The sequence below is a fragment of the Gopherus evgoodei genome, chromosome 2 (genome assembly GCF_007399415.2).
Source record: "Gopherus evgoodei ecotype Sinaloan lineage chromosome 2, rGopEvg1_v1.p, whole genome shotgun sequence".
Lineage (NCBI taxonomy): Eukaryota > Metazoa > Chordata > Testudines > Testudinidae > Gopherus > Gopherus evgoodei.
Window position 1 is genome coordinate 91,567,621 of NC_044323.1, and position 144,179 is coordinate 91,711,799.

A 144,179-nucleotide genomic window follows, 5' to 3' on the forward strand; every position below is an offset into this window, starting at 1 on the left:
GTCTGGTGCAGGTCTCAACCTGTGGCCCACACTGGTAAATAGGTTGCGAATCACTGGTAGATGTTTAACCTTGTAAATAACTATTTCCTTCTCCTAGCCAATAACTCTTTAGCTAGTGTTTTCAAGGATTGGCTACGAGTGTTTTAAGATGCAATTGACCTGGGGTAAGTGACTGGTCCTTTGGGACTGGAAGTAATATTGTGGTGATATTTGGTGTCAGGGACCATCCATCATAAAGACAGGCTTGCCTAGGTGATAAGCTAGATAAGGGCCTGTCTGTGACTCCTGCATTAGGCTGTTTAGTGTCTGAGGCGTTTACATTAGATACTTGGTTTGGTGAAATCTAAGTGTAGAGCCCACAGCTAATTTGGGCTCTGTGCCTTGACAGCTCAGTTAACAGCAGCAGGCACAGTAGTTACAACTCACCCCCAGCTTACCTGCAGTACTGAGCAGCCTCACCTCACGCTGACTTCAATATGAGTTACGTGCACTCAGAAGCTTGCAGGCTAAGGCCATGTTGCCAACTATTTGTATTGTGGTAGCATCTGGGATCTTCAGTTATGAACTAGGACCCCATTGTGCCAAGCACTGTACAACACAGAGAACAAAAAGACAGTCCCTGCCCCAGAGAGGTTACAATCTGAACACAGGCTGTATTCTTTAACTCTTTCACTAAATAATATGGACATAGTTCTGCTTGGTTAACAGATTTTTCCTACTGGCTAGCACTGCTCATGTGTAGATTGGTATAAAGAATGGAATAATGGGCATGAACTCTTCGTCATTAGGGCTGTTTTATGCAAAGTCTAACTTTGTAACTGTTTTTGTTTAAAAAGCCAGGTGCTGGCAAGCAGCTAAATGTAACAGTGATGTCACTGCTACCAATGGATCCAATCCTCCATCACTTTATATATAGAGTCCTAACCTGAGTTGAACCCTTCTTAGCTTCAAAAGCCTTCTCATGTGAGTAAAGGCTGCAGGCTGGCCCCAGTATTTTTGGGTTACTTTGACTGCCAATGACAACTCACAAACAGTGTAAATAATAAACACTTAAAGTAGTATCTTTTTTCCAAATGCATAAAGGGTTGTCATGGTGGACCCTACTTACTATCAATGGAGGCAGGGGAAACACCTCTGCCCAATCAGATTGCCTTAGTGCTGCCAGGCAAATCAAAATTCTGTTTCCTAATCATCCATGGCACATTTTGAATAAGCAAATAGCAGTTTTAATAATTGACACAACCACACCAACCATTACATACAATTGGCAACATCAAATGGTTAATCTGATCAAACAAAACTCGTTGAAGTCATCCACAGGGAGATCACCAAAGAAATCTGAGGTAGGCTTCTTCAATTTACTAGAGGCAGAGAAAGCCCTGTTGTGGATTTGCAAATTGAGGTGGTTAAATAGTCCTGTCGGCAAACATCCATTGATTCATTTTCATGGCTCTCTCTACATAACCAAAGCTAAAACCTAGGTTACTCGTGTGTGGCTTTGCGGATGAGATACAGCACTTTTTTGAAAAGAGGCTTTTACATCATCTATAAAGGTGCTGGCGCTTTATACTGCTGCACTGGCCAAAAGAGGCTGGCTTTGTTTCTTTTCTTTGCAGCCTGGAAGACACTTGTAAGAATAAACAGTGCTGCATGGCTCTGGCACTGTTGAACTCAGTGTCCCCCTTGATCTTTGAAAACATCTTCAATCTGTTTATTGAAGGGATTCTCCTTTCCAAGCACACGGGGCCATTCGCTTAGTGCCTTCTGCCAGATAATGCGTGCCCCCAGGGCTGAAGTAATCTGCAAACAGTTTAGACAAATACGGTCAGTTTCTTAGTGGTTTTATTTGTATTACCCTAGTGCCTAGGAGCACTCAGCATGGAGCAGTACTTCATTGTGCAAGGTGCTGTACAAACAGCACAAAAAGACAGTCCCTGCCCCCAAGAGCATTCACTTTGATGGGCAGAGTCCTGCCTTCCTTACATTTGCGCGTCAGTTCCACTTAGTGAGCAGGTGGAATATTATTTTTCTCTTTGTGAGGACGTAAAGCAAACCTGGAGTAGAACAGAAGAGATGGTACTGCTGGGGCAGGGTCATTCAGTCCAACTCCTAGGCAGAGCAAGGAGCTGGATGGAAGTGTTTGTTCCTGGTATGAGAGCTAAGATGCAATTGACCTGAGGAAAGTGATTGGTCCTTGTAATTGGAAGCAAGCTGGCAGCATATTTAGCTGGTAGCCTTTTCTTTTTGCAGGTTTTTGTAAGTTTTTAGATTAAACAAACACTTGAATGAAACTGTTTTGTTCAGGCTGCTCATCAGGGAAGGAAAGTAATCTGGGCTGCTTGTACATGTAGACAGCTCTATGCAGCAGCTACTTAAAATTCATTTTCAGATGTGCTTTCAGATTATTATAAGGTAGGAAAAAATGGATAGATTCTCTGCTTGAGATTTACAGCCAATCACAGACGTGTAGGACTGGAAGGGACCTCACTAGGTTACGTAGTCCACTCCGCTGCATTCAAGGCAGCATATTCTATTGCAGTCTACAGCCTCGTAGGGCTGCTGCCTCTTAATGAGCTGCTATTTCAAGCAAGCAAACCAACAAACAGCCTGATTTTTCAGAGGTAGTGAACACTTTCAGAGGAGCTTTTCAAAAGTACCTCCAGGATTTAAAGCAAAAATCTGTTGAAAGTCAAAACTTCATGTGCCTGAATCTGTCAGGTGCTTATGCAAATCCCTCTTACTCCCATCGAAGTTAATGGGAAGTGCAGGGGCTCAGCCCCTCTGAAAATGAGACCCATTAGTTCTAGGTTCAAATCAAACCTGCAAGTGCTAGTTCTTCTTCGAGTGCTTGCTCATATCCATTCCAGTTAGGTGTGCGTGCCGCGCGTGCATGTCTGCTGGAAACTTTTTACCCTAACAACTCCAGTGGGCCGGCAGGTCGCCCCTAGAGTGGCGCCACCATGACACCAGATATATACCCCTGCCGGCCCGCCCGCTCCTCAGTTCCTTCTTACCGCCGTGTCGGTTGCTGGAACTGTGGAGTGCGGTTCGCTGACCTCCACGTCCCTAGCTCTCCTCGTCGTTTAGCTTCTAAAACATTTTTTCTCAGTTAGTTACAGTTACCTTTTCAGTATAGTTGTAGTTAGTTAAGTTTTTGTAAATAGTTATTGAACGTTGCCTGTGGGTGGGCTGTTGCCCTCCCCGGCACCGGGCCCATGCCTGGCTCGCCAGGGTTTAAACAGTGCTCGACTTGCAAGAAGCCGATGCCTACAAGCTTCCCCCACGACACGTGCCTGAAGTGCCTAGGGGAATCACACATTAGTGACAAGTGCCGCATTTGTAAGGCCTTTAAGCCGCGCACTAAAAAGGAGAGAGACCAACGTCTCCGCGCCCTCCTCATGGAAGCGTCTCTCTCTCCGGCACCAGCAGCGCAGTCCACCGCTTCGGCTCTGGCACCGGACCGCGCCGGCACCGGCAAGACTCCCCGGCACCGACCATCTCCGGCACCGGGGACAGACCTACGTCCCTCGACGTCTGTCTCCACACCCAGGCAGACCCGAGTGGACCGCCCGGCTCCTACCTTAGCCGTGGCACCGCCTGCAGGACTGTCAACTCCGGGCCCGGAGGGTCCGTCGAGTCCAGCTCCTCCTAGCTCCCCAATACGATCAGGGGTCGAGCTAAGGGTCCCGTCAACGCCGGAGACTTTCGCCTCGGCTCGGGACTTGATTGCTCCCACGGAGCCAACTCAACCACAGCTGCCACCTACGGGACGCATCGTATCCAAGGGCAAGCCGATGCTTCGTCCGTCCTCTCCAGCGTCCCGACGCCGATCACCCCGAAGGCGCGACCGCTCACGCTCGGGGCACCGCTCGGAGCCCGGCACCGATCGCCCAGACAGTGCCGATCGTACTCGCGGCACCGATCACCATCTGGACGGTCCCGATCGGCCTCATCACACCATCGGCACCGAGCCTCCAGGAGTCGTTCGCCTCGGTGTTCGGCACCGCGGTCGACCTCCCGGCACCGAACCGGTGGCAGGTCCTGAACCCGGTCGACCTCCCGACACCGCGCTGGTAGTAGGTCCCGGTCTCCATTGCTGTCTCAGCACTGGGCCTCCAGAAGGTCGCGATCCCACTCTAGACATCGACATCGCTCCCGCTCTAGGTTGAGATCTTGGCGCAGGTCATCACGCCGCTCTCGGTCCCGGTCCCGGTATGAGTCACGGCACCGAGCCTCGGCACTGAGGGGAACATCACTCGCGGCACCGGCGGCGCTGTACCATTCCAGCTCAGCGCCTCCCTGGCCTGCTACGGAGCCCTCCGTCTCCTCCCTCGATGATAGTGCCTATGACAAGACACTCAACAGGCACGAAAACCGCTTCCCGGAGCAAGATCGAGGACATCCACAGTGGGGATTCTGGACCCCGTGGGCATACGCCCAGGCACAAGGTCCTCATCACATCACCCCCCGTCCATTGGCGGAGCGTAGACCACCGGAGGCTACGGTGTCCAGGCCACCCCTCTCTCAGCAAACGGAGGACACTTCCCGGGACCCGGAGCTCCCTCAGGATACCGAGGTGCAGCCCCTTTCACAACCCCCCGTGGATACTCTGTTGCCCGGAATCTCCTCATCTTCATCCCCGGATGAGGCAGTGGCCGGTACCTCTTCCTCCAGCCCCCCGCCATTGGATTTAAGGGCACACCAGGATCTCCTCCGCCGAGTGGCTCAAAATCTAAATCTACAGGCGGAGGAGGTAGAGGAAGTGGAGGACCCAGTGGTGAGCATCCTGGCAGCCGATGCGCCAACCAGGGTTGCCTTGCCTTTCATAAAGACTATACAAAATAATGCCAATACCATCTGGCAGTCACCAGCCTCCATTCCCCCGACTGCTCGGGGGGTGGAGCGGAAATACATGGCCCCATCTAAAGGGTATGAATATTTGTACGTTCACCCGACTCCCTGCTCATTGGTGGTCCAGTCAGTGAACGACAGGGAGTGCCACGGACAGGAGGCCCCGGCGCCTAAGTCAAAGGAGGCCAGGCGCATGGACCTTTTGGGCCGCAAGGTCTATTCGGCAGGGGCTCTACAGCTCCACGTATCCAACCAGCAGCCCCTCCTCAGCCGCTACTCCTTTAACACCTGGGTAGCAATGGAGAAGTTTGCGGAACTCTTGCCACAGGACGCACGCCAGGAGTTTTCCACCATCCTGGACGAGGGCAAGAAGGTGGCGAGAACATCACTCCAGGCCTCCCTTGATGCCGCTGACTCGGCCGCGCGAACCCTGGCTTCCGGGCTCACTATGCGGCGCCTCTCGTGGCTGCAGGTCTCCGGCCTTCCGCCAGAGCTCCAGCACACGATCCAGGACCTCCCCTTCGAAGGCCAGGGTCTGTTCTCGGACAAGACTGACCCTAGGCTGAAGGACCTAAAAGATAATATGGTCATCATAAAGTCGCTCGGAATGCATACTCCGGCGACCCAACGCAGGTCCTTCAGACAACAAAACCAGCAGCAGCAGCGGCGTCCATACCCCCCGTTCCGCCCGAGACAGGACCCCTCGCGACGCCGGGGCAGGAACAACCGCCGCAGGCAGTCGGGAGGTCAGGCAAGACAAAGCCAGGGCTCCACTAAGGCCCCCCAGGGCCTAAGCCTTCATTTTGAAGGTGCGCCCGAGGGCGCAGTACCAGTTTCCCCTACGGATCCTTTCCCGCAGTTTTCCAACTGCCTTTACTTTTTCCTCCCGGCGTGGTCCCAAATAACATTGGACCGCTGGGTCCTACGCACGATACAGGACGGTTATCGCCTGCAGTTTTCCTCACCCCCGCCCTCCCACCCTCCTTCCCCGTCCCTCTTCAGGGACCCCTCTCACGAGCAATTCCTCCATCAGGAAGTGCACACGCTCCTGGCTAAAGGAGCCATAGAGGTGGTTCCAGAGAACGAGAAGGGCAAGGGGTTTTACTCCTGCTATTTCCTGATCCCCAAATCCAAGGGCGGTCTCAGGCCCATCCTCGACCTGCGGGAACTCAACAAGTACATCGTGAAGTTGAAGTTCCGCATGGTGTCCCTTGGAACTATCATCCCGTCCCTGGATCCCGGAGACTGGTACGCTGCCCTCGATATGCAGGACGCCTATTTTCACATTGCTATCACCCCCCATCACAGGCGTTTCCTCCGCTTTGTGGCCAACCGCCAGCACTATCAATTTGCGGTCCTCCCATTTGGCCTCTCTACGGCCCCCACGAGTATTTACAAAATGTATGGCAGTAGTCGTCGCTCACCTCAGACGATGCCATATCCACGTCTTCCCCTACCTGGACGACTGGCTGATCCGGGGTACGTCGGAGCAACAGGTCAGAGATCACGTCACCAGGATCAGCACCATCTTTGCTGCTTTGGGCCTCGTAATCAATGCCGACAAGTCCACTCTACTCCCCACGCAGCGCATAGAGTTTATCGGAGCTGTTCTAGACTCTGCCCTCGCCAGGGCCTTGTTACCCCTGCCCAGGTTCCGGTCATTGTCAGACATTATTCTCCGGTTGCGAGTGGCCCCGCTGACCTCAATCCGAACGTGTCTGGCCCTATTAGGCCACATGGCGGCCTGCAGGTTTGTAACAGCGCACGCCCGTCTCCGCATGAGACCTCTTCAAACATGCCTGATTACTCAATATCGACCGACCAGACGGTCATTGGATACAGTCGTCACCGTCCCTCAGGCAGTGCTGGACTCTCTACACTGGTGGCTGGACCGATCCGTAGTATGTGCAGGGCTCCCGTTCCATCCGCCCCAGCCTTCCGCATCCCTAACCACGGACGCTTCCGACCTGGGCTGGGGAGCTCACTGCGGCACTCAGAGAACTCAGGGCTTGTGGACCCCGCAAGAGATCAACCTCCACATCAACGTACAGGAGTTGAGAGCGGTCCGCCTTGCTTGTCAAGCATTTATCCATCTCCTCCACGGTCGTTGTGTTGCGGTGTTCACCGACAACACGACGACCATGTTCTACATCAACAAGCAGGGCGGCACCAGGCCCTCTCCCCTCTGTCTGGAGGCGATACGTCTCTGGGAGTTCTGCATAGCCCATTCTATTCACCTGTCCGCCTCCTACCTTCCCGGAGTGCGGAATACCCTCGCGGATCGGCTGAGCAGATCCTTCCTCTCACACGAGTGGTCCCTCCGTTCGGACGTCGCCCTCTCACTCTTCCAGAGGTGGGGTCATCCCCGGATAGACCTCTTCGCATCCCAGGTGAACAGGAAGTGTCAAACATTCTGCTCCTTCCAGGGTCGGGAGCCCGGGTCTCTCGCGGATGCATTCCTGATCCCTTGGACAACACACCTCCATTATGCTTTCCCGCCCATTCCCCTGATTCACAGAGTTCTAATCAAGGTGCGCAGGGACAAAGCCCAATTGATTCTCATAGCTCCGGCATGGGCCAGACAGCACTGGTACCCCGTGTTGTTGGACCTCTTAGTGACCAACCCTGTTACCCTACCTCTTCATCGGGATCTCATCACGCAGGACCACGGCAGGCTCCGTCACCCGGACCTTCCGTCGCTCCACCTCACGGCATGGCTCCTCCATGGTTGACTGACTCTGAGTTGCGGTGCTCCACCCCAGTCCGCGAGGTTCTCTTGGGCAGCAGAAAGCCTTCCACCAGAGCGACTTATACAGCCAAGTGGAAGCGCTTCTCCTGCTGGTGTGCAGAGAAAGCTCTTCGTCCTATGGAGGTTCCCGTCACCACTCTTCTGGACTACGTCTGGTCCCTTAAGACCCAGGGGCTGTCATTGTCGTCCCTACGAGTTCCCCTCGCTGCCATCTCCGCTTTTCATCCTGGCGTGGACGGCTGTTCTGTTTTCTCTCACCCCATGGTGGCGAGATTCCTGAAGGGGCTGGAGAGGCTCTATCCCCAAATTCGCCCTCCGGCCCCCTCATGGGACCTCAACCTGGTCCTGTCCCGGCTCATGGCCCCTCCTTTCGAGCCATTAGCTACCTGTTCCCTGCTTTACCTCTCATGGAAAACCGCCTTCCTTGTGGCCATTACCTCAGCTAGAAGGGTGTCAGAGCTGAGGGCCCTCACGGTGGACCCACCGTATACGGTCTTCCACAAGGATAAGGTACAGCTGAGGCCGCACCCTGCTTTCCTTCCTAAGGTGGTCTCAGCTTTCCATGTCAACCAAGAGATTTTCCTCCCAGTTTTCTTCCCTAAGCCCCATTCGTCCTGCAGGGAGCAGCAGCTCCACTCGCTAGATGTCCGACGGGCGCTAGTCTTTTACATGGACAGGACAAAACCCTTCCGCAGGTCCCCTCAGTTATTCGTGGCAGTAGCGGAGAGGGTCAAGGGGCTGCCAATCTCCTCTCAGAGGTTATCGTCATGGGTTACGTCCTGCATCAGGACCTGCTACGACTTGGCCCAACTTCCGTCGGGCCGTGTGACTGCTCACTCTACCAGAGCACAGACATCCTCGCTGGCCTTCCTCGCCCGACTGCCCATTCAAGAAATCTGTAGGGCAGCGACCTGGTCATCTGTTCATACATTTGCTTTGCATTATGCCCTGGTCCAGCAGCCCAGAGATGCTGCTGCTTTTGGATCTGCAGTGCTCCAGGCCGCGACCTCTCACTCCGACCCCACCGCCTAGGTAAGGCTTGGGAATCACCTACTGGAATGGATATGAGCAAGCACTCGAAGAAGAAAAGACGGTTACTCACCTTTGTAACTGTTGTTCTTAGAGATGTGTTGCTCATATCCATTCCACACCCGCCCTCCTTCCCCACTGTCGGAGTAGCCGGCAAGAAGGAACTGAGGAGCGGGCGGGCCGGCAGGGGTATATATCTGGTGTCATGGTGGCGCCACTCTAGGAGGTGACCTGCCGGCCCACTGGAGTTGCTAGGGTAAAAAGTTTCTGGCAGACGTGCACGCGCGGCGTGCACACCTAACTGGAATGGATATGAGCAACACATCTCGAAGAACAACAGTTACAAAGGTGAGTAACCGTCTTTTCACAAGTGGTGCTGGTTGATAGCCAGTCCCTTTTGCACGAAGACAGCATTGATTGGTTACATAATCTTAATTAGTCCCATCATTAGCAGAGCTACTGCCTTCCCACAGTGGCTTCTTAAACACTGTAGAAGGGCAAGAGGGTGATTGACAAACAGTATAACTTCAGTGCAAAAAAAAAAAAAAAAAACTACTTCAAAAAGCCCAAACAGCTCTATCTCAGTCTGAATCTTCTGTAACAAAAGTTAATGCTTTTTTTTTAACTGTAATTTCTGAGCTACACTTCTACCTCTTCATTTTGATTATATGGTTGCTTTACTTTCATCTCAGAAGACTCACTGTTGCATTGATTATAATTACAAGACTAAAATAGGACTAACAGAGCCATTGCATTAAAGATGATGGTGAGATGATGGGACCAAAGTGCTTGTCCACCACAGATGTTTCAGAATATGCTCAAAATCCCAACTTTTTAAAACAAAAGTCTCCAAAGGATTTTTGAAAAAAATTCTGTATGTGTGAAAGGTACTTTTAATGATGGCCCAAAAGACTGAAGTCCATTCTTCACAGATCAGGTGAACAGAGGCTAGCATGCGTGTCTCTATGTTGCTTTGCCCAGTGACCGGGGGAAATCTGTACAATTTATGAATTCTGGGTGAAACTGAACTCTGTCTACGTGTTTTTACCAAGCTGCAAACTTCATTTTGACTGCAGAAGCTAGTTGCTTTCACTGTTGCCTCTTCACCTCTACAGTGGACTGAAATTCAGAGAGGTACAAGGACTGACAACAGAGGGTTATGAACCCCGGCTGGTCCTCTGTTCTACATCCACCATCCTGGGCAACAGTTTGGCTCCCACTGAGGACACTGATTTATCAAGGGAAAGGACACTTGGTCTCTGCTAGCGGTTTGTGATCACCTGTCAAGGCTGCTCTTTGAATCACCTAAAGAGCCATGGGAAGTTTGGGCTGGAGAAGGAGATGGAGCAGATGAGATCAAAGGAGACAAGCTGGGAAAAGAAGGCTCAATTATTCAGAACACAGATGATGGTGGCCCTGACTCCTGAATGGTTTGGGGTGGTGAGGAAACTGAGACAGAGCAATGAGGGTAGGTTATTTTTGTGTGAATGTTGGTGTCTTGCGCTATTAAAAGGAGAGCAATAGTGTATTAAAGCTGGGGATCTCAAACTGGGGGTTGAGGGTTAAATGAGTGTTGCAAGCTGTCGGCCTCCACCCTGAGCCCTGCTTTGCCTTCAGCATTTATGAGGATGTACATTAAAAACACTTTCTTATATTTAAGTAGGGGTTCACACTCAGAGACTTGTTATGTGAAAGGGGTCACCAGTACAGAAGTTTGCGAACCATTGTGTTAAACTTATGCCATATAAAGACTTTGCACAGGATTCTACCTTATCCCATGCCCCTGGAGCAGTTAAAACCAGAACGTTCACAACTTCAGGTGGAGTTTTGGGTGAGGCTGTGTTTCAGCTGTCAAGGTGGGTAGTAGTCTGAGGGCTGTAAACTGGTGCCAGAGATTAGGCAGCGGGCCTTGTGGTCTAAGCTCCCAGCAGGGTATGTCAGATAGAAGATCTATACCTCACGAGTGTGCCTAGGGAACTCCTGGCAGTGACTGGACTTTGTGGGATCGGGTGTGTGAGTCCCCTCACTGCAGTCTGGTGAGTGGCCAAGATGCGGCACTCAACTGATCTGACATCGTAGTAGCAATGAGCTTCGACTTTGACCAAAAAGGCCACTTTGGGGATGAGAATTTCCAGCACTGGGTCATTCTTGGCTTTCTGCAAAGCCAACACCATCATCAGTTCTACAGGAGTTTGTGGCAGTCATCTGTACCTAAATGGGTAAAAAGATCACCAATTGCATTTAGCATATGCTACCCTGTACCTGCCAGATGAGCAGAGACCCAGCAGGGTCAGATGTCAGGCAGGAATCTACAACTGCAGTGACCTGCTACTAACTTTTTGCAGACCATTACTCTGTTTTTTTTAGAAACGTACACTGATTTCAATGGGGGCTATGCCAATTTACACCAGTGGGGAGCTGGCCCTGCATGCTTATTTTTGTCGAGCATCTCTTAGCTGGGACAGGGTACATTTCCCTTTAATTTTAATTACATAACTTGTCCACATGTCACTGCAGCTTTGTCTTTCTAGTACAAATTCATTTTGTCATGACGACTTAAGGGAGACTCTAATCACCCTAAAGCTGTGTTTTCCTGCTTGTGCATAATCATTAGGAATCCTCTAGAGCATCTCATACAGGTTCTGATTGTGACTCAGGGCTTAGATTTTTTTTTTTTTGTAGGGGCATGAATCAAATAACGGTTTTGTTTTTATAGAAGCTTGTTGAAATGCATGATTGTGTCATATGTACAAAGTAATCAGCTGCTTTTAAAACAAGCATTGCCCTTAAAGCTACATAGGCCTTGCAATAACTCGTAGTGGGATTTTTGTAGTAAAAGAGGATTCTAGGAGCTTAAAAGAAAATTGTATTTACTGTCTGTTTAAAAAAAAATTACAGTATAAATACAATCTGCTGTAACTTCCCTGAAGGAATGAATTACGGGACAACATTAAGGTTGAGGCTTTCAAAAACTGGTTAACCTTGGCCTGACTCTGTGCCCACTGCACTAGGAGGAGAGCTAGGCCCCAGCTGAGTGCGTCTCACAATCTCACCCTCCAGAGCTCCCACTTACATTTGGAAAATTATATTAGCAACTTAATCACTCGTATAAAGCCTTTACATACTAGGTGGATCCCAAATCAAAACCTTGGGCACTTGAATTAGGGTGTGCATTGTCACACTTGGTTCAAAGTGGCACTTAGGCCCTTTCAGGGTGTAACTCTCTGTACCTCAAAGTAGCACCCTGGAACCCGCATAGTCACCAATATGATCTGATTACGGTATGTTTGGTACAATGCATGTCTTGTGAGGTATCATTTTAAAGGCTTGATCTGCTGAACCTTAATAGTACATACAATCTAACAGGCTATCATTGTATGTGAGGTTAGGCAGTATTGCTATAAGTGCTACTGAAATATGTTGTGAGGTTGGGAAATGCCAACAGCCAGCCTTTCGACTGCAACAAAGAGGGGCCCAGACATTGTTAATGGCCCATCAAGAAGACGCCTCTATCCCTGAGACTTTTGAGAGAAGGCACATAGTTCATGAGGGTGGGCAGACTAACCCATGCCACAGTAGGGCTCTTTCTAGTTGCTGGAAGAAAAGTGGCAGTGACATCATCACTTGGCCTCTCTCTCCCCTCCCCCCATCTCAACATCTGGAAGATCGTCTGGAAGACACAGACTGACCTAGGGAGATTGGGCGCAGGCTGGAAGGATGTATTGAGGCACTGTAACTTGCTTGTACCAGCTGTTAGGATGAGAGACAGTTTGGTTCAAATCTTGCTTAGTCTAAGAATTTTTTTATTTCCTATGTAATCAACTCCGATCTCTATGCCTGTTACTTATAATCACTTAAATCTGTCTTTCGGTAGTTAATAAATCTGTTTTACATTTTACCTAAAATCGGTTTGTTTTTGGTTGAAGTACTAGGGGAATCTCAGCTCAAATTACAAAGGCTGGTGCACATCAACTTTACTATGAAGAAGTGATGAACTTCTTAATGTTTGCACTGTCCAAGGGGTCCTTGAGCAGTACAAGAGATTACGGTTCTGCTTGGAGATGCTGGGGAGGGAGGGACTCGCCATGGTCACCTGGGTTCCGGGGGCTCATCTCACTTCCTGCTACCAGGGTCTGGGGATTGTCCCAGCTCATCCTGCTGCTGGGGATTCAGCCACCTCAGCACTGGAGGTGGTACTTTATCTGCCAAGCTGGGCAGTGTACATGACTGGTGGAGTGGCTCAGATGCAGGAGGGTGAAGGGTGTGGGACAGTAGCCATAGCTACCCACTGTCTGTGCTAATCACATGCGTAACTGTTTTCAGGATTGGGACCTAAAGTGCCTGCATTTGAAAATTAGGCCCAGGTTGTTTATGGGAAAGGATGGGTTGGTGGGAGAAAGATGACCGTGTGGCTATCACACAGAACCAAGAGCTAAGACCTCTGGGTGACTTCCCCCTCCACAGCTCTGCTTCAGACTTTGCGTTAGAGCTGGTTGGAATGCTTTTGCCTAAACAGCTGATTTGTTCTAGGTGCTGTACGAAGACAGCATTCTGGCTCCAAAGCGCTTATCGTCTAAGGGCTTGGCTACACTGGAGAGTTGCAGTGCTGGTGGTGGGTTTACAGCGCTGCAACTTACTCATCATCCACACTTGCAAGGCACATACAGCGCTGCATCTCCCTGGCTGCCGCACTGGCTGTACTCCTGCTCTGCCTGGGGTATAACGATTGCAGCGCTGGTGATGCAGTGCTGCTCCACCAGTGTGGCCACCAAAAGCGCTGTAATTGGCCTCCAGAGGTATTCGGAGGTATCAGAATGCCTGTTCAGCCACTCCCAACAGCGCTGCAAATGCTGCAAGTGTGGCCATACTGCAGCGCTTTCCCTACACAGCTGTATGAAGACAGCTGTAACTCCCAGGGCTGTACAGCTGCAAGAGTAGCCCTATCCTAAGACGACACATGAGCTACACCAGTGCTGGAGGGGAGCGAGCCAGGCATGTTTAAAAGATGATGATTATAAGGACATACAGTATTGGGAGCCCTATTTCTGAACCATGTCCTCTTTTTCCTTTGCATTGGGTGGCCCTGGAGCACATCTATCAGACTGGGCAGTGCAGGCATGAGAGGTGAGAGAATGTCTAGTTAGAGGGAGCCACTGGAGCTTAGGCATGAGTTATGCAGTGAGCTGCTTGGTACTATCATAGCTGAGGAGGCTTCATGCATGCCCATTGGCTGATATTTAGGGGACTTCACCAGCAGAAATGTAGTCACCTAGGGGATTTAGACACCTACAAGATTAGGCCATGAGATCTTCAGTGACCTAAAAATCATAGAATATCAGGGTTAGAAGGGACTTCAGGAGGTCAGCTAGTCCAGTCCCTACTCAAAGCAGGACTACTCCCCAACTAAATCATCCCAGCTCCAGCTTTGTCAAGCTTGACCAAAAAAACCTCTAAGGAAAGAGATTCCACCACCTCCCTAGGTAACCCATTCCAGAGCTTCACCACCCCCGTAGTGAAAGTTTTTCCTATTATCCAACCTAAACTTCCCCCACTGCAACTTAAAACCATTACTACTTGTTCTGTCAATCACTGAGAACAGTCTAGACCCATCCTCTTTGGAACCCCTTTCAGGTAGTTGAAAGCAGCTATCAAATCCCCCCTCATTCTTCTCTTCTACAGGCTAAACAATCCCAGTTCCCTCAACCTCTCCTCATAAATCATGTGCTCCAGCCCCCTAATCATTTTTGTTGCCCTCCGCTGGACTCTTTCCAATTTTTCCACATCCTTCTTGTAGCAAGGGGCGCAGAACTGGACACAGTACTCCAGCTGAGATCTCACCAATGTTGAATAGAGGGCAATGATCACATCTCTCGATGTGCTGGCAATGCCACTACTTACACAGCCCAAAATGCCGTTAGCCTTCTTGGCCACAAGGGAACATTGTCAATTCATATCCAGTTTCTCTGTAACCCCACTGTGACCCTTAGGTCCATTCTACAAAGCTGGAAACTAGGTCAAATTACAAAGGATGAATATAAACAAATAACACAAGTATGTAAAGACAAAACAAGCTCAAACTAGCCAGTGACATTAACAAGAAAACATTCTACAAATACATTAGAAGCAAGAGGAAGACCAAGGACAGGCTAGGCCTGTTACCCAATGATGTATGTGTGTTGGGGGTGGAATAACAGAAAATGTGGAAATGGCAGAGGTGCTTAATGATTTCTTTTGGTTTTCACCAAGAAGGTTGGGGGTGATTGGACATCTAACGTACTGAATGCCATTAAAAATGAGGTAGGCTCAGAAGACACTAAAATAGGGAAGGAACAAGTTAAAAATTACTTGGACAAATTAGATGTCTTCAAGTCACCCAGGCATGATGAAATGCATCCTAGAATACTCAAGGAGCTGACTGAGGAAATATCCAGGCCATTAGCAATTATCTTTGAGAAGTCATGGAAGACAGGAGAGATTCCAGAAGACTGGAAAGGGGCAAATATAATGCCCAGCTATAAAAAGGGAAATAACAACCACCCAGGAAATTACAGACTAGTCAGCTTAACTGCTGTACCCAGAAAGATAATGGAGCAAATAATTAAGCAAGCAATTTGCAAACATCTAGAACAGTGGTCCTCAACGCTGTTCCGCGGACGCCATGGTGCCCATGGGGGCATCTAAATGCGCCTGCGTCCTGGATGGCGGTTGAGCATCCGCCAAAATGCTGCCGAAATTCAGTGGCATTTTGGCGGCGACTCCTCTTGATGACACCACTTGCCACTGACATGCGGCGTCATCGAGAGGTGTCGCTGCCGAAATGCTGCCAAAATTTGGCGGCATTTCAGCGGATGCTCAACTGCCGCCACGGTCCTTCATCTGGTGCCCGCCAGATGAAAAGGTTGGGGACTGCTGATCTAGAAGATAATAAGATGATAAGTAACAATCTGCATGGATTCGTCAAAAACAAATTGTGTCAAATCAAACTAATAGCTTTGTTTGACAGGATAACAAGCCTTGTGGATGAGGGGAAGTGGTAGACATGGTATATCTTCACTTTAGTAAAGATTTTGGTAGTGTCTCGCATGACCTTCTCATAAACAAACTAGGGAAATGCAACCTAGGTGGGTGCAAAACTGGTTGGAAAACCATTCCCAGAGAGTAGTTAGCATCAGTTCACAGTCATGCTAGAAGAGCATAATAAGTGTAGTCCTGTAGGGATCAGTTCTGGGTCTGATTTTGTTCAGTATCTTCATCAGTAATTTAGATAATGGTTTTCAGAGTACACTTATGAAGTTTGAGAACAATATCAGGCTGGGAGGGGTTGCAAGTGCCGTGGAGGATAGTATTAAAATGCAAAAGGATCTGGAGAAATGGTCTGAAGTAACTAGGATGAAATTCAATAAGGACAAATGCAAAGTACTCCACTAGGAAGGAACAATCAGTTGCACGCATACAAAATGAGAAATGACTGCCTAGGAAGGAGAACTGCAGAAAGGGATCTGGAGGTTGTAGTGGACCACAACCTAAATATGAGTCAACATTGTAACACTGTTGCAAAAAAAAAAAAAGCGAACATCATTATGGGATGTATTAGCAGGAGTGTTGTAATCAAGACATGAGAAGTAATTCTGCTCTGATTAGGCCTCAACTGGAGTATTGTCCTGTTCTGGGTGCCACATTTCAGAAAAGATGTGGACAAATTGGAGAAAGTCCAGAGAAGAGCAACAAAAATGATTAAAGGTCTAGAAAACATGACCTATGAGGGAAGATTGGGTTTGTTTAGTCTGGAGAAGAGAAGACTGAAAGGGGACATGATAACAGTTTTCAAGTATGCAAAAGATTGCTACAAGGAGGACGAGGAAAAAAATTGTTTTTCTTAACCTCTGAGGATAGAACAAGAAGCAATGGGCTTAAAATGCAGCAAGGGAGGTTTAGATTGGACATTAGGAAAAACTTCCTAACTGTCAGGGTGGTTAAGCACTGAAATAAGTTACCTATGGAGGTTGTGGACTCTCCATCACTGCCACGCCTCCTCATCACGCTAACAGCAGGAGCACTAGTCTTTAAGAACTGCAAAAGGCTAATGGTGGAGGTGAGAGAAATAATCCAAAAAGAAGTCTAAATTCACATGGCCAGATCCTGGTCCTCATTAATATCTACTTTCTAACATCCCAGTGGCACAAAGCAGATTTACAGCTGTCCCCTAAGTGGCCAGCTGACAACTCCCCTTGCAGATGAGAATCACCTGATGGTATGCAACTGCTGTAGCTCACTCTGTGTCATCTTCCTTCCCCCACAGCATATGGAGTGTGGGCAGGAGCAAAGGGGCCTCTTTGGAGCACTGATGCAATCCGTGGATGGTACTATTGGCCCTTTGGCGGCCATTGAAGTTAGCTGTAAATTGGCGCAGCCTCTGCTAAGCCTCAGGATAAGAAGACATCAAGGTGATGTAATATCACCTTTGCTCTGCCCCGAAGCCCCAGGTTCTGCTCTTTGCACAGCTCAGTCAGATCCAAGGATTTGGACTGTAATTCGTTATTTCAGTGCCGTTGCCAACTAAAAAACAACAGGCCTATTAACCTCAGATAGTTCACCAAGCTTTGCAAATGTTTCATTCAAAAAGTCCTGCAGTGAAAACTGAGCCCATTCCAAGCTTTCCCCACTACAGTAGGATCTGAGATGGTACTTTTATGTGACTAGCTATTTATTTGTACTGTTAGCCAAGCAAGAATGTCTGCTGCAAAGGAGACTCACGTCTAGCAGGAGTCGGTTTTAACTTGGAAAGAGAGATGCTTGTCTATTGCCTCAGCTGTCTATTACAGTTATAAAAAATAGATGAGGCCTGTGATACCTAATACTACTTTAACACTCTCACAGCCCTCACTGCATGGCCAACCGCAACATTTGAGAATATTGGGCTGTATTACAACTAGGATGGACTGGTGTTCAAATCCCCTACCCCCTGTAGGGTACCTCACATATATTCTCTGGTTAACCAGGGCCACCATACTGAATGCCACCACAGTAGGCAGTAATGCCCTTGAAAGCCTTACTCCTAGCAGTGGCTTTGCCATAGTGTCAAGTCAACTTTATCTGGCCCAGAAACACTGCCATGGAAAATAACCTTCAGGCAATGACCAAAATTCAACATGCTGCCACAACCTGTCTGGAGGATAGGTCAGACATTCCAATAGCTGATCTGCCTGTAGTTCAAGGGCATGTGTTTCTAATATAGGAAGGAGTGCAAATGTTTCTAAACCTGTAAATCCATCTCTAACGTATGTGATGATTAATAGCAGCCACTGCTTTTACTGCTGTCTTGCACACCTCACCTATATGAGAGTTTCAGCACAAAACTAAATGACAAAAAAATTGCTAGGCTGATTCCATTTTTAATGTGAAGCCCAATAAACTTTTCACTTGTTCTGTGCATTTTTATGTCTTGTAATTATAACCAAGTATATAAACTTTTGCTCCGCTATTTGAGACGAGCTAAGCTTTAAAAACATGGGAAATTGAACCATCCTGTGACAACTGCTAAAATGCACTAAGGCAATAACTCCAGCATGAGCCACTCCTGAGCTGAGTCATGGCCTGGGCTTGTACTGGGCTTTAATGGAGAAGCTGACCTACAAAGTTCAGTTTTTGAATCTCCCTTTGTGGTAGCCCACAGTGTAATTAGCCAGCAGAGCCTCATGACAAAAGTACTGCTCAAAACAATCCCTCTGGATACTAACCAGCCCTTTATGATGACTTTAGGATCTTGGGAATATGGCTTGATTTCACCTAATTCCGTCTAATAAAATAATCACAATAATATTTTACATCTATATGGCCTTTCATCCTTAAGGGTCCCAAATCCCTTTACAAAACCTATGGGACGAATCCAGAGGCCTTTACTCAGTTTGCACCTGGGGCCAGATTTTTAAAGGTAGCTATGCAATACTCCTAGTAGGTGCCTAACTCCCATTCAAAGCCATGGAAGATAGGCACCTAAATACCTTTAAAAATCTGGCAGTTGGTCCTTATTTAAGTAAATTCCTATAGAGCAGGGGTGGGCAAACTGCAGCCAGTGGGACCTTCCTGTCTGGTCCTTGAGCTCCCGGCTGGGCAGCCTAGCCCCTGGACTCTCCCCTGCTGTCCCCCTCCCCCTGCTGCCTCAGCTCGCCATGCCGCCAGGGCTGTAGGCAGTGGGACTGCGAGCTCCTGTTGGGCAGCACAGATGTGAGAGCCATCAGCCTTCCCTGGTGCTCTAGACTGTGTGTTGACATGGCTGGCTCCGGCTAGGCAGCGTGGCTGCCAGTCCTGGTGCTCTGAGCGGCATGGTAAGAGGATGGGGAACAGGGGGTGGGGGTGGCTAAGGGGAAGGGGGTTCTGGGGGGCAGTCAGGCAGTGGGGGTGTGGATAGGGGTCAGGGCAGTCAGGAGACAAGGAGTGGGGGGGGTTAGATGGATCAGGGGTTCTGAGGGGGGACAGTCAAGGGGCGGGAAGTGGGAGGCAGTGGATAGGGGGCAGGGGCCAGGCTGTTTAGGGAGGCACAGCCTTCCCTACCCGGCCTTCCATACAGTTTCGGAACCCCGATGTGGCCCTCAGGCCAAAAAGTTTGCCCACCCCTGCTATAGAGACATGAGGTATTTGGATCAAATATAAACTAAGTAAAGACCACAGAACTTGGCCCCATACAGGGAAAAACCCTAAGGCCACTGCACAGAACAGGAGTCTTGCCACTGACAAATGGCAATTCAGAACTATTCACCAAAACCAGAGGAGATGGCTGCTAACAGTTAATATTCACGCCAGGTAGTGACTGCTGGGAGATCTGCCATGGCCTGTTGCAGCTGCAACGCTGGAAGCGTTTGTGCACTGTGGCAGCTAGCCCTACTCGGGGGCAATGCTGCAAATATTTGCTGATATTTTACTTCTTGTGGATTTTTGAAAGCCAAGAAATCAGCAAAGAGAAAGTCGCTATAAATCATTTTTTTAAAATGCCAAACTACATTCTCTCGGAGCACTTCATGGATATGAAATAACACAATTCCATGTGGCCAGCTCCCTGGATGTCAAATACGAAATGAGGTGGAAGGCTTCTTTTGCCCCCTCCACATTGTGCATCCATGTGGCAGTGGAGTGCAAATTGGCTCTAACTGAGTAGCTTAACATACTAGGGCCTGATCCTGCAAAAACTCATGCACGTGCTTAAGTTTAAGCCTGTGTGTAGTAGTGAAGCACACGTGTAAGGATATGTCTTCACTGTAGCTGGGAGGTGTAATTCCTAGCTTGGGTAGACATACACCCATGAGCTGTGCTTGAGCTAGTGCACTAAAATATCAGTGGCCACGGTAGCATGGGCGATGGCTCAGGCTAGGTGCCTGAGTACGTACCCAGCAGTACTCAGGTGGCTAATTTGAGCCTCTGCCTGTGGTACCATATACATTTTTAGTGTGCTAGTTCCACACCTCCCAGCTGCTGTGTATGCAGACCGAGTCTTTGCAGGATCAGGGCCTCAATGAACAACATACAGATGAACAAGTGAAGGAAAGCAGCAAATTGCCAGTGAAGGTTTCCAACTACAGCATACAACTGAAATGGAACTCTTCGGGGGCTAAAGGGCATCACGCAGGCACATGGCACTCTGAAATACATAGGCAAGCAGGGAAACTTTGGCTATCTTTAATGCAGAACCAACCTGTTTGTAATCTGTCCTCCAAACAGAAGGGAACACAAATGTACTCATTTTAGAAGGATAAAAGGCTGACAGCCCCTCCTGAGATTTGAAGCATGAGTCTTTGAAAACCTAAACAACTTCGCCCCTCTTTTCCCACATTTTTTTTACCTGACTAGGATGGAATCCATCAGCAGGTTCTATCAGCTGCCAGCTTTCTCCTCCTAGTTTGTGCCACTCATCAACAACTGTAAATCACATAATCACAAAGGATTAAACACACACACAAACATCACATCCCCTTCATGCCACATCAGAGAGAGTATTTTTAGCAGACAACTGCCGTGCATAAAGATTATGCTAATTTATGAAATAGTGCCAGAGCCAATACTGCATTCAATCCCCTTTCCGTAGGGTAGTATTTAAGCCTTTATTTTTTTATCCAGTGTATTTATACGGGGAAGTTCTTTGAACATAAATGATTGTAAAACAATTAACTTTGCCTTCTAACTAAGAATGTTGCTGCAGTGAGTGACACTATGAAATATTAAACACTGATATAATACTACCTCATTTTACATTTCAGTAGCATCTTCAGCAAAGCCAGAAATAGAAACACTTCTGATTGGAAAAAGAGATTGTACCAGTAGACAGTTGGGGTGATGACTTCAGGAACAGAATGTCATTTTCAGTTACTTTTCTAGTGAGTGGCCCTTTTCAACTCTGACAAATAACCTTTCTGAATTATATAAGCATTGCATTCAAGGCAAATGATGCTGTTCAGTAAGCCCCAGAGTCATGGAAGGAATAAAAAGGAATAAAACGCTTCTTTTCTTGAAAAGGGTTGAATGGCAAGCATGCATCGGACCAGTTCAAATGGCCTTAGCCGACTCCTAATTCAATAATTTATTTTATAATGCTGGATTGAGAATTCTTAATGTTGTTATGTACATATTCCATCATGAGAGAACATGCTCTCTTGCTCCATCTCCTTTTGAAAACAGCATTTCGGCTAAACAATCTGCCCTAGAATCACTGCTGTTGTACCCAGGGCCCAATTTGGATTTTTCAAACACTGATTTATCTGTAGAATCAGACCTACAATATTGATTTAAACAGACAAAGAATAAGTGATTCAAAACAGACAGATTTTTAAAAAATATTGCTTATTTGTAACACATCATTCATTCTGTATCTTCCTTATATATTACACCAGAAAAAATAAAACAAATCATGGCACTCAAAGTCCTTCTTAAATTAGGCGATTATATTATTTAAACAAATTTGCTCATGAGATACATATTGCATTTTCATAAGGGATCTGGGAAGCAGCAGCAATACAATATTACTCAGACATACCTCAGTTCTATATACTTTAATCCAGGACACTTGATCTAAAGCAGGGGTTGGCAATCTACAGCATGCGTGCCACCTTTGGCACTTGAGATGATTTTGCCTGGCGCCCGCAGCCGACTGAGTGAACGGACCCCCAGGCCGGCAGGAGGCTGAGCGGGGCCAGCAGCCAGGCCCCCAGACCGGTGGCAGGCGCACCCCCTGGTTCCCCCCTCCCTGCGCTCAGGTTCTGCAGCTCCTGGGAGTGTGAGCTGCCGGCGCAGGACCCTGATCCTCCTGCGGGAGGGGCGGTGGTGGTGGCTCACACTCCTGGGAGCCGCAGAGCCCGAGTGCAGTGAGAGGGGAGCCGGGGGGTGCACGGAGACCGCCACCCGCATGCATCTGCTGCAGGAGCTCCGGGGGGGGGCACACTGGGTCGCAGCTCGGGCAGGCGCACCCCCAGTTCCCCCTCTCACTGCCTCAGCACTCCATGTGAAAGTTTGCCTCCATGTGGAGCCAGCGTCTGACCAGCATGGGCCTGGTAAAGGGAGTCCCGGGGTGCAGTCAGGAAGCAGGGGGAGAGTTGGATGGGTCAGGAGTTCTGGGGGTTCTGCTGGGGGACAGGGAGTGGTTGGATGAGGCATGGGAGTCCCAGGGGTCTGTCTGGGGGTGGGGGTGTGGATAAGGGTTGGGGCAGTCAGGGGAGAGGTAGGAGGTAGGGTCCTAGGGGGGCAGTTAGGGTTGGGGGGTCTCAGGAGGGGGCAGTCAGGGGACAAGGAGCGGGGGAGGGGGAATTCTCTGACCAGGGCAATCAGAATGGGAAGTGGGAGGAAGTGGATGAGGGCGGGGCTAGGGCAGGGCTGTCCCCTCTGTTTTGATTATTGAAATATGATAACCCTAGGTGAGATGGGAGCCTCAGGGTGCATGGTTTCTGGCACCTGCATACATCCACTGCAGCCTGCAGGAGCCCCCCGGGCGGGAGTGCCAGGCCGCAGCCTGGGTAGGAGGGGCGGGGGGGGCACAGCTGCTCCCCGCTAGCTGCACCGTTGCCTTTGCAGGGCTGCTGCCCCCCTGCACTGCACCGGCTCCTCTATGGCTGGAGCTCGCTGCTGCCGCAAGCGGGATGCTCTTGCTCTCCGGTGTCTCCGGAAGGCGGCTCCTCCCCAGGAGCGGCGCCAGGGTTTTTGGCGCCCTAGGCAGGGGTCCTTCCGCGCTCCTGGTCGTTGGCGGCAATTCTGCGTCGGGGGTGTCCTTCTGTGGCTCCCAGTCTTCGGGGCACTTTGGCGGAGGGTCCTGGAGCGAGTGAAGGACCTGTCGCAGAATTGCCGCCGAAGACTCAGAGCGCGGAAGGACCCCCCGCCGCTGAATTGCCACCAAGTGTGGCAAAATGCCACCCCCTAAAAAACCTGGAGCCCTAGGCGACCGCCTAGGTCATATAAATGGAAGCCCCAGGCCTGCTCCTCCCTGCCGAGCTGCTGTAGTGACCCAAGCCTGGCAAAGCCAGTGAGTGGACTCAGGGCGGGGACCACCTGAGTGGGGTGGGGGAGGCTTGTGGGGGGGCTATGCACCCTCCAGGGGAGTTCAGGGGGAGGGGAGAGGGGAACCTGACCTGGGGAGCAGCCCCTGGGCATTGCTGGCCCCTGGGCATGCTGGCCCCTGGGGTCTATAAAGGCTTGTTGGGATTTGCCCCTCAATGAACCGATGTGCCATTGGGGGAGGGGGGACAAGGTGGAAGTTTTGCCTAGGGCACAAAATATCCTTGCACTGGCCCTGCCCCAGGGGGTGCGTGCACCCCAGGTTAAGAACCACTGCACTAAACTGATAAGATCTGCATTTTAATTTAATTTTAAATGAAGCTTCTTAAACATTTTTTAAAACTTGTTTACTTTACATACAACAATAGTTTATAGACTTACAGAGAGAGACTTTCTAAAAATATTAAAATGTATTACTGGCACGCGAAACCTTAAATTAGAGTGAACAAATGAAGACTGAGCACACCACTTCTGAAAGGTTGCCGACCCCTGATCTAAAGTAAGCCAACACTGAGCTGTCACAATTACAATATTTTAGGTTTTCACATAGGCAAGAAAGAGTAGGCAAGGTATAATTCAAGGATGCAAAGAGATGATGCCTTTTGCTTTGTATTCCCGTTTGGTATCTTTTTTTATGCATTAAGGATATTTAATAAAATGCCTTTGGGAGGCATAAGCATGGACCAATTCTAGGAAGTGTAATACTGTGAGGGTTTTAGATTGAAGGTACCATTTAATTTTGGGATTCAAGTTAGTGTTTGAGCAGAAACATGTTTTATTCTTTTCCTTGGCAAGGATGTGAGTTAATCTATAGTTACATCAAAGAGGGTAGGGGACAGATTGGGCTTCAGCCACGTATCCCGTGTTCTTAAATGTCTTCAGAAGCTATTGGACAGGTTCTCAACTGGTATAAACCGGTGCTGTGCCACTAATCTCCATGGAGCTGTGCTGATTTACACCAGTTGAGGATCTGCTCTGATATATTTAATGGCTACATTTAGCATCTCTAGCCAATGATGCAGCAATAGGCTTTGTAACTAGTTCAACCATCTCACACACACACACACACACACACACACACACACACACACACACCACACACACACACACGCCCTCCCCCGGCAGTGCTACATGGCTGTATCACACAGCTGTATCACACACAGACCACTGGTTGTGGGACAAGCTTTGTAGGCTACATAGTGTTTAAGTGGCAGACTCTTGCCAGGTTGCACAGCAGGGAGAGAGGATGCAGGGAGCCCTTGCACATTAGTTCATGGAGCAAATAGAATTGCACTAGCATGGTGCAGGGCAGTGTTGGTGCCACACACCCCAAAGGCATCTCAGACAAATGCCATTAATGTGTGTCCAGACCTTCAGAGCTCTCTCCATAAACTCCCAGGACCTGTGAAGCTGAGAAGCTCTGTGAGTTTCATCCCACAGAGTTTCCTGGCAATTTTGTCTGGCCTCTCTCCACAGGATAATCCAGCCCTTAATAATTTTCACTTCGCTTTTTTTCTACTCCTACTTTAAATAAGCCTATAGACCAATTTCTGACTGATAGTTGCCCCTACCAGAAAAGCCACAGTGACAATAGCATCTGGAAGCTGTACTTCACTATCTGTCTATTTCACAACCCGTGCACGGCCCCTAAGCCACAGGTGCCATGATATCCTGGCTCTGCGGTCACAGAGGGACATCTCATTGTTTCAAAACCTCTGGCTTCTGACCCAAAAGTGGATCCTGAATCCCAGTTCTTGCCTCATGGCTCAGACTGGTGGCCCGGGACTGAGAAAGGGGCCTGAGGGCGTGACTACATGGCAGTCCTCAGATGTGACTGTAGCTCATCTAGACATACTCGAGCTAGACTAAATCAAGCTACCTTGTGTAATGGGGCAACGAAGCTGTGGAAGCATGCACTTCTGCACAGGCTAGCCACGTGAGTCATTACCCAGGGTTGTGTAGCCTGTGCGGAAGTGCTCTCTGCCACGGCTTCACTGCTCCTGGGGCAGTGCTAGTTTGATTAAAGTTAGCGTGGGTCTATCTATGTGTACTGCTACCATACCCTGTGATTGCCATGTAGCCATGCCCACACATTGTCACAATCCTAACCCACTTTAATGCTGTTTTATCATCAACACTGGGACTTATTTTGGTAACCACATAGTTTTGTGCCTGAATTTGGCCCAACCACACTACTTAGTAGGTTAGGATTTGTGTGTGTATGTGTGTGGTTTGTTTTACTTTTTAGACATAATACTGTTCTTAATCAAGAAACAGTGACAGTTTGAACCCATTTACACCAGGGCTGAATTTGGTCCAATGTATTTCACTTTAAAAACTGTCATAGACTAGGCCTTGTCTGAGTATGCCCAAAGGCTCGATGAACGCAGACATCTCGTCTGTGGGTGTCTATTGCCTTTCTAAGAGCTAGCGCCAATTTATATGCGTTTTTTAAAAAATTATATGGTTCTCTGCATTAGATTAATAAATTCTTCAGCCAAAGTTAACATCTCAACTTGCATGCCCATTTAAGTAGCACTGTGGGGATTAAAATATGGAAAAACCAATAGCACCCAAAATTCATCCTGAGCAAACAACACTGGGCATTACCATCTACGTAGTTATAGGCTGTTCTCAACACAATTATACAACCATTGTTAAATATTGAATGTCTCGAGATTTTAGGAGGGATACACACTCACTTCAGTGAAAGTAAAAAGTAGGTCAGTGCCCATCACTGTTATGAAGCAGGCTGCTTAAGGGAACTCGGGAATTGACAGTTTTACCAAGTGGAAGCCAATACTACTATGTACACATATAGGGTGTAGAACACTTTGTAAAATGTATTTCCAAGATAAAATTGGTATGTGTTGTGGCTGATTTTGTTTACCTAGTTTATTTGATGTAGTATTATAAAGTACAGTTCATTTTGTTTTAATCTTTCCTTTCATTAAACCAAATAAATTACACAGTGAGTAATTTAACTTCTTCAAGTGATTGTTCATATCCATTCCAATTAGGCGTGTGCATGCTACGTGCACAGTCGTTGGAAAGTTTTTCCCTTAGCAGCACCCATTGGGTTGGCCTTGTAGCCTGCTGGAGTTGTGCCTCCATGGCACTCAATATATGACCCTGCCGACCGGGCATGACCTCAGTTTTTTCTTACTGCCAGTGATGGTCGTTGGAACTGCAGTGACTTGCTTAGTAAGCTCTCCTCGTTTTTCCCTCGCCTTTCAGTTCAGTGTAGTTTACAGTTATTTCTAGTCTAGCTAAATTCAGTTTAAGTGGTTTTCTGTTGTTACAGCAGATAGCTGTTGGGAGTGGGGGGTTTCCCCTCCATCCTGACCACATTCCCCCTTGGGGACTTGGGGTATGCCTAAGTCCCAAGGATTCAAACTCTGCAAGTCCTGCAAGAAGCCGATGCCAATGGGCAACACCCACGACGTTTGCTTAAAGTGTCTGGTGGAAGCTTACCAGACAGACAAGTGCAGGATTTTTAAAGGGTTTCGCCCCAGGACCAAAAAGGAGCAGGACTTCCACCTAAAGCAGCTCCGTATGGAGGCGGCACTTAGACCGCAACCTACATCGGTGTGGCAAGACCTGACACTGAGCTCATTGGTGCACAGTGCCCCAGCAGCAGTGGTAGAAGCAGCACTGTGGAAGGACTCTGGGAGAGACCCGCAGCACTGCCGCTCCCCGGTGCCAAAACTGGCAGGATCGACCTGGCACCAGTCCCATTAACAGACACAGAAGTGGCACTGGAAGAAGGGGAGGAGTGGATCTCCAACCCAGAGACCCACCCCTTTGGAGGAGCACCCAGGGCCAAAAACTTTGGAGCCAGCACCGTTGACTTCGGCCCCACAAGGGGGACCGAGAACGGTGCCATTGGACTCCCTGAGCCAGGTCATTGAGAAGGTGTAACTACCATCCTCCCCAGATACTTTGAGGCCACGAGGGACCTCATCGCTATGATGGCGCCGTGATCCCCAGCGCTTGGCATCAAGCCTCCAGTACCGCAAAGTGTGGCACCATTGCAAGGCAAACTGGTGATGCTTCTTCCCTCAGCACCCGCCGGCAGAGTCCCGGTGCTGCTCAGACTCGCGGTGCCACTCAGAGTCATGGCACTGCTCCAGGTCGCACCGACACTTTTGATCACGACACTGATCCTCACGCCCAGCACTGGTCCGTGTCCCACTCATGGTACCACTCCAGGTCATGGCATTGCTTCCAAGCCTCATGCCACTGCTCCCCAGCCCAGCTCCCCACACCACCCTGGCCACCGTGGTCCCCATCTTTGAACTCAGAGATGGGGTCTAGATACTCAGAGCGGGGTTGGGCCGTGGAAGGTCTGATGTGTGGGCAGGGCCTTAGCCTGTGCAGTGGCAGAGACAAAAGCAATGGCCATTTTGGATCTCGTGGGCATACCACCAGGTGAAGGGCACCAATCCAAAGGTTCCCATTCGGCAACATCTGAACCTAGGGGTGTTGACAAGGTATCGGTCACACTACCTCCCCTGGAACCAGCCCCAGTTCCTAGCCTGATACAGGTGTGGTTGGCCCCAAAATTGAGGTGGGACAGGAGGCCCCTGGGAACCAAGAGAGCCAGGAGAACCCTGTTCTCCCATTACCCTCCTTATTGTCCTCCCTTGACCAGGCGGTTGCAGGCACCTCCAACTCTGGACCACCCTCCACCAGGACCTCCTTTGCAGGGTGGCACGAAATAGAGGCCTGCAGGCTGAGGAGATGGTAGAGTCAGAGGATTGTCACTTCAAAGGCTTTTTTTCTCTTGCTGATGATAGCTCATCTCAATTGATTGGACTCTTCCAGTTGGTATGCGTACTTCTACCTTTTCATGTTCTCTGTATGTATAAATATCTCCTGTCTGTGTGTTCCATTCTATGCATCCGATGAAGTGGGCTGTAGCCCACGAAAGCTTAAGCTGAAATAAATTTGTTAGTCTCTAAGGTGCCACAACTACTCCTGTTCTTTTTGTTAAAACACTTAACTTTGGAGAGTATAGTCGGTGTTATTTAGGAGAAGAATGCTGGTTGAAAAAGACAATTTTGTTGAGTTGTTCATTCCAGAGAATGCAATGAAAAGCCTGTCAAGCAATATAATATTTTATAATTCATGATGGCCATCTGTGCAATCTCAGGCATACAGAGACAATGATAAACTCCAGCCTAGAAAATCTGATGTACCACAGTATAAACAGCAATTTTTTTTTATTAGAATCATCTGGCCCGGCAGCCAACTCCATGGAGGTTTTTTTTGTTTTGTTTTGTTAAAAATGATTGTGTAGGTTTTTAATAAAGCATTACATCAGGATATTTTTAAAACAGAAATGCTATTTCTACAATATGTAACCACAATAGCGAAGAAATATTAAACTAAGGAAAGTCAGTGGAGAGGGCAGAGGATTGGAAAGCTGGAAAACTTCAGTTTCCTTGCCAGCCTTACAGTACCTCTAATCACTGCAGGAATTTTGGCCTTAAAGTTGAGGGGGACAAGCAGCTAATTGTACACATGCTTGTCGCTGCTGCTGCCCCACTTGCCTCTCTGGTGCTCCTAGGGTGACCGGATGTCCTGATTTTAAAAGGACAATCCCGATTTTTAGGTCTTTTTATTATATAGGCTCCTATTACCCCCACCCCATCCCAATTTTTCACACTTGTTGTCTGGTCACCCTAAGTGCTCCCCTCGAGTTCTCCCTGATCCCAACAGAAGAGGAATGCCTCCTTCCTTCCCTTCCTCCATCCTGTATTTATGTCCAGGCCTCCAACAGCTTTTGGGAGCTTGGGTAAATGCTTACTTTCTCTGAGCCTTAGTTTCTCCATTATTAAAACAAATATGCAGAGACTCAGCTTGAAGAACCTTTGTCATTATTATTAGATATGTACAAAAATGAAAAATGGGCATCTATCCAAGGGTTGAGATGCAAATGCCATAATAACAAAATTTGATCACTTGTAGAAAACCAAACTTCCCTCTCCTCCACACACTTGATTCCTCTCTGTGGCAGCCTGCAAAAACAGATGTGTCCTGCAGCATGGCCTGCAGGTCAATAGACTTGGAATACTTCAGACCTGGGGTAAAAGCCTGCTCCTGGACTGAGGGATCCTCACAGAGAATGCTCTCTCATCACCCAGTTAATGGTTAGTAGCCTCTGTTTGCCTGCTTACCTCACAGATGTGTTGTAAGGCTTAATTTATTACTGTATGTAAATCACTTTGAGATGTTTGGATGAAAAGTGCTGCTTGCTCTAAGTGCAATTCTAGCTGTTTAGAATGCTGCAGGCTGAATGTTATTTCCCCTGTGTGGGACCTCTCAGGTTCCTCTGAGAGTTTCATAATGCCCTCATATTTTATACCCGTGCAACACACACATCACACAGAGACAGTAGAACTGAGATGAGGAACTAAGAAGAATCTCCTCACGTGACGCTCAGCCCTATCACTAAGTCCATGTTGGCTGAATAACTGTGCTGCTATTTTCACTGTACAGCACTAAAAATCAGAAGCATATTAAATTTATTTGTCCCGTTCTTATCTATATGCTTGTTAAATAGTACAAAATGCAACTTACTTTTCCCCAGTGGAAAATCCATGTAGAAAATATCAAAATTGGCAAACATCTCAGATCTTGCTATTTCTTTCAGGACATTGGAAAGTTGTAAAGCTCTCTGGAAAAAAACCAAGGAATTAATGAGATTTTCACTGCCATTGACACCACTTCACTTGGGTTCAGCTTTTGTAACCAATGTGGGGGGAGCAGTTGTCCGGGCTTCTCAGCTTCCAGAGCAGGGAGCTGGGATGGGAGGCAGATGGGCTCTAGGTGGAGTCCACCACCAGCTCTGAGCTTTCTTGTCAATTTTGGAGCTGTGAAATTGACAAGAATGACAGCCAAGAGCCGATGTAAGTAACACAGTGTCTACATGAACACTGTGTCGCCCTAATTACATCAACATAAGCCCTACACCTCTCGTGGAGGTGGAGTTATGATGTCGCTGTAGTGGAACACTTACATTGGCGGGAGCAAGGCAATAGTGTGTCCATTGACATAGGCTGACAGAAGCTGCCTTACGTTGACCTAACTCTGTAGTGTAGACCATGGCTTTAGAACCCTCATTTTGGAGGCCCTTTCCATCCCTCCTACAGTTTGCAGAGAATTGAAATTCCTTTTATAGGCAAAGTTCTCTCCTTCCCTATACATTGCCCATTCCCATGCTGCTGGTGCAGTATCTACATGCCATATCCCTGGCCAGATTCTGATCTCCCTTACTGCAGAGTAAATCCAGAGTAACTCCATGGACTTCAGTGGACTCCAACTAACTCATGTATCTCCAGTGTGATTTTGACCACCATAATGAAGATCAGAATCTCATCATTTAATGTGTACAGTTTAGGTAAGAATGTACAAAGTTATTTTTAGACAAGAGCTCAACATGTTGACCTGGAAACACATGAATAGTTCCTGGACAACAGATATGTACTGAGAGTTTGTATTGTCTTATAAAAAGGCATAGGCTTTGATTCTGCCAAGACTTCTATGTATTCTTAACTACATGCATTGATGGTCAATGGTACTACTCACAGCACATAAAGGTAAGCATGTGTGTAAGTCTTTGCAAAATTGGGGCCATAATTATTGTCTACTGAATAGAAACATTATCACAAATACACCCACAGCTGCCATTCTGGACAAGCCATTGATTTTTTTTGCGTGACTGCAGGGGAGACAACCTCAAATATATTTGTACATGTAGAGAAAGAAAGTGGCTAACATTTTGTGGCCCTCAGGTGATTCATTTGCCAGTTGTAGGGTCAGATTTCTAGGATAGTTTATAGAGAAACCTGCATTGGCAACATTGTCTAGCCCTGCCCATTAAGGTACTTTGGGTTAAATCCAGTTTTCAGGCACTCCTTGCTCAGATAAATTGGCACTTAAGTCAGTGTGATTTGCCTGAGTAAAGACCTTACTCTTTGGCCCTTTAGGTCCTGCTCCTGCTCCCACTGAAATAAATGTGGTTGGATTTTGTAGTCACAATTACTTGTCCTCTTTGCCCCATTCACTTACATGGATTCCAAGCAGGCATTTTTTCTTTTTATTAAATAAGCTCTCTTCTTAAAGAACAAGAGGTTACAATATGTATATTTGTGTCATAGTGCAATGGTAAATCATGTCTCATGTGAATAAATCTGGGGCATGATCAGAACTAGAATCCAAATCTGAATTCCATAATTTAATCCCAGATCCCAGACTTGAAGAGCCCTGAACATCAGAGGTGTTTGAAATTCAGATATGCATTTTCTGGGCTTGCCTCCATCTCTATGAAAATAAAAATACTGATATCTTTCAGTTGGGACCCTATCTTCAAAGAAAACCAGGAGCACAATCCAAAAACACCCCCTTTAAAAAGAGGAAGACCAAAGAGATTATTAAACTGCCTTCTTTAGACACACCTCTGAGGTGATGTTCCGGAGGGTTTCGTTTGAAGACATCCACCCATTGCAGGGACTGATCTGTGTGATCAAACAAAATACTGTTTCAGTGATAGATAAGACAGGAAAAAAAAAGAGATATTTAAAGAGGAAAACTTAAAGAGGTAAATTTACCTGAAGACAACTTAGGAATGAATACATTTGTTCATATGTGATATCTTTATTTAGCTGACCTGAAGAAAAAAAAAAGTGTTTAGCTTTTCATATTTTAAGTCCAATGTTTCTTGTTTAAAACCCACTACTCCACCCGGTTACCAAATCTTTGTATCATGTAGGCTAAGAGGAACTGAAAATTTGTAGATCAGGCATCAAATCCTGCTCACTTTACTTGCATGAATAATCTTACTTAGTAGAACTACTTTAACACTGGTAAGGGGAATAGAAGCTTATTTTCCACCTCAGGATTCAAGTAATTCCCACTAAAGTCTATGAGAGTTACTCATATCCTGCAAGACCCAGGATTTTGCCCCAGGTACAGTGACAGCAGCAGCAGCATGAACTTTCTGTAGTGCCAGTTATCTCAACCGCATTGTTCAGGAACTGTTTTTATTCTCCCACATACCTACACCTCCCCCTCCTTCCATAGGCAATTCAACCTCCATGCAAGCTTAGTCATATAATAGTCTGTTCAAATCTCCAGGGTGAATGACTGATGCTTTATTCATTACCGCTTCTTTTGCTCTCCAAACAAATTTAGCCACTTCAAACCCAAAAGGAAGATTGAAGGCGACTGGGTACGCACTGTTTTCACGTTTACCGTAGAAAGGTTATCTTTAAAAGGTAGAAATAATTTGCCTGTCATAGAAGGAAATGTATACCTCTGTGTGGGTGAGTGAATTCAAACACTAACTTAAACGCCAGGCAGACTTCCTCTGACTTTCATCATGTCACACAATGGCGCTGCTTGCTCTGTGAACTGTAGGCTTTTTTTGGCTGTTTACTTTCTGGTAGCCACTCACTAATTAAACTGATACCAAAATGCTAAACTTGACACCGGACAATCAGCTCTCTGCTACAAGGAAACACCTTTGGGATCAATATGCATTTGGAAAAGCAACACATTCACGTTAGTAAAAAAGAAAAATGTTACAGGCACCTCTGTCTTAAAGGGAGAGCATTAATTTTTTTTTTTTTAAGAAAGAGCATATTTCCCCTTTAAGAAAGCATATTAGGATACTGGCAAAGTGGAATAGAAAAGGAGATTGTTCACTCTGTGGTGGGGTAGGAAAAAATGTTCTTTTTAAGGTTAGAGTAGGACATGCTATATAGGGCAACCTTCTCAGGCTGTAATGACATTGCTAATAGCTAACAGGATGAACCCAGAAGAGAGAGTATCAGAGGGGTAGCCATGTCAGTCTGGATCTGTAAAAGCAGCAGAGACTCCTGTGGCACCTTATAGATTAACAGAAGTATTGGAGCATGAGCTTTCATGGGTGAATACCCACTTCGTGGAATGCAATATTAAGCCAGTAGAGAGATAAATCATAGATGCTTTGAAGAGCTCTAATACCCAGAGATTGTCAAAATCAGTTGCAGGTATATTACACTGGTTTAGTAGTATGATCAATTCTTCTGCTATTGACTGGACCCAGTGACTACAACAGCCTTCCACTTATACTCAGAGCTAAGGCAATTATTTCTTTAGGTCTAGTGACAGGGATGGCATGTGTGCCTTAAGCCTGTGGTGCAAATAGTCCCAGATTTGATCCCTGGATGACTGATTGTGCGCATACACAGTTCCTTACGCAGGCATCGGAGGAGAGTATGCTAAACAGTTTTGCAGTCTCACTCTCTCTCTTTGTACAAAACCTTTACATTTCTTATTAACTTTGGGTAGGTGTGTATTTGGGGGTATTCTTAGGTGAACCCCAAAAAGCACATCCCAAGCAACATAACTCGTCTGCACATACAAAGAATTGTGAATTCCAGGGAGTTTCCTACCAGCCCATACATGTGCAGCCCTTCATGGCAATGCCCCCCTTCTTTGCTTGGCATAATATTAAGCCAATAAACAGGGCATGCATTTATTATTATTATTAGTGGTAGTAATAATAGTAATATTACCATAGTGTGTAGGAGCCCCAGGCATGGTCCAGGACCCTACTGTGCTAGGCATTGTACAAACATAGAACAAAAATACAGGCTCCAAAGAGCTTCCTGTGGTCATGGGTGCAGCCTCACATGTGTTCTGAAATGAGAGTACTGTCCCAAAGTGCCTTATTACAATTCCATGCTTAAAAAAAAGCCAAGCACATTCTTGTTAATGTTGTGAACTTTGGGGTTGCACAGCTCCACTTTCACTGGGCGCTATTGGGCATGACTTTGTTTTTGCAAAATTTCATCAGTTGGGGTTTGTTTGGCAAAACCTAGACATGGGCTTGTTCAAATCTGGGTCCAATTTTATCTAAACGTCTAAAATTTGGGAGCGGATAGATGTTCACGTAAATGACTCCGTTTAGCTCCATGAACAACCGCCCCAAAACAATGATCGACCAGTCAGAGAGCAGTTTTGGACAGACCAGGACAAATCCAACCCTGGTGTAATGCCACTGAGTTCAGGGGCTCACTATTCCTAAAACCATCTTGTAATGTACATCAGTAGAGTTCAAGATTCACGCCTAGGAAATTAAAGACAAGGTCAGATATTTACCAAGAGGATGGTATCTGCTATGTAATTGATCCCACAGAAAGCGACCATCTACCAAGCCAGTTAAAATCACATGGCTGCCTTTAGGAAGTTGAGAGTTTAGATACTGCAGCGTCTGCATGACATTGGAGTGCATTTGGTTGGGCGTAGTCATGTGAGACACTGTGTCAGGTCTCCTATATATGAAAGAATAGGAAAAAAAGTCAGATAGTTTACTGATTAATGTGCGCACACACAAAAAAAGACAGTGTTTAGCATGAAACAGTAGTGTTATTAGTCAGTGCTTCTCCATTTTGTAATAGTTGATTAAAATTGAATGAAAACAATGTTCTTTGGTTTGGTATCACTTATTTCCACAGTCACAAGTCATGTAAAAAAAACCTCAACAAATAAAATACAAGCAAGTGCAGGCTTTCTAAAAAGCACAGAGTGTGGCCTCCCTATATAAAAGGACCCCAGGCCTGATTCTCTTCTCTCTTACACTCATTTTATTGTGAGGTAACTCTACTGATTTCAACTGAGTTAATTTTTATGTAGGATTATAGGGCAGACTAGATTATTGTAAGTGATCCCTTCTGACCTTAAAATCCACGAATCTATATCATATCATCCAGTACCTTGATGCTAGTGGGATTATAATTTTCCTGGGGAACATCAAGGAACATCAAAGTGCTGTAGGAAATGGTATTTGTGATTCAGCCTGGCATTTTATCCTCTAAATCAGTACTGAACCAGTACTCAGACATGGTGAGATGGACACTAATATTCTGCCTTAATGTACATTTTTTTTGTCTTAGACACAAAACCAAGGTCCTGCCTATTGTAATCATTAAAGATTCCATGTCACTTTCCAAGAAAACGGTGATAGTAAGTACAGTGATGTACTTGTCAAATTCCAGTTTGGGTTTCTACACGCAACTGTGCTAAATTTACCCCTGAAGTTTCATTTGGAGAAAGTATTCTTCACTTACTGTTCTAAATTGTTGCACTGTTTTGCTGTATTTTGTTAAATAGCTGCTTTTTTTGACCCCAGAAGTGGATGAAATGATTTTCGAGTACATAAATAGCTTTAGGATGAAAGATGTGGTGTAAATTTAAGATATTGTTATGACAGTTGCATTGGATAACAGCAGATATTTTCCAAACTACCGTGTAAATCTCACATTCAATACATTGTTATCTGCGTATAATAGACAGACATTATCTATAGTTGAGGCTTTCAAATCTTATATGTCTTTTACCAGTGCTACGAGGGAGAGTGGAATACTGCTGATGTAGCAAACTAGACGCAGGAGCAGCAGACATTTCATCTTCCACAGAATACTTGCACAGGAACATTGTTAAAATACTGGGATTGTCAGTGAGACACAGCAACAAAGACTTAGGTTTTCATTGATCGGGAGTTTCAGTCGCTAGTGAGAGCAGATTTACCTTTCCCCTATTACATTCAGCAGTAAACAGCTTAGAAAAAATCCTGATGGCAAAATAAATTTGAATTAAAAAATGGGCTGCCTGGAGAATATCCCTCTTTTTTATATTATTCAAACAGCTATTTTATTATATACAAAACTTTCTGATATACATACACACACACACTTACTGTACACAGTCCTGTTACTTACACTCCACTGACTCTAGAGATAACAGGCCAGTTTTAAGAACACGGCCCTGCAAAGCAAATCCAGTCCTCATCTCTGTGGCTAAGATGTCCCCAAATTGTGCAATTGGTGGTGTTCTGCAGTGCAAGAGAGGGCTACCCATGCACCTGCCACAGGGCTCGGAGCCCAGCTCTGTGGGGCTCCCTGCGTGGAAGTGCACAGGGGACAAGTCATAAACAATCTGTGGAAGGAGCCTCCTGCATGGACACTTCAGCTCTATCTCCCCATCCCATAGTATGTTTATGTTTAAGTATCCATGGGGCTGAAACAGATGCCATCGAGTGGCCTCATTGAGTCCCTCCTCAGCTCCCCAGTACTCGATCTGGCTATCTGAGGTGGATGATGTGTAGAGGACATTACCATATACACCTATTTTTAGTGTAAAAAACGAAGTATTGTGTTTACAATTTGGCTCTCAAAAGTGCTTTCGAAATGGACATTTAAGATTCTGTGGTTAAAATTCAGAATGTGTATGTGTGTATGCTGCCATGCACAGTATGGAACAAAATCTTATTGAATGCAAACTACTGGGAAATTGTACTAAATGGGCCATGCCCTGGTATGGGGTGAATGAGTTTAGGTTTACACTGCTGCCCTCAATTTGGAGTTAAATTGTCTTAAAGTCATTCATGAGAGTCTAATACTATTGCTTTCTATTAGTGCTGACTAATGCTGTAAAACAGTTCCCACTCATATTCACTCTCAGTTTAAAATGAATGTACTTCAGTCATGCATGTGCCCTTTTTGCTTTTGCTCTCCACAAACGTTCATGCAATCAGTGTCTGCAGAAAGTGATTCTAAAGTCACATGCACAAGAATTCATGGAAAGCAAATTTGAGCTTTGTGTACCTGAGTATTCATACTGGAAGTGCTCAAGCCATGAAGCAGACACAATCCCATGAGACTTGTTTGACCAATCACAACAAAACACAGCTTGAAGATTGAATACCTGCAGAGAACTATTTATAATTTAGCCTTAGTGTTAAAAATATTGTGTCAGGTTCTTAAATGATGTTAACTGGTGTGGCTTCACTGAAGTAAGTGGAACTATACAGATATAAATTGAGGATTTGGACTAGTCGATACAAAAATGTTAAGTGCTTTCAATTAAAAAATGAATTAACAGCACCCGGGGATCTAACTCACATTGTGTATTGCTATATCTGTTATTATTATTACTCCTGTACTCTTTTTTCAACTTGTGGGCTTGGGGGCAGGTTACACTATTAGCAGTCAGGAGACCTGGATTCCATCCAGACTTACTTCTTGGGCAAGTCACTAAGGTTATGCCTATATAGCAAAGAAAAACCTATGGCTGGCCTGTGCCAGCTGACTCAGGCTCATGCGGCTTGGGCTGTGGGGCTGTTTCACTGTGATGTAGATTTCCAGGCTTGGGCTGGAGCGCTGGTTCTAGGACCCAGCAAGGTGAGAGGGCCCCTGAGCCCAGAAGTCTACACAGCAATGTAACAGCCTTGCAGCCAGAGCCCCACAAGCCCAAGTCAGCTAGCAGGGGCCAGATGTGGGTTTTTCTTTGCTGCGTAGACATACCCTAAATCTCCATGCCTCAGTTTCTTCATCTGTAAAGTAAGGACAATACTACTTCCCTACCTCAAGAGGGTAGTGCAAAGCTAACCTTAATGTTTGCAAAGAACAACAAACTCTGTGGAAAACAGGTGCAATCTCTTTTACAGCTGAATGTTGCATAGGTGGAGTCTTTGAAAAGGCTCTAGTTTTAGTTTTGGAGTATTAGAAATGTGCATTCGTAGGGAGGGAAGGAATCCTGCGGGACAGAACTATATGCTTAAGCAAGGATTTAGGATAATGTCATGTGCTGTATTTTGTATGCAAATTAATTATTAGACAAGATTCCTTGGTCTGCACTTAATCTTTGTTTGGTATATGTTTCTAAAGTGTTTAAAAATCCAGTGAGCTGGAAATCAAAAACAACATTCAGGCTTGAACCTACTAAAGTAACATAAGTAGTGACATTTAGCAATCAGATTTGCTGGTCTGCCCTTAAGTCACCTTGTTTAGCCCACAGGTATTGCAGCACTTACAGTTCAAAACCACCATTCTGATCTAAGGCCTGTGCAATATGTAAATACAATGGGTTGAACTGAAGATAAAGTGACATTCTTAACTCCAAGTTTTCCTACCTTTGTCCATTTATATTAGGCGGCTGCTATTCTAATGTATCTTTTTGTAATTTCCTTTCCATGATCATGTTTGAAACAAAAACAAACCAAAAAGATGTCTGACAGGCATTTCCATTTTAGTCTTTGCAACAGTTGCTTCAAGGCTTGTCAGAGAACACTAAGTATGGGTGCACTGTCAACACATCGTCAAAGGACATCATCACAGTTCTTGGACACAGTACTCTGCAATAGTTACATATCATGGCAATCCATAACACTAAGATATTCAGAAACTGATTTCTGTCACAGCACATTGTATCAATTCAGACCATCCAAATGTTAATGTGTGGATGTTTGATAAAATGCTACTTCGTGTCAATCTATTTTAAGGGGCTCTTACATTATTAAGGCCATATATTACCCTTGGAGCTACACACAGATTTCTCATTGTTATCTTAACACTAACACACCCACACACCCTGTTTAAAAGTTTGCATACTAACATGTTTTTGTCTGATAACTGACAGGAAGGAATTCCTTGCTGGGGGTGTGGTCCTTTAGCCCTTATTCATCAGAGTACTACAGGATTGGGCCTTCTGCAGAAGGCCAGATCAAGGCCTATGTACCACTTAAATACTCGAAACAGATTTCAGTGGGACGTCAACAGCTCACAGGCCTTGGGTTGGCCCTGTATACAGGGTAAATTTCACCCTTGGTCCTGAGATGCCCCAGTCCTGCAAACACTTACATAAGTGAATACATTTACACATGACTAGTCCCATAGAAGTTTATGGGAGTGCTCATGAGCATAAAGCATTTTCAGAACTGGGGACAGAAGGTAGTGGAACCAGTAATGGTAGCACTGTAATAATGAAATGTTAATCTATTCCCATCATACATCTCAGCTGTCCTTCATTTTAGACAGTGGATTACCTCCACTTCACACTAGTTTGCTATCATTTCAGTTGTAATGTCTTTAGACCATAAATACAGAATCATGAAAGAGGTTGTAGAAATGGTTTGTTATATAAAACGGAATGAGTACATTTAATAATTCCACAGCATTTTAAGCTTCTTGTACTACTTATTTTCTCTTCTTTTTTCATTTTGGGTCTTTGAGCCTCATTGTGTCCCACTTTTGCGCCTCAGCAGGCAGAGAGATATAATCTCCATCTGTCTTTATTTTTCTAACCCCATGACTGGATACTACAATGTGGGTACTAGAGGGAAAGTAGTGCATGTGCTGCCAATTTGTTATCTTTCTCTTCTACAAATGCCTATATTACTCACTGCCCAGCTCCCCACATGGGAGGAAATATTGGCATTTTAGTCATGCTTTGGCTAAGGATTGTTTCTGCAGTGTATACAGCAGCATTTATCTCTTTTGAAGAGAGAAATATAGGATTAGGCTGGAAGGTCTTTATTACTGCAATTTAAAGCTGCCTTAAGAGACATTTTTATATGTCCAGACTTTTGTTTAAAGTCATATCCAGTAGATGCTCTGCATTCAGTAGAACCTCTGTGGATGCCTCAAAACAAGTTTCCCTGTATATAGAGGCATCTTCTTGAAACCAATCCATGGTTTCCTTTCCGCTCAGTTCAATCTGTGGGAGCAGTGAATTTCTGTATAAGGCAGCAGCATCTTCCCTTCACAGAAAGAGTAACAAGAATGACTGTATTCTTATAACCCTGTCCTTTTGATCCCAGTAATTTTTTTGGTGGGAAACAGAGATCACAGAATATTTCACTACACAAAAGTACCACTGTCATGTGACAAAGGGGGAATAAATATTTTTTTAAAATAATAATAATAAATAGCATTTTAAAAAATCTACACAAATGGAGGAGGCAAAGAATAGTTTTGCATTGGGGAGGACAAATAATTTTGTAAAATAATAAAAAATTATGTTAGAGACAGAGGAAACCAGAGGGGTTACCTGAATTAGAGAAAGAAATATTGAAGAGTAAAGGAAATTCATAGATTCAAAGGCCAGAAGGGACCAATATGATCATATGGTCTGATCTGCATCACAGATACTAGCATTTGTACATTTCCAGAATTAGATAGATGTCTAAGCTGTTGCATGAAGATGCATAAACCCTGATATTTCATTTGTGTAATGATATTATGATTACATATTACCATGTATAGGTAGCATGTATTTGTCATTGTCATGTCTTGTCTATTACTGTCAACTTCATTATAGCCTGTTTCTGTTCCACGGCTTTAGACATATTACTGAGCCACTGGGTAATGTAATGGCTTTATTTTCTTATTAATAGCTCAGTACTAGGTTCTACTGTTATATAGCAGATTCTTGCCTCATTTTTTGAATGCACAGGTTGAGCAGTGTTGACTTAATAAGCAGCTATTCAATATTTTTTTTTCAGTGTCCAGCCTGTGGTCTGTAGCCTTATTTATTGCACACTATTCAAACCCTGCTCTATTGATTTCCTCATGGCTTCCTTATGGTGCGTCACAGACATTAATGAATTTATTTGCGCAACAGCCCTGTGAAATGAATAGATATTATTGTCCTCATTTTACATATGTGGAACTGAGACACAGAGAGATTAAGATCCAAAGTATACAGTAATTTGGGCACTGAATTTGAGATACCTGGGACCTGATTTTTCAGAATAATACGTTCAAAATACAGCATGTACTGACTTTAGGTAAGATGCCTGTACACTGCTTGTTGTTTTAAAATCTGATTTTCATTTATGCTTTGTTCCTACTGCTAAATAACACTTTGTTTTAAGAATGCTGTTCAGAGGCTCCTGAAAGGAAGAAACGCAAGCGTCCAGTTGGAGCTGAAAAGTGCTAATGACTGAACAACACAGCGTAGTGTCCCCAGGTCTGGGTTAAGAGTGGAAGAATCTCGTGATTTCACCTAGACATATGTAAGGGCAAGAGGCCTATCTGTGAGGTGATGCACTCTGAGAGATGCGAAAGGGAGCACAGTAGCAGCTAGCCCTGTAACTGTGACTAATATTTTTCCACACAGATAAAAAAGAGCACTGCTAACAACAAAAGCACATTTTAATTGAATAAAATAAGAAGATTGAAATGTTTCGCTAGTGAAAAGGCCTCCAAGCCATATATAGGGTAATATAAATGGTATTTTAGTTTCTTGACGCCTTACCCATTGCAGACATCATTCCCAATCGAAGCATAGATAACTATGGCTGGATTGTCCAACAGTTGATTCCTAGCCAAGCTAAAAAATATAAAAAATAAATAAGTAGCAATATTAATGTTGAAGACCATTGTCATACAGTAATTTGAATTACACACACTGCTTGTGAGAGCATACGCACATTGTGAAGTATTTCTTTTAGATTTAGGTTATGTTAGAATCATTCTAAATCTGTTTTTATTACAGTCTTATATTTTGGTAATTACATTTTTTTCATAATTCCCCTTTCCCCTGATATATTTATTTTCACTTCATTACAAGCTGTTATTCCATCTTCTTTGCATCAATCAGAATCTAAATCAAGCACACTCCTTTCAGGTAAAACCATGACTAAAGCATTTTAATTAGAAATTGGACAAGGAGGACATGTCTCACTCATGAGTACGTTTACACTAAGGCTTTGGGTTCAAGGTCGAATCAGGATATGGTTTTGGCAGCAACATAGGGTGACCAGACAGCAAATGTGAAAAATCGTGACGGGGTGGGGGGGTAATAGAAACCTATATAAGAAAAAGACCCCAAAATCGGGACTGTCCTTATAAAACCGGAACATCTGGTCACCCTACAGCAACATTGCTGATCTGTTGAGAGCTAAACTCTCAAGACTATTACCCAAGATGGAGGAAATCTCATTAAATCAGTTAATTTCATGATTATCAAAAAATTTGCAACATTCAGGGTGGAAGAAAATCTTACACAAATTTAAGTGGAGCTGGAAAATAGGCCCCTTCTGGCTTTGGAGCTGACCTGGAAATCCATAGAGGTAAGTTCAGATCCAGGCATTTGAACTGGAAACCACCTCACCCCCAAATGCAGAGAGGATCAGATTCCAGTGACTAATTAGCAAGGGGTCATTTCAGACTGAACATACATGTCCCCATTGGTGCATTTAGCCAATGCCCAGGACCTGAAACCTTGGCATTTCATTAATTCACATTTTTCCATGAATGTCCCATTGTATTAGAAGATCAGTTCAAAAGTCTCTTGTTCTGTTTTCATTGATCTATAAAGTATATGGTTTAAGTCCTAGTTCAAGAAGACACTGCTTATCTTCCTATGTACTGCACTGATAGCTGAGATCAGCTGGAATGCTCTTGCTCATCACCCCTATATCTGAAGCGGCTGGGAGCTGAAAGCAGAATGTGGTTGCTTAAGGCCCTCAACTCTGGGACTTCCTCTTCCTGTTGATCCAACACAGGCACAGTTCATTCAACTTCAGGGTACAGTGTAAGGCCCATCTATTCAGTAAAAGCTAAACTGGGCTGGCCTTGCCTGGATGCAGAAATATGGGGAACTGTGTAGGGGCCAGCCACGTGTGGCTAGGAATCAGAGCCATTGCTGTTTGCTAGGTTTCTGCCTTCCGGAAAGGGGTGGCAATGGGCCAGCCCATGGCAGAGCAGGCTAGGTGCAGAAAAACCGGCATTGCACCTATTGAAAGATTGTCACAGAAATAAGTGATACATCAAAACTTCACAGCATGGGTTAAGCTTCATTTACTACAGTCAAACCTTTTCCTCTTTAAAAACAAGTTGGCAAAGAAAAGGAGAAAGGTGAAAAAATATTTACAATCAGCAATGAGAAGACAAAGCTACACTTGAAAGCAGCTGCCATGCACACAGGAGTGCTGACAAGTAGCCACAGCCAAGAGGAACTGCTAAGCGCATTCATGGAGGGAAAAGAATTGAGTCACTGGTGGCTGGGGATGCTCAAGGAGACAGACATGTCTCTCTTGCTGGTGAAGTGGCCCAACCGCTCAGAAACACTTGTTTCTTCAGTGACTCAGCACTTCCTCCAGTTGTGCATTACAGATACAAGAGCAAAGAGTGAGGATCTATTACAGGAAAATCCTAAGGATCAGTTTTGATTGACCTGGGGTGTGGGAGCCACAGTGTACCTCCATCTATTAACTCTGAGTGTGGCAACTCAAACCAAACCTACTGCTCATCTAAATTCAGCTCAGACTTGGGGTTGTTGCTTGTTCATCCTCAGCCACTCAGCTTTATCAGCTTAAACTTCAGAAATTACATTCACAGAATAAGGCAAAGGGCCGGTTTAATAATTAATTTATGCTGATGTAAATCAAGAGTAACTCAATTGAAGTCAATGGAGTTACATCAGTGTAAACCTGGTGTATGGGCCTGATCCAGACCTCTTTGAAGTCATTGGAAAGACTCCCATTGACTTCCAGCTTTCATCCAGACACTAAGTATGAGGCAATTCAATCAAAAATGTTTTTATTTCAATTACTTATTCTTCATGATGCAGAAGAAATAGGCAGCTTTCCAGATATTGGTAGGTCATTAAATCTATGGTTTAGATTTGGAATCTATCTCAGCCAATATATTTTTGTTTTGGTTTGGTTTTTGGAAGGTAGAATTCTAACTAAACTACTGTACCTGCACCCAGAGTACAAATCCCATTTAGTGCTTACCTTTTCATTAACTCCAGAAGATTTTTTGAAGAACCACCTACATGATCAAACACAGTGAGAGAAAGAGAAATAGGGTAACACCATTAAAATTGCAGATCTCTAGAGTGAATTTGGTTTTTTTAGGGATGTAGCACACAATCTCCATGCCCTTTCTTTTGGGTTCTATTTATTGAATAAAAATCTTTTCATGGACCTCCTTTCCTCCACCTGCACAAAACAGTGCCAGCAACTGACCAACACTATAAACATGCTTCCACTGGTATTTTATATAATAGTGAAGGATCTGATTCAAAACTCCAGATTAAAATACTTCTGAACTTTTGGGTAAATTTGAATTTGGATTTGAATCTAGATTTGACTGCTTTGTCCACACAGTCATCTCCTGTAAACCAACCATCCTTGTTTGTGAATAGTCAAACTGCTTCTAACTTTCCCTGTAAATTGAGAAGTGACTCATTCTCACAATTTAATAAAAATGAATAGCCCACGTTTTGATAACCTTATAAGTGACAAGCATATGAAAAATGGGACTATGCCAAAAGCACCTTTCACAACATACGGTGCAGCTGTGAATTTCAGTAGCATTTCATCCAACTGGTAAGCAGCAGACCTCTGCCCTGGTGGGAGGGAAACCAGCAGACCCATCCCGTGGCATTCTGCAGTGAAGACTTCACTAAGACTTTAAATCAGGAAAATATCCCTGTTCTGAAAAGTACTTAAGCACATGCAATAACTTTAAGCAAGTGCTTAAAAACTAAGCTTGTGTTTAAATACTTTACTGAATCAAGGCCTTACTCATGTCCACAATCCTGTCACTCCATATTGACAAAGTCATTTCTGTCTCTCTATGGCCAATAGGAGAAAGCATAAGTAGTGACAGCAAGATGGTCACTGCAGCTATTTTGGAGGTAAAGAACAATAATGGCAGCAAGCTAATAACATTAAAATCTTTCTTTAATTTAATGTATAAAAGCCTGCACTTCAGAAAGGTATCCTCAGTTGTGTGTTCTCTTTAACTGGCTGGACTCTATAACAATCTATAATTGATTGATGATTTATTAAAAAACTCTATTAATCATGTATTAAACCTATATAAGCAATTATAAATGTAACCTTAATATAAAGTGACATTTTCTTTGCTTTCTTTTTAATATCAGAGGTGGGTATTTTTAACTTGTTGTATACTAGTTTTATGTATTGCAATTAGGTCACTAATGGCTACCCATTAGATAGGTATTTTGATTGGTACACACCAGATTATGTGGGAAATGAAAAGGGACACTGCTGAAATGTGCTGGAAGAGACAGGTTCCAAGTTGTGCCAACATTCAGCACTGGGCTGCTTGGCTGTAAATGTCTTATTGCTTAATGAACTTTTTGCTCCCTCAAGACAATAAAGCAATTTAAAATGTTAGGGTGCAAAGAAAAAGATTCCAGGTTTCTTCAAATACATCCAGTTGAACTAATATTCCCCAGACAACTGAGATGAAGATAACATTTTAAACTTCTAACTGTATTCCAGGCTGCAGTGAAATATCTGGTGCTTTAATGTTCAGTTGGCCAGAGTATAAGTTATCAGGCATAGTACTTGAGTTTTTCAGGTCAAAGGCAAAAAAACCCCAATACATCAGATCATAGCACAAAATAATTATGAAATATATGATAAATGGTGATTTGCAAAACTGAAACAATTACAGCATTAATAAAGAAGGGCAGGTTCAGAACTCTTAACAACAATTAGGGATATAGGGGTAATGTCTTCAGAAGCAAATAGTCTTTTTTGTATGCAGATAGTGAAGTTATTAAGCTACACGGAATATATATGTATACACCCATATATGCTTTACAACATAGTGACTATTATATTGTGGTTACACAGCAAATACAGTGTAATTACACCATGATAATGTTTTTAACTGCTAAGTATTACCTGTTCATATAGGGCCTGATTCAAAATCCACTGAAATCAGTGGGAGTCTTTCCATTGATTTAAGTGGGCTTTGGATCAGCCCATTCTGGAAATTTAATTACATTACTAAACTGCCTATTATCACCCCTTTGATTTCATACTTGGTTCATGTATTTTTAGAACTCAGATACATTAATTATATTGTATTTACACTATAATCACTCAGCCATGCAATTAATCTTTCAGTTATATGACTCTAGTGGTAATTACTGATAACAAAAAGTACAATTATAGCATAATTACACTCAATACATTATAAAATGCATGTATATACACTAGGGCTGTCAATTAATTGTAGTTAACTCATGCAATTAACTCAAAAAATTAATTGCGATTAAAAAAATTAATCATGATTAATTGCAGTTTTAATCACACTGTTAAATAATAGAATATCAATTGAAATTTTATTAAATATTTTGGATGTTTTTCTACATTTTCATATATATTGTATTCTGTGTTGTAATTGAAATCAAAGCGCATATTATTTTTGATTATAAATATTTACATTTTTCAATTCACTTCAGACAAGTACTGCATTCAAAAACAAAACAATGTAAAATTTCAGAGTCTACAAGTCCACTCAGTCCTACTTCTTCTTCAGCAATCACTAAGACAAACAAGTTTGTTGATATTTACAAGAGATAATGATGCCCTTTTTCTAATTTGCAATGTCACCAGGAAGTGAGAACAGGTATTTGCATGGCACTTTTGTAGTCGGCACTGCAAGGGATTTAAATGCCATATATGCTAAGCATGGTCATGCTTCGGTCACCATTCCAGAGGATATGATTCCATGGTGATGATGCTTGTTAAAAAAAAATTCATGTTTGTCATAAACAGATAGCTAAGGGTTAATGTCTCTTACACCTGCTATGAAGTAACCTGAAACACCTGACCAGAGGACCAATCAGGAAACAAGACTTTTTCAAATCTGGGTGGAGGGAAGTTTGTGTCTGAGTCCTTTGTTCTGTTCTTGTGCCTGTCTCTCTCTCGGCTATGGGAGGATTTCTGTCTCTTGCTTTCTAATCTTCTGTTTCCCAGTTGTAAGTACAAAAAAGATAAGACAGTGATTTATATGTTTTTTTATTTTGTATTTACATGTGTGTAGTTGCTGGAGTGCTTTGAATTGTATTCTTTTTGAATAAGGCTGTTTATTCAATATTTCTTTTAAGCAATTGACCCTGTATTTGTCACCTTAATACAGAGAGACCATTTTTATGTATTTTTTTTCTTTTTACATAAAACTTTCTTTTTAAGACCTGTTGGAGTTTTTCTTTAGTGGGGAACTCCAGGGAATTGAGTCTGTGCTCACCAGGGAACTGGTGGGAGGAAGAAGTCAGGGGGAAATCTGTGTGTGTTAGATTTACTAGCCTGACTTTGCATACCCTCTGGGTGAAGAGGGAAGTACTTCTGTTTCCAGGACTGGAAATAGAGAGGGTGGAATCCCTCTGTTTAGATTCATGGAGCTTGCTTCTGTGTATCTCTCCAGGAACACCTGGAGGGGGGAAGGGAAAAGGTTTATTTCCCTTTGTTGTGAGACTCAAGGGATTTGGGTCTTGGAGTCCCCAGGGAAGGTTTTTGGGGGGACCAGAGTGCCCCAAAACACTCTAATTTTTTGGGTGGTGGCAGCTTTACCAGGTCCAAGCTGGTAATTAAGCTTGGAGGTTTTCATGCTAACCCCCATATTTTGGACGCTAAGGTCCAAATCTGGGAATAGGTTATGACAATGTTATAGCTGTCTCAGATGATGACCCAGCACATGTTCATTTTAAGAACACTTTCACTGTAGATTTGACAAAATGCAAAGAAGGTACCAATGTGATATTTCTAAACATAGCTATAGCACTTGACCCAAGGTTTCAGAATCTGAAGTGCCTTCCAAAACCTGAGAGGGACGAGGTGTGGAGCATGCTTTCAGAAGTCTTAAAAAGAGCATTGATGCATGTCTCTTGGAATGGTGGTTGAAGCATGAAGGGACATATGAATCTTTAGCGCATCTGGCACATAAATATCTTGTGATATCGGCTACAACAGTATCATAAGAAAACCTGTTCTCACTTTCAGGTGATATTGTAAACAAGAAGCGGGCAGTGTTATCTCCTGCAAATGTAACCAAACTTGTTTGTCTGAGTGATTGGCTGAACAAGATGTAGGACTGAGTGAACTTGCAGGCTCTAAAATTTTACGTTGTTTTATTTTTGAATGCAGTTTTTTTTGTACATAATTCTACATTTGTAAGTTCAACTTTCATGATAAAGAGATTCCACTACAGTGCTTGTATTAGGTGAATTGAAAAATACTATTTCTTTTTACAGTGCAAATACTTGTAACCAAAAATAAATATAAAGTGAGCACTGTACACTTTGTATTCTGTGTTGTAACTGAAATCAATAAATTTGACAATGTAGAAAACACTCAAAAATATTTAAATAAATGGTATTCTATTATTAACAGTATGATTAATCATGCAATTAATTGTGATTAACTTTTTAATTGCTTGACAGCCCCAAAATACACACACAATGATGTCTGTGTGTGAAAAAGAGGTGGGTAAATACTGCAAATCAAAATCCTGTAACTATTAGATGATTTTTAAAGGAATCCACTTTGACTGTGTTCATGTCCCTCTCATGTTCATCTTTATGAATATTCTAGTAAAATAAATTCACTAGCAGAAATGTTCATCAAAAAAATAGATTTTAAGCACATATTGTGGAACATACACAAAAAGTAAGTTTCCAACACATAATTGTGAGTATCTGTACTGGAAACCTGATCCTGAGAGTTGCATTAATCCAACCAGAAAACAAAAATATGCCATGCGACCTACCAATCCACTTAAAACAGCTTGAGTTTAGGACTTCAGATATTGACTAAGTGTGATAAACTGATTGTGAATAAGCTATGCTCCAAAAAGTATTTCCAGAACTTATTCAACAAATAATTTTGAAGAGCAAATTAATTAGATTGGTGAACTGTTTACAGATCACTCGCAAACTGAAGAAAGAAGTGAAATTGCTAGAGAAAATGATTAGTTAGGAATTATTAACTTAGCTCATGTATTAAACATGTTGGAAAGCCACTCATGAGCATGTGTATCATTTCAAATGAGTGTGGAGAAAGCCTTTATACCATACCATCATGTATTCTGTATATACCACATACGTTACAGATAAACTATTTTAGGAGTATTCTGGAGAATTTTTATAGTTTCTAGTGTGACTATTTTTGTATCTCTCCATCTGTAAAGCAAGTGCCTTAGAGACCAGGAGTCCAACCATGCAGGGCTCAGATGGAGCCACAAAAATTTTCACAAATAACGTACAAGGGTTTTTCTGTCCCTTAAGACTGTCACAAATGTAACAGTTATCACCTCAGACCTCTCCATAGCTATAAATGTTTACTAGGTCATCTTGGGAAATTGGGACCCTCCAGTTCGCAATGGCACTGAAATCCCATTTTTAGCTTTATAGGATATTGGACATAGTTATGTTTCAGAAAGCTGTTACGGGCCATACCCTCAGTCTTTCCTGGCTCCCTTTGCACTGTTGCCCAGGATGCTGCTGTGGAACATTTCTCCACTGTGCACAGACATGTGGAATGCACAGAGATGTGCCTCACTGCAGATGCCTCAGAGTTTTCCACCCCCAAACAGCAAAACCACGGCACTCACAATGCACCCACCTATGCAGATGGGGCACAGGATTTTGCCAACCTGCAGTGATCAGCGTTCCTGTGTTGTAAAATGAACAAACATAGGAAACAAAACCTCAAACTTTCCACTAACCCTACCAATACCAAGAAAATAAAGTCTCCTTTAAGCACCTAAAACTTCACATATGCAACAATTCCTCAGCTGAATTTTGATAGACATATTTTTAAATGGCTGATTTTTTTTGTTTGTCTCTCTGCTTCACTTTTAATCTCCAAAGTCTGAATTTTAAAGGAAAATCCATCAAAGTCAGTAAGTCAAAAAATTAATTTCCCATTGACTGAGTCTGGGCCCATCTGAAAGCTCTTATCTGGAGCAGCCCTTCCTTCTATTTGTTTTCATACTGACACTAGGAATATGAGGAAAAGATGACACACAGCTTTCTATGAGGTATATGATAAGAAAACCCTTGTCTAAGTATTATGGGTTTGATTCCGCACAATGCCACATGGTTCCTGGAGATGCTAAGCGCTTTCATTTCCCAGTGGCTTCACTGGGAGCTGAGGAAGCTCAGTACATTGCAGGACTGGTCCTATGATAGAGGAAATGGATTTCTGCACTGTGAATTTCTTTGCATCTTCTTTCTTTTCATGTTTCAAGTAGTAGGAAGCATTATTTTAGGCAGATAGGTTATTTTCTCCCAGACAGGACCCCTGTCAGATCAGTGATCAGTTTTTAGCCTTACCAATGTTGACAGTGTCCATTTAAATTTTCCTGTTTGGGGAAAATATTACATCATATGAGGAAATACTTTACAGTTCTCTGTCAGGAGGATGATCAAGAGAAGACAGTAAGGGAAGTCATCATGGGACTTGTCTATCGCTTGTAATTTTTGTCTTCTTAAATTTTTCTCTCAGTTTTCTTGAGAGAATTTACCCTGGCAAAATCTCACCTTATTTTATACCCTGCAGGTTTCTGCAATATGAGTGTAAAAAACTATGTGAAATGAAAAGAGAGAGAGAGATGGAGAGATCATCAAGATGTATAAAAAAAGAAGCGAGGCCAGAGAAAGAGAGGGAAATTGAACATAAAGCTGCTATAGAGAGGTGATGTTATGTTATATGCACAGATTATAAAACCAAAAGGGACCATTGTAATCATCTTGTCTGACAATTTTCATTGCCCCAGGGGATCAATGGAATATGAACCTGGGCCCTCTGACCCTGTGAGTGCCAATCCCCTAGGCCACCAGGACACTTTAAATAGCTTTATTATGTATACACTATACAAAAGTCTGACCTGTACTCTACAACAGCCTTCCATGAATAAAGAGTTGTATAGCATATAGAACATATATTCTTCTGAACATCCCTGTACAATGGGGCAGGAATACCTCCTAGCACATATCTGAATGCCATGATGGGGGTGCAGCACACATTCAGGGATAGGGGAGGAAGGCATGTTGCTTCTTTTCAGAGCAGGAATAAGATGCATGAACCAACCTGCCTTGAGAAGGCAGGATGACTGTGGACCTAATCATAGGTCATAGCACAATTCAGGAATGATTCATTTCTGTCTCCACTGAAGGACCAAATGGTATTCCAACCATGTCAGGCACTACCCATTCTGTAACCAGGACTCCTAATATGGCGGCTTTCTGTATCACAAAAGCAGTTTTGATCTTGTATGGCTTTTAATTCTATCACTGATGTAGAATGGCCATGGGAGATGAGGGAGGAAATATTTGAACTTCCAATCAAGCACAATTTCTAAAGTTTGTAATTCTAGAGGCTCAGAACCTCAATGCACACTTCAGTGTTAAGAGCTAAACTTTTTTAATTTTAGAAAAAATATTTAGACAGAGAAAAATGAATTCCAGGTTAGAGTTACAGTGAAACACATCAGTTATTAGTCAGGCAGAAGTCATTCATTAGTCATAGAGTGGATGAAAGAGATCAAGCATAAATAAGTTCTTATTCAGAATCAATAGAGAGACTGAACCAAAGAGAAATGACATTGTGTTAAACAGATCCTGTTCTCTACTTCTCCACAATTCATGCATGCAGTTATGTAGCATTATTCTGAATGGTGTTCCTGAGCTGTACCCATTAATTCAACATCAAAATCAAACTTTCATCTGTGGCAAAAATGAGGTTATAGTACCATTTTTGGAAATATTCTGGAAGTCTCTGTGATTGCAGTGGTTTCTTCTGCGTAAACGTAGATAGAGAGAGTCTGTCCAGCCTCTGAAACACATTAACAAAAGCCATTCAACTCATATGGTACAAATGAAACCTTTGCTTTAAAGAAAGTGTTAAAGAAAAGGGCTGGCAGATTACATATTAAAAATACATTAAAATATACAGTATGTTCTCTGAACAGTTTTAGATCCCAATTCTGTATACACTAACTACTGGGCTTAGTATTTACTATTAAGTATAGTACTTTTTATCAAAAGTAGTCCCACTGAAGGCAATGGGACTACGAAGTGTTTGCTGGATTGAACTGGTATTTTGCATTATTTGGCATGTTTTGTTTGCCATGCCATTAAGCACATCCCTCATAGTTTAATTTTGGAATTTTGGCATAATTTAAGCCAATGAAATATGGTAATTTTGACAATTTGATTATTAAAATCAGGGCCGCCCAGAGGGCGGGGCAAGTTGGGCAATTTGCCCCAGGCCCTGGTCCCCACAGGGGCCCCCACAAGAGTTTTTCAGGGCCCCTGGAGTGAGGTCCTTCATTCGCTCTGGGGGCCCCAGAAAACTCTTGCGGGGCTCGAGCTTCTTCCACTCCGGGTCTTCAGCAGCAATTCGATGGCGGGGGGGGCCCACCGCAGGTCTTCGGAGCACTTCGGCAGTGGGTCGTGGAGTGGAAGGATGCCCCGCCACCAAATTGCTGCCAAAGTGGGGGCCCCCTGCCACCGAAGACCCAGCCCCCCTGAATCCTCTGAGTGGCCCTGATTAAAATTCTAGGAAGAGATTCAAATTAACATTTTGGGGAAGATTTGTCAGACTATAGCAATCTGGATGCATACAACAATTTAAAAAGATGGACAGAAAGGCAGGATAAGGCAATCGGCAGGTTAACGAGGGTAAGGAAAAACCAAGTAGCCAGAGGAAGCAGCCCATAGATGAGAAAAAGGTAAAACTGCCTTTATCATGTTTAAATTGCACTGACTATTTCTGAGGATTTTCATTTAAACTCTTCTCTGACATGAATGACTAGGAAAGCTTTGCTGTGTGGCACAGTAGGGTCCCAAGCCTGAAACTGCTGAACAAGACATTAGCATCCTTTAGATTTAATTCTCTGAAGAATAGGGAGCCTCAATGGTTTTGAAAAGTCAGAAATCAATTTTAGATCCAAACCTGACATTCCCTTGTTTTTCTGCTTCCTCTTTTTACAGTTAATAATTTTCTTTTAAATATAACGATTTAAGTGGAAATCTAGATATCCCTCCAAAAGCTTTCTCTAGGCTGACAGTAGCTTTCTAATTGTCCATATTTCTAGTTGTGTTTATACTGATGCTTCAGATAATTGCTTCACCAACCTTTATGCTGGATGCCATTTACCAAAGCAACACTACTGACATACAGGGATTTTGGCTTCTTGTTATAGTTGTGGAACAGTAAATAAGAGTGAAGAAGTATTGGCAGAACATTCATTTCCTAGTGTTTTACATCTTGTACTGACTGATTTGAAAGACAGATTGTATTTGATTAATTTTCCCCTTTCCTTTGGACTGCAGAGAAAAATGTAAAAACCCTGTAAAGGAGAATAGCTTTAAGGAAAGCTGATAAAAAGATCACCCTCTAGAACCCTTTTGATATCTGTTGATCCCTACTGGGGCCGTGGAAGCTGTGTTTGAACTCAGATGTAGAGGAATCTGGGCTAAAGGATGGCAAACACAATGCTGATAAATGTAAAGCCATGACAAGTCTTGAAACCAAGAATGAAAAATAAAATATTACCTACTTTGAAATGTGATAATGCTGATCATTAACCATGGAAGAGGCTATACAAGTAACACATTAAATTTCTACAGCCTTCAGCATGAGGTGGAAAGCAAAGCAAAGAATGCAGTATTTAGTTAATCAATATAAATCATAAATGCTTCCTAGAAAACAGCATCTACCCCAGTTTACATAGGATTTTAGCTAGCTTTGCTTCAGTCCTGCTTTTACATATTCCATATATATATTAGCCCAATTATTTTAAAGTAGATATGTAAATTAAAAACATGCGAGTAAACCATGACACACAGAATCCAAATGTATATATGCTAACCCCTAGGCCTATGTCTTTTCTCCAAGTCCCTAGTTTTGTAAAGGTACCACTCGGTGCAGCAAAAATAACTCTACTCACAGGACTGCAGGCTATGACCTTGGTATTTATTTAACTACACCACAACAAAGTGGTGGCAAAAAAAACCTCATACTGACTAAACAGGAAAAAAGAGGGTGTGGGAGTGGAGCAGGATTCCATCCCATAATAATTAAGGCATTATTAACCCTATCATGACCACTTTACTACACACGCACTGAGCAGCCACTTTAGGGCAGTGGTTCTCAACCAGGGATACATGTACCCCTGGCGGGGGGTATACAGAGGTCTTCCAGGTCATCTAGATATTTGCCTAGTTTTACACAGGCTGCATAAAAAGCACTATCAAAATCAGTACAAACTAAAATTTCATACAGACACCGACTTGTTTATAGTTCTCTATATACTGTACATTGTACTGTAAGTACAATATTTATATTCCAATTGATTTATTTTATAATTATATGGGGAAAATGAGAAAGTAAGCCATTTTTCAGTAATAGTGTGCTGTGACACATGTATTTTTGTCTGATTTTGTAAGCAAGTAGGTTTTAAGTGAAGTTAAACTTGGGGGTACAGAAGTCTGGAAAGATTGAGAGCCAATGCTCTAGGGCAGTAGTGGGCAACCTGCGGCCTGCGCTGCTTCCTGCAGCTCCCATTGGCTGGGAACAGCGAACTGCAGCCACTAGGAGCTGGGGACAGTCGTGCCTGTGGACAGTCAATGTAAACGAACTGTCTCGTGGCCGCCAGTAGGTTAGCCTGATGGGACGCAGGTTGCCCACCACTGCTCTAGGGCATGAAGCAGTAGTGGAGCTGCTGTGTGTCCATTACACCATCCCCTATACACTCCATTACCACATATAGAAGCCTATTAGAGCTGGTCAAAAAAATGGAAAAACAATTTCAGGAAAAATGTTGATGATTTGAAGTTGTTTCCATTTCACAGGGATCAAAATGGAACATTTTTTCATTTGCATTTATTAATTTTTTGTGAAATACTTTTTCTAAATCATTTGAATTTTCCTTCTTTTCTTCCTCTTGTTGCCCTATTCCTCAACTTTTTGTTGTTCAGTGCAATAAAGTGAATGAGGTCAAGGGCTTCCCTCCCCCAAATTCCCATTTTTTCATTTTCTCTTTTAGTACTCTGCTTTTCCAAACATCTCCAACTTTGAAAAAGTTACAGAGTGGCAGCATGAGTGTTTCCTTTTCCCTTTTCACTGTAACTTTTTCAAAGGTGAGGACTTGCAAAAGTTGCAGAGTGGAAAAAAGGGGGAAAAGAAAAATGAGATGGTGAAAAACTTTTCAAAAATACAGACATCATTCATTCAGTGACAAAGAGGAAACAGGATGAGGAAAAAGTAGAAATCCAAAAAAATCCACATTTTAAATTTTTGGAATTAAATTTGCGGGGGGCGGTGTACCAAGAGCTTTATGTTAAAGTTTTTGGTTTTGAAAAAAGGAAGATGTAATCTTTTTTTTTTCAAATAAATTATGCTGAATATGTCTAGAGACTGCACGGAGGGCAAGCAAAGTTGAAGGAGTAGGTGAGGCTGATCTGTGAGAACACACGTTAGTGAAAATGTTTGAGAGGAGAGAGAATGTGGGGAAAAATCTTTGAGACAATCATGATTTTAGGAAAAGCAGAGGCAGAGCATGCTGGCACTCTTATTTTTCCATTCAAACACTGGATTTTTCTCCAATGATCTTTGCTTGGTTTCTCCTTTCCACATCTTTCTTCTTTTTCTTCTTATTTTTTTCTCATCAAAGCTTGCTAAAACTCGGCTTAGTCCTTCTATGAGCTTACCCAATTGTGGAGTTCAGAAATCCGGTGGTCCCTGAGAAATGGGGCCAGTCAAGCTCATTGGTAAGAGCCACTGGGAGATCAGAAAATGATTTCTGAAAGGAAATTTAAAAGCAATTGAGATGGTTTTGCTTTCCCAAATCAAATCCCATTCACAGAATCAAACATTTTCAATTTGGAGCATCAGCCAGTTAGTGATAATACCGTACATTTATACAGTGGTTACACTTAAAAAGTTGCTACTTATTTCTGAGATATTTCCTATCCCTAACATGGAGAAGAAGAGTAGAACCATTAACACTTTCATACTAGTAGAAACAGTTTAAATGCATATATTGTAATATCACCTCTGATTCTGAAGGCCCCACAGTGCTTCACAAACTACAGCATATACAATACTTACAGCACCATGCAATGGTAGATATCAGCTTGCAGCATTAACTTCTGCACTCATCTCATGGACCCTTCCAAAGCAAGATGTCTGTGGGCAACGTAGCCAATGGCTGCATGGTTTCTAAGGGCCCATGCTATGTGAGAGATGGGAGGCCAGGCACAACTACCTAAGGGATCATGTAGCTCAGGGCTGAAGCCTTCCTTCCTCCCTGATCCCTAGGATCTGTGGGAAGGGTAGGGTTCAAACACATGCCATTTTAGAAACTTCACAAGGTGAATCTGGGTTTCCTGGGCCTCAGTTAATCTCCTCCAGGTTTTACCACAGACAACGTTTTTATTTTTAATTTTTTTATTCACAGAGTTTGGAAGGAATCATCCCGGTGGCAAGACAGATGTGACTAGGGATCCCTCTGCTACAGGGGAGACTCCAGTGATGGGGAAAGGAGTCAAGGGAGGGCACATGCATAGAAGGAGAGTGGGGAGCAGGATATAAACCCTCCTAGCAGCAGGAAGAGCTTCTAGTACAAAACTTTCATGAAAACAGATACAGCCTTTATGTGTTCCTAGCCTCTGTTCTTATTTATCTCTGTAATACATTTTAGGATACAGTTTCTATGAAAGACACTATGCAGATGAAAGCTCTATTGTACGTTCAATATATGGCACTCTATTCTTTTCCATTTCGATTTGTGAAAGTGTTAAAAAAATCACAAAAGGGAAGAATAATGGCCTAGAGAAATCACAGCATCTCATCCTTGTCAGAAGACAGAGTAAATTTTCAGCTTTTACCAATCTGAAGTACACATTCAAAGACAAATGCACAAGTCCTTTGTGCTCATGCTGAAAAACTGTTAACAAAGGAAGGTCAAAGCATAAAGTAAGGAAACCTACATGCTGCTGTAGTCCATTTAATTTATTAACTTCATTTTCTTTTTAAGCAATTGTGTTTTTCTAAATACCCTCAAAACTATACACAGCCAGCATGTGGATAATTCTTTCCAGAGGTGAACAGAAGAGCTAAATCCTGCAATCTTTATAGGTTTTGATTCTTAGAGGCAGGGATGGGGGCAGGGGAAGCTGCAAGTCACATATTTGACCTACTTACAGTAAATCTGCTTTAGCTACCAAGGTGAATACATTTCTGGCTTGAAAACCCTTCATTTCACTCTCAAGAAAAACACTGGGGACAATTTTCAAATCTGTCAGCTTCCAATTCTATATTTGTATGTGCAAGAGGCGCTTACTGAAGATGCTCAAGTACTTGGGAACTCTGCACAAGTGAAGGAGTTTAAGCACACAATTTGGCTGGTCACTTTTGAAATTTTGGCCCAAAATATGTTTATTATAAGAGATTAAGTGAAATGCATAAAATAAAATCAGTAAATATAAAATAAAGTTTAAGATCCCTTATCAATTACAGAATACACATGTAAGGTCTAAAAAAGATGATGAAATGTATTTTAAAACAAAAGCATCTAAAACCACTTCTTTCTTTAGGACCTGCTAACACTGGGCTGGAAACTATTGTCATTGAACAAGTTTTATAGTATGATTTTAAACTGCTTCTCAGGCTAATTTAGGTTAAATACCTGTATAGTATAGCCGGCACCTAGCCATGTTAAAACTGACTTTGGAAATCAGGTAGTAGCTTAGAACTATGTTCCAACCTAAAACTGTATTCCAGTTTAGCACAGACCCTGATCCATCAAAGTACTTAAGGTCAGACTTTTAACGATATTTCAGCTCCAGAAGAAGACGACAGGTGCCTAGCGGGATTCTCAAAAGTACCTAGGGCCTATCTGCATCTTTAGATGCCTAAATGCCTTTAAAAATCTGGACCTCTAGCTCTATAGGGATGTCGTTTAGAAAGCATGTTTTCACCTAAAAAGATACATTCTAGCTTAACCTAACATGCAAACATGTCCTAGTCTAGAAGGGGGCCCTGGAGGATTCTACATTAGAATGGTATTCAAGTATGGCCTAATTTAAACACCATATTCTAGACTAGCCTGGTTTGGAAATGACGATGCATCCTAGGAACCAGACTTTAGCAGAAAATGATTAGTAAGGTGTTCCAGCCTAGTTCTGAAACTGTATTCTAGCCTCAAATGTTATTCCAGGTAAGTCTAGTTATGAAGCAGTATTCTAGCCTAGGAATCATTTTCTGGCAGTGTCTTAGCCTAGGATGGTAGTATAGCCTCACCTGGTTTGGAAATCACGTGCTACCTTGAAGAGTTACATCTAGGGCAGTCAAAACAATGGGTGATTGTGCCACAGTTATCAAGCTATGCTGAAATCAAGTGAACCTAAACCAAGGAACCTCCCCTCGCTGTGGAGGAATATTTTACAAAGGGGAGTTCGGCACGTAATCCTCATCTGAGCCTATGAAAATTTCCCCCATCCATACTAAACATGATGGCTGAGATTTCCAAAGCCACCTAAGGGATTTGGCCCAGGATACACAGTTCCCATTCAGTTTAATGGGAATTGCTTGCTTGATTTTAATGGGAACTAGGTGTCCAAGTCCCCCTGGCAGCTTTGAAAATCTCAGCCTGTGTTTCTGTGCTAACAGCATAAATAAGTAATTATTAAAACTGCAGACCCTGTTTCTTTACCTGTTTGACATAGCAAAATAAAAATCCAATTTCTCAGCAAAACAGTATCCTGAGGACCAAAACGTTTGCTTATAGAAAATAGCAAGAACTTTGCAGGGCATGAGACTGAAGCTAGAGCATGGATGGTTCTGTACCAACAATATTTAATTTGAGCAAACATAGCGCCTGATCCATCTCCCATTGAAATGGCCAGATCCCATTAACTTCAGTGATGCAGGAGCAAGCCTGTAGTGCACAGTTTTCAGACTATGCTTTCGTCATGAGCTAGGCATCTAAAAAGTGAGGAAAATAATTCTTGCAAGAAGGGATATGAGACATGAATGTGAACCAATTATTTCATTGAAAGACCAGAGCCACTATGCTCTTGGGTAAACAGATATTTATTGCATCACAGCTAGATTAAGGATTTATTTTGCTCTTGCTACAGCATGAAATCAAAACCTACTGAGTTCAGGAACGTTTATCTAAAATTCAACTTCCTAGAAGAAGTGTCACCAGCATTTCAGACCAGGACAGCATAGGGCCTTTATCTTCAAAAGAATCACCTTTCAAACGAGATTTAGAGGTAGTCTCCTATCCTAGACACATTATAATAGGAAAGTGCTGCATTTTGTAAGTCAATTCTAAGCAGACAGCCAGAGCAGCAGGAGGACAATATCCTTTGCTAGACATGAGAGTCTGTTTTTAAACATGAGTTGTTCAGAAAAGCCCTTCACGTAAAAAAAAATCTACAGTACTTTTCCACTTCGGTTAACCCTTATAAAGACATATATCTCTATGCTATAAATTTTGTATTTCAGTGTCAAAGAGACAGATCACCTATGCTGAATGTTTATGTGGGAAGAGGAATTAATACAGCACAAAACATGCTAGACCCAAGATCCACTGATGGAAGTGAAGCTGAACCTGAGTTGTATCAACCTTCCTTGCCCTGTCAAAGATCTTCCATGTGACCTCTGTATATTTGAGGCTCTGGTGATTTAAGGGTAGTGTATCTGAACTGATAATTAGGGCCTACCAAGTTCATGGTCCATTTTGGTCAATTTCACTGTCACAGGATTTTAAAAATCATAAATTTCATGATTTCAGCTATTTAAATCTGAAATGTAATTGTAGAGGTCCTGACTCAAAAAGGAGTTGTGTGTGGCGGGGGAGGAATCTTTGTAAAATATTGAAAGGTTATTTTAGGTGTGGATTGCGGTACTGATACCCTTACTTCTGCACTGTTTCTGGCAGCAGCGCTGCCTTCAGAGGTAGGTAGCTGGAGAGCGAGAGCTCTGCCTTTGTGCAGAAGTAAGGATGGCATTGTATGATATTGCCACCCTTACTTCTACGTTGCTGCTTGTGGGGTGCTGCCTTCAGAGCTGGATGCCCAGCCAACAGCCACTGCTCTCCGGCTGCCCAGCTCTGAAGGCAGCACAGAAATAAAGGTGGCAATACTGGGACCCCCTAAAATAACCTTGTGACCCCCTGGAACTCCCTTTTGGGTCAGGCTCCCCAATTTGAGAAACACTGGTCTACCCCATGAAATCTGTATAGTATAGGGTAAAAGCACACAAAAGATCAAATTTCACGGGGGGAGACTAGATTTCATGGTCTGTGATGTGTTTTTCATGGTTGTGATAAGGGACAGAGCCACTCATCTGCAGTAAAACACATGAAGACTTTCTCACTAATACTCTTAGCATCAATTCTTATATATTGTTGCTCCTTGTATTCAAATCCCTCAGAGCATGGATTAGGAATTGGGGGCTGGAAAGGGGGTTTTAGGTCAATGGATCAAGGAAGAATGGTGGAAGCCTTAATCCTCCATGACTGTCTCAGGATAGACAGGTTTTACCTGTTGTGACCAGGACCCCAGTAGGGGCCAGTTCAGGTTACTCAATTAAGGTGAACTGCAAAGAATGAGGCAGACAATGCCCCCAAAAGCTGGTAGATATTCCAAGACTTAGATTTACCAAGCCAGCATAAAACAGCTTTTTTATTACCTCAGTGGTTGCCCAGAAGCCAGCAACAGAGTTTCCTTGAAAAAACCTAGCCTCAGGCCTTCATCCAGGTACCCAAGCCAAATATGATGATAATTTCTGAAAATCTTATTTAATCATTTAAAAGAAAAGGTTCTACCAATCCCAAACGATTGGACAAATTACCTCCCAGGTTAATGAATATTCAAGATCTTACCCAAATACATCTACAGCCAATTCTTATCTAAACTAAAAATTCTTAAAAATGAAAAGGGAGACAGTATGGTTAAAAGATTAATATACATATAGACATGAGTTCAATTTCTGAGGTTCAGATTCATAGTAGCGATGGTGAGCTTTGTAGTTGCAAAGAGTTCCTTTAGAATTTAGTTCCTAGGTTATAGCCCAATGTCCAATATCATATCCAGGTTGTACCAGCTTTACTGGGATCTTGTCATGTGGCTTAAGCTTTCCCTGATGAAGCTTAAGCAGATCTGAGATATCAGGATCAGGACCCAACAATCTTTTATACAGTTTTCTAGCCTCCACTTGACCATACAGTCCTGGGTAAACAATAGGCTATTGATGTAACCTTCTGTTTCCTGAACACCACCAGTAATTAGTTACACAAATTAACATAGGGCAATTTATCCATTTGGCAGTTTATCACAAACTTTAAAGAGACATATAGACAATGACATTATTTCACCCAAGATTCATCTAAATGTTAATATTCCCCTTTGATCTCTGAATTGGTAGCTAAAGTGACAGACAGGAACTGTCTGTTTATATGGCTAGCATTTAAGATACACACAGTTAGTATCACTTCTAACAATATGGGTTTGCATTTCAAAGTTCTAGCCTATCAACCATGAATGGCCCTAATTACCATCTGCATAGCTTTCTAACATGACTTTCAAGATTGGCTCTAGGTCATCCAGCCTGCAAGCTGCTTAACCCTTTCTGGCCATGAATTGTATTTTGTATAAGATTTGCCGCAATTATATAGCAGTGGTAGCAATAATGATTTGCATGATTATATTTTAGACAACATCACACCTGTGGACATTTGGAGGACTGGAGGAGAAGAGGTCATCCTCCCTTCTGCCTCTAGTTTTCAAACCATTGTCCCTTCCTGTCACATGATACACTGGAATCCCTGCAGATTTTTTTTGCCACCTGCACTCAGTTCTCCCAGGAATTTTCCTGTGGAAAGGCATGATATGGGCCAGAGAGTTTAAGTGTCTGTCCTGACTTTCATATTACTAGGTCAAAATTTTGAAAATGGGATGCCTAATTGTAGGTCTCTAAAATCCATATTTAGACATCTATGGGCTGATTTTTCAGAAGTGCAGAGTAATCTGCCATTTGCATTGAACTCAGTGAGGCTGTGGATGCTCAAAACCTCTGGAAAAAAATCAGATCTCTTCTGTAAGTGCCTAAATATAGATTTATCTACCTAAAGTTAGTCACCCACGTTTGAAAGTCTGGGACTCATTTATGCTGCTGATTGTTAAATTATCCAACATGATAATCTGAAACTTCTTAAGTAAGGAGATTTGATCATTTATTCTATAATTCTCCTCTGGTTCAACCTGACTTCCACTGCATGGCAGAGCAGGAACAGCCAGCATAACAAGGCCCAACAGACATTCCTCAGAGTCTCTTAACTAAACTCCCAAAGTCTCTCCTGGAAAATTCTTCCCTAATCTAATTAGCTTTAAAACATCACTTAATAGTCTCCCGTGGTGTGGTGTTGATGAACGGAAGGGTGCATGGAATTGCTGTAGACTGTAAACTTCATCCTTTAATAAATCTGAAAAGGCAGCATATTCATTTCCCATGCCCCCCAAGATTTAAATACTCCAGGAAAAACATTGCCTTTGTGAACTTCCGTCTTTGAGTCATTTTGGGAGGCAATGAATGTTGGGAAAAACTGGTCAGTAATTCACTTTTCCAAGTATTTATTCACAGTAGGGTTGGAGGAATCAAAGCAAAGTGTATTGTAAGAAATTAACAGTAGCTTTGTGACATGGGGAGCTAAGTGGTGCAGTAGGTTAACACACTAATCTTTTTCCCACTGGAGGCCTAAATTCATGTTCTTGTTATGGTCTCAATTAAAGATGATTTTGGTAGCATTAAGATGTGACTAACCTACTCTCTCTGTGTTCACAACCCAAAACCACATGCGATTAGCAATTCCTGCTCAAGAAAGGCTTAGAACTGGAAGAGCAGAGAACTTTTAGGTTACATTTTAGGCTGGTCGACAAAGCCCAGTAGGTAAAGATGTGCTCTACTTGAACTTATTGGCATTGGCTCAAGTTAATGCTATTAGCCGTTCCTTTTCATATGCACCAAAATTTACCCCAATTTAGCCACTCATTTATGCTGTCAGAAAAAACTCACATGTAGCGTGTATATTTAATTTTAAACATTAACTTTAATAAAATTTTTAAATCTTTTCACAAACAAAGTGATCAAGTGATAAGGAATATGTTGCTCATTGGCTTTAATCTACACTCTCTCCCTAACTAAAAACTAGTTTCTTTAAATAAAAGAAAAATTAACAGTTTTCCTGTACAAATTCATATTCAACTAGAATTTCATTTAAACATGTACATCGTGTGTCTAGCATTTCCATTCCTTCAACTGATATGCGCATTAGTTCATTCACATGATCAGGCAGCTTCTTTCAGAACACAAAATTCAATTCCGTTGAGTGTTCTTTTTCATCATTGTAGTTGTTGTGACTGGGAGTAGCAAGAGATGAATTCCTACTTCTTTCATCCCAGGAAACAGCATAAAGATCTGGTCAAGATGATAAAAAAGAAGTTGAAGTCAAATCTTCATTCATCATATGATAGTCCATTCTGTGTTCAAATTCTTTGTTTTTTCCTGAGCAAACAGCAGCCCCATTGCTGGCAGTGCCTCACTCCATTCAACTGTCAGTGTTTTATAGGACAGGGATCTGTAAAAGCTACGTAGAGGTTGAGTAGAATCTAGAAGTCGCAGTTGTAGATTTTTAAGAATCAAGTCTGTGTACTTTTTTAGTTGTCTTAACAAACACTTCTTGTCCTCTTCACTTAAGGATTCAATATAAGTGCCTTCATCAGTCAACTTCTGTACTGAAGTCTTTACTTCTTCCGGTACTTTTCCAATGGATAGCTCTGATTGAGCCAAATGTAGCTTCTATTGCTGGACAAAGATCTACTACTGTTGTAGCAGATGCCTGGATGGCATTGTTTAATGACCCAAGTGGTTTCAACAGTAGAGTTACAAGAGAGAATAGCAATAGTCTTCTCTGAATGCAGTAGCAAAAGTAATCCACCAGCCTCACTACTTAGATCCATCCCATCTGGTAGATACTTTCCAAAGTCAGTAATAATGGCTGGAGTAATTTTAAGACAACAGGCAAGGATCACTCATGAAAAGCCAGAGCGTTTTCCCAGGTTGGACTAATTTGAACTTCAGTCCCAGCATATCTTCTATATTTTCCAAGATATTCAGTTTTTTTGGGCTCTTGATGAAAAAAGAACATAATGAAGACAGTAAATTTATAGTTTTTTAAATGTCTTTTGAAGAATCTGCAGCTTGTACTAGCGCTAGTTGGAGTAGATGTCTCTGCAGTGTGTATAGGAGAGATTAGGGTTACACTTTTCTCTGAGTAAAGCTTGTACTCCATCATGTCTTTCAGAGAAGTTTGTAGCTCAATTAAATGCACAAGCAGCCACCTGTTTGGGGTCCAGTTGATAAGCATTTAACTTTTCTAAGATGCAGCCAATGTATCTTTTATAACTTGAACATCTAGAAATGTATCTCCTGGCCTACCACTCACATCAAGATAACGTACACAATGACTTAATACTTGATACCCATTTGCACGGTGCATTCATCAGCCATGTATGCAAATTTTTTGAATGTGAGAGAGTTCTTCACTTTTTCATTTGTTGAGCCTTTTTTCACTGTTGCACCACATGCTTCTAGCCAGTCAGTTGAGTTTCTTGCAGAAAGATAGTGAGCATTTGCTGGTCTTGTTTGGAACCAGTGTTCAGCTTCAGGATGTCAAGTATCAGAGGGGTAGCCATGTTAATCTGAAATGTCAGGATGTCAAGTATCAGAGGGGTAGCCATGTTAATCTGGAAAAATTCCACCATGATTTCAACAGCTTCCACCCCACCATCAACCTCAGCCTGGACCAATCTACAAGGGAGGTCCACTTCCTAGACACCACGGTGCAAATAAGTGATGGTCTCATTACCACCACCCTATACCGAAAACCTACCGACCTCTATGCCTCCAGCTTCCATCCCGGGCACATCACACAATCCATTGTCTACAGCAAAGCACTGAGGTACAACCGCATCTGCTCTAACTCCTCAGACAGAGACCAACACCTACAAAATCTCCACCAAGCATTCTCAAAACTACAATACCCGCATGAGGAAATAAGGAAACAGATCAACAGAGCCAGATGTGTACCCAGAAGCCTCCTACTGCAGGAAAAACCCAAGAAAGAAACCAACAGGACTCCACTGGCCATCACATACAGTCCCCAGCTAAAACCTCTCCAACGCATCATCAGGGACCTACAACCCATCCTGGACAATGATCCCACACTTTCACACGTCTTGGGTGGCAGGCCAGTCCTCGCCCACAGGCAACCTGCCAACCTGAAACATATTCTCACCAGTAACTGCACACCGCACCATAGTAACTCTAGCTCAGGAACCAATTCATGCAATAAACCTTGATGCCAACTCTGCCCACATATTTACACCAGCAGCACCATCACAGGACCTAACCAGATCAGCCACACCATCACCGGTTCATTCACCCGCTCGTCCACCAATGTAATATACGCCATCATATGCCAGCAATGCCCATCTGCTATGTACATCGGCCAAACTGGACAGTCGCTATGGAAAAGGATAAACGGACACAAATCAGATATTAGGAGTGGCAATATACAAAAACCTGTAGGAGAACACTTCAACCTCCCTGGCCACACTATAGCAGACCTTAAGCTGGCCATCCTGCAGCAAAAAAACTTCAGGACCAGACTTCAAAGAGAAACTGCTGAGCTTCAGTTCATCTGCAAATTTGACACCATCAGCTCAGGATTAAACAGAGACTGTGAATGGCTTGCCAATTACAGAACCAGTTTCTCCTCCCTTGGTTTTCACACCTCAACTGCTAGAACAGGGCTTCATCCTCCCTGATTGAACTACCTCATTATCTCTAGCTTGTCTGCATATATATACCTGCCCCTGGAAATTTCCACTACATGCATCTGAGGAAGTGGGTATTCACCCATGAGAGCTCATTTAGACTTTGCTTAAAAATCATAATTTGAAATTATTTGGTTGGCCAACATCACTGAAATGAATGTTTTATTGTCATAAAAATAAAAGCTGTATAAGGAAGCTAGTCTATGTTCATACTTTTCAAATCTATTATACTTTTTCAGATACATGTATTTTATTATACACTTTATATGCTTTTAAAGTGTGTATTAATGTTTAAATTTCAATTCAAATTTCCAAACAATCACTAAATTGGCAACATTGCATATAAGTAGTTCACAAAATGGAGGGGAGGGGTTTTGGGGAAATTCGGGTGGCTGTTGCGAAATCCCTGGATGCTGTTAACCAATTTTTGTTGCATTTCATACAGAAAACATGCTCTGAATATGAAAGGTTATGGGCCAAGTTTCAGCCTAGAGAAACTGTTTATAGAAAAATTCTAAAATCTGAACATCAGAGATTTGTAATAGAAATGCTGGCAGTATAAAACTGTAGCTTGAATACATCACTTTATTATTGTATTGTTACTGTCATCGTCAACATCATCATCATCACCATATTTATTAGAGAAGATAATCTTAATTATCATTACCACTAATTCATTATGTTTCTTCATCAGCTCTGTCATCAATGTAATTCCTATAATCATCTCCCAGACTACTAACTGTGACAGACCCAAACCAGTGGGGTACAGTAGTCTGATAGAGGGCAAATATACTGGTCACTGGATGAGTAGTTTTCTGTTCCCTGAGTGACCAGAGCAGGGGCTGCATTAGAGTAATCAGGAACCTGCTAGAACCAATTAAGGCAGACAGGCTGATTAGATCACCTGCAGCCAATCAAGGCAGGCTAATCAGGAGCTCATTCCAGTCAGGCGAGGAGGAGCCAGAGGAGAGGAAGTGCGTGTGAGGAGCTGGGAGCAAGAGGCACAAGGAGCTGAGAGTAAGAGGGTGTGCTGCTGAAGGACTACGGAATACAAGCGTTATCAGACACCAGGAGGAAGGTCCTGTGGTGAGGCTAAAGAAAGTGTTTGGAGGAGGCCATGGGGAAGTAGCCCAGGGAGTTGTAACAGCTGCATGACAGCTACAAGAGTCACTATAGACAGCTGCAATCCACAGGGCCATGGGCTGGAACCGGGAGTAGAGGGCGGGCCCAGGTTCCCCCCAAACCTCCCAACTCCTGATCAGACACAGGAGGAGTTGATCCAGACTGCGGGGAAGATCACTGAGGTGAGAAAATCTGCCAATAAGTGCAGGACCCGCCAAGGTCGTTTTCACATAACGACGAAAAACAACCGCTAATCTAGAATATTTAAATCAGTTTGGCTTTGCAAATGAAAGATGGAAAATGCATACAATTCTGACTGAAATTTGCAAGCCTCCAGTAATGCTGTAATTACTGGGACTGAATATTTTCTTTAAAAATGGCACATTTTCCATGTTCCTCTTCCTCTGGGGCGAGTGTGAGTTTAGCATGCTACAGAAAAATTCAGTCTCTTTGGCTAACTTGTGTCACTTCTGAGCAATCCCTCTGCTGCTGACCCAAGTGCAGTGCCAATATACTCCAGAGGGATTAATATACAGCTCTTCTCAAGTAGAGGGTCAAATCTGTGCAACACAAGGGAACTTGTTCAGGGAAGAATAAAGAGGAGGTGTGGGGCATCTTGGAGGATTCCCCTTCACCAACAAGCAGAAATTTTTGTAAAGTGACTTACTCCTCTTGCCTTTTTATTCCACCTCAGTGAATGGCATTGCAATATCTGCATCCTAAACATAATTTACATTCGGGCTTTTTTTCCATTTGAAAAAAACTTGGAGATCATGCTGAGATATGCTCCAAATGAAGAGCCATCATTATGGTATTGATAGAGTACCCTGTACAATCCTTTCCTTTAAGACTAGTGTAATGAATACGAGTCCTACTGACTTCGTTGAGTCTGCTTAAGTAAATAGTATTTAATGTAGGAAAGGATTCCAGAACTGAGCCCACTGATAGCAAAACAACATTTTCCTTTTGTTCAAGGTGTGTGTTTATAAAGCCAAATGTCCAGGGTTCTATCTCCTGTGCAATAGTGGAGTTTTGGGGCCAAATTCTTTGCTGACCTAACTCTACTCATGTCAAAGGAGTCATGGCAGCAAAGAATTTTCACCTTTATCACATAAATTTGGTGTCTTTTTATGTTTTTTTTTTTTAAAAGAACCCCTTGGCAGTGTTTTGATATAGATTGGGATGTTTCTCCTTCCTAAGACGCTCCAGAATTCATTCCAATGGAAATTTCCTCCAAAAATGTGATGGATTTCCAAAACAAAGGGCATTTTGCACCTGTTCTCTCTTGGCACCTCTATAATAAGAGAGAAAGCAAATATCAATCCAAGGCTGGCACTGCTTCAAGGATCAGAACAGAATTCCTTACCAGAGACATCTGTGCTGCTGTCATCCATTCAGGAGGGATGTGAAAGTGAGCTCCAGCTGAATCTCCCAACAGAATGATCCCTTTGGACTCTGCATCTAATAAGTACATTTCATTAATAGTTTTAAAATTCCCTTGGCCTTTGTCACACTGTAAAGTGAATCTTGTTTTTTATACAACAAGATTAAGATAAAAAGACACGGCTCTGGTAGATTCAGTGTGTAAAATGGAAATACGGCATTGGCCACTGTTTGTGTTTGAAATGTGTTCATTTCAGATCCTAGAATGGGAGATTTTCATTCCATCTGCATCAAAAGCCTGCCTAAACAGATGTGCCAACAATCTAAGAAAAACAAATAGGCATGCTGTATGAATAAGAGAGAGAACTTCTTGCTTAATGAGAGATTCCCATAAGATTTTATTCAAATTGTTATTTTAACACAGGTTCTGCTGTGAAGCTAACATTCGTTTTTTCTACCTATGGAATATTTACTAAAACTACTTAAAATCAAACATTTAGGGAAATCAGAATACGCAGGGAATTGGTAATGACTCATGTTAAGAGTAGATTTGTGAGTCGGGCTCTCAAGGTAATTTCATTGGAACAATCTGGCTTTCTAATAATTAATGTTACTTAGCACTTGAGCGGTACTTTCTGTCTAAAATGACAGAGCTTTGCAGAGAAGCTTTTCACCTTTCAGTCACTAATTTAATGCGAGTCAATGTAGGTTTGAAAGTTGTTATTATGGTTTTTTAATATTAGTATATTATAATACTAGTGAATCTATATCTATATCTATATATGACCTGAGTCGTTAGTGTCAGTCCATTTCCTAGTGGATAGATAGCCATGCCAGGAAAAATATCATCACTACAACTGGCACCATTATTGACATTTCCAGCAGAGCGATGGACTGGATGTGCATAGAAACTAAACTGTCCTCTCACTCCTAGAGGGAGTGCCTACAAGTTCAGCTTGAGGCACATTGGCAGGATGAAGAAGAGTCTCTTCTGCTGCTGCCCTCACTGGACCTGGTCTATGAATAAAAAAATCAAATTCCAATGCTCTCAGCTCGGTATCTTTCAGCTCTAAAGTCACTTTTAAAATCATTTTTCTAAACTGATATTGATATTATAACAGCACATGCCCTGTGAGTTTTCTCCTCACATTAAAGCAAAGAGTGAATTTGCCATTTTTGTCATTATAAAGAAGCTGTGAAATCTGTCATCTTTTCTCTGGATTTACAATGATTATGACTGTTTGTATAAAAACATATGTAACATAAGTATTGTATTAGCCATGTATTACATTTAATGATTTACCTTTACAGAATTTTTTCTCATATGGAATTCCATCTTTTGGATCTACACCCTGTTAGAGGATAAAAGGAAAAAGAAGTCTATTTGATACCTGCAAAGTGGCAGCACAAATCAAATAGTAGGACTATCATTTGGATTATTGACTTTTCAGAACTGTCACATCATAATAACGTTGATTTAATTCAGTGGATGTTTATTCACGACTTTAATTCTCTGATAACTAAGTTTTTTGTCTGGGAGTTGCCCCTTTTTTTTTAAACAGTGATCACAAGGAAGTTTAAACTTCTTGCTATGTCACTGGAGTTTTGTGTTAAATCCAATGTAAATCTAAATAGCATAGGTTTCAGAGTAGCAGCCATGTTAGTCTGTATCCATAAGAAGAACACGAGTACTTGTGGCACCTTAGAGACTAACAAATTTATTTGAGCATAAGCTTTCGTGAACTATAGCCCACTTCATCGGATGCATAGAATGGAACGTGTGTGTGTGTGTGTGCGTGTATATATATATTATATATATATACACACTCACACACAGAAGATGCCATACCAGCTCTAAGAGGCTAATTAATTAAGATGACCTGTTATCAGCAGGAAAACTTTTGTAGTGATAATCAAGATGGTCAATGACTCAGGCTGAGTCATTACACTACTTGAATCTGTTTCCTTATGATAACTATCTTTATACCTCATCAACTGTGTGTAATTGACCATCTTGATTATCACTACAAAAGTTTTTTCCTGCTGATAACAGGTCATCCTAATTACTTAGCCTCTTAGAGCTCATGTAGCATCTTCTCTGTATGTATATATATACACTCTTCTTATGTTCCATTCTATGCATCTGATGAAGTGGGATGTAACCCACGAAAGCTTATGCTCAAATACATTTGTTAGTCTCTAAGGTGCCACAAGTACTCCTGTTCTAAATAGCATAATGTTTGAGAGATCTCAAATATCATGCTGTTTTGATTTACATTGGATTTGATGTCTCTTGCAAATGCTGTGCTCATAAAAACTGTTTTTTTCCATATTCACCAGTAGATAATTTAATTTCCCAATGGTCTCCAGCTATGCCTGTGGAAGCACTATTATTACTTCAGTGAATTCTCTTTTGGATGTTGCACTCACGGACCTCCATAAGGTGCTTGAAACTTTGGCAAAACAAATACCCCCTCAACACCTCAAAACAAAACACCAGACCACGAAACACTTGCATATTTGGGTTTTATTGTTACAAACCTGAAGTATGGCAAGGTTTCCTGCCTAACGGTCATGTTTCAGAATGTTCTGGATGTGTCTCTTCAACCACCCACCCACAGTAGTGTCCTTTATTCACAAGGATATTCTGCAAGTAGACCAAGTGACTTCAGTGGTATTACTTGCGATATCACAATCTGGTATGCAAATGAAATTAGTCTAAACGCTTACAGACTAATTCTAAAATAGGGGGGTGGAAGAGAAGAAGAAGAGAAGGGAGTGGGAATCAGGAAGAAATTTCAAGATTTAACATAATTTACTTACCCATATACCATTACAGTTAGAATCCCTTTCCACATCCCAGTTATCTGAGCTAATATAGAATTATAAAAAGAGATATAGCATTAAAAAATGATAAAATAGGGTTAACGATAAAATGCTTTGTGCTTTTCAAGGAAACCAGCCTCCTTGGTCCATTTTCTATAAGAGCATAATGTCAGACTTTGTGCTCCTTGGAGGTCATCAAACAGTCAGCATTTTAAAAGAAATAATTAGAAATTTCAACTTGCATATGTTTTTCTTTTCAGAATTTAAGAGAAGTGAAATTCCCCCCAAAACACATTGACGATTTAGAACCCAATTCTACAAGATGCTGAGTAATGCTAACCCAGGGTACGTCTACCTGGAACTGGAGAGGTCATCTCCAGCTTGGGTAGACATACCCACAGTAGTATGGTAAAAATAGCAGTGTAGCTGCAACTTCATGGGCATCAAGATCATAGAAACATAGGACTGGAAGGGACCTCATCTAGTCCATTCCCCTGCACCTATGACAGGACTAAGAATTATCAAGACCAGGTGTTTGTCCAACCTGCTCTTAAAAATCTCCAATGATGGAGATTTCACAACCTCCCTTGGCAATTTATTCCAGTGCTTCTAGCTGCCCCAAGTACAATCCCATCTGAAACTGCAGATACATATTTGGAGTAACTAGCCCATTCTGGGCACGCAGCTACACTGCTATTTTTAGTGTGGCTATCTTGATCAGAGATATGACAAGTCTACTTGAGCTGAAAATTACCCCTTCAGCTCTAGTGTAGACATAGCACAAGTGTTTGCAGTCCCCACTACCATAGAAGTTAACTGGACCTACCCCTTTTACCCCTAGTTCACCACTATTTCAAATCTCATCAAATATCACTGCGGGCCTGATTCAAAGCCCCATTGAAGTCAATGAAAATACTCCCATTGACTTCAGTAAGCTTTGGATCAGGCCCATCATGTCCTACAACTGGCTCATGCTCACTTTACATTGTGGCCCTACAGTGTTCACTGTGGGTTTAGAAAATTGTTTCTCCTAACACAGTTGTGCTGCCCAGTGTGAGTGGAACATAATTCTGCTAAGCCTGTATTTTTAAACTATTCAGCACTTGGCTGCTACCAAGATTTAAAAATAGTTCTGAACTATGCCCTGTTGACGCTTGGTGGCGCAATCATGTGAGCAGAAACCTTTTTTTTTTTAAAATGATTTTGTAGCATGGGGTAAGTTAAGGGGCAAAGAGGGCCTTAGTCACAGACACACAGTTCTCCACTCAGCATGTGCATGTAAGTCCCACTGATGTTACTGGGAGTTATTTACCTAATATAGGGGAAAATATCACTTACATTGAATGTATGGCAATGTCAGTGAGACTAGAATCTGGCACTGTATCTAACCAGTCATCTATACGTAGAATTTCCACCCACTTCAGTAGGAGCCATGTGGACTGAGGGCTGAATATGATCCCCAAATACACATGATATTCATACTTAGACGGTTTCTTCTTTCAGTAGGCCCATTTTTGCTTCTGCACAGCTCCCACTGATTTCAGTGGGAACCTTGCATGTGCATCTGACGGCAGAACATTGCACAGTGTGTGTATGTGTTTCCTCCTTGCATCAAGATATTAATATGCCCTACTCTGTGTAGTTTCAATTGCTCTTCTGTAATACTTACTGTACCAGCATATAAGTATATCCAGTTTCTAGTGAATAATCAGTAAATAGGAGCTAGCTTTGAAGATCATAAAGGGTCAAAAGGGCCTAGTCTGCAGAGGTGCAGAGCACCTGCAATCACCAGTGAAGTCTAGGAGGAAGTGATGAGAAACTGTGTAGTCTGCTGGATTAGGACTCAAGAAACTGGGATCTATTCCTAGCTCTGCCACTGACTTGCCATGTGACGCTGATTAAGATCAGTTCACCTCTCTGTGCTTCTCTTTGTCCTCCCCTCTCAGCCTCTGTCTGTCTTTTCTATTTAGACCAGAAGCTCTGTGTGTCTATACAGCACCTACCACCATTGGGTCCCATCTTGATTGGGTCATCTAGGCTCTATCAGAATACAAATTAATAGATAATAATAATAATGCATATTCTTTCAAGATTTGACCAAAATTGTAAGATATTTCTTTTTAACATGAGTATTTAAAAGTAATTAACAAAATTACCGTCTACCAGGGTACACTGTTGCTTTTCCTTCATTGCAGTCTCTGCCTCTCCAGTGATAGCCCCTCAAAGTCTAAAAGCCAAGAGAAGCACAAATAGGATGTTCTTCTTATTCTTTTTTTTTTTAATTTCAAATATCTAAAATGAGAGTAACTCAAGGAGCAGGAATAAAGCCTGGTACATGGGTTTCATTCCAAATTACCAACACTAAGCTTTAATAAATGACATTGTGCTAATTTTGATGCAGAAATAAGACATGCTGCCAATTTTAATATTTTTAAATCGGTTTGCTTCACCATCTATTAAGTCAATAAACATATTACTCAGTGGCAGAGCAGTTTGCTTCTGCAGACAATGCAGCTATAGCCAAAAATGGCATAAATGAATGATTTCTTCCCCTTTCCCTCAAAAGAAAATATCTTCTATAATAAAAACTGCTCTCACTCGATTCCTATGCTCTCCCATGAAAGAAAAAGGTTTTGTAGAAGCTAGAAGGAACTTCAGAGAGATTCTTGTCAATAGAGGATTATCCCACCAAAAGAGAAGCTTACTTACTGGGAAAGCACTAAATTTATCTCCATCAAAGTCTTCATATGGTAAGTTATTTCTTATGGCACTGTAAAAAAAACCAGAATACTTTGTGTCAGAAACAAAAATACAGTAAAGAGATGCAAATATACAAGCTGTTCGTTAATATATTATTAATTTCTCACTCCATGTTCAAACACAAGTATCTGCATTTCAGGGTATTGATTCCACATTTCAGGGTATTGATTTCAGTCACTTTGTTCTCAGTTAAATGGAGTTACACATGGATAACAGTAGAATCTAGCACTAAATTCCTAAAATAAAGTAGCAAATCAAATCAGTAGTAAAATTAGCCTAATACTTTCTGAATTATGTAAAGTGACAGCATACTGGACCCCATGGATCCTGTAGTTCCAAACATTACAACATCTGTCCTTGGCTAGAGAAAGCAGATCAGCATCTGTCTTCAGTGGCGAAACAAGCATTCTTATGTATTGCTTAGCAGGTGGTGTTCTTGGAATGACATGCTAAGAATCCTCTCCTTGGGAGGCTAAGCATATGACCTTCAAAGAGTTTCCAACCTCTTGGACGCATGAGAGCTTCTGAATCAGGGTAAAAAAACTAAGCTGCTGCTCCTAGGCTAGGTGGTTTCAAATTACATTAGCATCAGACACCGAGAACCAATGGAGATAGGTTATGCACATTTTTATTTGGACTTGTCATCCTGGTTCTCTGTGCACCCTGTACTTTGAAAGTACTGCCTTCTTTAGGCTAGTTCAGTCTCTGACTAGTGTCAGTTGAAAGGAAGTGGCATAGATCCAGAACAAGTGCAAAGAGGAAAACGTTCTGCCACATATTGGTCGGGGGAGGGAACCGAACATCGTTGATCTGGCATATATTTTACAGTGTGTATGTACATTTTGGCTCCAACTATCACTATCTGATTCACTGAGCTAAATCTTCTATTCTCCCTGCTCATAATACTTCTGGCCTTGACTTAATGGATTTTACAGACTCTTTAGAAATCTTCTACACAGATCACCCCAACTCCTACTATTGATATTTGAGGTTCACTCACAAGAGTGGAATTTTACTGAACAAATTGGGCTGGGGAATAGGGTCATCCTAAAAATACTTCATGTGTTCCTATCCCTTACTAGATATGCTTCAAGTGTTCCTCCTCCAACCCATAAATTCTCTGCTCCAACAGATGCTCTCTGAAAATAGTAGCCCAGCTGATGCCCAGTCCTACTTTCCTTTACTGAGACTCTAGCTTTAATGTATGTGTAATTGAGCATTTTCCCTGTCCACTTCTTATCTTGTGCCTTTTAGAATTATATAGATGCTGCTTGCTGTGATCAAAGGAGAGCATGTTTCTCTCTAGTGGGACAGGAAGCACAATAACTGGATGAGTGACCAATATGGACAAGTCTCTTGGAGACAGGAAATCAGAGAGGAAAAGTGGTACTAGATGATAACCTGGCTTGCGGACATGGAATCTGGGTGGGAAGATGCCAGGATACCCCCAGTTTGGGACAGGGCCTGCATGTCCTCTTACCGCCACTGTCATTATGCTTTTGTTTTCAATACTAAAAATACTCAAATTCATTTCCAGCATCTTCTTCTAGGAGTGATATGTACCTTAACTGCTGTACTTTCTAAAGAATGTTTCTGATGGAAAACAATGTTGTCTTCTACAGGAGAACAAAGCCCTTTTAAAGCTGAAGAGTTTTTTTTGTTTTGTTTTAGTTATTAAAAGGAACAAGTGCCCCAAATATTATGAAGTTGGCCATTAAGGACTGGAAATATTATACATACTATTTAATCTTCTCACACAGCTTGACCAGAATGGGAAGTGCACATATACTTGAATAGCCGGCTGTGTTTTTCTAGGAAAAGAGAACAGTGCATTAGTTCATATAGCTCACGTACTTTCCAGCTGCTTGTGTAATGGTTATCACAAAATTAAAGGGGATGAACAATTTCCTGGGGGAAAATGGTCATTTACCAGGATTATTCACTTTAATAAAATCAGTGTTTTATAAACCATCTGCATCTTGCATGAGAATAGAACAAGTGACAATGATACTTACCAGGAATTGCAGAAGTGTTCATTGAACATAAATCTTGTTCCTGAATGCTGAGTGAGAGTTTTGGGTGAGCAAGGGATGCAGGGTCAGGCTCAAAAGGAGGATAATTTAAGGGGATGGATGTGTACATAGTACATCCATTGGTTTTTAATGGGATTCTTACATAGAAAACCAAGGGCAGGGCCATGTTTACCACCTGTAGAAAATTATGCTCCAAGGTAAATCCATTTTACAATACATGACCTTCATTGGACACAAACCAAATGTGGAGGATAATGAGTAATCCTAATATCCCAGAATGAAGTAGCACTTACTGGTACATGCTTACATCAAAGAAATGCTCACATAATGTAAATGGGGCATTAATTTAATGCACATGTTGCTAGTATGACCTACCATATATTCAAATGGACTATAAATATGAAGGGCTAAATTCTTTTGTCAGTGCCCAGCCTGAGTAACTGGGCTGCGGGCAAGGAGGTTTGTAGGGTGTAAGCATGAACAGCTTGAACAACATCTTTTCCTCAGGCCATGGAGGATGATGATGATTATTATTATTTTCAAAACTATAGTACCTAGGAGCCCTAGTCATGGACTAGGACCTCCTTGTGCTAGGTGCTGTGCAGAACAAAGAGACTGTCCCTTTCCCAAAGAACTTACAATCTAAGCATAAAACAAGAGACAACAGATGGACAGACAGACAGATGAGGGAGTATAAGGAAACAATATTGGTCAGCATGGCAATCACAGTCACAGATCCACCAGTCCCACCCTACTTTAACCCCTAACTTAGCTCCCATGGGGCTGTGCTCTGCAGCATACAAGAGGACTCAGATCTCCTGTGTGGGCTCCCTGCATCCTGACTCCCAATACTGTAGCAGTGCATCAGTTCTGCTGTGTTTAGGACTCAACATGACCCTGCTGGCAGGGATTAGGATGGAAGGAAACAGATTTGCTCAAGCAATAACACATGATTGGAAGATAAACACATGTATTGGGTGCACAGAGAGTGGTCAACTACCGTCAGCATCTGATATTCAATACATTCTTGAATTGCCTATACATCAATGCTAGGAGCCTGGGTTATAAACGAGAGAAATTGGAATTGCTTATTTATGATGATAATTAAATCTGTTATTACTGAAACCTTGTGGGGTGATTCGCACTATTGGACTGTAAAAATCAATGGTTATAACCTATTTAAGAAAAATTAAGTAGGCAAAAAGGGAGGGGGAGTGACACTCTATGTCAAAAATGGTATTACTTGTTTCCAAGTCACTGACAACTTGGAAGAAAATGATCTTGAATGCTTCTGGATCAATGTCCTAACAGATAAAGCACAAGATTGGGTATTAGTTCATGTCTGCTACACACCATCAAATCACACAGGAGAACAGGATGACTACCTTCTTACACACTTAATCTATAATGTCTAGGAAAAAAAGCTCTGTGATCATGGTGGATTTCAATTTGAATGACATATGCTGCCAGAACTAAAACATCCTTGTAATTTCTGAACATTATAGATGACAATTTCCTAACTCAAAAAGTGTTGCAGCCAACACAGGGGAATGCTTTATTAGACCTGTCCTAGCAGTTAAAGAAAAACTGATCACAGGCCTAAAAATTAATGATAGCTTAGGTACAAGTTATCATGACTTGGTTACATTTATAATGTGCACGCAGAATAAAGTTCAGATCAGTAATATATATATACTTGATGCTTTAATAGGACTAATTTCACAAAGCTGAAAACAATTATGAGCCAAATCAGGTAGGAGGAAGATAACTGGATTGGGAATTGTTTAAGAATACTTTATTAGATGCCCCAAAAGCCACGATCCCACATTTGAGGAAGAAGAATGTGCTGGTTAAAAAAAAAAAAAAAGTATAGAGGGGAAGTGAAGGCAGCTATTTATATATTGTGACAAAGTTCCTCCTCTACTTTGGTGGGTCCTGCGCTTACTGGCAGATTTGCTCACCTCAGTGATCTCCCCCTCTGGTGAAACCTGTTGTGTATTTGGTCGTCATGGTTTTTGTTCCTATGGCAACTGAGTTAGATTATTAGGGGACAGCCCAGCCTGATTCAGCTGGTCAGGTGAGCTCTGTGTCTGTAAATAAATGGTAGCTTTGTTAGCTGTCTGCTTTCTGGCCTCAAGTGATTTCTTCCTAAACCGGCTGCCCCCAAGGATATAACAGAACCCACAGTCTGGGTCAACTCCTCCTGCGCCTGATCAGGAGTTGCGAGGTTTGGGGGGAACCCGGGCCCTCCCTCTACTCTGGGTTCCAGCCCAGGGCCCTGTGGATTGCAGCTGTCTATAGTGCCTCCTGTACCAGCTGCATGACAGCTACAACTCCCTGGGCTACTTCCCCATGGCCTCCTCCAAACACCTTCTTTATCCTCACCACAGGACCTTCCTCCTGGTGTCTGATAATGCTTGTACTCCTTAGTCCTCCAGCAGCTCGCCCTCGCCCTCTCAGCTCCTTGCACCTCTTGCTCCCAGCTCCTCACACCCCAAACTCACTGAGTGACTGGGAGACTTTTAACTGGTTCCAGCCAGCCCTTGATTGGCTTCAGGTGGCCCAATCAATGTAGCTATCTCCACTGCCTTCTAGAAAGATCTCAATTGGCCCCAGGTGTCTTGATTAACCTGGAGCAACTGCCATTTGGTTACCATGGTACTAGGGATTTGGTTAGCCTGGGGCTAACATACCTGTTCCTTACTACTTTATTGTAGCCATCTGGCCTTGCCCCATCACAATATCTATACATATACATAGATAGATAGATAGATAGATAGATAAAGTAGCTGCCTTCACTTTCCCTCTATACCTATTTTTTTTTTTTTACCAGCACAGCCTTCTTCCTCAAATGTGGGATCGTGGCTTTTGGGGCATCTAGTATATGTATATGTATATGAATATGTATATATATCAAATGGAAGAAATGGGAAGTTGATAGTAATGAATTTAAATCAGAAATTAGGAATTGTAGAAAATTGATAAGGGACACAAGGAGAAATCTATGGCCAGCAGAGTTAAGGACAATAAGAAGGAGTTTTTTAAATATATGAGAAATAAAAAGAAATCCTGACAATGGTATTGGTCCATTACTAGATGGAAATGGTAGAATTATCAATAATAATGCAGAAAAAGCAGAAGTGTTCATAAAATATTTCTGTTCTATATTTGGAGAAAAAACTGATATGGTCTCATCAGGCGGTGATAGCACTTTTTCCATCCCACAAGTATCTCTGTGGGATGTTCAACAGAAGCTGCTAAAGTCAGACATTTTTAAATCAGTAAGTCCAGATAACTTGGATGCAAGAGTTTTAATAGAGTTGACTGAGGAACTCACCGAACTGTTAATGGTGTTTTTCAATAAGTTTTGCAGCACTGGCGAAGTTCCAGAAGGCTGGAAGAAAGCTAATATGCCAATTTTTAAACAGGCTAAACAGGATGACGTGGGTAATTATAGCCTGTTAAGTCTGACATCAATTCCAGCAAGATAATGGGAGCTGCTGATAGGGGACTCGATTAATAAAGAACTAGAGGACGGTAATGTAATTAATGCAAATCAACATGGGTTTATGGAAAATAGGTCCTGTCAAACTAACTCGATATCTTTTTCTGATTAGATTACAAGTTTGGTTGATTAAGGTAATAGTGTTGACATAATTTACTTAGACTTCTATAAGGCATTTGACTTGGTACTGCATAACATTTTGATTAAAAACTAGAACAATATAAAATGAACATGGCACACGTTAAGTGGATTAAAAACTAGCTAACTGATAAGTCTCAAAATGTAATTGTAAATAGGGAATCATCATCAAGTGGGTGTTCTTCCAAGGGGGGGCCCTATGCTATTTAATATTTTTATCAATGATCTGGAAGAAAACATATAATCATCACTGATAAAGTTTGCAGATGGCAAAATTGGGGGAATGGCAAATAATGAAGAGGGCAGGTCACTGATTCAGAGTGATCTGGATTACTTGACAAACTGGGTGCAAGCAATATGCATTTTATGGCTAAATGTAAATATATGTATCCAAGAACAAAGAATGTAGCCTATATTTACAGAATGGAGGATTCTATCTTAGAAAGTAATGACTCAGGGGTTGTGGTGGATAATCAGCTGAATATGAGCTCCCATTGTGATGCTGTGGCCATAAGAGCTAATGCAATCCTGGGATGCATAAACAGGGGAATCTCGAGTAGGAATCTCTGTTTTTGGCACTGGCGTGACAGCTGCTGGAATACTATGTCCAGTTCTGGTGCCAACAATTCAAGGCGCTAATTGGAGAGGGTTCAGAGAAGAGCCACAAAAATGATTAAAGTATTAGAAAACAGGTCTTATAGTGATAGACTCGAAGAGCTCATCTAGAAAGAAAAGGATAGATAATAGGACTGAAAATATCATGTTGCCTCTACATAAATCCATGGTACACCCAAATCTTGAATATTCTGTGTGGATGTGGTCACCCCATCTCAAAAAGATATATTGGAATTGGAAAAGGTTCAGAAAAGAGCAACAAAAATTATTAGGGGTATGGAACGGCTTCTGTATGAGGAGAGATTAATAAGACTGGGACTTTTCAGCTTGGAAAGGAGACGGCTAAGGGGAGATATGATTGAAGTCTATAAAATCATGACTGGTATAGAGAAAATAGATAAGGAAGTGTTGTTTACTATTTCTCATAACATAAGAACTAGAGGTCACCAAATGAAATTAATAGGCAGTAGGTTTAAAACAAATAAAAGGAAGTATTTCTTCACAGTCAACCTGTGGAACTTCTTGTCAAAGGATGTTCTAAAGGCCAAGACCATAACAGGGTTCAAAAAAGAACTAGATAAATTCATGGAGGATAAGTCCATAAATGGCTGTTAGCCAGGATGGGCAGGAATGGTGTCCCTAGCCTCTGTTTGCCAGTAGCTGGGAACGAGCGACAGGGGATGGATCACTTGATGATTCCCTGTTCTGTTCATTCCCTCTGGGGCACCTGGCACTGGCCACTGTCAGAAGACAGGATACTGGGCTAGATGGACCTTTGGTCTGACCCAGTAGGGCCATTCTTATGTTCTTATTTAACAAAGAGAAGGTTAAGGGGTGACTTGATCATAGTCTGTAAGTATCCACATGAAGAATAAATATTTAATAATATGCTCTTCGGCACAATCAAATGTCAGGAAATTGAAGCTAGATAAATTCAGAATGGACATAGGGCGTAAAATTTTAACAGTGAGGATAATTAACCATTGGAACAATTTACCAAGGGTCATGGTAGATTCTCTCTCACTGACAATCTTTAAATCAAGATTGGATGTTTTTCTAAAAGCTATGCTCAAGGAATTATTTGGGAGAAGTTCTCTCGCGTGTGTTATGCAGGAGGTCAGACTAGCTTATCAAAAATAGTCCTTTGTGGGCTTGGAATCTATGAATAGGTGTAAATATTGCACAAAAAAGGGATACTTTAACGTTATACCACTTACAAAGCTGAGGTTTACACACACACACAACACACATCCCAACTAACTTGTGTAATTTTTTTAAACAACTGCGGAGGTGTGGATATACTGTACTTAGTTTTGTAAAAAAGCATTTGCACAAATATATCTGACTTTTTAAATGACTCCCCCCATCACGTAAATCTAATCCAAATGAGGAATACAAAAGCAACAGAGATTATAAAATATTTTTTAGCCCCTTAAGCTTCACTCAAGCTGTCAGCTTTTCAGTTTCAGCCTAAGGGCAACATTAAACTCACCTCCATAAGGGGTGTAGCTACCAGCACTGGGAACGCGGCTCCCAGCGCTGGCGCACTGTCTACACTGGCGCTTAACAGCGCTGAAACTTGCTGAGCTCAGGGGGTGTTTTATCACATCCCTGAGTGAGAAAGTTGCAGTGCTGTAAAGTGCCAGCATAAACAAGCCCTAAGTCACAATGTTCTGCAGTGTGCAAAAGCCTTTGATGTTAACACGGCCACATCTGAAGCCTCTTTGGAAAGACAATCTGGTGCCTTAAATAAATTACAGTCAAATTTAAGTCCAAACTTAGCTGTAAGTAGAACAGAAACTTTTCTCCCCTCCCTTTGGTTTGTCATTTTAAAACAGCTTCAAACTGAGGCCACATTAACTTCAAAGATTTCACATACACAGCAGACATCCCACCTTGGGCAGAAGCAGCTGAGGTGAAGATTCTGAAGACACAAAAAAGAGATTATAGCTAGTTCTTCTATGTATACACAATATGTATCTTCCCCTTGCATAGTCCATGAGCAGGCCAGCTAACAACTGAAGTACTTTCACTCAGGGGACTGCAGGGATATTTTCATCTCTGTGTCCCTAGCGGGTAGAAGGAAATGGCTATACCCCCACAATCGCACCCCCAACATACACACACTAGCCCACAGTACAAGGTTGGTGAATTGAGGGGAGCAGACTGCACCATCCTACAGCCCACACACACCCCGTGCACACAAGGGCACTCTCTCTGGCTCCCTTTGGGGAAATGCGGCTCCCCCTGCTCTCTATACGGGGCTGTGCTTAAAGAAACAGGGTATGATTTGAAAATGATCTTCTATTCAGATATTTTTTTAGTTGCTCAGGCAATTTTCTGACAAATCTGCCTGTCTGCTGGGTCAGCTGCCATTTTGGGAAGCACACTGGATGCAGCATTTTACAGAGACCACACACACACACTGTGCTCTCTGAAGAGTGATCTTACCTTTTGTTTTCTTCTTTGTTGTTACCCTTAATTTAAAATAAAACTTGATCAGACTGAAAGTGTATGGTTGCATTTTTTTGCATGGAAAGTCAAAAAAGATAATTAAACGCTTGGAAATTATATTAATTTTAATTAATTTGTAGCTTTAAAATATGTTTCAGTAAGGATAGCTGTGAGGTAATTGCTAGAAGTGTGCTAGGATTAACTACAGGATGGGCCTAACCAATTTATTAAAAAAATTATTTTAATGCAATTTTTATATGGGACCATGTAGTTGTCTGTGTTAAACAATTCATGCTCATTACTCACTGAGCAGTGAATGAGAGAACTAGTATTTTGAGGAATAACTGAAAGATTGTTCATCCTGTCTCAGGGCCATCATCTGCCTAGCCCTGTTGTGATAAATGAGCCTATAAATTTACCCTAATTGTGAGCTCAACTGTGAAAAGTGAGTGAAAATTCATAAAAGGTCACAATAACCTATAACACCAAAATGTTGATGGGAAAAGGTCCAAACAGGAGACAGAAAGAATGAATGAATTCGAACAAAAAGGTCAACTAGTATAACTCATGGAAACAAAGAGACATGGGACCGAAAAATCAGTGGACCAAAATTGGTGTGTCAGAAATTAGGCTTAATTGGTGAACAAAATGAGAGGGTGAACTGTTCTGCCCCTCATTCCCTCTTGGCACCCTTAAAAGAAAAGTCAATTTTGTGGGGAAAGGAAGAAGAATTTGTCCATTAACAGCTACTGACTGAGAGATGGGCGAACCAACAGGAGCAAGCTTTACCATCATGGCTGCCGCCACCACACCACTGTCACCTGGGACCCAGTCATCACTCGGCTGTCTTCTTCCTAATCCTGAGACAAGTCCTGACCAGACTAGGCCCGAGAGAGGGACCCAGATGACATCACCACCTCCACTGGCTGCAGCTAAATCCTGACAACCATCTGGGAGGTGAGACTTTTTCACTCCCTTTCTCCTCAGTGTGTCCTTTTCCTTCCTCACCTTATTTCTTCTCATTCCTATCCCTCTCCTGGATCCTTCCATCTAATAAGAGTCTGGCTTAGCCTGCCAAGATTGCATATTCCACAATGCTATTGTAAGCCTGTTACCAGAGAGGCAGATAAAAACAATGCCCTACACAGCCCAATCCTGGCCCAATTGGCCAGCTTTTGGAGTGGCTAATACGACTGTATTCCATGCATGTGTTTCTCGAGCAGTGAGATTGCAAGAGAGAGTCAACACCAGAGACAGAAACTGTATTTTCTATGTTTGCTGTTCTTTTCTCTCCCCTCTTGTGTATGTGTCTTGTTTTGTTTTATAGGCAATGGGATTGGACTTTAACAGCAGCTGCAGCAACAATGGTTCCAGAGAAACTAACATTTTCTCTTCCACCTGATCTCCCTTGTAAGGACAGTTATCATCCTCTTTAACATCATGTAAAAGACTGTCAAAAAATTCTCTCCAGCTAAAGGGAATGTGAGCAAAGGATGTTCTTAAAGCGAAAGCCTTGCTTAGCACTTTACATTTCGAATGCTTTAACTCTTTTCTCCTGTGTCTTTAATATAAGATTAAAATATTTTTTCCCCAGGACACTAAGCAGGCTGAGGCCTCTGCATTACTGAAACCCAAACCTTATACAGTTTTATATTTCTCTAGTGATGGGAAAAAATAGAAACTTCATGCAATTTGGGAGGAAATATTTGACCATCAATAACATGATATTCAATTGAAAGTATAATGAGCATGGTCCTGTTGTTGCTGCTCCACATGAGCTGAAACCCTTATTTACAGTGTATTGTTTATTTCCTTGGCATCGCAGCTTGGCAGTAGCCCAATGGCTAATTAGGAATCTCAATTTTCATTCCTGTGAGCAGCATCACAGTGAGGATTCAGGAAGAAACAAAATCAATAATTTCTTTGCAAAGAGCAAAAAATTTTTGTTCAGTAATCAAATGCCTGAAGAAAATTGGAAGTAAACTCCATGGCTTACTTGACTCATAAAACTGAAGGCATAGCTAGCCACCAGCAAAAAAGTTGCATTTCCTTTCGGGGCTACCAATTAGAGATGGGTGCAAGGCTCATAATGTGAGGTTTCAAACTTCAGTCTTCAAGGCTGGTTGGAGCCAGTCCTTTTGTTTGGTTCAACCCACCATAAACATGTTTGGATCTCAAAGAACCCCAAAACACATGGGTGTTCAGATCCAGGGATTTGGTTCAGGCCTATCTCTACTAGCCAGAGGTCTGCACATGCAGAAAAGGTTGGAGTGATGGTGGGTTAGGAAGAAAAATGTAACTGAAACGCACATTGACCAAACCAGACAGTACCTACGTAAAAGGATAAATGGACACAAATCAGACATCAGGAATGGTAACATACAAAAGCCAGTAGGTGAACAAATCTCCCTGGACATTCTATAACAGATTTAAAAGTAACTATTCTTGAACAAAACAACTTCAGAAACAGACTTCAAAGAGAAACAGCAAAACTACAATTCATTTGCAAACTTGTCACCATTAATTTGGGCTTGAATAGGGATTGGGAGTGGCTGGCTCATTACAAAAGCAGCTTTGCCTCTCCTGGAATTAAGACCTCCTCATCTATTATTGGGAGTGGACTACATCCAGCCTGATTGAATTGGCCTTGTCAGCACTGGTTCTCCACTTGTGAGGTAACTTCCTTCTCTTCATGTGTCATTATATAATGCCTGCAGCTGTAACTTTCACTCTATGCATCTGAAGAAGTGAGGTGTTTTACCCACAAAAGCTTATGCCCAAATAAATCTGTTAGTCTTTAAAGTGCCACTGGACTCCTTGTTGATTTTGTGGATACAGACTAACACAGCTACCCCCTGATACGAGGCAGGGCTGGAGCAGCCGCAGATCTGGAGACCCAGCTGGAGGAAGAGCCCTGGACAGAACTGAAGGGCTCTGGAAACTTCTGCTTCTGTAAAGAATCTAAATAGGATTTGAACCAAAACATCTGACATCTGGCTGCTGAAGTAGACTTGACTCAACAACGAGTAATGGTCTCAAGTTGCAATGGGGGAGGCTTAGGTTGGATATCAGTAAAAAAAATTTCACTAGGACGGTGGTGAAGCACTGGAATGGGTTACCTGGGGAGGTGGTGGAATCTCCTTCCTTAGAGGTTTTTAAGGTCAGGTTTGACAAAGCCCTGGCTGGGATGATTTAGTTGGGAATTGGTCCTGCTTTGAGCAGGGGGTTGGACTAGAGGACCTCCTGAGGTCCCTTCCAACCCTGATATTCTATGATTCTATGACTTCTAAGCATTGCAGCATCGTGGTGTTTTGTGTTTATTACCTGGATTCCTGCCACCCTTACACACACGGAGGCCCTATAGGGTTCAATAAGGTTACCTGTGTGAGTGAGCACTATTCAACACGAGTGATGCTGGCAGCACAGGGTTGTGCATAAACAAACACAAACAACATAGTAATAAATAAAAATGAGGCATAATGCTGCAGCAAACACTCAGATGAGGATCTGATCTGAATATGGGCACTGAGTCTGAGTTCAGGGAGCTTCTGAGTTCAGGGAGCTTTTTGGGCCATTATCAGGTTGGCAGGCTTAATAAAACTAATTAGAGCTCAGCAGGCTTTTATTCATATAATTCTAGCTTTTTTATTTCCCCCTCTCCTCTTTTTTAAAAAATGCTATGTATTAAGGATGGATGAATCATCAAAGAGTTAATCAAGCACCAGCGGTGTGCCAGTATGGTACTGCACCAGAGCTGATGTGTAAATCTGCTATACCTATTTACAGCTTGAGAGGATCTAGACTCTTACTTTTCATTACAGCTTTGGTCTTGCCAGCTTTATCTTTTATTTTCCAGTACTCTCTCTCTGCATTTGTTTTGCATTCTGCTGTATTTTCCACCTATTTTTACACTAGATGTTCTCTTTGCTCCTTTATTCCTGTATCCAGTCTCACCTAACCACAGTGCAGAACAAATTAATACTAAAATCTGAGTCAGCATTTCAAATTTATGAGGTTCAAACAGTTTTGAAATTATGCAAATTGAGGCCACCTATCCCTAATAAATGCAGTCACACCATAAAATACCTTTTGACCCTTATTTCTTACCAGAACTTTGGAATTCCTGACAATCCTGTTTGCTTTCCTTATAGACTTATTCAGCCCCATCTAAAACAGCAAGAGAAAAATAAAATATATCAATTTTGCATTACCTATATATTTTTCCCCAAATATTTTCTCTCTTTCTGTCATTAGTCATGGCACAAAAATGAAGGATGGATCTACAAATAAATCATTCACTACTTTTTATTGGACTAATAATCAATGATCTAATCACCATGTATGAAACTCCAGTTGCAAGAGTTCATTTATTTTGCTCCAGGGCACCATTTATTTTCTTAAATGAAGTCCAGCTCAGTTTAAGATTTGGGATTCATATCTTAGCTACGCTGTCTTAGTGACAGTGGACAAAATTCAACAACTCATACAGAAGTGCAATCTATTTGTTGGATTCAAGACTGCCAGATGTAGGATGTAAAGATGCAAGAACAACCCAGTCTCCAGAAAACAAGAGGTTAACTTCAGTTCAGATTTGCCGTCTGTCATAGCTCTGTACTGTTCTCTGGTTGAATGTGGCACAGCCAGTACTCTTTGCCTCAGTATCCCTCCCAGAGGTCAATCTCTCCAGCTCTCCACATACTAATTTGTGCTGGAGATGTGGCTTAGCCCTAGGGTGACCAGAGGGCAAGTGTGAAAAAGCCCCCGAAATTGGGATTGTCCCTATAAAATCAGAACATCTGGTCACCCTACTTAGCCCTCTGGCCAAATCACAACAAACACAATCCCCTCTAAAAAGACTAAAAGTCTCCACCAAACAAAAAGCTCCCTCTGCCCTTTGGGGATTCCTTTAGCACACCCGTGGGGCCCTGTTCCCAACCTGTTTCTAGGCTCAATGCCCCGTGTCCTTCCTGACTCTGGTATAGAGCTCTGGGTCCCCGAGCTGGCTCCCCTGGCTCTCCCCTTTCCTTACAGACCCTGGCTCAGGGCTTTCCACAGGAGCCTGTGGTTCCAGCTCATGGGATCTCTCTTCCACCAAGTCTACCTCCCTTTCCCTCTGCCTCCCCCTCCCAGAGAACTTCCCACTTCTCCTCTTATTCTCAGGGAACAGGTGGGGAGAGTCTCAGGTCTCAGATCTGCTCTCTCTCTCTTTCTCTCTCACTTAGGCCTGATTCACCCAGACTCTCCTTCTTTGGGTCTCTTGCCCCGCCCTTCCTACTCTGGGCCCAAGTGCCCTCTTCAAATCCCTCTTAATTGGCCAAATTGGAGCGTGCTGATAAAGTACAAGTACATCGGCCCTGGTCCCTCTAAAGACCCAGTGTCACCCTGTGACACAATCCACTTGCATATGTTCTGTGGGTGTCCAAAAGGCAGTCAATTTACTTACACAGGGAGGTATAGCAGAGCAGAGGGACAGACTGGCCAAAAAGAGGTCGTGTCAAGGAGAAAAGCCTCTTCTGCATTTGTACAAGTGGGTCATATTCAAGTACACTAATATCCCTGACACTTGGCAGCAGCACACAAAACCCACATTGCCACCCCCAATTGCAGTGGAAGTATCACTCTTTGGAACAAGAAATATTACTAAGCCATCTATCCAACCAGGCCCATTCACAAGGGAATTCACATGCATCAGGCACCATGAACATGAATGACAGCAGAAATACAGAGACCTGCTCATATGGCAGTAGGAGGTAATCTGTGCCATGCTCTCTGAAGGTCAAATCCACATTAACCACTGGCTCTCACAGCCAGGATCTGCCAAATATTCAAGCAATACTATTAGGACACAGCGGGCAGTCTGGATACAAAAGGAAACAGCAAGGGGACTTGTTTTTATCAATGTCTAGGTTCTTAGCAGCAGCTTCACTAATCTGTAACACCTGCTGTGTGTAGTGTGTCACAGAAATCTGTGACTAGCCATCCGCAAGGTACACTGTGAAGCAAACCTGGCTTGTCAAACCTGCACTCTGACAGTACACTTGAGACTACACCTAATATTAGGGCTTGATACTGAAAGTCACCGGGAGCTCACTGCATCTTTGGATCAGGCCTTTGTTTTGCTTGTTCAGCCTTGCAGACTCCAAAATCTGATGTGCCCTATTGACCACAACTAATTTACACCTGCGGTTTCATTTTACACTTATTTTGTGCCTCCCTTATAGAATTTGTCCAGATGCGTTTTCTTATTTTGGTTAAATTGCGCCAAAATCTTCAGTCCAGACAGACTGGCCTGAGAAAAGTGCAGAAGGAAGTGGGTAGTGGAGCAGCTGAGAAGCCACTCTCACTGCACAAAAATACTCTGGCCTCAGACAGTAGATCTTTCAGCCCCGTCCCCAGCCCTTGCATGAATGCTGAAGCACAGAAAGCCACTATGGAGTAGACCTCTGCACCATACTGTGGTGTGAAGCCCTCCACAACCCTTTGGAATTCTTTTCCAATCCTTGTACAGAAGAACCACACTGGTTCCTTTGCCAAAGGACCCTTTACTGTCAAGGAGGTGCGGAATCCGTTACACTTGGATATCCCTACTAATTGTGTTGACTGGGATGTAATTGAGAATAGAATCTATGTCACAGTTGGGGAACTGTTCTCCCCTCTATTGTAAACAATATAAATCCAATTTATGGAGGATACTGAGGAGATGGTATCTCCATTAGCGAATGGCAGTGTACTCTGGGACATATTTATACTCTCTTTCCTTTATGTATGAAAATGTTATTTTTTTACCCATTAAAATGTCAATACATTAAAAAGTTTCAGTAGGGGGAAAAGGGTAGCTGTACTGATGTGAGAAAGATCTTCCAAGTTTACATTTCACTGAAGTCAGAGACCTCTGTAATTGGGGTTCAGTTTTGTAAGGTGCTGAGTGCCTCTGGAGATTGACTCTGCAGATTGCTTGCAGGACAGGGCCCAGAATTTAAGACAAATTTGTGAACTTTCATGAGAGCAACATCTTAATACCCACCCTTTATACAGCTTACTTTTTAAATAATACTCTTCCACAACAGTTACAATGAATCCCATGTGTTGTTCTGCTTTTATTAGGCTATCTTTGATAACCAGTCATATCAGTTAGGGGCACATTCTCTTGATTCCCTCAGCCTTTGTCATTCACGTTTGGAATGAAAGAGCTGAGAATATGCCCCACTAACCTTGCCATGGAAGGAATCCCTTCCTTCTTTCTGTGAATTGTAAGAATCAGTGAACTAAGAAATCAATTCACGTTGAACAGTTTTCAAACTGAAGGGAAAATTATACTATCAGATCACAACTGTGTGAGTGCTTTGCTGCTGATCATAATGGTTAGTCAGGACAAACTGCTCCTTTTGACTATGACCTATCAATCCCTCTTACAATACACCATAAGAACATAATTGCTAGCTTTAAATCCACTAGGCTTGAAGGCTCAGTAGAAAAGTTCAATGCAAGTTTATATTTATCTGAATGAAGTTATAGAAATCCAGTGTGGGGAAAAGCATCCTTTGCCAAGCAGCAGATTTAAAACATTAGAAAAAACAAGTGATGTTGCCATACTGAGTGGCTGGAATGCCAGATTGGATTTTTAAGCAGCATACATTTGCATTTCAAGAAACCAGCATCAACATTTTTGTGGAGATAAAATTCAGCTTGTCATTATACTTGATGTAGATACTGATCAAAGCAAAATTAATTAACTCAGAAATGTAAGGGTCAAAAATAAAAGGCAAACTATATGAGGAATAATAAAGTATAAGAATAACTATCAGAAGAGTCTCTCTCAAAGCAAAGGTTGTTCTTTGTGTAAATTTTTATATGCAACATTATTCTGCCTACAGCTTGAGCACTCTGCTTTTATTCTAAGACAATCTGTAAAAAATATTGGTTTGTAGCACATAACAAGTACACAAGAGGTGCCAATAAGGAGCCAAGATAAAGTTGCCCAGTTTCTTCCCATTGGCCAAATTCTGCCTGTCCTATTTGCAACAGCTATCTTGAATAAATATTGCCACTAGAATGCACCCAATTTTTTCCAGCAGATTTCAGCCTGTTAATCCCCTAACCCTCATTTTATATGGGAAAAACTGTCTTTCCTCAAAATGCTAAATCCAGTTGTCCTCTGTCTACTCTGATTATGAAAGTTACTGCAGCTTTGTGTGTGGTGAGGAAGCAGGGGGAGTCGAGGATAGGCTCCATGTTTATGAAGGTGGCAAGAGTTTCTTTTGGAGGAGACTGTGGTTTTGTGTTCTCTGGATTAAAGGTTTTGTGCCACTTTTTTGTAAGAGCAGAGGTTTGCCATGGTGTCCTTTTCTTTTCTTGCCTATGCACTTTTGCCGTATTATGTAGCATACCGTATGCAAGTCGCCTTCCTGATTACCTCCCTCTCACCCGAGAAGAGTCTGCACTTCAGTGTGACTGGATGTCCAATATTTGTGAAGTTCTTTGGGATTCTGCTTGAGGGAAGCTGCTGTGTACATATTATACACACACACACACACACATTTATATATACACACATGTATACATATATGTGTGTGTGTGTGTGCGCGCACTCATGTGCGCTCTTTGCTAACTCCACACTTATGGTAGTAATGACAGGTATCAACAAAAATGGAGAACCACCTGGGGACTGAACTACTTTGTTCTTTGTGGTTTTTGCATTTCATTTATTTCCAACAAGTTGTAGCCAAGTGAGGTGGAGTGGAAATGAGTTACTGCTCAAACTGTGCACTCTCTGTTAGGCTTCACTCAGAGTTCAAAGATATTGAGATCAAGGGGCTTGGATCAGTCCCACCCCTAACTATAACAATTTACACTTACACCTGAGGAGATAGTGTAGTTCTCAAAGATAGATGAGAATAAAGAAGATTTTTGTGGGGCATTTTTGTGTTTTGCTCTGTGTTTAATATTTGTTTCTTTCATATACATTTGATTTCCTCTTAGCATGTCAAGTCTGAAACTCTGAGAACTAGCCACAAACTGAGTGAGAATGTCCTCACCAGAAGCTGGGATACCCACGTAAGAGTTCTCTCTCCACTTGAGTGATTTGTATTCCTAATGATTTGGGTAGTCTGGATAACTGAATCAGGTACAATCCAGAATTTCTCTGGCAGATAGAAGCAGGGTGCACACAAGTGTCTGAGGTTGCCTGAAACAATCAAACACTACAGCTTGCAGAGTAACCTGTTTCCATTCATTTCTTTGTTCTTATCTATCCTTTGCATCAGGTCCCTGTTTCACTTACATCTCAACATGCCAATGGGCCACAGAGTTTCCGTTCCAATACAAATGACAGGCTATGTTGTTGGTCTCATTCACCTGGCAAAAAATTCTGTTAAGCCAGAATCACTTAACTCCATTCAATATTATTGAGATTTCTGGCAAATCAGTCTATGTTACTTAGAGAAGGAGTAATAATTATAGTATTCAGATCAGAAGTGTGAGGCCAGGTCTACTCTAGAAACTTTTGTTGGTACAATGATGTCAATTAGGGGTGTGATTTTTTTTTGCAACGTTTCTATAGTGGCAAAAGTCCTAGTGTAAATACTACTGTACAGGCATAAAAGTGCTTTTGATAGAATAGCTTATTTCACTGGGGGAATTGGTACTAGCTATATCATCAAGAGCACTTTTATACTAGTATAAGCTGCATCTACAAGAGGAAGGTTTCTGGTACAGCTAAACTGGCAAACCTTTTCTAGTATTGCTTATACTTAATTCTCGAAGACCAAGAACCCTGACAAGCTATGCTGGATAAAGACACTGAGCTGCAGTGGATGCAGACATGAAACATTTTAAAAGCAGTGCTGGAAAGCAGACAAAGAGTCCCTCACAACATACTGCTAAGCTTTAATTTACACCATCAACTGGTATGTATGTAAGTTGTATGAACTTAGAATGGCTAACCCATCAGTAAGTGGGTATAGACAAGTCTATACCACAGCTTGCGTATTTCCTCCGACTTTGATCCACATTGCTTTCACCAAGTCAAAAGAGAATAATGGATACCAGATCCTAAGAGCCCATTCTCCTCACAGGCCTCGCAATACAGATTTGCTACAGGGCTGCTAAAGTATTCTCTGAAGTGTACAATAATGAATGCATGGGCATGGAATCCTCTTGTATTTACAGTATATAACAGGTGTAGGCAACCTATGGCACAGGTGCCAAAGGCAGCATGCAAGATGATTTTCAGTGGCACTCACACAGGCCAGGTCCTGGCCATCAGTTCGGGGGGCTCTGTATTTTTATTTAATTTTAAATGAAGCTTCTTAAACATTTTAAAAACCTTATTTACTTTACATACAACATAGTTTAGTTATATATTAAAGACTTATAGAAAGAGACCTTCTAAAAATGTTAAAATGTATTACTGGCATGCAAAACCTTAAATTAGAGTGAATAAATGAAGACTTGGCACACCACTTCTGAAAGGTTGCTGACCCCTGATATATAATTAAGAAAAGGAGATAGGCTGAGATTTCCAAAAGCCAGCACGGAGCTTTAGACAGTCATTTCCTATTTTAATAGGCACTCAGTGTCAAAATCCCTTGAGCAGCTTTGAGAAGCATGCCACCTTCCCCTTCCCTCTCCCCTAGTTCCACTACATAGAGTGAATGGATAGTCCCCCTGCACAATCACTCCATGGCCATCCACCCACACAGAGTTGGTTCCACTGTTCTGGGACATTCTACAGCTCCTGCTCTGCTAAGTGAATTTCACGCTTCATGAAGAGAGCAGTATTTTTAATCATAATTATCTGAGTCTCCTATAATAATCAGGGAGCATTAATGGCTACAGAAAGGTTAGCACAAAATTCAATTTATGTTAATTTGTTAGAACAGTGAGTCTTATTTGCAGAGCACATTTGCCCTTGGTACAGCAACATGTTCATTTATAAACAACATGACCAAAAATGAAAATTACTGATTGAAAAAACTGTTAAACATCAAAGTGCCATGAATATTTGTTGTCACAAAGATAACTAAAAAAGAAAATTATGCTGTCCTATAAAGAAAAGCAACTACATATTTATTGCATTCACTTTGTCAGTACAAATATTGCACTAACCCTGGGGAAGCGTGCATCCAAATGCATAAATGATGTACCTGAAAGTCAGTAAAGTTGAAGGAAACAGTCATCAGGTGTAACTCATTTCCACTCCACCTCACTTAGGTGGGGCAGGTGCCAGGGTGGAAGCAATGGTGGATTTATTAGCCAACATTTGCACACTCATATAACTGAAATGATCAATCAAACTGCAAACTGAAGAGGCAAATGTGAGGTAAACTGGATTTTATGCATCTGGATCCCTGACTGCATATTAAAGTTTTCACCCACAATTCGTCTTTAAGCAGTGTTACTTGTCACAGAATTACCGGGGGCAATTTACCAGCCATTACAGCATGGTTTCTAAATGAAACACCTTCCCCTCCTCCATTCGGTAGTTTCTTGGGGCATCCAAATAGTTAAAGATTCAGGGGAAAAGTTCAGGAGGAAAATCCTCTTTGTTAATGGATCTGCCTGGCTGGATGAGAGACAAATGAAGCCTGTCAGAAAGAGTAGTAAGCAAACACTTATGATGAGCTGGAGAGGATTTGCATGACCCCCAAAATAACACTGGGTTGGGCCACATCTTGACTTTTGAGAAAAGTTTCCAGCCATTTTGTTTGATGATTTATTCTGAAAAATGTAATCTATGTGAACAGCTTTCTAGGGTTGGAAGAGGCAGGCAGAAGGGTTCCACTTCTGCTGGGAGACTGGTGGGGGTGAACCAAATATCAAATATGCAGACACACAGGATGAAGTCTTGGCCTTATTGAAGCCCATGATTTCAATAGTCATTGATTTCAATGGGTCAGATTTCATCCCCACACACTTATTTATACAAAAAGTCAGTTAAATTTGGGTGTATCCCAAAATCACCTCACAAACCACTCCCAGAGTTCTTAGGCTGACTCTGCATAGTAGTATGAAAATGGTGAAGAGGAATAAATTATTTTAGGTGGAGGGAGTGGCAAAATATAGTGTGGCTATCTTGGTTTGTGAACATTTTTAGCCTTCCCTGAAGCTGGAACTAACCCAACTGCTTCTGGCTCAGGGGTAGGTACAGTCTTTAGGTACAGCCCTCGGGTACACGGTGCACTAGCCCAGGAAGCATTGTGCTTTTAGAGACACTTCTCAGCTCTCTTTAGGCACAGTTCACTCCTGCTTTCCCCTTGTTCCAGAGGGTAGGTGTTTGCTGCTGTCCTAGGTCCAAGGTAGTCTTGCGCATGCAGAGGTCCGATGGAAGTTCTTGCTCCTCTTTCCTCCCCTGTACAGGCACACAATCCAGATAAAAATCTAGACCACTACCAGTGCATCAACTATTGCCCCAGCGCCTTCTGGAAGGGAACTGCCCTTCTGCCTGCCCCACCAATGTTGCTCGGAGCACAAAGAGGATGCACCACATAGTCCCTCCCTACCCACTGCTCCTGGACAACACAAGAAAGAAAGAAGCAGGGCCAAACTGCTGTTGCAGCACTATTACTAACCCTGCAGCTTTTGACACCACCATTGCTGCTGTGAGTGTTGGGGAGGGGAAAGCCCAGTGATCCAGGAGATACTGGGGCAGGTGCCAGGGTGGAAGCAATGGTGGATTTATTTGTGGAGAAGAGGATGGGACTGGTGGATTTTTGGAGGAAGGCAGGAGGAGTATAGGATTGATGCAGTTTGTGGAAAGGTGGAAGGGATATTTTACCCAAAGAACAAGTTGCCAGTGGAGTCAGAATATTATTGAGGGAACCACTTTGTTAAAGTCTTGGCAGCACAGCACCGGAGCTGAGTGAGGTTTCCACCTCTCCTCTATTGTGTTTACTGTCTCTCACACCACCCAGTAGAATTGCCACTGCTGTAGCTGCTATGTGTTGGTGGGGGGAAGTTAGTAAATGTATGCAATGCAGACATGGTATAAAGCAAAATTTATTGTAGAGCTCAGTGGTTGGCAATAATGAAGTCAGAGAATTGGGAAGTCAGTTATTTTCCCCCTTCTAAACAGCAACAGAATTATAGCCAGCTTGCTTCTTATGGATTTGATTCAAAGCCCACTGAAGCCAATAGAAAGGCTGTGACTGACTTCAGTGGGCATTGGATCAGAGACCATGCACAACATTTTACTCAGATTTAGATTTCTGAATTCTGTCCAAGATTCTATATTTTTTCAAAAACAGGTGCCTAAATATATGGATTGATTTTCAAATGTGCTGAGCAACCAATATATCTCACAGATAACAATGGAACACGGGCATGCTTAGCACCTTTGAAAAATCAAGCCATTCCTGTTTAGGTGCTTAAATATGCATGTAAGTACCTAACTTTGGGCATCTAAGTTTGAAAGTTTGGGTTTGTGTATGCGTGTATTAGTTTTTTACTTGAAAAACTGGATGTTTACTTATATATAACATGGAACCCAGGAATTTTACTCATTCTAGGGCAAATGCACTCACACACAATGGTGCGGGAGAATTTATCTCGAAGATTCCCACTGTGATAAATGGAGACTGATAACCATATATCTGGTATATATCATACAGCAGGATCACACATCGTACACATATATCCTTTATTCTACTGAAAGCTTTCTGGAACTGTCCACATTTAAAGTATTTCTGCCTGTAATTCAGTGCATCAAGATCGCAAACTTCTTTCTTTCTATTGTACAATTCAAGTTTAACAGACCTCTGCACAGAAATCCAAGCATAACTTACCTTTGGAGAAGGGTACAAATGACAAAATGGTTGTCCTGCATTCTGTTTACACAGCTTAATGGAATGGCATACCACATCAGCATTCAATTTATACATTAACCTAAAGGGAAATAGTGCACAACAAAGATCATTAAGTTCTCCTGGGTATTAGGAAATAAAAACTACTTCAGTGAAAGGGTGAGTATCCAGAATACTAAGACCCTTAACTCATTTTATAATGGTCTTTAAGCTCAGCTCAGTGTAGCTGCCTGAACATCATTATTTTCTGCCATTGCATTTTAAATCAAATATCTACAACCTATCCTTAAAGATGATCCCTCACTCTCACAGATCTTGGGAGATAGGCCAGTCCTCGCTTATAGACAGCCTCCCAACCTGAAGCAAATACTCACCAGCAGACGCACACCATACAACATAAACACTAACCCAGGAACCTATCCTTGCAACAAAGCCCGATGCCAGTTCTGTCCACATATCTATTCAAGTGACACCATCATAGGACCTAATCACATCAGCCATGCCATCAGGGCCTCGTTCACCTGCACATTTACCAACGTGATATATGCCATCATGTGCCAGCAATGCCCCTCTGCCATGTACATTGGCCAAACCGGACAATCTCTTCGCAGAAGAATAAATGGACACAAATCTGACATCAGGAATCATAACATTAAAAAACCAGTGGGAGAACACTTCAACCTCTCTAACCACTCAGTGACAGTCTTGAAGGTGGCAATTTTGCAACAAAAAAACTTCAAAAACAGACTCCAAAGAGAGACTGCTGAACTTGAATTAATATGCAAATTAGACACAATTAACTCAGGCCTACACAGAGACTGGAAATGGTTGAGTCATTACACTAATTGAATCTATTTCCCTGTTAAGTTCTCCTCACACCTTCTATGGGTCATCTTAGTTATCACTTCAAAAGTTTTTTTTCTCCTGCTGACGATAGCTCATCTCAATTGATTAGACTCTTCCTGTTGGTATGTGTACTTCCACCTTTTCATGTTCTCTGTATGTATAAATATCTCCTGTCTGTGTGTTCCATTATATGCATCCGAAGAAGTGAGCTGTAGCTCACGAAAGCTCATGCTGAAATAAATTTGTTAGTCTCTAAGGTGCCACAAGTACTCCTGTTCTTTTTGCAGATACAGACTAACACGGCTGCTACTCTGAAACCTGCATTTTACTCAGCATTTAAAACCAGATTCCAGGGTGAAGAAGCTCTGAGCTTTACATACTGCCCCATAATCAATTATATTATAACTGTACTCCTTTTCAAGCAACCATACATGTGAAAAAGACTTAAAGGATAAAGTTAATCCAGATGCAATTTGGCTAGTACAAATTTTCAGTCCCCGACTTAACAAAATAACCAGAAATCCTTCAAACCTCTAGTCAGATACAAGTACCAAGATTGTTTCCTTCTTTTGGGACAAACCTCCAGGTTTATAGAGAATTAAATCAAGATGTTTGATTACTGAACTACTTAGCTTTGTAGCATGGTTTCCAGGCTAGATTAAAAAAAAAAACCCTAAGGAAGTAGAAAGTAAAGCAAACATTCATTTAATTAATCTGATAATTTGCAAAGCGGAATAAATGATCTACTTTTATTTTTAAAGGAATTTAAATTAGTTTGTGGGTCTCCCAAGTGCTCAAATCAAGGTCAGGGGCTGGAACCAAGTAGAGGATGACAGTTAGAAAGCCCACTAAGGTAAAAAAAGGAAGTTAGGGAGCAAGAGATTAAAATATCATGACCCTTATGAGATTATGATCCTCCCCACACACCATTGGTTCAAGAAATTTCTTCCACAGCCAAATGGACTGAATTTCAAAAGGTAACAAAGACAGGTGGACCTGATTTGAGATTTACAGATGTAAAGGTCTATAAAAAGGTTTAGTAGTAGCAGCTGGCAATAGCATTTACTAATTCATTCAGGTACAGCTGCATGGGACCTGAGCATAGGTGGTCTGGCCTGGTGGGCACAGCCAGGCTGAGGTCTGCTCACCAGGAACAGCAATTGCCAGGCAGGAGCTGGAGGAAGCACAAGCAAGCAGGTTCCATAAGCAAGAGTCAGGGTCAGAGTCAGACTGGACTAGGAGACAGGAGATCAAGCAAAATCTGGTGTTGCAGCAGGCCAAAGTCTGTATGGTTGTCCAGACAACTTTCCTGGGGTTAAATAGACTGCTTGGCTAATCAGAGGTTCCTCAGGGTATCGTCACTCTGAGTTTTTTGGGTGGCACTTCCGGTGGAGCCTATTCTTCATTGTGCTACTTGGCTGTGCCTCTGCCTGGCCTCCAGAGGTGCTGTGGGACTATCAGCCATCCCAGTCTCTGCAGACTCGATTTTAGTCCCTGGGTCCTTACAACACTACCAAAATTATCTAAGCAAGTGTCTCTCTGGAACACCACGTATATAAAAGAGTTATACTCACTCATACCAATGGGACTTGAAGAGTGAACCCCCTGCACTTCACACTGACAATACATCAGTACATTAAAAACCAAAAACAATCCTTCAAAACAAGCAAACTTTAGATGAAAAATTAGTACTTACAGTTTAATTAGTTCTGGTCCATAAAGCTCAGCTACCAAATAACAGATGCCTTGCAAGTTCAGTATTTCTGCAAAACATACATTTTTGAAACAATGGAACTTAATTAAAGCTAGCTTTACAAACTCATGAAACAAAGCAGGATTTGCTTTATCAAGGTAAATCTCAGGTTATTTTAGAGAAAGGCATATGCTCAGTCAGTGGTTTGAGCACATGACTCTGAACCAGAAAATTCTTCTAACCAAAGCTCTGTCTCCTTGTGTGTCAGTAGGTGAGTCATACAGAACTACTGTGAGAATTAATGTTTAAGTGCATTGATGATGAACAGCATAATGTAAGTGCTAAGAATTAACATAATATTTATTATAGAGCATTTTCTAAGCAGTTTAAGGACAAAGCACTTGTTATCTTATACTGTAGCTCAAAAAGAAAGCAAAACAGATAAATCAATGTGCAGAAAATGATGTATGAGTTCATATTACTGCTGCAATTACTTAGTGCCTTCAAGTGTTTATGCAGGCAAAAAAACTCATCTCTTCAGTACAGAAATAATTTTACAATGAATAACAGAAGGAGTAATTATACTTTGGCAAATAGCTATCGTGTTCCTTTTTCCTTTCATCTTTTACATTACTATGGCCTTTCTAAATACTGACTAAAACCTCATTCTTTTAAGTTGAATGAATAAGGATACACATCGAAATACAGTTTATAAAGAAAACTTTAGCAACATATTTACTGAAAAAGACAAGTGTTGCACTATCTTATTAGCCTTGAGGGAAAAACGGCGCACTGCTGTGAGAGAAACCTGAGTTTGAATCCAGTCAGGGCCGGTGCAACCATTTAGGCAAACTAGGCGGCCGCCTAGGGCGCCTAGTGGTTGGGGGTGCCTAAAAGCCCCCTCAGGTGAGGAGATGGAGGTAAGCTGGGTGGGGGGGTGCACGGTGAGGGCTGCCCGCAATAACAAGGGAGGGGTGCACAGGGGAACCGCTCTCCGCCCCAGATCACCTCCACTCTGCCTCCTCCGCTGAGCACACAGCCCAGCTCTAAGGGCTTGTCTACATCAGAAAGTTGCAGCGCTGGTGAGGGAGTTACAGCGCTGCAACTTAGGAGGTGTACACATCTGCAGGGCACCACCAGCGCTGCAACTCCCTGTTTGCAGCGCTGGCCGTACTCCCGTTTTGTCTCGGGTGTAGAGGATCCAGCACTGGTGATCCAGCGCTGGTAATCAAGTATAGACACTTACCAGCGCTTTTCTTGACCTCCGTGGAATAAGCAGGTATCCCAGCATACCTGAGGAAGCCTCTGGTAATCAAGCTGGTCTCCTTCCCCAGCTTGCTCTCGCGTTCCCCGAACCCCGAGCAAGCAGGTCTCCTTCCCTGCGGTTTGCAGGGTGGTTCGGGGAACGCGAGAGCAAACCGCGGCGAAGCTGGTCTCCTTTCCCGGTTTGCTCTCTCGTTCCCCGAACCCCCCGAGCAAGCAGGTCTCTTTCCCTGCGGTTTGCAGGGTGGTTCGGGGAACGCGAGAGCAAACCGCGGCGAAGCTGGTCTCCTTTCCCGGTTTGCTCTCTCGTTCCCTGAACCCCCGAGCAAGCAGGTCTCCTTCCCTGCGGTTTGCAGGGTGGTTCGGGGAACGCGAGAGCAAACCGCGGCGAAGCTGGTCTCCTTTCCCGGTTTGCTCTCTCGTTCCCCGAACCGCCGAGCAAGCAGGTCTCCTTCCCTGCGGTTTGCAGGGTGGTTCGGGGAACGCGAGAGCAAACCGCGGCGAAGCTGGTCTCCTTTCCCGGTTTGCTCTCGCGTTCCCCGTACCCCCCTTGAAGCCGCCCAACAGCGCTGCAGTGTGGCCACATCTAACACCACTTGCAGCGCTGGTTGCTGTAAGTGTGGCCACTCTGCAGCGCTGGCCCTATACAGCTGTACTAATACAGCTGTAACAACCAGCGCTGCAAAATTTTAGATGTAGACATGGCCTTAGTCTCCTCCAATCAGCGACACAAGCCTGGAGGGGGAGGAGAATTAGAGCACCGCTGACGTGCTCAGTGGAGGAGGCGGAGCCAGGGTGAGTTGGGGCGGGCTACCCAGGCAGGATTAGCTTCTGCAGGAGGTCTCCCCAGGCAGGGTTACCTGCCGGGGGGGAAGTGTCCCCAGGCAGAGTTAGCTGCCATGGCGGGGGGGAAGGTGGGAAGTCTCCCCAGGCAGGGTTAGCTGCCATGGGGGGACGTGGGGCAGTGGGGGAGAGGGGTTAGCTGTCACAGTGAGGGGGTTAGCTGCTGAGGGGGGAGGCGCTCCCCAGGTTGGGGGCTGAGTTAGCTGCCATGGGGGGGCGTGGTTAGCTGGGGGGTGGTGCAAGGTGGAATTTTCGCCTAAGGCGCGAAATGTCCTTGCACCAGCCCTGAATCCAGTTACAATCTAATACTAGAGTCCGATCTTGTAGTTCTGTGGAGGAATGGGAGTATTTCCTGCATATAATTGGACTCAGGCCTGATTCAGCAAAGCACTTGAACATATTGTTAAATGTGTCTCTGTTCAGTACAGTACTTAAACATGTGCCTAATTTTAACCACATGCTTAAGAGCTGAACAGGGGATGTACTACTCAATTGGGGCTGTTATGCCAACCAGTCTCCTGTATCTTGTAATCAACAACTGGATATCAGTTTTTGCTTATTAATAAGCAGTGAAGCATGACTCATAGACAGACATTAAAATCAAGGTGCATTTACACAGGAATCTATATGGTAAACGTGGCAAAATACAGAAGCAAGAATAAAGCCCACAACTCCTAGGACTCCAGAAAGTAGCTATGTCCAAGTCTCCAGTTACCACCCCCTTAAACACTGTTCCCCAAATGCCTATGTATCTCTCTCCTGTCGGTCTTAATGTGTCCAAATAAACACTTAGGATCCACCAATCAAAGTAGCTATCCTTCCTCACCCAATCAGATTAATCAGAACCAACATCCAGCTGGAGTGGTCTATTCTGAGGTTCTTCCCCAGACAAAAAGTATTTCCTTCCAAAACACTGCTAGGTTTTAAGACAGCAGCGGATCTGACTCTCCTCTCACTCCCACCAGAGTAAATCAGGAATAATTCCACTGATGTGAACGGAGTGACACCAGTGTAAAAACCTGCATAAGTGCAGGGAGAACCAGGCCCCAAAGGTTTAACAATGTAGCTGTGAGTGCAAAAGTTAAATACCCAACTATCTCTTCATGATAAGGTGTTGCTGATAGCTGTAGGAGCTACTGTAGCTTAAATATTTTATTTCAATCAAGTTATTAGCCTCATTTATTTGCCTCCTTTGCCACATAATTTCTTTTGATTGGATTTTTATAATCAATCTACTGGTTTAAAATGGGTCTCCTGACCAGAATTAGATTTTGCTATTACCCTCCTGAAATGGCACATGCACTGTATGGCAACAGTCCCGTGTCTGCTCTCATCACTGATTAAAATACCCTTGGTAAAACTAGCCAGCAAGCCAGCTGGCTCTTTGAAGTGTCCTACAAGAGAAAATAGCTGGCTTCCCCAACATCTCCCATGCTGGACAAAAGCTGACAGCATCCTCTAATGTTTCCCATTGCGAAGACAAGCCAGCAGGTTTGTACAATGTCTCTTGCCTAAGAAGAGATAACTGGTTGGCTCAACCTCGCTAGCAGCTAGGAGGAGGGGTTGGTTTGGCTTGCCATCAACTCTAGAAAGTAGACATTGAGGAGATGGCTAGCTAGAGCCATTTCTATGCACAAAATTCCTTCTGAGCATAAGAATCTCAGCATATAAATATCCAGTGGCATAATAAAAATAATGGCTGGCTCCAGGGAGAATAGGAATAACATAAAACTGCCTTAGGGTAAATATAGTCTTCTTGGATTGTACGTATTACATTCAACATTTGGCTTCAGGCAATATACCACAACCTCTGACCAATATTTTATATTTATGTCCTCAGAGTCAGTCAGTATTTGTACTTACACACATCTCCTGCTTTGCTGTATGCACACAGATACAAAGAGAAGAATACACAGAAGTCTTTTTTTATCGAAACAAGCCTTGCTAGGGGAAAGAGGTTCAAGTAAAAAAATGTGTATCTTAAGAGAGTGAAGAATATTGACCTTAAAGGAAGTTAGATTAGGCCAACAGAAACCACAAGCTCCTTTTAGTTCCTCTAAAAACCTAATTGTTGTACATTAGTTTTGTTTTTGTTATTCACACGAGGCTCTTCAGGCATATATATATAATAATAGAATTGCTCCTTCAGCTTAAATGGTACCTTTTTCCTCAAAAGCTCTGCTCCCTGTGTGCATTCAAAAAAATATCTATTGATCTGAGTGATAAAAGTAAGTTGTTACCACTTTTTACTCTTGTTTGCTCTGCAGAGCCTATACATCTAGAAGAGTGAGGGCTGGATTGCATTCTGGCTCATGCATCATCCACAGAATTCTTAACTAATTTCTAGACCCGGGTCAAACTTTTCCCTCAAGGAATAGCAATAGCTTTCACGTGTCTAACTGAAGATAATGAGTTTTCACAGATGTAACTTGAAGGGATGAGGGGGTTATATACATACAGAGGAGGGCAGAATTTTGCCTGTAGAATTTTTTACACTTGCAGTGATGCATAAACGAGAAAGAAGGCAACTTGACCTTCAGAGTGGAGGGCAGGTTTACAGGTCTGGCAGTTAAAAATAAATTTCATCACTTGTATACTGAACAAATTTGAAATAGATTCACTGTGTGAAAATAAACACAGAACCATAGTGTGTCATCTTTACAGAGCCTTTTTGGTTTTGTTTTTTTTTTTAGAAGAAAACCCTACTTTAACAGCAGTATTAGGGTTTATAATTGAAGCTCTATCGTTATCTGCCTGTGATGTCAAAAATGAAAATATGTCTCATGGAACAGGAACTGACTGACCATCATTTGACTCAGTGAATGACCTCTAGCAAACCCTTCTCCACACCTTAGAAAGGATAGAATTATTATTCTACATGCATCCTCCATGACACTAGGGACTAAAGAGCAAGACATTAGTTTTTCAGAGATGGAATTACTAAAATACTGTATAAAAAATTCTTTAATGAAAAATCCTAAACTGTCTTTTTAAATTAATGAAGTTAGAGACAGCATCGACTTTAGATTCATCAGTTCCAATGCCAGAGGGGACCATTGTGATCCTCTGATCTGCCCTTCGGTACAGATCTTTTAGAAAAACATTCAATCTTGATTTAACAATTGTCAGTGATGGAGACTCTGTCATGACCCTTGAGGGGTAGCTCTCCAGCCTGCCTTTTGTGAACAGCACCTCTTCCTCTTCTCCCCTCAGCAGCACAGTACCTGCCTGATCTCATTCAGGCCTTGGCTGCCAATGCGAGGCAGCAGATTTGCAGGGCTAGATATGCCATCAGCATGCTGCAGATTGTGTTACTGTTGCACCAATGCAGCCCCTGGGTTATGTTTTGTATGAGGGAGTGAGGTACTGTTCCCTACGAGCAGCATGGAATATGTCTAGTCAATTTTGAAAAGTTACTTTAAAGTAAGTGAATGTCTTACGCCTGCCCTTCAGTCCCTCTGCCAGTTTCTGTGACTTTACAACAGTTTCTTATTTCTGAAAATGTTTTCATCTTCCCAGTTGCTATGTAAAGACTTGCACAAATGTAAGGGAAACTGACTGAATATACAGTGAAACTGACTATTCTTTAAGTGCTGACAAATCTACAAAGTAAACAAACTGGGGGTATTATATGCAAGTATCTTTGGGGTGAAATTCTGGCTGCACTAAAGTCAGTGGGAGTTGTCACTGACTTTAATGAGCCACAATTTCACCTTTGATATCTTTCACATACACTATTCATAGATGGTGTAACAGTAGTGAGTAAAAAGCAACAAAGAGTCCTGTGGCACCTTATAGACTAACCAATGTATTGGAGCATAAGCTTTTTGTGGGTGAATATCCACTTCCTCAGACGCATGTCCAGACTAACACGGCTACCACTCTGATACTTGATGCCAGTAGTGGGTAAAACATTTTCAGATTCAAGTGAATTTTTAATTAACAGTGAAATACAGTGGTACCAGCATTACATATGGTGTATTTGATATTTACCAGGTAGATAGTTGCAGAGTCTCTCTATTGCTTCTTTTGCTGTACAGTTGTGAACCATTGCAAGCTGTTCAATTACTGATACCACAAACACACATCCTGCAAACAAGCAAAACAAAGAGATCACTATCTCATACATATGACAAGATTAAATAGAGTGTCTATATAGCCAAGTGGACATGAACCATTAGGTGTATTGTTTTTTGAGATGTTCCATGGCTGATAATATTTCTGAAAAAAACCCATCTCCACTATATTTCTAACTTTTATTAAAACAGAGCTACTTATCAAGCCAGAGGTTGGATGCAATTGGTAGATGAATGCACAAAACAACCTGAATTTTATACAGCCATATTTAGATCTGGTCAAGACTCTCATCAAATCTGACATTTCAAAATTTGTTTTAATTCTGAATCAGAAGAAAACCATACATTTCCTGGAACAAAAACTTTCTGAAAACAAAACTCAATGTAATAAAATCAAGATGTTTTGTTCCAAACTTTGATTTTTGTATGTTATATCATAACAGCATATAAAATAAATTTATTAAAAAAATGATGAAATAAAATATTAAAATGTTTCATTCTGATAATGTAGAAATGCTTTTTTATTAAAAAAATGTGAATTAAATTTTGTCAAAATCTACATGTTCCAGCAGAAAGTTAAGATTTCTACAAAATGGTATTTTCCAATAGAAAAATATTTTGTTGGAAATTTTTAACTAGCTGTAGCCACACTGGCGAGAAACACCGTACAAACATACAATTTTCTAGGTTTGATTCCTGTCCCTTATGTGAACCCACCTGCACCTAAGAAACAAACTGAGGAAGGAAAAAAAATATTCTAGAGATCCAACACTATTCCAACAGCCAGTATAATAATCAGCATCTTGGCACTCTGCACATAGCTGGCAATCACATGCCCATGGTTGATTCACAGTCACGTACCTGTTACCTCTTCACAGCATGCACCTGGACAGAAATAGGCAAAAACTGAAGGACAAAAAACTCCTGCATGACTGTAGATTAGAAATCACCAACCGCAAATATAACACATCAAACAAAACACTCCAGTGACAACATGGCCTAGTCCTGCACAGGATCTCCATGGGAGTCAATGGAGGTTCTACACACAAAGGACTTGCAAGAGAAGGCCCCGAGACAGCAAAATAAACATTTGCTAAGGCCGAAATATTTCCTAAATTCACCATGCTCCCGTTATGTGGTTATACATGGGTCATTTTCTGAGCTCTGGTAAGCACAGGGGCTGCTCATTGCTGCTCCAGCCCTGAGCAAGCGGGAACACAGCCTTGCCTCCACTGAACCAGACAGTAGAGCAAGGCTGGTGCACCAGGGGAAATGGCAGAGAATGAGGGAAGAGGTTCTATTTAATCCTAACAGAGCACAGTTCATTCTCCTTGTGTGCAAGGGGCAGAACTGTACATTGGCCAAACCAGACAGTCTCTATGCAAAAGAATAAACGGACACTAATCTGACATCAGGAATCATAACATTCAAAAACCAGTAGGAGAACACTTCAACCTCTCTGGCCACTCAGTAACAGACCTCAAGGTGTCAATTTTGCAACAGAAAGACTTCAAAAACAGACTCCAATGAGAAACTGCTGAGCTTGAATTGATTTGCAAATTAGATCCCATAACGCTGGCTTGAATAGAGACTGGGAATGGCTGAGTCATTACACTACTTGAATCTGTTTCCTTATGATAACTATCCTTACACCTCTTGTCAACTGTCTGTAACTGACCATCTTGATTATCACTACAAAAGTTTTTTTCCTGCTGATAATTAATTAATTAGCCTCTTGGAACTGGTATGGCATCTTCTCTGTATGTATATGTATATACTCTTCTTATATGTTCCATTCTATGCGTCCGATGAAGTGGGCTGTAGCCAACGAAAGCATATGCTCAAATAAATTTGTTAGACTCTAAGGTGCCACAAGTACTCCTGTTCTTTTTAAGATCTATTTGTTTCCAGCAGCCCAAATAAGGAATTCCCTTTGTATTCAATACAGCTGAGTCCTGACTCTTTTCTCCCACCAGGGACTACTGAGGAGATTCTGATCTCAGGTTTTGGTTTGACACAAAACAGAGATGCAAAATTCAAATACTGATATAGATCCAAGCTTTCCCAAAGCTCAGAGATATTAACATTCAGGGTTTTGGTCAGACCTATATCTAGTAAGGGGCAGTTAAATTCTATATTGATGACCCTGCCACAATGTGCTAATAAACCAAACAAGGTGTTATTTTCCCATATAAGGCTGCGATATTCTTCATGGACCTGGTTATGAGTTGGAAAGTGGTGGAGAAAATATACCACCATTGGAAATTATTAGGCCCAGTCTCTTTATTGAGAGTTTTTATTAAAAGGTAATATAATTCTATATAGAGAAAAGCAAACCTTATATTTTATAGGAAGTAATTCAAGGACACGAATGGGAATAGCAGGCAGCTCACCATCTCATGGTAGACATAAAAAAACCCTGCTTCACTATACTTAACCTCATTAAACAAAAACTTCAACAGGACTCCTTAAGAGATGTAATTTAGAAGGCATGCTAATTATTAGAATGGATACTTACATAAAACAGAGAATAAATTGAAAGAGACACCAAGGAAGAAAGACAGCAGCACATTTCAAGGACCTAGCACTTAATCAAAAAAATAAATTCACAATGAAGAAAATATCCCAAATAATAAAGACGTTAGCAACAAAATCAGAGACCCAACATCAGTGCCCAGAGCAGACATACTGTACATCCCTATACCCACCATGAAAACCCTGCTAGGAACATATCCAGGAGGGACTTCTATTCTGTATACCTAGGGCCCCCACCACTGTAATGTCCGAGCACTTTACAAATATTAGCAAATTTACCTTCCCGACCCTTATTACTGCCTCTATTTTACAGAGATTAAATGACTTGCTCAAGCTTACATAGGAAATACATGTCAATGCTAAGAAGTAAACTTGCCTCTTGAGTACCAGTCCAGTGCTTTAACCAAAAGACTACCCTTCCTTTCACAACCCTTGGTCTAAATAGTTTACAGTCTTGAAGACAGGAGTAAAAACATGAGATGCACTAGCCAAACGAGAGGCAGGAGTTGGCTTTGACAGTTCTAAATAGTAGTAGTTATTATTTTTCATTTTTGTTGTGTGTGGGCCTCACGGAAGAAGTGACTCTTCAGGGAAGATCTGAATGAAGACAGGACACTGGCTGGGAGAAGTGGGTTTGGAATGTTATGCATTGCATTCATGGCAGCCTGGAAAAAGTGCAAAGATGGGAGCAGGAGAAGAAAACTCTAGGGGCATCAAGGTCAACACTATTGGCAGAGCAAAAGGCACAAGGGGAGAATGTGAGAGGAGACAAGAGCCGAATGTAGGCTCAGGTAGAACTGAGCACAGCCTGGAATCCAGGGCAAAATGTTCAAATTGATGCCCTGGCAAGGAGAACCTGATGGAGTGGTTCAAACAAGGGAATGAGAGGATCTTTCGGCAAATTCCAAGCATGGTCACATTCACAGAGAAAAGACATGTTCTCCCCCCCTACCAATAATGTAAGTCAAATTTACAGAGATTTTCATTTAGATTTTGAACATCTACTTCCTCAAGCTGAGCAACCTGTCACTTTGAGCAGCTGAAGGTGACAGAGACTGCAGGGCAGAAAAATAATGTTCCATTTGTCATTGTTATATAACAGAGAACTCAGCATTTTCACTGATGTTTCGCCACCTAAGCCCCTGATAGCATTCCCTCTGTATCTCCTGTTCATGATATATCCATTTCTCAGTTAACAAAGCAATAAAGCGCACATCTGCTTTTCTTTCAACGCCCTGTACTGTAGCCATTTATAGCGGGGATGAAGTTTCAGTCATAGCCATAGTTACGATCCTGTCAGTCCTTGTGGAATTCTTCTTCCTACCTTTCTTCTTGCACTCTATCAGGCAGGAAGGAACTATGTGCTGTTGTGGTTAGGGCTCCATATAGCTGCCATTTAATGTAACCAGTCAGTGTGATACCATACTCCCATTGATGATGTGATTATATGTTGTAATCATAGCATGTTTGCAGTCAAGCAGAAAGGGGAGGATGTACATCCTCTGTCATGTCACTTCTTTTGTGGTCTTCATAGTTGTATTATAGTATCCAAAAACCGAACTAAGTATCATATTCACTTCATATTTCAGCTGCAGCAGCATGTCAATAAGATGGATGCCAGAATGTTAATTACACTGTTAGATGGATGCATGTTCAGATTGCATTCCGATGTATCACAGACAGATTTTATTTCAGTGTAAAACTAAGTCTGATAGAAAACAAATCAACATAACAATTCATCCTTTTCTTCCCAATGCCCTAGAAGAGAATGACACATGGTAAAGTTATAAATATATACCAAGTGGATTTTTGGGAAGTTTAGGGTGGAATTATCTCTTTAAATTATAAGATATTCAAGGCAGGGACTGTGCCGTAGTGCACACTGATCATATCATAATCATACACCATTTATAGGTTCAATTTTTCTCCAGGCATATACTAACAACATCAGCAGAGTATCAGAGGGGTAGCCGTGTTAGTCTGGATCTGTAAAAGTAGCAAAGAATCCTGTGTCACCTTATAGACTAACCCAGAGGTTTTGGAGCATGAGCTTTCATGGGTGAATACCCACTTCGTCGGATGCACGTAGTGGAAATTTCCAGGGGCAGGTATATATATATGCAAGCAAGAAGCAAGCTAGAGATAATGAGGTTAGTTCAATCAGGGAGGATGAGGCCCTGTTTTAGCAGTTGGTTTTCACACCTCAACTGCTAGAACAGGGCCTCATCCTCCCTGATTGAACTAACCTCTTTACCTCTATCTTGCTTCTTGCCTGCATATATATACTTGCCCCTGGAAATTTCCACTACGTGCATCCGACAAAGTGGGTATTCACCCATGAAAGCTCATGCTCCAAAACCTCTGGGTTAGTCTATAAGGTGCCACAGGATTCTTTGCTACTTCAACATCAGCAGAGCTCACTTTTGCTACAGCCTTTTTAAAAAAAAAACAAAAAAACCCTCCACAGTAAGCAGACAAATCATCAGCTCCTCACACAGAAATATTAGCAAGTCTTCATAAGACTTTTATGATCTGTACCTGTTGGCTAAAAATGGAAAATCACTAGGTAGAGAAAAAGGAAATGAGGGGGGAAAAAAAGAAAAGTCAACTGCCTTTGAAGACCTGGTGAAATCTCACCGCTTTAATCATTTCTGCTGATGTCAGAGAATATTTTCAGAGAGTATATAAGCTTTTTAATACCGTGGGCTCAGTGAAAAAGCAAGTTACCCAGTTTCAGATCTAGAAATATCCGTTTATAGCTTTTTTTAACTCAGCAAACTGATATTTGATTTATTTTTCATATTGTGTGAGGCGCATCTGAAGCAAGTTAAATTGGTTCCTCACTGAAGTTGAAAACTTGCATTTATTTTGTAGTGTGTGGGATTTTCTTTATAAACAAGATTTGAGAAATTGACTGTTCCATGGTACTTGATAATAGGTTTCAATGTCTTGACAGGTTGAAGAATGTTTTCTCTAGGAGAAATGCATTGGTATTATAATGCCTACTAGCCATTAGAAACTAGACTCTGGTATTAATAAAATACCTGTCTCTTTCGGAGATAGTTTGCCCCATTTGCTATTAATTTATGAGGAGATAAGAGGAAACCATAACCATTTTACTCAGCAGCAGTAATCTGAAAATTCACATGGCAAGGAGCACTTCTCCCCATGTATTTGAAAATAGTGTATAATAATAAAATGACATTACCAATGGACTAGAAAAAAATCATATCCTTATAATAAAACCAGAGCAAGAGAGATTCATTTCTTGGCCATGCAGCCTCTAGCAATCTGAGCAGACTGTTTAACTTAATCCACTTCTGCAGCAACATACAAAAGAAACTATCATTAGAATTATATCTATGGCTGCTGTGAAAGTGTCAAGGCACACAGAGTTGCCTCTTTAGTTTTCAAGTTTCTAATTGCAGATAAGTTTGTGTAAATCCAAGACTTTATTAAATGGATTCTCTGGCACTCTACATGAACCCACAGACCTTCATGTTACTGGATGAGAATAGTTTGCCATCCTTTACTTTGATCTAGGGTTCTAGACAATGGAGTTTTTCCTCATCCCTCTACTCACCTTACTGAACTCCTAGTTAGGCAAACTGCCCCTCTGAAAAGTGCAGTTCAGACATGAAATGAGAGAAAGGCTGAGGGGCTTTCCAGGCAAATTGCTTCCACCATTGCGTAAACTCTGAGGGCGAGATTGTGGCTAGCCCTTTCACAAACACACATAGTGGTGAGGAAACAACGATCTTCCCCTTTTAGGCAGCTAACGATGCTTCCCCTGTTACGCAGCTCATCCGATCTGAGCTAGCAGAAGTCTCTGTACTTGGGCTGGGAGGCTTGCTCCGAGCTGTGGTGTAGATGGAGGAACTACCCAGAATGGAAGTCCCTGTGCTCAGAGGAGCATCAGGGCTGTGACTAATTTGTTTCCGCCAGGAGCAACTCGCTGAAAAGGCAGCTGGATGTGGAAGGAGCTATGGCTCTGCTTTCCCAGCCCCATGGAGCCAGCCAGTTGTGCAGCAGAGAGAATGTTGTACCCCTAAAGGGGTGTTGCAAATTATTCTCTGCTCCTTGTGCTACTGGGATGCACAAGGAGGCATTCTCTCTAAAGCACTGCTGAGTTGTGTGTGTGTGGGTGGGTGGGGCAGTCTGTGCAGAAGAGTACCTAAATAATGAACACTATTTGGTGGAAAGGCACAATATTTGATCTTCAGCGGTATCTTTTTGAAACTTGGACTATAGAGCAGTGTTTGGAGAATGGGATGAGCTCCACTCACTCTTCCCCTTTTCACTTGAACATGAGTAATCATTCTTAGTCCTCCCTCCTCTAGAAGAAGTGCAAGGTGTAACAGTGTGTACTACTGCTGTGTGCACTGCATGTGTCTACTTGTATGGATTTCATTACTTCATTTACATATTGTCTTCCCACTCTACCGAGAAAATCCAAATAGGAAGACTTACTATATGTGAGAGTCTCTGCTACACAGGCAGCTGGAATAAAGCAGTTTTGTTAGTAAGTTGTCTCTTTCCATTGTGTGTTTAAATAAGACATTCGCTATTGCAGAAGGAGTCAGGAAACCCCATATTAATATTGTAAAAGCTAAACTGCTGAGGTGTGGAGGTACCATTTTCTATCCAGGTGCACTAAATTTTCAGGAGCCAAGCTAACATTGGCTGACTCCCCTCACAGTTGCTCAGAATCAGCTGCAGAGGGAAGGGCTATTTCTTCTCTATGGGATAGATTTTTGCTCAGTAATTGATGGGGTCAGGAGCGAAGCACCCTGCAGAGAAGAACCAATTGCTGGCTCCATTTCTTGCTTTCTCCACTCCACTTCCAAAGATCCTAAGTCTAGCCCTGCAGAGCTCCTGTGGAGCAGCATCCCCAATCTCCAGTGGGCATGAGCTTGTAGCAGTCCATTCTTCCTGCTTTCCGCTTTGGGTAAGGATTGTTTTTGCTGCTTGCAACATAAGACAGCATCTGATCCTAGTTATTAAAGAACATCCTCCATAAAATGAGTTCAAGTTCAATGGAAAATAAAAACAGATCTAAATATACAGAAAAACCTCCTGATTTCTGTCTGTGAAAGAATGACCCTTATAAAAATGAATATCCATTCCCAAATGTTGTACATATCTTAAATGTTTCCTAGTGATATCAAGAATGAGGATTTTCTGAAGCACACTGAGCACTTCTCCCATTTCATGCAGTTGTCTTGCCCCTATCACTTTGCCTTCCCATACACCTGCATTTGGACGAGGAGTCTGGTTGTCTTGACCTATCATATGTTTACGTATTTTTATCTGCTTCAGCTGAATAGATTGGTAAATTAGCTAAGAGCTGGGGCCGATAATATATGGTTTCAACAGGCACAACATTGTTCTACGTCAATATCCCTTAATCTATTGTATTTCACAGTTAATACAATACTTGTCCAAGTTTCAGAAAACTCTATTACAAAAGGAGCCTCAGGATATGGAGGAAAATCAGGAAACAGAGTTAATAAAAAAATGTCTTGGCTATCTCAGTTGGAGTCCTTAGGAATGATTAATACAACATAGAGTGTATAGCCAGAGAGGGCTCTGAGACATTTCTGGAACTGTACTTCTGCAGAGAATTTGTTGTATTTTGACTTGCTTCAACATATTGGTCTAAAATCATCCCTGAAGCCAAAAAAAGAGAGAGGAAACGTGATCAAATGGTTAAGGCACCTCAGTAGATCCTCAGGTGAAAGTGAAGTCAATGGAGATGTGATAGTTTACACCAGTGGAGGATCTGCCCATGGAGTTGGGAGTCTTGGAGTCTATTCCGTCGGAGACTTCCTGTGTGACTTTGGACAAGCCAGTTCCAAAGGCCTCAGTTTCACCGTCTGTAAACAGGCTCAGTGTTTGTAGAGTGCAATAAAATCCTTGAAGGCAATTATAAATTATAGGGCTTGTTCACTTTCCCCCATACATGCTCCCTGATAAGCACACGTGCAGATGCATGCTATTCTATAGAAGATAGTTCATCTGAATTTCCATGTGGCCAAATGTGCATTTTTCCACACAATTCCTCCAACTCTGCATCACTCACTGTAAAATGGATTTATATGGGCCTTGCATCTCAAAAACCTCTCCTACCAGGCTACCCAGAGGACCTATGGTTTTTGAAGAAAAAGTAAAAAGAGATCTGAGTTTGGGAGGTTTTGAAGAACAAAATTCAGATATTAGTTTTCCATATCATATGTATAATATGTAAACACATTGGATAGAAACACTGATGTGACTAATTTTAAGTACCCACTTTTAAAAATGTTGGCATAGACTATACATTTTCCCCTAAATTTGCTGTGTTATGCAACATATTTTGCATATTAAATACATATGTGGCAATACACAAATTTTATTTAGAATATTACCAAATTTTTCAATTTGCATTATATTTGAGCTATGCAGCATAATATAATGTAGTTTATTACCATATATTTAAATATTAATATCAATATATTAATATTTTAAATGTATTGCATCTCAGTAGTTGGCATGGCACAAAAACCTAGGAACATCACGTGTCACTTTTCTTGTTTACCACAGTCACTCTGAGCATCATGCAATAGCAGGGACAGAACTCTGATCCTACTGCTCAAACAACAAAGGTCTCTATTTATTATTCTCTCCTCTAGACACCATACAGGGACAATGGTATAGATGTGGAAAGTTCTGACTCCACCCAGTAGAGGTCAGTGGTACCTATCCACAATGGCAAAATAGATGCCTGGAGCTACACAAGGCGTATCTGAAAGATAATCATTTAGCAAAATATATAACACAAGCATTTTCAATAGATTTGCCTCTTTGATATTGTTTAACATAAAAATGTTTGTGTGTGTGCGCGCGTGTGTGTAATCTAAGAAGTGATGTTTTCTATTCCTCTTTTCTCTGACACCCCAATTCAGGAAAGCTTCCCTCTTCAGAAAGGTGCTTAAGTGCATGCTTAACTTTAACATGTGCTTAAATCCCACTGAAGTCTGAACTGAGGTCAGAATGATTTACTCACATCTTTACTTCCAGTTTGTCCTCAGTCTAATGCAAAAAAATGACCACAGTAGTTATTAATGAAGTAACACCTAGAAGCCCCAGTTGTGGTAGGTACCGTATATATACAAACACATACCAAAAAGATGATCCTTTCCCCAAAGAGCTTACAATCTTAACATTTTATATGCAGAAAAGTAAAGAGATTAAAATGTAGGACTTCCCAAACCACTGAAAGGTGTTCATTGAGTATGTGCAATACTTTCGATAACCCTATAAGGAGAAAAGATATATATATATATATATAAATAAAAGCATTTGGTGGCTGAGTTACAGCTATTATGGGAATCATAAACAACTTTTAATCATCATATCATTCAAACGTGCCAAAAAAGAATGTTACTAAAGGTGCAAGGGAAAAAAAAGTTTACCTTTGGGCTAAGGAGAAGTACAAGGAATTTCAACCCAAAGGGTGATGGGTAAAATGTTCAAAAGCACCATAATGTGTGTAAGTATGCTACATACTTTCTTCACAGCACTCATTGTTATATGTATGCTTTATGGCCACTGTCTTTCAAGGAGATTCCTAAGTGCCTAAGTCATTTTTTAAAATGAGACTTAGGTGCTTTTGAAAATGTTATATTTCTTGAAATTTCTCTGAAAATAGAGGCTTAGAATGAAAATATCTATTCAACTGCTGGTATGGTATACTACCACAGAGCTATATATGCCTGGGATTCATATATACATATCTCAACCAAAGGAAAAAATAATAATATAGCAAGCACTTGACATTTACTACTGAGTATGGGCCAAATCCTGCTCACTTTCATCTGTGAAAATCAAGAGTAACTTCAATGAAGTGAATGGCTTCACTCTGCATTTACACTGGTTTAAGTGAGATGAGATCAGAATCTAGCCTAGACTGTCAGCCTAAAACGAATTGTGGTTTTACACAGATGCCAAAGTATGGCATTTTACAGCATTCATTGGTCTATACATTATGTTTATAGCATACTGCTTCCCTAGACAATATCTACATAGCCATTTTGTTTCAGCATTATTATTAAAAGCCTCTCACTGTGTTAGGTATGTGCCACTGTATTAAATTATCAGGAACTGCAAACAACATTGATCTGAGATTTGGAATTTATTACCCAACAGTAAGAGACAGTGTGGGTGAGGTAATCTCTTTAATATGCTGGGACCGACACGGCTACAATTACACTGCATACTCTACAGTAAATTATTCAGTCCTGCATCCATGCCATAAAAAGCACAGCTAGACAGTTTTAAAAGTTGGATATCATACAAATCAGGGCTGCAAATTAACACTTTATGACACAGGAGAGCCTGGAATTATGGGTTAGGTTTTTTCCCTGCTTTTCTGAAGTTGTTGTTATTATTATTAAAAATATACATGGTTTTAATATGGTGCCTACTGTATGCCCCCACATCCCCGAAGTTAGGTTCTCACAGATGAATGCGAGAGGGGTTCCAGGGAAGTTGATGAGAAGAATGAAGGAGAATTACATTGGCCCTGGTAAAGCTGAAATTGGCCTGTGTGGCTGCTGACCCAGGCAATATCAGTCAGCTAGAGAAGATTAAATGAGCTGCTGCCCAAACATATTGTGCTCTCTCTGACTAATAGCCTCATTCCAAAGGGCAGCCAAAGTGGAGCTGCAAAGGGGGCTGTGCAGTCTGAAGTTTTTAAAAAAATAAAATGTGCAATTAGCAAGAAGTGCCCTGCAACTGCAACACACAGTCACATCATTATGAGAGACTCCACTGATCATTTGCACAGATCCCCTATAGCACTCGCTGGCAACTGAGGAGAGAACAGAAGCTTATTTTAAAAATCACTAGCAATGTAAAAATATTCAACAGAGATGTAAAAGAAGAAATGAGGAGAGAGAGAGAATGTGATGGTAGACATGGCCAACAATAATACCTGGCATTCAAACTGTATTTAGCAAATATTAACTATTTTCCACCACAGCCTTGTGAAATGGGTATTATTTTGCTTGTTTTAGCAGATGGGGAAAGGGAGACATAAGGGGTTAAAGGCCACACTCTCATACCTTTTTCAGAGAAGTTGTGTGTGTAGTAACTTGCTCGACAAGTTGCCTCAGTGAAAGCAAAGGGCTACTCTTGTCAAAAGGTACACATGAATGTTAATAAGGGTATACAAATCATTCTAATTGGCTTTTAAGGCCACACAGCAAGATAGTGGCAAAGCCAGACTCAGAACTCAGGGGCTCCTAACTCACTTATCCTGCATGCAGAGCCCTAGATCTGGGCCTCTACAGGGAAACGCAGCTGTTTCCCTACAGTTTTAATTTAAATACATAAAATGGGCAGCAGTTTATCTATCATTATAAAAATGATGGAGGAGAATATCACAACACAAAGAAGAGCAGAGGGAATCCCTGAATTGTTTGTAGTGTCTTTATTTTAAAAGACAGCATCATAAAGTTTCCTTTTACATAGGTCTACATTGAAATAGTGAAGATAGTTTTCATTTTCATAAGTCTGTTCCGAAAAAGCCTTCTGCAGATTGTGGACTAGAATTTTTCAAACTAGTCTGGCATGTGCTTATGTGTGCAAAATGCACACACAATGATATGCATTATTTTTGTGCGATTATTAGGACTGGATGAAAGTTAACTGTCAGAACTGATTGTGGATGGAAAATTCAGTTTTCAACATAATTAATTGTTTTGAGAAAAAAGCCTGCATACTGCAGAACATTTTGATTTTTTATTGAAAAACCAGATATTTGAAAACAAATATTTTGACTGAAACTCAAAATATTGATTTTAATATCCTGCCTTGGTTCCTCATGGAGTTTCATCTTGGTTTCCTCTACCTCTGACCTCCTCCATGGGCTTCTAAGGCAAACTACATCTCCCATGATGCACTGTGGCCAAGGAGTCCCATGATGCAACCACATCCCCTCAACATGAGGGAAGAGTACAGTGCATCATGGGAGATACAGTCTGACCTCAGAGCCTGGACTACAAAGCAGACCAGACACATAAAACATCTGAATTACAACTCCCATGGGGTACCATAGGAGCATTCCTGAAACAAAATATTTTGATTTTCAGTTTCACTGAAAAATCAAACTGTTTAGTGGAAAATTTCAACAATTATTTTTCCCCCAGTTTCCACTGAAATTTTTCACAAAGCTCATTTTCCAACCAACTCGAGTTATTACCATGATTATACATGTAAATCAGGCAAATTGCATACACAGGTGCACTGACTGTCCATTCACATGAGCAGTTGCCCAATTCATTTATGCAAAGGACGTAACGGTCTTTGAAAGTTAGCCACCAGTTGGACACCTAACCTGCCTGAAAGTCTGCTCCTGAAAGAAAATCTCCCTATATATTTTATAGTGGGCATTTTCACTAGAGAGTTTGCCATTTCCTGTTAAAAATACTGCTTCATCTTATATCAGCATATGATATATATGAAAAGGGGAGTCCTGGATGATTCTTCAATCTCTCTCACGTCTGTCCGAAACAAAGGATGCAGTTAATAAGTCTGTGGCTTGAGGCAGCTGTTGAAGAGGAGACAGAAATGATGTCCACACTTCCTTTAAAAAAGAAAAAAAATCCTATTTTCCCTTGCTTTTAAGAAGGTTAGTTTTATTGACTTAGGGACTAAATCTTCGCTCACACCAGTTTAACTCCAGGCACTTCTGTGAAGTTATTCCTGCTTTACACCAGTGTAAGTGTAAAAAATCAGATCCTCAGACTTTTGTTGATTAAAGGGAAGAAACACAAATGCTTGTCATTCTTTTCAAAATTAATACAGAAAGCGGGTAATAAGAAGTTAAACCACAGCACTGCACTCTGGGATAATGAATCGTTATGTGTGTACGAAATTACAAAGCCTCTCTTGCTGGCCCTCTGCGCGTGCATTTTTAATTATCTGAATAGCACCAATTTAGCTCGCAGAGTTTTCAGAGGCATGACAATCTCGTTTGGTCATGAGTCAAATTCTGGCATCACATAGATGGTTTCAGCACAATTAATGATTTTCTCTACATCAAGAAGAGTGCTCTGGATTTTATCACTCTATACACAAAGTGTAGGGTCAGAGTTTTGAGGGTCTCTTCCAAGAGGGAATAGATATTAAATGGAGGGTCAATGATGTTGGGGATCGGATGAGGGAAGAATTTACCTCCCTTGTATATCAGTGCCTTAAGCAGCCAGCTAGGATTCAGGTGAGGGCGTGGTATTCAAAGATAGATAAGATAGATAATTGCCTTGTGCAAAAATTAAAGGGACACAAGCTTTAAAAAAAATCACATTGTAAGCAAACTAAATCCCTTACCTGTGTTAACAACTTCAATTATTAAAACTGAAGGAATTTAAAAAATACAATTTACTTTTCACTGTTTGTATTGTTTGTTTACCATTTTCACTGCTGTCTCCTTGGACAATAAATATCAGTTAATTCCATTTTGCTTTGATTACAGTTTGTTCCACTTTCAGGTTCCTCATGTTTCAGTGAGTGGGTTGCAGACACTGCTGGGTAACATTTATTTGTTGGAAAACAAATGTTTCTATTAGACATTTTTAATTAATGGAAAAGTTTTCTACTCATCTAACGTTTTTAAAAAGCTTTGTTTTACAAAGCCTACATTTATTCTCCCTTTCCTAATCATAAAAGTAATTTTAGACTCAAAATAAAAGATTTTTCCTTGTACACACAGAAACATTAAAAAAACTTGTATAAACAGTGTGAAAACTGATATGTGAATCCTATGGGAACTAATTCAGTGAAAACTGAATTATCTAGAGAGGGACAAAAAGGAGTCAAACAAAATCTGTTTGGTCATAAAGCAGATTGATGTTTGTTTTGTAAATATATGTCAATTATAAATAAATAAATAAATAAATAAATAAAAGTTGCACTTCCTACCTTCGTTGATCCTCCAGCCTACTGCATTTTAACCACAGATGCCAGAAATGCTCCATGCTGACTCTGACATTAGTACTTTTATGAGATTCGCTACATCTTGGGAATAAATTGATCAAGTCCATGTTGTGGAGAGCACCATGGACATGTTTGCTAGTGCGCGTGTTTGTCAAAACTCAGATGGGTGAACATCATTCCACCCTCATAAAGCCCAAATCATCTCGTATTTGGTTAAGTGCACGGATCCTGGGTGTGTCCATTTAAACCACATCTCAACCTCCATGGCTACTAGTTCAGCATGCAAGTTGGAAGAGGAGCTGCAAACCTCCATGCCGCTTGTGTGGGTAGTTAGGACCACTGAATCCATGTATCTCAAGGCTTCTTTCCTAACAGTTCTCAATGCTTCCCCCTGTGCTGGCCTTTCAGACCAGAGCAGACACATCCTCCAAAGCAGGCAAATGCTTAAGTGGTGCAAAAAGCCTTGTACAGGCCCTTCACATCAGATGAATTTCACCCTGAACACTGGGAACATACTGTATTGTCAAATCCAAAGAAGCACTCACAAAATTCTGTGTCCCAAACCTAGATGTATTTCTTAAGAAGATTTTGCCAGGCAAAACCAACTGAGATGAAACTTCTGTTTTTTGAGGGTGTCTTGTGGGAGGGGAAGGGATGCTCATCTGTACAATAAAATGAAACAGAGTAACATACATTCAAAACAGCCACATAAATATTAAACAATCACGTCCTGCTTTCAGTTCTTTAGCTACCAAGTGTGAAAACCAGTATCGTTAATATTTCCTGCAGATCAAGGGTATGAATTCTATCAAACAGCAGCTCCAAAATTCTATAAAACAGCAGCTCCAAACCCCATGTTAGCTTTGAGAGTCTTAAAACAGTTATTATTTGGGCTAAGATTACTGGTGTTTTGCAGCAGCGGCAGCTGTTGAAACAGATAAAGGATGATTTATTATGTGCACAGCTAACCTCTGTTTACCAGTGTAATAACAAATGGATGAACAAAGCAAGCAAACAAAACTTGAATACATACCAAGACAGGTGTGTCCATTGTCACTCCCACCAGAGACCAGAGTTGATTGGGCTCTACCAGAGAGAGGTGAGGTTGAGATGTCCTTCAGAGGAAGCATGAGAAGGAGCACGGAGAAGACTAGAGGGGGAAACATCTGCCAGGACCCCCTCATCCTAGAGAAAGGAAGAAAGAAAGAACTGTAATACAGGAAGAGTACTCAGGGACACACATACTCCTAATACTCAGGGAGAGAGTCGCACACCGGCTTCTCATTCATAATCTGGGGGACAGAGAGAAACTCACACACTCTCCCTGCTATACAGGGAGCATCTCTTTCACCCCCACCTGCTCTTTTGGTGCTCAGGGAGAATCTCACACACACATACCCCTCCCCCCCGCACACCTCACTGGTACTCAGGGAGGGTCTCTTCCTCCAAACTCCAATTACTAATATTCAAGGACAGTTGCACGGCCTCTCACTAGTATTCAGGGTCTCTTCCCCCTCATACATAACTAGAGAGTCTCCCCTCCCCTAAAAGCACTCATACAACATCCCCCCTCTCACCAGGCACTTAGGGAAAACCAGTAGGACTGTATCTCCCCCCCCCCACACGCACACCTATATTATCCCTTTCTCTTTCCTGCCTTTTCCTTCCCTGCTGGCCTTGGAACAGAAGGGGGCCCGTATGCACTGCTCTGGCTCTGGGCTCTTCAGCCACTTGTAGCAAGCACAGCAGCAGCAGCGGATGACTAACTGATCATAAAACCACAGCAAGTGCTGGAGACGCTGGGCATTAATAAAACAAGACACTCCCCGACACAGCTAGCGTGGCAAAAACAAAACACAAAAGAAAACACCCCAGAAATAAAATATTACCTAACCCAAACTCTTCCAGTAATATCTCAGGCTGGGCCTTCCACTTTTAGATAGAAATAATGAACATTAATAATAGAAGAAAATACCCTCAGCATTGGTGACTCACTCCCAGCAAACAGCTCAGTTTTCTGTTTTCTTCTTCCCTTTTTCTTAACGAGCGTGGCTTGATCCCTGTGGGGGGTTGCAATCAGGCTGTAGAGTTCTCAGACTGATGTTTTACTTGTGTCAGTCAGCTGAAGTCTAATCATGAGGAAAGGAAAGAAGCCAAGCCAAGTTGCCAACACAATGGGAACAAAGGGGATGCAGGGAGCTGACTGATTCAAAGCAGATTCAGACATCTCTATTCTCATCAGCGTTTTCAAAGTTTGTTTACACCCCCCACCAGTGTCTGAGGGTTAAAAAGCCAGATACTTTTCCTGCTTGGACCATCTAAACAACTGAAGGTTTGCTGTCTGTTTTTCAAATAAGATTTGAAACAAACATTGAAGGAAAGTCCACCTTTGCCTGCAACAGAAATGAATAGTGAAATGATAACCTAAAACAACGTAACGGCACAGATGGAATGAGCCCAAATATTTTAACTACAGAAGCCGTGGGAGTGGGAGGAAGGATGGTCCTCTCGGTAAAACGCTGGATTAGGCTTCAGGGTTCATTTCCTGGGTCTGCCACTGGAGTTGCTTGTTCTCTCTGTGCTTCAGTTCCCCATCTATAAAATGGGGCTAATCATATTCCATTTCTCCTACTTTTTGTCTGTCTTTTTTTTTCTTTGGCTTATAAACTCTTAGGGCTTAGCCAGTCCCTTGCTGTGTGTTTGTATGGTACAAGAGGGCTCCAATCTCAGGTGCTTAAAGTGGTCTGAAAAAAAATGGATGGGAGTCACATCACCTTCACATCTGCCTCCCCCCCCACCCCCCGCCTGGCAATTAATTCTGCCCCAACACCAAATCAGTCCTGTCCCCCTGTCCTCACATCAGTTCTACTCCCACATCTGTTCTGTACCCTCTGCCTAGCCTCCCCTCTCCTTGTCCTGTAGCTCCTGGAGTTCTTCACCCCCTCTCCCAGGCTGGAGCAGGCTGCAATGGGGTCCCCTCTCTTCTTTCCCCAGCCAAGTGTTGCTGGGGCAAGGAAGGAAGGGAATGGAGCCAGTCTGAGCTGCTGGGCTCTTTCAGCTCCTTCATCCCTCTTCCCTCCTGTGAGAATGGTGTTGGATTGCGGGGGTGGGGTGGGGTGAGAGAGGTTGCTGATGGATTCTTGCAGCAGGCCTGAATGGCTGCTCTACCCTAGGAGGCAGGCAAGTGGGGAAAGCAACCAGTGAGAGGGTAGAAGGAAAACTATACACTCCTCAGCAACCCAGTTTGTCTCCTAGAAATTATATTTCCTGGGCATGCAACCCATTTTGACCTGGCGCACTTTAAGCTCTAGTTGGGGTCTCTAAGTGCTACCTTAATATAAACAAATAGTCACAAATAGTGGTGTCTTTCTTCCCATAAGTAACCTAGTTAGTATAAAAGCTAGACAAATATTTATCAAAAAGGGTTTAAGAACTGAAAGTTTGTCTTCTTTTTAAAGAACAAAAAGACATGTTCAAATTCTGATGCAATGGCTGCAAAAAGATTTATTTAAAAATTTAAAATGGATGCACCTCACAGTATATGTAATTTCATCCTTTAAACCAGAACTCAGCACTACTCAGTACACTGCCCTTAATGAACATTAAAAACAAAATAAATGTAATAATTAGTACTTGAATTTCTCAAGCCTGTCTCTACTTATTGTTCCTCTTGAAGCTGACAATCTTCATAGTGAATGGGAGACAAGCAAATATGCTAGTGTAAATTACCTTTTCAATATGCCAGTCCTACTGTAATCTGCAGGGATTTTTTTCCTATCTCAATAAAAACTCACTATAAAAAGACATTATGCTACAGTATCTGCATCTCCTTTAATCCCCTATTAAACCTTTTTAACACACACATTAGTTGGTTCCCAATAACACTATTTAGTCCTTTAAAACCATGGATACTGGCTCATAAGAGGCTGCTTCAAAAGCCAGAGTTCTCATATTCATGCTGGAAAATCTTTCTGGCACCTAGATCTTTTGAACTGGTTCCATTTTATATCTGCACCAAAATACAAATCTAAATAACATCACTGCCACTTGGAAAATATTTAAGTACATTGGCCAGATACTCAGCTGCTGCTGAGGATGTAAGCCAAGAAAGAATGTAGTTCTCTGTTTTTATTGGTTATTTGCAGTGTTGTTGTAGCTGTTTATCAGTTATGTTAGTCGTTATACATATGTGGTGTTCGAAATACTGGTGCAGTAACCCAGAAGTCTGTGTAACAAAGATCTGAGTGGTTTTTCTCTACATTTTATGTATTTTCGAAGCTACTAAACTAATAAAAAAAACCCTCTTAAAATGCAGTCTGACTAGGCAAATACAGGATTTACATGGTCAATTTAACTCAGCTACTCACTCTTTCCTTTTGCCAAAGGTATTTTGAAGGTAAAAATGTTAATAGCAGGTATTTAAAGCACTTGGACATTATCAATTTACTGGTCTTTATGATCTATATATTCACTTTAGTACAACAAAGAAGGAACAGATAATATTGCAAACTTCTTGATAAGAATGTGAATGAGATTAATGAGGAAAAAAGCCTTGAAATTTCTTCCAGACTAAGAGCCTCAAACCCATTCCTGACTAAAGACCTCTCTACACTGCCTCAACAACAAATAAATAATCAATAAAACAAAAACTACAATAGGCAAAATTCTGCCTCCTACAGAATGCTAGGAGAAGGCCTACTGCCTAGAGACAATTATATTATCTGGTCTTAATCTCCTGTTCTTCCCAGCACCCTGCAGCCAAATATTGCTTGATACTTGCATGGGTGCATTAAAGGATAGAGGAAAGTGCTCCCTGCACCTTCATCCACCTCCCACACACCTGCATTGAGCCAGCTATGATTTCCCATCAGAGATATATGCATCAGAAGGATGCTGGAGAAATTAAGCCTGTGTGTGGCATTAGTCTTGCCCTAAGCAGGAGGTGAATTTTGTTGCCTTAACAGCTAGTTGGGACTTTACATCTCTATTCTCCAGATCTGAAGGATGCTTGATCCCACACATGTTTTCTATGTTGCAGCACACATTGAGCATTAACTTAATCTGCCTCATTAATTTCACTGGGACTACGCATGTAAGGATGGTACAATGAATGCCTGAGAACTGGCAATTCCCAGATGAATGTTAATTGGGAATCAGCAACAGTAGTGAAACAGGGTCATTTCTCAACAGCTGCAACGTAGAAGCCCTTGACTTAAGAGGCAACCATTGCCAGCCAGGTAACATAATTGAACCCCCTTAGACACGTTTGAAAATCCCAACATATCTATCTGCTTCCGTAGACCCTAAATACCTTTGAAAAACTGGCTGTTAGTCTCTCTCTGTCCCAGTGCCCCATCTGTGAAATGCGGATAATAGTACTCTCTACCTCACAGGGATTAGTGTGAGGTAAATACTGTAAACGGTTGTGAGGGGCTCAGATACTACCGTAATGGGGGCCATTTAGGATATGCCTACACTGGCAGTGTAATCCCTAACTAAATGCCTGACCCTGTGCAATTCTGAGTGTAATAGATAGTACTGTTACACTGAGCTTCTTCAATTCCCATTTCAATCACTAGGAGGTCAGTGCTCATGCACCATCTTGAAAGAGACACTAAGCACCTCCTAGGACTAGGGCTTCCAGAGGTTCTCAAACTTCATTGCACCATGACCCCCTTCTGACAACAAAAATTGGGCAGTGATCAGGGCAAGGGTGGAGCCTGAGCTTCAGCCCCAGGCCCCAGCAAATCTAATGCTGGCCCTGGCGACTCCATTAAAATGGGGTTGCAGCCCACTTTGGGGTCCCAATGCACAGTTTGAGAAACACAGTGTTAGACATATTACAGCAAAAACAGTTTAAAGTCCTTTGGATAATCTAACCTGCCATTGACACAGAGAAAGCAGTGGATACTGATACTGAACTTGTCCTGCCTCTGAAATACCAGATCTTCTACTTTCTAGGCTGCAACTGCACTGGAAAATTTAGGACTTGTAATTCAGCACCATTGCAGCTTCACCAGTGATAACAACAATGGAAACTGCAGTGTCGACAGGACTCAAACATTTTTATCACCATGTTGTGTCACCCTGCTGTTATAAGAGTGCTTTAATATCTGTATATATGACAAAAGTGACTCGATAAGGTGGCAGTTGCTGGCACTCAAGAACATGCAGCACAGTTCCTGGGTGTTGTAGGACTCAAAGCTTGTTGTCGTACACTACAAATGGTTTCCTTTGCAAAGCTCTTTACATCAGCTCCCCACACCTACCAAAAGGAGGGTCAGATGACTGGGGGCAAAAGCACTGTGCCCTATCTACACTCCACACTCCACTGCAGCTAACACTGATGAGGATGCGGTAGTGCTGAATATTGGATCCTAATTTTTCTAGAGTGGATAAGGCCTTAAATACGACATTCGACATTCCCAAAGGAATAACAATTGAAAATATATATTCAGTCTACTCTAATCTGTTGTATTCATCACCCATTACCATTATAATTTTCTTGGTTTGATTATATTTTGATTATATTTAATTTAAAAATATGTAAGTCTCTCTCACACTTATATACATTTACAATTTTATAATTACTTTATATGATTACTTTGGAAGGCCTCTCTTATTTGACATGTGATTTGCTCTTTTTAAGTGAGTGGATATGTACCTCATGTTTTAGGACTTTGCCTACGAGATATAAATCCAGAAGAGAGAAACCTTTAGACCAGTGATCACCTTGCTCCCTTTTCATGTTTTTATTTTCATAGTGACCTTTGACAGCTAAGTTCTCACTGGTTCATTGAGTTGGATATTTTTCTTTACCACTCTTACAATTTCTGGGACTGTCATAATCATCTGTGTGGTTGGCACATTATCGCTGGCAGGTATGAACATTTCCAAGGCCCCATGTGGATCTTCGACAGTGCCACATCCAAGTGAGTCATTCCCCCCCCCCCACGCCCCCGGTTTCCTTATCAGTTGCTGCTTGCGGTTCAAGTTATACATCTCTCTTAGATTCTCTTTCAATCTCCTTGTCATTCAAAGCTCCAGGGAAAGCATTCAAACCAACATTGTTCTACATTCATATCTGAGAATGTGTTCTGACCTATTACCATACTGTAGAACAGGTGATCATCCTTTATTCTGTAACCTTTAATGAAATTCTCTGTCTCAGCCTGCAAGAACTGTTGACATCTGGGCTCTTAGAAATGTAAATTGCTGACATTACTCAGTTCAGCTTCAGGTGTAACAAAATATGATTCAAGACATTTAAGACTTTTAGAATATAAGTGATGAAATAAAGGCCACCATATTAACAGTAGCCAATTGTTCTAAGTTTGTAGATACAACCATCATCGTTATATCAGTAACAAAATGCTTTTATAGCACCACAGAGTTGCATGTGCAGCTTTCCAAACATAAGTACTGATCCTGCATTTGGTTCTGTGCTGGCATAGAGTTTTGGCTGTGTGGCCATAAATAAGACATAATTCCTGCTCTACTAGTCTAAACACATCACGAGTTAACGAGAATGAGGGTGTGGGGTTATTGATGAGGAGATGATGATGGGAGGAGAGATTAACTAGAACATTTATGTTATATTGCAAGCAAAACTGGAAACAGTGGACCAGATTCTCCACAGCCTTGCACTTGGTATAGTCAATTAATCCTGTGCAAAGTGGGTGTAAAACACTACCAACTCAGAATGGTAGCATTTTACTTTCACTTCACAATGATGTAAGTGATTCAAATGTTCCAAGGCAACAGAGAATGAGATCCATGAAATCCATCCATGCAGAATTATCACTGTACCATCATTTTAATCAGAAATGTAGCTACTATTTAAATTTTTACTGGTTCTGGTCAAAAACCATGAATTTGTACAGGTAGCATCATGTGAAAAGTATTTGTAGTTGCGAGTGTAACACCTCAGGGGCTGATTACATTTATTCCACCTGGGCTTCGCTCCATTGGTGAAAATAAAATTAAGAGTACTTCCTAGTCTTTGTCAGAACATAAGATATCTGTATATAAAAGACCCATTAAAAATGGCAACAATTACTCCACAGTTTGGTTTGTGCCAGAAACATGTCAAAATGGGCATTCTTTGTGTAAACTAAGGATTACAACATTGTTTAAATGTATTGTTTGAGCTTTTTGACTGTGTTTGTGTGTGTATGTGTGTGTGCTTATAAATGAGACATATGTTGTGCCTGCATAAACTGTATTGGTGGTAATATAAAAATATCAAGATTTGTTTTTTAAAGAGACATTTCCCAGTGATGCATGTATAAATATGCAGAGCCATTTACAAGATGATTTTTAAAGTATTAATTAAACAAGCCATTAGTCATCCAGCCATTTACAGAGTTTCCGTACTATACAGGAAGCCTAGCCATATTAATGTGCTCGAGGCTCTTCGGATTTGCATATGTAACACTGACAGACCCTGGCTGTGGGCGGGAAAGATTGAACCAGGGACCTCTGGAGTTTAGTGCATGAATCTCTACTGCATGAGCTAAAAGCCCGCTGCCGCTTAGCTAAGGCTGTAGAGCAGACTCATTTTCTCTCTCTTGAATCGTCTCAGTGCCATTAGATGGGACAGAACACCATACCCAGAAGGTGTGTGGGTTACACATACTCATCCAGCTTAAGCAGTCTGAATTTTAGGGGACTCAGTACCAGTTATGCACATAGCAAAAAGGTGAATCTATCCATTAGTTAAACACTAAATGCCACATATTCCTGCTGTGCTGATGTTGTACAGGTTGGTAATCTTACACAGACAATCCAAATGCAAATGATAGTTCAGCACACAAACCTTGGTCTTCCAGGTATTTTTACAGAAATCTGATTCATGAATAATCTGCATTTATACGTCTACATCGATTCCAAGGCTAGAAGGGACCATGGTGATCATCTTGTCTGACTTCCTGTATAATCCAGGCCATAGAGCTTCCTTGACATAATTCCTTTTGAACTAGGGGCTTAGCATGTCTTTAAAAAAATCCATATTGATTTTAAAACTCTGTAGATGCCTGAGTCTCCCTTTACTTACACCAGTTTTATGCTGATTTAACAGCTTTGAAATCAGTGGAGTTACTCCTAGTTTAAGCCTGCCTGTCTATATGAAAGAAGAATATACGGGGATACAGTCCCAATTACTATAGTATCTGAGCACCTCAGAATAATTAAGGAATTTATCCTCACAGCATCTGTATGCACAAGGGAATTACTTTATTCATATGTAGCTCTTTCCTCACTCCCTTTTTTTGCTATTTTGGTTGTACAACTTTTGAGCAGGCCTGTTTGTTCCGGAATCATGACAGAATATTTCTGTATGTAGGGTTTATTGCTGTTAGAAAGAAAGAAAAATTCTGGCATTCCTGAAGAAAATATAGCACCACTTGCTCAGGCACTTTACTGATTTACCTGATAGGATAAGTGACTAGAATTCACTAGACTAGAGTTTGGTAGAGTTAATGCCCCTTTTAAGAGGCCCAATCATGGAGATTACAAGCCTGATTCTTCTCTCACAAACCAGGAGTCGTGCCAATGAAATCAAACCAGTGAAATCAAGGTAACTGTGAGATGGTGTAAGCGAGAAGAATCAGGCACTATATTGTACTTTCGCACTCCACCAATCCCTTGACTGCAGAATGCTTACTTCCTCAAGATGCTGTACTTGGTGCTCTGTGGGATAGCTGACTGGTTGACTGACACCCCCCTTTCATTACTGGCCTTCTGCAGTCCTTTTTCAGCTGATTTAACTAGCTGATTCAATGAATATAAATATTATTTCAGATACATCAACACCTCCTTATAATACTTTTCTAATCTCACTTCTGGATACATAAAAAGAACAATAACACTTTCTGATGAGTTATTGAATCCTTTCAGAAACTTGATACATGCTCAGTGAGAGGTTTATTAAAGTACGAGGGATATAGGCATATGCATTAGCAAAGTCTAGCCAAGTAAATTATTCTTGTCTGGTTCACCTTTACAAATCATTTGATCTATCACACTAATGTGTGCCAAGATTTCTGAAAGCAGGCACTCCCCTTTTGCACAGAGGTGTCCAAATATATACTGATCATAAAAAGTTCATTTTTTAAAATCAGGCTTAAGCAGCTGAACATCAAGATATCAGAAAGCGTTATTATTCAGTTTTCTTATCCTAATTCTGTGTTCTTTGCCTAGATACTAGTGGTTGGTACCATATAAATATCAGAGACCAATAAACAGAGAGAGCAGATAAAATTATCTGTCATTATATTAAAATGGGGAGAAGTATTTTCACCGAAATCTTTGCTTAGCAAAGAAGTGAACTGTGTAGTATCCCCAGGTTCTCTCACTTCATTTTATTTATTTACTTTCCATCACTCATCACGTAGGCTCTGAGTGTATATTTAATATTTAAAGCAATAGGCACAATTTAATAACAAATGTCAAATTAAATAGACTCCAACTTGATCATTCAATTATTTGCCTTCATCACAGCTAGCTCCCACAAAGACAAAAATCTGAGTAGACAGATTGGCCTTACTCTGTGTCCGGAAAGTCAACAACTTGAGGCTCAGTTCTGCAAACCGTATTCACCTGAGTAGTTCCGTTGACTCAGAAACTCAGTGAGACTTCTTATTACTTTAGTAAGGACATTTAAATGAGTGAAGTTTGCAGGTTTGAGCATTGGGGGTCTGTCAGGCCAAAAGGGAAAGCAAATAGATGTATAGATTAATAGATCCATAAGACCAGAAGGGAAGAGTTTGATAATTCAGAGAAGTTGTATGGCCTGTGTCATACAGGAGCTCAGATTAGATTAATTCCTATTTGAACTAGAGCATATCTTTTACATAAACATCCAATCTTGACTTTAGACTTTCCAGTGATGGAGACTTTACCACATAGACACCAACACAGTTTTGGGTCACTTTTCACTAAATTCACATGAATCAAATTTAAAAACAATGAAAGAATGAAAACGTGTAAATTCTCCTTGAGAGAACACAGAGTATGTCTCTTCTATAGCAAACTGCAACTGAACTGAACACAAAATGGCAGCTGCTTCCCACAACAATCAGGTTCCTAGAAGTGTAAAGGAACATTAGTCAGGAAACAACATCCGAAGAATTGCCCAGTGGTATACACCACAACTAATTGCATGCTTTTCTTTTTTATATATATTTATAATTTTGTATTAGTTTTCCGAATACAACAAATATTCCAAAGTACCAGATATTGCATGCATTTCTAAAGTACCTGTTATTTTGTTATCTAGTGTATCTGATGAATGATACATCAGATTCCCACTGTGGGGGCTGATTCTGAACAGCTCAAGTGTAGAGCATTGCCTGTAGAAATACAAGATAGAAGGTAACATGCAGAACAAGGAGTGTACAGGAACTCACACCTGCTTTGAGAATTCTTCAGTGAGACCATCTGTGCTCCTGATTAGTGACAGACGTAAGGCCCAAAAGGAGAACACATAGTTAAATGTTTCATTATCATAAGAATCTACTCCTAGACACTATAAGGATAGATAGGTGCACTATGCAAAATAAAGAAAATAGGTTGCCTCAATGCCCATATCTTCTCAGACACATCCATTTTCTGCCTAAGCCTCTCCCCTTTTTACTCTCTACACCTCTGAGCTGTAGCTTGTGGGACTGGACACTGCTCAATGTAAGTACCAAGGCTACAACTTTTCCTTACATGCATACCCATAAGTATCTTGTCCTGGTACCCATCAAATAACAAGAATCAAGACCAAAGGCAGCTATACTATCTCCTCACCTCCCTCAGGCAGAACAAGCTGCTCACAGGAAGTGGCCATCTAGGAGCATGGGGCCCATAGGATTCCATAACTCACGCTGCAGAAAGCCTGCACAAAGAGATGAGGCTTGTTTGCTCAGATGGTGGTAAAACTGGGTTTAACCATATCGCCAGTAGAAGAAAATTGCAATTAAGGATCCTCCGTTTAGAAAGTCTTTCTTCTTCCCCACGAAGTTCTATAGATGCCACTTTCTTAAATAACTTTTATATTAAAATTTTTAAAAGTTGACAAAGTCATGACAAAGGTAGAAAAATTTGTCAAAGGTAAGTTAAATGGAACAAAGGAGATCTAAACATTAACATTCATTTTCAAAAGTGACTGAGTGATTTTGGGTGGTTCCATTTTTGGTTGTCCAACTTGAGATGCTTTAAAGAGCTTGGTTTTTAGAAAATGCTGCACACTATCCCTTTAAAGCATTTCAAGTGGGGCACCCAAAATTTCTGGTCACTTTTGAATATTTCAGCCCTCACATTCCTCCATATAAGTACTCAGAATTCTAAAGATTACACAAAGAAGTTAAGAAACAATTGAAAGTAAAATAAAGGAAGTTTACACAAGACAGTAGGATAAGTAGCGGGAAATATTTCCAAAACACATGGCACTGTCACTTCCTTCTTTACATGAATACAAAACACTTGCATGCTTTACATCTATTGGCACATCATAATATTTTAGAAAATAATTTCATGTTGTACAGTGATGCAAAATTCATTATTCATGTGTCTACATCTTTCATTTCTTTACTCCTAGATACGACAGTTTCTTTTGATGAACAGAGGAAGTGAACATAGTTAATGAAGATGAAAGAAAGCTGTAACTTCTATCCAAAATTCAGTGTCTATTTTTATTAAACTTTTTTTGTTTATTTTTTTCCAGAGACACAGCACAATCCCACATAAGACTGGCCATATTGGATCAGACCAGTGGTGCATCTAGCCCAGTATCCTGTCTTCAGACAGTCACCAATGCCAGATTCTTCAGAGGGAATGAACAGAACAGGCAGTCATCAAGTGATCCATCCCCTATTGGCCAATCCCAACTTCTGGCAGTCAGAGGTTAGAGACACCCAGAGCATGGGGCTGTATCCCTGATCTTGGCTAATAGCCATTGAAGACTATCCTCCTTGAATTTATCTAACTCTTTTTTTGAATCCTGTTCTAGTTTTGGTCATCATGACATCCCCTGGCAATAGGTTCCCCAGGTTGACTGTGTGTTGTGTAAAGAAGTACTTCCTATTGTTCGTTTTAATCTGTTGCCTAAAGATTTCATTGGATGACCCCTGGTTCTTGTGTTATGTGAAAAAGAAAATAACACTTCCTTATTCATTTTCTCCACAGATTTTATAGACCTCTTTATATCCCCCTTAGTCATTTCTTTTCCAAGCTGAAAAGTCCAGGTCTTATTTAATCTCTCCCCATATAGAAGCTGTTCCATACCATTAATCATTTTTGTTGCCCTTCTATATACCTTTTCCAATTCTAATATATCTTTTTTGAGATAGAGCAACCAGAACTGCATCGGGGCAGCTCTAGACATTTTGCCGCCACAGGCACGGAGGGTCCGCTGGTCCTGTGGCTTCAGTGGACCTCCCGCAGGTGTGTCTGCGGAGGATCTGCTGGTCCTGTGGCTTTGGCGGACCCTTCGCAGGAATGCCTGCGGGAGGTCCACCGAAGCCGCAGGATCAGCAGACCCTCCGCAGACAAGCCGCAGAAGGGAGCCTGCCTGCCGCCCTCACGGCAAACGGCAGAGCGCCCCCCGCCCCCCCCCCCCCCGCAGCTTGCCACCCCAGGCACATGCTTGGAGTGCTGGTGCCTGGAGCTGCCCCTGAACTGCATGCAGTATTCAAGGTGTGGGCATACCAGGGCTTTATGTAGTGGCATTATGATATTTACTGTCTTATTATTTGTCTCTTTCGTAATGGTTCCTAACATTCTGTTAGCTTTTTTTGACTGTTCATTGAGTGGATGTTTTCAGAGAACTATCCACAAAGACTTCATAATCTCTTTCTTGAATGGTAACAGCTAATTTAGAGCCCATCATTTTGAGATTATGTTTTTAATGTGCATTACTTTGCATTTATCAACATTGAGTTTCATCTGCTGTTTTGTTGCCCAGTCATCCAGTTTTACGAGATCCCTTTGTAATTCTTCGCAGTCTGCTTTAGACTTAATGATTTTAAGTAATTTTATATCATCTGCAAATTTTGTCACTTCCCTGTTTATCCCTTTTTCCAGATCATTTATGAATATGTTGAACAGCACTGGTCCTAGTACAGATCCCTGGGGGACCCCACTATTTACCTCTCTTCATTGTCAAAATTGACCATTTATTCCTATCCTTTGTTTCTGGTCTTTTAACTAGTTACTGATCTACGAGAGGACTTTCCTTCTTATTCCATGACTGCTTACTTTGCTTAAGAGCCTTTGGTGAGGGACCTTGTCAAAGGCTTTCTAAAACTCCAAGTATACTATATCCATGGGATCACCCTTGTCCACATGTTTGTTGACCTCCTCAAAGAATTGCAATAGATTGGTGAGACATGATTTTCTTTACAACAGACATGTTGACTCTTCCTCAGCAAACAGTGTTCACCTGTCCTGTCCCTATTAAATACAACACTTGCTCAAGGGATTCCAAGTAACTCAGCTCCCTTGGAACCAGGTTCATCTCATTATGCTTCTCTGCACCATGCAAAGAGGATTCACCCTAATAACTTCAGTATTGCAGACTTCCTCCCTTGGGATTTCCACTGAGGGAGATTCGATTTAATTTGCACCAAGGAGAAAAGAGAGAGGATGCTGTGTCCACCCACATGCTCTTGTCTCTGGCCAGCATTGTGCAGTTTTGGGGGCTACGCTGCTCCATTGCAGCCAGCCTGCTCCCCCAATCCTAGTGAAATTTCAATGAGGATTAATCAGTTACAGCCAAGTTAGGGCCTACACTGCACAGTGGTACAGGAAGAAAAAGGAAGAAAAACACTAACTCCAATATGCTTGTCCCAGAACTTTTGGGTTTGGACTGCTAGGGGTAAAAAGGTGCTATGCACCTGCTACTCCACCCTGAGCAGGCAGGAGAGTAGATCGTGCCATGGCTCCATTCGCAATGTGCCATCCAGCTCAGCTGAGCCAATGTGTACAAAGGTTATTGATCTACTACAGGTAAAGGATGGCAGCAGTTTAGTGCCCTCTGGAGCAAAGGGGGAACATGGACAGTATGTGTCTTTCCCTGAGCTGCTATGGAACAGGACATGTACATGCCAGTCCTTACATGGTGCAAACTGGGAAATCATAGCCTCATCCTTAATGCTTATGAAAGCACGTTCAGGAATTTGGGTAGAAGGTATTTGAGACGTGCTAAGTATGATGATTATTCTCTACTCCTGCCCAAAGAGTGCTGTTTTTGGATTAGTATATTTAGAGCACCCTCATTCACACTAAGCTCTAGCATTCAGCTATCACCTCGCTTGTGCATACAGGATGAAATTCACCCTTTGCAACACAGATCTTGAGCGTGCAAGCTTGGTACAAGGAACTAAGAGTGATTTAGGAGGAGGATGGAATTCATCCCGCCAGTTGGTGGGTACATTAAGTAAGACATCCATTTGAAGTGCTTCCCTCTTGACCAGCCTCACTGGAGGTTATAGCCCATCTCTGAAGCATGGAATAGGAGTTCTCGTGCCCTTAACATCCATAAATACCTTTTGGACATTAGGGGCAGGGAATTGCCATCATGTCACCTCTTTGAAAACTTCTGTGGTGCTCCATGTCCGATGTGGAAGGTGTACGCTTATTCCTGCCAAGTCAATGAATTATTCACCTCCTCTTCATGAGATATTAAAACACCTTCCAAATACAGAATGTAAGGACTTATTTAGGATTCAGACAAATGAGACATTGGGTAAAATTTTACGCTGTCCCAAAATTGCTACAATACCATGACCCTAGACCTTTTGTCACTAAAATGGTTCATGGTAGTTGCCACAACTTGTAAAATACATAAGTTATACACGCTTTCCGTTCTAGTCATTATTCTGAACTTGGCTCATATTGGTTCAGTGTGGTCATTCAGACCAGTCATGCTTTCTCTGTATGGCACTGCCTGTGAGTCTTGAACCTCTTCTGTAGAGCTGATGGACTTTTCACATTGCTGTTTTCAGAGGCCACATCAAGCTCCACCATCTCTGTCATAAGCTGTTTCTGCGATACCCCCCCCCTGCAAGAAAACCCACTTATTGTGGTTGACCTAATGATTAACTTCTTGAGCATGTAAGAAGCTGAGGCTTTTCAGCATTTTAAAGCTGCTTACTTCTATTTAGGGCACTTGTGACGTGCTGCAGAACCATACTGGCACAACATAAATCCTACCCTTTGGTGTTTTTAGTGAAGGGCACTGAGACAGGCGGAATTACTGTCTGCTTTTGCTGAAACAAGATGAAGACACCACACACACTCGTGTAGAGAAGACTCAGATGCAGAGTGACCTTTCTGTCATATTAATGGACAAAAATTTGCAGTAGGAGATTTGATTCCCTCCCCCTCCCAGTAAACAATAAGTATTGGTGCTGAAGTTTGTTTATCTATTAGATATTTTTAGGCCATCTGGCATCATATTTACCTAAGCACCATGAAAGGAAGTTAACAGAAAGAATTCTAGTGTATTTATATAAAGGGAAAATATTTTTTAAATTCCTTATTAGAAGGAATAGAGCCAAACCCTTACTTCACTGGGAGTTGCAATTGCTCATGATTGGACCCATGCAATTTTAAAAACTTCTTTTGGTGCTAATAATCAAATCTTAATTTCTGTTGATTTTGCTTGCTCTGTGAGATCTGCATACACACACTTCTTTTCCCACCCTGATTTCTTTCATTTTGTACCTTTATCCACTCTTTCTCCTTCCCTGCCATTTTCTTTTGGAAGTGTTGCTGCTCAGAGGTCTGGGCAGAGCTGGCAGTTTCTATGTGAGCTTGAGGCAGCTGACTTCCCAATCTCTTTGTTCAGGACTTCCCCAGATCAAATGCAGCCCTCAATTAATTGTGAGCCTTTGAGTAGAATACAAGATGTGAAGAAAGCAGCTGGCCCAGAAGAGAGTACTAGAACATAGTTCTTGTAAGATACCTGAGAAAGTAGGGGCAGGACACAGCGTGGATAAGGAAGGCCTTAAGAATTCAGGTTAGTTTGAGCTTCAGGTTAGTTATTTTCTCTGAACCAGTTCATCCATCACGAGTTCAGATATAGATGGGTAAGCATGCATACTGTTGCCTTTCCCTATATTTCTCATAGCATTTGAAACTGACTGTCTGTTGCCATTAAAGATTGCATCCTATGGCAGAGTTTGCAGGATTAGGGTCCTGGTCGAAATTCCAATTCATACCTTCATTATTTATCTTCCCCTATAGTTTAACCTACATGAGTTATTCTTCACTTTCCCTTTTACAAACACCCAATCTTGCTGGAGCAGGATGGCTGCTGGGTTCGACGCCAGAGCTGGTTGTATTTCAGGGGCGTGGTGAAGTGATTCTTTATCCCTACAATCCATAAAACATTCTATGAGCCTTCTGAATGAAAGGAATATGGTCCATTGGGTAGTTTAATCAACTGGGGGTAGACTAAACTTGCAAATGGAGCTATTGGTACTTTCACTGGTTAGCTGTAACTGAAGTACACGCAGTTCAGGGTGTTCACAATATCCACACTGATGTGGTTTCAGAAGCTTAGATCTGCAGCCCTCTGGCCACACTAATGGTATCCTGAACTGGTTCAGTTGCAATGTACTCTGCAAAGGTCCACTGATCAGGGCAGGGATCGGGCAGAGACAGCAGGACTGTCAGGAGTGGAGTAGCTTGGCTGGCAAACCTCCTATACTTCCTGATTTGGTTCTCTTCCCTGCCCATTCCCAGCCACACACCCTCATTTTGCATTGCACATCTTTACCTTCTGTAGAATATTCATTGTGTCAGGCAGCATGGAGTCTAGATATTTTCATTTTTGTTACCCCTCCTCCGCAGACAATTTCCAACTGGAATATTTACATTTTCTCTGCCTTCATAGGCAAAGTAAGCAGCACTCCCTCCATGGGCATTTTAGTTTCAATAGAGCAAACATTTCTCCCAGCATCTGAAATGGAACCACAAATGTGTCTCTTAGCTGAATAATGGAGAAAGCAAATTTCCATACTGGGTACAAAGTCGCAAGGCAAATTCCATGCTCGCAAACCTTGGAGGGACTACACATGAGTGGATTCCTGTGTGTTCAGATCGTTCTTTCCAGCCTTCCAGAGGCATGAGCTCCTCTGCTAAAAGTAGGTCATATAGGAGTCCTTGTTAGCTTACCTGCTAGATCTACCTTAGAGTGAGCTCAGCTTGTCTTCTAACTGCCTATGCCAAATTGGGTGGTGACTTGGAGCATGACTATGTTGTCCTTGGCAGGGTAAACACTTCTGAGAAGACCCATCCAAGTGTAAACAAGAGCAGGCAGAGGACTTGTACAGAAATAGCACCTCAGGTCCTGGGATAATCCCTGCAGGGAGAAGAGAGGTCAAGCAGCAGAATGGACCACAGCAGTTTCAATACTAGCAGGATACATTGAATTTCTGAAATCTTTATTATAACCTCTCATTTTAAAATATTACCTTATTGTTTAGGTTGAGTTGGTTTGTTATGTATGACTATGATGTAGACAAGAAAGGCAAAGTTAATACGAATTGGCTGGGCTATACACAGGATCCTCAATTTTCACAATCCCGTGGATATGGAACTAGTCACAGAAGCCTGGCTGCAGGATTTAAACTTTAATTATTAATAATAATGATGATACTTGTTAGCCCTGCTGTGTCCTGATTAAGTGTCGTCTTTTCAAATCTGCAATACGGCCTGAAATGGTGGCTCAGTAGAAACATAAGACCCATTCATATCAATTGGGTGTTTCCTCTGAAATCTAATGATAACTTACGATCAACACTGTTAACTATTCCACTGCTGATGCTTTCAACAGAATCAGATAATGTTATCCTTTGCTGATCAAGGCAGTGGTAAACTTTGGGAATTATGACTACTAGTTGCCATCAAGAGTTACTGAGACAGGGGAACAAGGAATTCAAGCACTCACTAAAATATTAAGTCACTTCTATCTCTGCCCTCAATGTAGAAAAGATGCTAGTGCTAAAGATCCCAGTGCTAAAATCAAGTTCATTTTTTCCTAGGACAGAAAAGCCTCTGCTGCTCCAGACCTCATTTTCTCCCAACATCTTCTAGAAGGTAGTTATATATTAGAAGTACATTGAACATTTGGGACAACATCAAATTTAAACACATTCCAAAACTTCTATAGAATATAATAGCAAATAATAAGGAAATATAATAACTAAGAACCAGAGATGCAGTGTGATCCAGTGGATAGGCACAGCACTCAGGAGACCTGGATTTGAGTCCCAATTCTGTGACTGACCTTGCATAAGTCACTTCACCCCTCAGTTTTCCTTCCCACTCTTTCTCTGTCTTGACAATTTGGATTTTGAATTCTTTGGGTCAGGGACTGTTTGGAACTCTTTATACAGCGCCTAGCACATTGGGGTCCAGATCACAATTCCCACCTCTAGGCACTATTGTAATATAAATAATGATAACAGGAACACAGTACTTGTGGGGCCTAATTACACTAATGATTAACAAAAACCCATGCATTACTGTCATGATAAAAACCAGTTTAGACTTCCCAACTACTGTTTGGGAGATATTGGAGTGTAAGATGAAATAACTCCTATATGCTGCTCAACACCTCCCAGGAACTAGTAAACATCATACAGGCTTATGCTCCAATGTGCATAAATCAGTTACAGATGCTTTAACTAGGAGAATTATTTAATAAGTTCGTCCCCTCCCCCGGAGGTTTACAGCAAGAACACTAAGTTACGATGTGTGCCAACTTTATAATGCTGTTAATTGTGTCTTTGTCTTGGGTGCAACAGATTGGTCACAATACATCCTGATTGCTTATAATGTGGGGAGTTATAACATCAGAAGAGGCCTTCACACTCTCAGTATGCAGGCAATGTGTGAGGCAAGGTATCACATTTCCTAATGTAGCCATTCGCTATCCAGGATCACATTATAAATCATTCACTGCCCATCACTTGGGTCTTGCAGAACTGTTGGATAATTCTATCATATACAGATAGCTTTTAGGTATGGACATTTAATATCTATATGACAATAGTAGAATTCAGATCTGTGGTATTTTACTACTACTATCACTTTAATTTAGGCAACAGTACCGATTCACTGAAAAAAAATTCTCATCCCAGAAACCATCAGAAATAAATTACAGCAAAGCTTAAAATCTCACCAGATCAGTGAGTGAAATAACATTTGGGGCATTTTAAAAAATGAGGTTCAAGTACTAGAGTAAGTCTGGCATCATGACACTGCAACACTGTGCTTCTGAAATATGTTAGACATTTCTAAACTATGTGGGATATGACTTAGTACCAGCAAAAATGTGTTATCTTTATTTTTATTAGTCACATAGCATTGTAAAGCAGGGCAAAAGCCAGGGTCGCTTGCCTGGAGGAGTTTTCAGTATTGTATTCAGAGTTTGATACATTTGAAAGAGGTCTGAAAGAAATGGTACATCAGTGACATTTAGTGGTGCCTAGAAATATCCATTGAATGCGTTAAGGTATCACCAACAGGGAGAGGGTTAATATTGTTTTAATCTAATGACGAGTTCACTAGAATTCTGTTCTCCCTGTATTTTATGTATTTAGATTTAAATAATAAAAAGATGATTATGTAAGCCTCTAGGCACCCTAAAATGTAATTAGTAATTCAGTAAATCCCAGCACCATTCAAATAGTACTTTCAAACAGGAACTCAGCCAGTCAACTAACTACAGAAACTCCTTTCCACCTCTTGATCATTGTGGGAAGCATATCCTCATCGCTCTCCTATGGAACACTCCACTATTCTTCCAGCTCCAGTAGGTTAGACAAAGAAGGGTGATTCTACACAGCATGCATTTAATGGCTCTGATTAATTCATAGAAATCAGATTAAAAATATGATGAAAGTGGGCTGTGCCAGGAGACTTTCATTCATTCTGGTAAGCTCTTCCTTTAACGTCTCTCAGCACTGGTGGCACTACATCATGCAGCAGGAGACAGATTGCTGAAGGCTTTTGCACAGCAAAGCCCTGGAGTACTGACATGTGCAGGAGAGTTAGTGCATTGGGCAGATGGTGCAAAGTCACTCAAACAAGTTTCCCCTTCAGGGCAAAGATGGTGGCTCCTCAAACAAATAATGTCAGGGTCTTTGTTCATGGGGGATCAATTTTAAAAGGTCCAGCACTCCTGTTTGTGTTAGAACCTGTTTCCTCAGAGGGTCCTTTCCCTAGTAAGACAGTGACAAGGTTTCACACACACATACACACACACAAATGGGAGAGAAAATTACCCCCCCCACTCCTTTTTTAGAAGGTTATTGATCACTGTACAAGCCTCTGTAAAACTAAACTGAATAAAGTAATAAAAAATACAACCCAGGCAACAATTCTCTGCAAACAAAAGCTAGACTAAAATGCCAGATGTTTGCCTGCCAGCCTTCAGTGCAATCTTGATCAGACAACCATCTCCAGCAATTTCAGTGTTCTATTGTCATTCTTCTTATTCATTTTTTAAACTCCAGCAAAGTGTTAGGCCTCAGCTGGATACAAAATGAAGAGATTTTATGCCCCAGAGAGCTAAAAGTCCAAGGGTATGTCTACCCTCCAGCTGGAGGTGTAATTTCCATCTTGAAGAGACATACATACTCCAAGTCTGATTGAACTAAAGTGCTAAAAATAGCAATGAAGCCACAACTGCATGGACAGTGGGACAGGTTAGCCATTCCAGGTACAGTACAAAGCCCAGGGCAAGGAATAACTTGGGGGCCTGATCCAAAGCCCATTGAAGTCAATGGACACATTGCCAATGACTTCAATGACCTTTGAATCCGGCCCTTTTAGGGGTTTGCTTTGTTTTTCACAAGGGGCTCCCCAATTCCTTAGGCCCCTTTGGAAATCCCAGCTGTAATGTTTGGATTGGTTCACTTCTAGCAGACATATGGAAGAAGCACATTTTAATGAAGGACTTAAATATAGGAAGGGGGGGGCTTAGTGAATCACAGCTGGGAGACGTTCCTTGCAATAGGGGTGGGCTGTGGAAAAAGGCCTAGAGCAGGGCCGGTGCAACACATTAGATGACCTAGGCAGTCACCAAGAGCACTAGCATTTGGGGGGTGGCATTTCGGGTCCTTCGGCAGTGACCACAGGGACCGGATCTTCGGCCGCCCCGGTCGTCATCGGCATTTAGGCGGACCAGGGGCAGGGGGGGCGCGGGGACGGCCGCCTGCAGCAAGTAAGGGGGGGCGCGGCATGCAGGGGAACCGCTCCCCACCCCAGCTCACCTCTGCTCCACCTCCTCCCCTGAGCACGCCGTCCCGCTCTGCTTCTCTCCCTCCCAGGCTTGCGGTGCCAAACAGCTGATTGGCACTGCAAGCCTGAGAGGTGGGACAAGTGGAGCAGCGGCAGCATGCTCAGGTAGGAGGCGGAGCAGAGGTGAACTAGGGCGGGGAGCTGCCACACAGCTCCCTGGGCCGGGGGGAGCTGCCGCGGGGGGGGGGGTGGCGCCTCTGGGCGGAAGGGGAGAGCTGCCGGGAGGGGTTGCCTCAGGATGAAGCGGGGGAGCTGCCAAGGGGGGACACCTTAGGGCAGTGGAGGGGCGGATAGCTGCCACAGGGCTCGGGGGTGGGGAGCGCAAGGTGTAAGTTTCGCCTAGGGCGCAAAACATCCTTGCACCCGCCCTGGCCTGAAGCCAGGGAATGGAGGAGATGAATGAGCCAGGGAGGTAGGCATGGTTGGCAGAGCACAGGGAGATGAGATCAGAGATGAGGGCTGGCTTAGAGTTGCACAGGGTCATAAGACAAGGACAAATGGTATGCTTCTCCACTCTCTTGCACCTTGTGCAGTCATTTACATCTGGGTAAAGTGGGTGTAAAACAGTTCCATTTTGATCTGGTAGTTTCACACCCATTTTACACAAGGTATAAGGCAGTGGAGAATCAAACTGAAGAAGTTTAAATTTGAGGCAGAGATTACATTATTACAGAGGTGACAAAGTGACTCTATAGCCAAAGTTTCATTAAGATTTGCATTTAAATCAGGGCTCAAGCTTCTTTGCTCTGTATGAAGATTATTACTTAGCTTCCTCAATTTTATTGCACTTATTTCTCAGTACAGAGTCCATTTTATGAAAGGATATTTACTAGTAACTTGGCTAGTTTAATTGATAAGCATTTAAAAATCACCCCATTTTTGAATGAGTCCAAATCTTTCTAAGAAAGATATCCCTAAGGTCTGAGAATTAAAAAATTGACTCAAGGATGATTTCAAAATCAAAGATATTGGCTGCTTTTCTTGATGTGCAGTTTTTGTGATATATGAACAATATAACCATTGCTACTGACATTGCAACATTTCTTACATAGTATATTTTCATCTGATTAATTTCTCCAAGAACATTTTGCAGAGACAATAGTAGCACGTAATTCACCCTGCACCAGTTATTTTTGATGGAGTTGTGCAGTGTACTTTTGTAAGGTAAGTCACCTATAAGTAGGCTGTTAGAGAAAGTATTTTGAGGGCTTAGGTTTTGGTATGAATGCTCTTCACTGATATAGTCACCAGAGCTGTGCAGAGGATAGAAATCACATTTTACAAAGGATTTTGAAATTTGGCTTCAACATTTTCTACAAACAAAATTCTGAAAATAATTCACTTCAGACTAATCAAAATGTTTCATTTTGGTTTTGATTTTTTAAAAGTTTAATATTATAATACAAAATTTAAAAAATTGAAACAAAAAGTTGTTTCAAACTGAAAAAGTCAAAACAGTTCTGAAAAATGTTAATATGGGACATTTCAATATTGTTGGAACTTTCTGAAACAAAATTGTGGTGAAATTCATATGATTTAACAACACATTTCAATGTTGACAAGACGGCATTTTCCACGTTTCTGAAAATGCTATCTTGTCAACATTAGTAGTTCTCATCAGTGCAAATCCCCAGTATGGATGTGCTGTACCGCATACAGCAGGGCTTGCAGAAATGTGGCTTACCTTGGTTTCAAACTGGGGTGAGTTACATTTATACAGCACAAGGGATTGACATGAGGGGATGGAAAGGAAAGACAATTATAGCAGGTACCCGAGCCCAGGGCCTCCCTAAATATCTGTAACGGGGGTGCAAAGGAGGAGAATTGGGAGGGGTGGGCCCCATTTGGGGCCCTACTTCCAGGCCCCAAATTTATTTCATTGGGACTACCCAGCACAGCTACAATGGAGGTGAGGCTGGGAGCTTGGACAAGTGCAGTTATAATGCTATAGCTACATTGGGTCACAAAGCTCGAATACACACAAGCCCTTACTTACACGTGGCTAGTTACATAATTCAGCTCTATACGGCTGAGCGATGAGCAAGAACCTGCACTCTCACTTTTCTCCCAGATCACAGACAGCCTGCAAGAATGGAGGAAGCTGTCCTGCCCTTTTCTTAAAGACTGTAGAGAAGCACTTTCTAAGGTGTACAGGACAGACCTTCCTCTCTCAGTCCTATGGCAAACCTTGCCCACTGCTCTTGATCACTGTCTTTCCTGTCCTCCCTTTACCTCCACCCCAGCCTTCTCTTATTTGCCACTATTACACTATTCAGCGTAGTTACATCAATCTGTGCATGTACAGTTTTTGCAAGTATAAGAATTACATGTATAAAAAG

The 144,179-nt window shown here is 42.0% G+C and overlaps 1 protein-coding gene across 5 annotated transcripts; it reads right to left on the reverse strand.

Moving 5' to 3' along the window:
* Positions 1 to 1,220: 1,220 nt before the first annotated feature.
* On the reverse strand, positions 1,221 to 121,666 carry AOAH (acyloxyacyl hydrolase). Of its 5 annotated transcripts, none has more exons than XM_030551363.1 (22): positions 121,517 to 121,666; positions 120,575 to 120,726; positions 104,948 to 105,043; positions 98,852 to 98,918; positions 96,292 to 96,391; positions 86,618 to 86,677; positions 75,506 to 75,576; positions 73,715 to 73,775; positions 73,162 to 73,232; positions 71,003 to 71,051; positions 69,483 to 69,531; positions 68,163 to 68,257; positions 55,478 to 55,569; positions 51,514 to 51,596; positions 43,731 to 43,767; positions 41,246 to 41,320; positions 34,310 to 34,482; positions 31,774 to 31,832; positions 31,621 to 31,680; positions 29,744 to 29,840; positions 20,463 to 20,539; positions 1,221 to 1,800 (listed from the first exon to the last, which is right to left on the reverse strand). In XM_030551363.1, exons 2-22 carry the CDS (start codon positions 120,723 to 120,725, stop codon positions 1,672 to 1,674), a joined length of 1,752 nt encoding a protein of 583 aa, XP_030407223.1. In that variant the 5' UTR covers position 120,726; positions 121,517 to 121,666; the 3' UTR covers positions 1,221 to 1,671. The 5 variants fall into 5 exon arrangements, with proteins under 5 accessions (XP_030407223.1, XP_030407225.1, XP_030407224.1 ...); XM_030551365.1 differs by having other exon boundaries at positions 121,431 to 121,518; XM_030551364.1 differs by lacking the exon at positions 121,517 to 121,666 and adding an exon at positions 121,199 to 121,292.
* Between the last annotated feature and the right edge of the window lie 22,513 nt (positions 121,667 to 144,179).

Excerpts from the sequence above, each read along its gene's own strand:
- AOAH (XM_030551363.1), bottom strand. The coding sequence starts at position 120,725 with ATGAGGGGGTCCTGGCAGATGTTTCCCCCTCTAGTCTTCTCCGTGCTC. Across the intron at positions 86,678-96,291 it reads ATTTGTACCCTTCTCCAAAG|ATGGGGCTGAATAAGTCTAT; the intron begins GTAAGTTATGCT and ends TTGCTGTTTTAG. Across the intron at positions 69,532-71,002 it reads CTAACTGTAATGGTATATGG|GGTGTAGATCCAAAAGATGG; the intron begins GTAAGTAAATTA and ends ATCCTCTAACAG.